Source organism: Lampetra fluviatilis, chromosome 20, assembly GCF_964198595.1.
Source record: "Lampetra fluviatilis chromosome 20, kcLamFluv1.1, whole genome shotgun sequence".
NCBI lineage: Eukaryota > Metazoa > Chordata > Hyperoartia > Petromyzontiformes > Petromyzontidae > Lampetra > Lampetra fluviatilis.
The window spans coordinates 5,479,668-5,622,946 of NC_136294.1; the positions used below are offsets into that span (position 1 = coordinate 5,479,668).

The 143,279-nt window shown below is 45.5% G+C and overlaps 6 protein-coding genes across 11 annotated transcripts; 4 read left to right on the top strand and 2 right to left on the bottom strand.

The window, feature by feature from the left end:
- The first annotated feature begins 5,070 nt into the window (after positions 1–5,070).
- LOC144937894 (deoxycytidine kinase 2-like) lies at positions 5,071–27,522 on the top strand. Of its 3 annotated transcripts, XM_078865473.1 has the most exons (10): positions 5,117–5,207; positions 8,947–9,031; positions 13,852–13,950; positions 14,999–15,114; positions 15,391–15,563; positions 17,749–17,824; positions 19,691–19,762; positions 21,171–21,286; positions 24,212–24,311; positions 25,706–27,522. In XM_078865473.1, the coding sequence occupies exons 3-10, from the start codon at positions 13,881–13,883 to the stop codon at positions 25,730–25,732; spliced, it is 750 nt and encodes a 249-aa protein (XP_078721599.1). In that variant the 5' UTR covers positions 5,117–5,207; positions 8,947–9,031; positions 13,852–13,880; the 3' UTR covers positions 25,733–27,522. The 3 variants fall into 3 exon arrangements, with proteins under 3 accessions (XP_078721598.1, XP_078721600.1, XP_078721599.1); XM_078865472.1 differs by lacking the exon at positions 8,947–9,031 and having other exon boundaries at positions 5,071–5,207; XM_078865474.1 differs by lacking the exons at positions 8,947–9,031; positions 15,391–15,563 and adding an exon at positions 15,655–15,815 and having other exon boundaries at positions 5,071–5,207.
- A 95-nt stretch (positions 27,523–27,617) lies between these two features.
- LOC144937895 (wings apart-like protein homolog) lies at positions 27,618–54,377 on the bottom strand. Its single transcript, XM_078865475.1, has 23 exons — positions 54,214–54,377; positions 51,428–52,125; positions 50,374–51,297; positions 49,391–49,707; positions 48,552–48,684; positions 48,117–48,244; positions 47,584–47,676; positions 47,257–47,445; positions 46,366–46,560; positions 44,394–44,530; positions 42,956–43,067; positions 41,211–41,325; positions 41,025–41,125; positions 39,588–39,699; positions 39,345–39,448; positions 39,111–39,187; positions 36,778–36,947; positions 33,576–33,691; positions 32,713–32,865; positions 30,490–30,892; positions 29,583–29,671; positions 28,776–28,871; positions 27,618–28,302 (listed from the first exon to the last, which is right to left on the bottom strand). Exons 2-23 carry the CDS (start codon positions 52,104–52,106, stop codon positions 28,237–28,239), a joined length of 4,509 nt encoding a protein of 1,502 aa, XP_078721601.1. The 5' UTR covers positions 52,107–52,125; positions 54,214–54,377; the 3' UTR covers positions 27,618–28,236.
- A 705-nt stretch (positions 54,378–55,082) lies between these two features.
- On the top strand, positions 55,083–78,949 carry SMARCAD1 (SNF2 related chromatin remodeling ATPase with DExD box 1). 2 transcript variants are annotated; one of them, XM_078865476.1, is made up of 23 exons: positions 55,083–55,719; positions 59,051–59,382; positions 60,654–60,815; positions 61,057–61,161; positions 61,287–61,374; positions 61,515–61,708; positions 61,819–61,980; positions 63,175–63,420; positions 64,467–64,681; positions 65,354–65,444; positions 66,016–66,115; positions 67,136–67,195; positions 68,086–68,161; positions 69,023–69,158; positions 69,611–69,748; positions 69,878–69,973; positions 71,470–71,584; positions 72,907–73,028; positions 73,921–74,109; positions 74,543–74,661; positions 75,242–75,424; positions 76,152–76,261; positions 78,328–78,949. In XM_078865476.1, the coding sequence occupies exons 1-23, from the start codon at positions 55,608–55,610 to the stop codon at positions 78,390–78,392; spliced, it is 3,216 nt and encodes a 1,071-aa protein (XP_078721602.1). In that variant the 5' UTR covers positions 55,083–55,607; the 3' UTR covers positions 78,393–78,949. The 2 variants fall into 2 exon arrangements, with proteins under 2 accessions (XP_078721602.1, XP_078721603.1); XM_078865477.1 differs by lacking the exon at positions 55,083–55,719 and adding an exon at positions 56,869–57,142.
- A 996-nt stretch (positions 78,950–79,945) lies between these two features.
- On the top strand, positions 79,946–99,131 carry LOC144937898 (LIM domain-binding protein 3-like). 3 transcript variants are annotated; one of them, XM_078865480.1, is made up of 10 exons: positions 79,946–80,020; positions 81,783–81,978; positions 90,578–90,729; positions 92,316–92,382; positions 92,524–92,540; positions 93,514–93,711; positions 95,247–95,267; positions 95,986–96,149; positions 98,361–98,397; positions 98,622–99,131. In XM_078865480.1, the coding sequence occupies exons 2-10, from the start codon at positions 81,883–81,885 to the stop codon at positions 98,716–98,718; spliced, it is 849 nt and encodes a 282-aa protein (XP_078721606.1). In that variant the 5' UTR covers positions 79,946–80,020; positions 81,783–81,882; the 3' UTR covers positions 98,719–99,131. The 3 variants fall into 3 exon arrangements, with proteins under 3 accessions (XP_078721606.1, XP_078721605.1, XP_078721607.1); XM_078865479.1 differs by having other exon boundaries at positions 79,977–80,113; XM_078865481.1 differs by lacking the exon at positions 95,247–95,267 and having other exon boundaries at positions 79,977–80,113.
- Positions 99,132–99,165: 34 nt separating this feature from the next.
- On the bottom strand, positions 99,166–106,596 carry LOC144937897 (dnaJ homolog subfamily B member 14-like). The gene is made up of 8 exons (XM_078865478.1): positions 106,298–106,596; positions 105,247–105,460; positions 104,925–105,070; positions 103,382–103,651; positions 102,801–102,877; positions 101,941–102,050; positions 100,824–101,065; positions 99,166–99,957 (listed from the first exon to the last, which is right to left on the bottom strand). The coding sequence occupies exons 1-8, from the start codon at positions 106,428–106,430 to the stop codon at positions 99,833–99,835; spliced, it is 1,317 nt and encodes a 438-aa protein (XP_078721604.1). The 5' UTR covers positions 106,431–106,596; the 3' UTR covers positions 99,166–99,832.
- Positions 106,597–114,456: 7,860 nt separating this feature from the next.
- Positions 114,457–127,700, top strand: AFMID (arylformamidase). Its single transcript, XM_078865188.1, has 11 exons — positions 114,457–114,526; positions 117,348–117,459; positions 118,099–118,203; positions 118,363–118,402; positions 119,220–119,305; positions 121,811–121,883; positions 122,470–122,573; positions 123,001–123,079; positions 125,376–125,511; positions 126,787–126,891; positions 127,442–127,700. Exons 1-11 carry the CDS (start codon positions 114,476–114,478, stop codon positions 127,478–127,480), a joined length of 930 nt encoding a protein of 309 aa, XP_078721314.1. The 5' UTR covers positions 114,457–114,475; the 3' UTR covers positions 127,481–127,700.
- The last annotated feature ends 15,579 nt before the right edge of the window (positions 127,701–143,279 follow it).

The window sequence follows — 143,279 nt, forward strand, 5'->3', positions numbered from 1 at the left end:
TGGGGAAAAATATTGTACTATTTGCATACATTTGCTTATTGTGTATATGCCCCTATCATATATACAAATACAGAAAGGTGATCACAATCCTTTCTCTACCACACGATGAAATTAAACGTGAAAATTCTCAACTGCTGCAATGTGTGTACTAGGCAAACTTTGTTTTAGTTTTATAGTGCCAAAGTATGTTCGTACAGCACCAGAGTTAAGACGGTCTTAACGCAGTGTGAAATCGTTTTGCATGAACTCATCTTTGTGCAATGCCCTTTATGAAATACTGTACCTATACAACAGGTTGACTCCCAAAGTCTAGCTTGACAAATACAATAGCCCGGACTGCTGTATTATGTAGGTTTTATATACATGTAATTATATAATATATTTATGTAGCCATCTAAACTGATGAGGTGTGGAAGTAGGAATGTGCGTGTGAAGAGTGTTGTCACGCTGTGGCTGTGGATTTGGCCGTGTTTGGTGGTTATCTGTGTGGCACTTCCAGTTACGATTTCACATTTTCTAAAGAAACGCCGGTGGTAGCGCTAATCTCTGGATGCCCCAATGACATTTCCCTCCAGCATTGCCCATAATGTTGCAGTGATTTTAAATAACGTTATGATAGTGTTGGTGGTTTTGCCAACATAAGTGGGGGAATCTCCCAATAAAAAAAATGTCAATACTGAAAATATGATGTCTGTGCCTGGCATATGTGGCACTGGTGATCCCTTGGGAGATTTTAAGTGTGCTAATTTTCTTCATTATCCTCTCGCCTTTTTGCCTGCAATCATTTGAACTCTGATTTGGATGTCTGTTACATTGTAAAATGCTCAACAAATTAAAAAAATTCTTGGTTCTAGAGCCTGTGTTTTGCGTGCATGGAAACATGTCTAAACATTTGGTTTGAGGTGAAAAGTTACGGCAATTATCGTAGCTCCCACCTTCAATCGGTAACAAAAAAAAAACCCAACGCATTCGTCAATAACACTGCCTTATAAAGGAGAATAATCGGTGACATTTCAGGAAATGGTCCTTCATAGTACATGATTGACCTTCCTTACATGGTTGCTTTGAACTAAAATAATATATTTGCTTCTTCCTGCTATTTTCCCCCACTCGGGTCTGCCTTGAGCGATCACTCCATGTCCACTCCACAATCCACACTCCATTTTCACCACTTTAAACCACCTTATGGTCTATCTTAGTTCCTCTGGCTTGGTGCAGCTTCCATGTTCATCACCTTTTTTGTTTCCAATGGGGTGATTTTTCTACTGCCTTTCGTAACGTCGTGTTTTAGTTGCAGCACGGATTGCTCGTAACCTTCAAAAAATAACGGATGGGTCCCAAGAGAGGTAGTCCAGCCTTTACCTCCCTCTGCACTCCCTCAACCAAAGCAACGCTTTTTTTTCATATAAACACCACTACTACGATATAAGCCATAGGTCGGCGACAGATAAACTTTCCATCGGACTTCAACCCTAGCAATCGCAGAGAGCACATGGATAAAAAAAAGTATTGCTTAATATTCTCACTACAGTACTTTGCTTCATTTAGACAAAGCCTCAAATGGTATGAGCTCATGTCATGCAATTGTTCTATAAATACTCGCAACATCCAGCTTGACAGGTTTTTTTGCAGCAACTGACAGGAATGTTGGGATAATTTATGAACATATATCCCACCCACCCATTGCATGGCCCCTGATTGCCATTTCCCGCGCAGTCTCTAAAACCACCGTGCTTTAACATCCATGACATTGTCTCTCTCCTACCAGCCTGTCGGTCTGAGTGAGATCGGATCGGCAAAACTGTTTACAGGCAACACTAGCTTCCGTCTTCAGGTGGAACCGTCACAGCACGCTTGCTGTATCAAGTGCTGTGACGGTTCCACCTGAAGACGGAAGCTTGTGTTGCCTCCGAAACGTCGTGATTTTAATTTTATTTTACGTTCATTAATTTTTATTTTTTACCTACGTGACTTTACCGAAAAAACCTAAGAATATGAATCCTTGCAGTCACGAAAGCTTCAAATCTAGAATTACTGTTTACAGGCCTTTGTCAACCCATTGCTGGCTCTTGGCCCCCTCAAGACCATTTTAGTAATGAGGGATGTCTAACCATAACTTCGTCACTCCGGCCGCTGTGGGTTGGATGACATGGGAGCCCCGGACTGGGTTAGATGTCGCGTGCACACCGATGTTAGCTGCGGCCGGAAATCCAACGCGAGCTGCCGGTATTCATCATGAAGTGTGCAAACACCACTCTGCCAAATTTCGATTTAAAGCTTTCGTGACTGCAGGGATTCATCTTCTTGGTTCTTTCGGTAAAGTCACGTAGAATGGAAATAATAAAATAAAACAAAATAATTCTCACGACGTTTCGGCTGTCTTCTCGACAGACCTGGTCTCCACCTGAGGACGGCTGCTTGCGTTGTGGCCGAAACGTCGTGAGAATTATTTTATTATGTTTTATTTTATTTATTTTATTATTTCCATTCTACGTGAGTTTACCGAAAGAACCAAGAAGACCACTCTGCCAATTGCTCAACCCCAGGAGAAACTAAAACTTATATGAAATATATATCGAGGGTAACTGCCCAAATACCAGCTCAAACGAGCTACCCTGCAACGTCACCAAGAAATACACAGGGACTCCTCTACTTACGAACAGTCGACTTACGAACTTTCAGAGATACGAACAAACCTGTCCGGATTTCCAGTTGCCTGTTCGGACCGAGAGTCGTAAGTTCAACCGCCGTGGAATAGATTTCGGTGGTGGCGGCATCTGCATGTGCAGACCATGAACAACCAGTGTCATCTACAGGATGATTGTACAACTTCTTAAGCCATTTCCCGTGTTTAGTGTGCATGCCGTACAACATGCTTGGAATCGACAGGAGTAAAGTTGGACTTACGAACAAATCAACTTACGAACAGACCTCTGGAACCTAACTCGTTCGTAAGTAGAGGAGTGCCTGTAATTTGATTTCAGTGCAGTAATTTGCAGTGCCAGATTGCAATGATCTCATCTCTCCAGGAGTGTGCATTCTTGATTTGAAGCTTTTGTGACTGCAGGAATCCATACTCTTTTGTTCTTCCCGTAAAGTCATGTAGGTAGCAAAGATAATAGATCACGACGTTTCGATCGCAGCAACAAGCGACCGTTTTCAGGTGAAAGGAGTGTGCATTTGTGACCATTCTCAGTGCAATTTCATGCACAGCCCACGAAAGATAAAATTAAATAAAAGGTAGTCAAATGACCAGAACGTGGGATGTTATTCGGGATAATACGTGATGCATTTGTGCTGTGCAACTGCACCTCCGATTAGCACGGTTGGCTACGTACGGTGCGAAAGAAGTTCAACATACAGCCCATACATTGGCAGTTTAACGGTTAAATGTATTGAAAACGCTTTAACGGCAAATGCCAATACTATATACACGTGGCTTTGGGTAACCTTAATCCAGCAGTGGATTTGCTGTTGTGTGAGAAGCTGTCGAGGTTTTGGTCAAGAGAATGACCCCCTGAAGACCATGCTACACTAACAGCCACAATAGCGAAGGCAGTCGGTAGACGTGTTATAAAAGACCCACGAAAAATATATTTAAAACATAAGGGGCCGTCCATAAATGATGTCACGCACCTAGGTGGGGGTCAGACTTTTATGACGATGTGTGACGAGGGGGGGGGGGGTTTGAGAAATGTGACGTCACATCAAAATGCGCAACTTTAAATAAATATAGACAACACGTTCTACTTAATTAAATAGACTTTTTAATAAATGTTTTCTTCTACAACATTAGAGTGCAGCGCCACATTAAATACGCACTACAATGACAATAGTTTAAAGCGATTTGGAGAATGTTTAATTTTTTTTTTGGGGGGGGGGGGGGCAGAGCTTTGTGACGTCATATTTGAGGGGGGGGTCTGACTTTTTGTGACGCCGTGTGACGAGGGGCGGGGGCAAAAATCGTCCAAAATCGCGTGACGTTATTTATGGACGGCCCCTAAGCTAAGCACAAAGTGGAATACAAAGCATTGCTTTATGATGCAGCACTTTACGCTCTGTGGAAATTAAAATTGTGGCTTTACGGGGTCGGTGGGGGGCTGCAGGGTCTTGGTTCTCCACTTATTTCGTGACACTTAAACACCCGCATTGTAAAGAGAGGGCCATTGCCTCGAGACAACTTGGAAGTTCACCAGCATTGATTAAACGAAAGCCTTGACTTGTGATGGAGACACCACTGCTCAAGCAAACATGCAACGTTGGGCTAACGTCGGTACGCGGTTCGAACCATTTGCCTTTTGACGTTTCATGTTTAATGGGCGTCTTTCGAAACCGGTGCAGAATGTTGTTTGTGCTGAATCAATCCTGCAAAAATGATACGGAAGGCATGCATGTGATGGGTTGTGTAACTTGCAACAACAGCAACAACAACATGTGCAAGAGACGGATATACGAAGGAGAGATTGTCTGCTAATTTATTCTCCCTAAACTCGCGTCTTTGTGTTGCTCGAGTAATTTTATCCGGACTAAACATGGGTCATGCATGTCACGGGCGTGTTTACTCAAAAGGCTGAGATGTGCATCACCATCACGTGACGCCCTGAGCGGAGTTTTTTTACACGGAACTCTGAAACGGATCTCCGGCAATACGGAATGGATTCGTGAAACAAACCCATAAGGTTCAGGATTTTAACTTTTAAGTTTTTTTTTAAACGGTAATATTACGTTTGGAAATGGTGCGTGGGCAGACGCAATAAAATAAAAACTCCACTGCTGGATGACTGCCATCTCTCCACGATCCACAAGGCAAGTAGCAGCAACACGTTCAATAAATTCGTCCATACCACCGTGCCATTAAAATGAAAACGATATTTCATGGGCGAAGTTTCGGCCAATGCCCATTGTTAAGTAGCACATGCATCGAGAGAGGCCACAGACAGACGTCGAGAATCAGAGTTGGAGACTTCGATCAGTGGTCGACCGAATGAATGGACTCGGCTCCGTGCTCCGTGAAGTGGTGGCTCCGTTCCGCGTGTTCCGTCCCTCCCAACGCCGGCACCCCCACAGCTCTCCATGCTGAGTGCCGGTCTCACCATCACCCTCCTCCTCCTCACCATCAACACCAACATCACCCTCCTCCTCACCATCAACACCAACATCACCCTCCTCCTCCTCACCATCAACACCATCACCTCATCGCCTCGCAGGTAAGGCGACAACACAGACGCAACAGCAACAAAGGGGAAAAACACGGCGCCTCGGAGACTTGCACCGCATCCGCCGCCTTGGCCAACATGCCTGCTCTGTGCAACCAAGTGGGGCAATTGAACGGGGGCTGTGTGTTCCTGCTGCTACTGCTGCTGGTGCTGCTGTGTGTACTGCTGCTGTGTGTACTGCTGCTGCTGTGTGTACTGCTGCTGTGTGTACTGCTGCTGTGTGTACTGCTGCTGTGTGTACTGCTGCTGTGTGTACTGCTGCTACTGCTGCTACTGCTGCTGTGTGTACTGCTGCTGTGTGTACTGCTGCTGCTGTGTGTACTGCTGCTGTGTGTACTGCTGCTACTGCTGCTACTGCTGCTGTGTGTACTGCTGCTGTGTGTACTGCTGCTACTGCTGCTACTGCTGCTGTGTGTACTGCTGCTGCTGTGTGTACTGCTGCTGTGTGTGCTGCTGCTGCTGCTGCTGTGTGTACTGCTGCTGTGTGTACTGCTACTGCTGCTGTGTGTACTGCTGCTGTGTCTACTGCTGCTGTGTGTACTGCTGCTGTGTGTACTGCTACTGCTGCTGTGTGTACTGCTGCTGCTGCGTGTACTGCTGCTGTGTGTACTGCTGCTGCTGTGTGTACTGCTGCTGCTGTGTGTACTGCTGCTGTGTGTACTGCTGCTACTGCTGCTACTGCTGCTGTGTGTACTGCTGCTGTGTGTACTGCTGCTGCTGTGTGTACTGCTGCTGTGTGTACTGCTGCTACTGCTGCTACTGCTGCTGTGTGTACTGCTGCTGTGTGTACTGCTGCTACTGCTGCTACTGCTGCTGTGTGTACTGCTGCTGCTGTGTGTACTGCTGCTGTGTGTGCTGCTGCTGCTGCTGCTGTGTGTACTGCTGCTGTGTGTACTGCTACTGCTGCTGTGTGTACTGCTGCTGTGTCTACTGCTGCTGTGTGTACTGCTGCTGTGTGTACTGCTACTGCTGCTGTGTGTACTGCTGCTGCTGCGTGTACTGCTGCTGTGTCTACTGCTGCTGTGTGTACTGCTGCTGCTGTGTGTACTGCTGCTGTGTGTACTGCTGCTGTGTCTACTGCTGCTGTGTGTACTGCTGCTGTGTGTACTGCTACTGCTGCTGTGTGTACTGCTGCTGCTGCGTGTACTGCTGCTGTGTCTACTGCTGCTGTGTGTACTGCTGCTGTGTGTACTGCTACTGCTGCTGTGTGTACTGCTGCTGCTGCGTGTACTGCTGCTGTGTCTACTGCTGCTGTGTGTACTGCTGCTGTGTGTACTGCTGCTGTGTGTACTGCTACTGCTGCTGTGTGTACTGCTGCTGCTGTGTGTACTGCTGCTGTGTGTACTGCTGCTGCTGTGTGTACTGCTGCTGTGTCTACTGCTGCTGCGTGTACTGCTGCTGCTGTGTGTACTGCTGCTGTGTGTACTGCTGCTGTGTGTACTGCTGCTGCTGTGTGTACTTCTGCTGTGTGTACTGCTGCTGCGTGTACTGCTGCTGCTGTGTGTACTTCTGCTGTGTGTACTGCTGCTGCTGCTACTGCTGCTGTGTGTACTGCTGCTGTTGCTGCTGCTGTGTGTACTGCTGCTGCTACTGCTGCTGTGTGTACTGCTGTGTGTACTGCTGCTGTGTGTACTGCTACTGCTACTGTGTGTACTGCTACTGTGTGTATTGCTGCTGTGTGTATTGCTGCTGTGTGTACTGCTGCTGTGTGTACTGCTACTGTGTGTATTGCTACTGTGTGTACTGCTGCTGTGTGTACTGCTGCTGTGTGTACTGCTACTGCTGCTGTGTGTACTGCTGCTGCTGTGTGTACTGCTGCTGTGTGTACTGCTGCTGCTGTGTGTACTGCTGCTGTGTCTACTGCTGCTGCGTGTACTGCTGCTGCTGTGTGTACTGCTGCTGTGTGTACTGCTGCTGTGTGTACTGCTGCTGCTGTGTGTACTTCTGCTGTGTGTACTGCTGCTGCGTGTACTGCTGCTGCTGTGTGTACTTCTGCTGTGTGTACTGCTGCTGCTGCTACTGCTGCTGTGTGTACTGCTGCTGTTGCTGCTGCTGTGTGTACTGCTGCTGCTACTGCTGCTGTGTGTACTGCTGTGTGTACTGCTGCTGTGTGTACTGCTACTGCTACTGTGTGTACTGCTACTGTGTGTATTGCTGCTGTGTGTATTGCTGCTGTGTGTACTGCTACTGTGTGTACTGCTACTGTGTGTATTGCTACTGTGTGTACTGCTGCTGTGTGTACTGCTGCTGTGTGTACTGCTACTGCTACTGTGTGTACTGCTGCTGCTGTGTGTACTGCTGCTGTGTCTACTGCTGCTGTGTGTACTGCTACTGCTGCTGTGTGTACTGCTGCTGCTACTGCTGCTGTGTCTACTGCTGCTGTGTGTACTGCTGCTGTGTGTACTGCTGCTGCTACTGCTGCTGTGTGTACTGCTGCTGTGTGTACTGCTGCTGTGTCTACTGCTGCTGTGTGTACTGCTACTGCTGCTGTGTGTACTGCTGCTGCTACTGCTGCTGTGTCTACTGCTGCTGTGTGTACTGCTGCTGTGTGTACTGCTGCTGCTACTGCTGCTGTGTGTACTGCTGCTGTGTGTACTGCTGCTGTGTCTACTGCTGCTGTGTGTACTGCTGCTGTGTCTACTGCTGCTGTGTGTACTGCTACTGCGTGTACTGCTGCTACTGCTACTGTGTGTACTGCTGCTGTGTCTACTGCTGCTGTGTCTACTGCTGCTGTGTCTACTGCTGCTGTGTCTACTGCTGCTGTGTCTACTGCTGCTGTGTGTCCCTGCTGCTACTACTGCTGCTGTGTGTACTGTTGCTGTGTGTACTGTTGCTGTGTGTACTGCTGCTGTGTTCCTGATGTTACTGCTACTACTGCTGCTGTGTGTACTGCTGCTGTGTGTACTGCTGCTGTGTGTACTGCTGCTGTGTGTCCCTGCTGCTACTACTGCTGCTGTGTCTACTGCTGATGTGTGTACTGCTGCTGTGTGTACTGCTGTTACTGCTGCTACTACTGCTGCTGTGTGTACTGTTGCTGTGTGTACTGTGTGTCCCTGCTGCTGCTGCTGCGTGTACTCCGTGTCCCTGCTTCGTGTACTCCGTGTCGACATTGAGTCATCAGCCGCCACCGAGCGGTGCCTGGTGATGTGCTTTCGGGTCGCACCGCGGTGTTTTTGGGTTCGGCATGAAGTCCCAAGCGGATTGATTGCGAGCTTCAGTAAGTGTAGCAACCCCGATGTCCGACGGTTCGAGCCAGTAAGCACGCAACAACGTTGGTCCACAACGTCAACCCAACGTCGGTACAACGTCAGCCAACGTCGTGCACGTTAGCGACTCCGCGGCTGCTTGCCGTTCCTGGGTAAGCTCGCCAGCAGCGCGTGGTGCGAAACGTCGGACATCGTCGCGCTGAGCAAACCACGCGGCCACAAGCCCATCAACACAGAGAGCAGTGTTCCTTACTCACTCTCAGAAGGGGTCGTCGGTGTCAGGAGGGGCGACACGCGTTTGAAACCATTGTTGTTGGGTTTGACGAGCAGCACGATGGTGATGATGATGATGGTGGTCGGGGGCGGTGTTTTCACACACTCGTGGTGTCTTGTCGGGAGCCGCACTAAAGGCCACCATGGACCTGCCAGTGGCCCTGCCAGTGGCCCTGATGTCCGTGTAATAAGGAACACCAGCGAACAACAACAACAACAAACGCTGTCCTAAACCCTTTCATTTTCGCCAGGGTCCATGATGGGGTGGTGGAGGGGGAGCTTCATTGTGCCTGTGTCACGCTGGCGTGCTCCATCCACTCCATTCATCCCTGACCAGTAAGAGCATGGGCGAGAGTGGCCCTGTGACGTTGTGGGGAGCGGTGGCGCTGTGGTTAGCGCCGTCGGTGCACGTGCACGCGCGCGCGCCACGAACCCGGCGACCAGAGTTCCACGACCGATCACGACAGTGACGGGGAATTTTTGAATATTTGAACCCAACCGGTTATGGGCCTCACCTAGTTCGATTCATGCCTTGAAACGGGTACCTGCTGCGGTGTGTAATAAAACAAAGCATCAACACTGGGAGAGACAAATTGAATCCGGGCGTGTTTTTGTGTACGCATGTTGAACTTTTTTCGCACCGTACGTTGCCAACCGTGCCGATCTGAAGCGCGGTGCTAATCGGGCACACACACACACCTTGGCGTGGCGTGCACTTTCCCCCAACAGCATGCCAATGCTATACGGTGGGATCTTTGTATTTGTGTGGCCACGTGGTGAGGAGCGGTGGCGCAGTGGTTAGCGCCGCACTGCACCAAGAAACCGGCGGCCCGATTTCGATTGCAGCTCACGACCAATTGTAACGGATGGGCTGGAACCACGTCCACCAAGGGAAAGGAAGAATTGCAGGGGATGAAGCCCCGGCTCGCGCTAAGCAGAGCGCTGCAGCGTAGCGAGCTTTCAGATGCGCTGATTCTGTGGCCGTCTGGAACGCTCTTCCTTCCGATATTCAGAAGCAACTTTTAAGTCATCGTCTCGATTGAAAACTCATTGCTTCAGAACTGCTCTTTTTGTGTTTAGTTTGTTGTCCTTTCCCCCCCGTCCACGCACTTCCGATTAGCACGGTTGGCTACGTACGGTGCGAAAGAAGTTCAATATACGTTCAGAGCAAAGGACCCCCCCCCCCTCCCTGTCCCTACGACTCGTGGATGTGAAGGGGTGGGGGGTGTTGGCCACCCACCCCCGCGTGTGCCATGCCGGCCTTCATATGTGCTACTCGCTAACATGCAGTACTTGCCCCAACAGCTTGCTAAGGCTACACGGGGGATCTTTATCTTTGTATTTGGGGAGCACGTGCGCTGACGGGTCACATGACTCGCTCGCTCGCTCCGAGGTGATTGACGGCTACGGGAGCGTGCCACGTGACACGGGTCAGAGTCGTGACCCGGGTGGGAGCAGAGATTGAAGTTATCGTTCAGATTAAAGTCGTGTCTTTTATTAATGTGAACGTTCCGATTTATGTTGTAATTACAACTTTAACGTGAGGTTATTTATTGAAGTAGTTCAGCCAATCTCGGGGCCTTACTTCTGTGTCTGAATTCCTGGTTCGGTGCGTGAGACAAAGGTGATGCAGGCGACACGGACTCCCGTGTGTGTGCTGTGGCAGCCTTCATAGGTCCTCGTTTACAGCACTGGCCCCAACAGTCTGTTAAGGCTAGACGGGGGATCTTTTGTCTTGTGTGGCCACGTGGAGTGTCTGTGCAACGCGCCGGTAACTATTTAGCAGCTTTTAACGATGATGTCACCGACTGTCATCAACTCGTCATCCTCATTAGCCATGGTAAACTAAAACTAAACTTTTACTAGGTAAGCCCACTGAGCTATACAGCTATTTTTCAGAAGTGACCTGGCCACACAGCTCAACGAACTGGGTTATGTAGAACTATATAGCAGCCAAATTCTCTAAACACATGATTGTAAATGTGGAGGGAAAACCAGAGGACCCGGAGAAAAATCCACCCTACCAGGGGGAGAATATACAAACTCCAAATAGAAATGCGTCAGGGTCGGGATCGAACCCACGACCCCCGACATACCAGGTGAGGTGGATAACCTCTGGCCGTCGTGGCACCCAATGATTTGGCCACCGAAGACCTCCTCAAGCTGTTGCAAACTCTCACGGTCACGCAATGCAAGAATAAATCCAGCTCCCGCACATAAGCTGATGTCATCGCTCCATCTCCGCCGTAGACGTAGCTCTCGGGCTTGCTCCCTCCTTCGACTGCCACTCTGTCGTTAGTCTCGATCACCGGCCATCATCCCTTGTCGAAGAGCGTGGATACATTGCACTGCCAGTGCAAAATAACACGCAAGCATGGTATCCCTCTATCGTTCGTGTGAACAATTAACTACGCTTAAAAAAAATACGAATAAAACAACAATGTTACGTATTGATGGTAATGGGGTGGAGTGGTGGCACAGCGGGGTCGCACACTGAATTGTGGACCCGGCGATACGAGTTGGATTCCAGGCCACGGCTAACATCAGTGTACTACGCGAATGCTTTTACACGTGACTGTCATACAGTTAGAGCGCCAAATGTGCAAGCTAAAATGAATAAAACAAAATTCAAGCAAATATCAGTGGCGAGTGATATCTCTTCCGTCCAAATCCCCTGCCCATTCTACCAACCCGCTCTGAGCAGCCTGGAGATGAATTAATGAACAACGAGTCGTACATATATTTATGTTGTACTGAGTTTTTTTAGCCAGGCTGGTCAGGATTGAGCAAGGACATAGCGGCACCTTTCACGCAGGCAACTGGAGAGCACAGACGTAGATATTCCATGATTTGAACAAATAAATAACCAATATACAATTACGAATAAGAATTACTGTACTATACTCTTAGTTCTTTCGGTAAAGTCACGTAGGTAAAAAATGAAATTAAAATTAATAAAAATAAAAATAAAAATCACGACGTTTCGGAGGCAACACAAGTCTCCACAAGTCTCCGTCATCATGATGACGGAGACTTGTGTTGCCTCCGAAACGTCGTGATTTTATTATTTTATTTTTATTCATTTTAATTTCATTTTTTACCTACGTGACTTTACCGAAAGAACTAAGAGTATGAATCCTTGCAGTCACGAAAGCTTCAAATCTAGAATTAATTGCTGTACTGTGCCATTTTTTTAAAACTTAAAATCGTATCAATGATTCTCGTACTGTCTGGGACACTCTTTACAGCCTAGTATCAGAAACCAAATCTGAATATTAAGTTAAGGAAAATACATAAGTCATCAATGCTCAGTGTGTGAAATTTGGGGCAATTGTATATCTCAATGTGACTCAGTCAAAAATGAGTGTGGGTGTCTTATGTGTTCAGCATCTCTAATGGGGGCACGTCATCGGTCCAGAGGGCATGGTCCTGGCCCCACCAAAAAAGGCACTGTCAGCCTCAGTAGGTGCTCTCTTATAACACTTGTCCTGACACGCTCCAAAGGATCACCTGATTGTATCAGCACGTGAGTGTGCATGGGGGCAAAGTGGTTTATGCAGCGCAATGATTGCCTGTGATCTAGGCTAGATTTCCGGTGATACACAACATCAGTGGGCAGGTGGTGTCTCAGCCTGACATGATCCTTTCCTAGGTCAATGAGGATTTACATTAATACCTGATGAGTTATTTGATCATAAGCACCGGTGAGACAAAGGGGGTCAAGTATGGTGGTGGCTACACCACCCCATCATCTGCCATGCGGCCTTAAGTAGGTGTTGGGTAACAGCACTTGCCATTCAGACGCTGTCTTTCCGACAGACCTGTTCTTCACCTGAGGACGGCTGCTTGCGTTGTGGCCGAAACGTCGTGAGAATTATTTTATTATGTTTTATTTTTATTATTTTATTATTTCCCTTCTACGTGACTTTACCGAAAGAACCAAGAAGATGAATCCCTGCAGTCACGAAAGCTTTAAATCGTTGAGGGCTCTCAAGTCACTCAGTGCCCACCTGACTGTAAATGTCAGCAAGGAAAAATATGAGAATCGGCCAAACGCACTTTCGAAAAACATGCAAGAAACAGGTGGAACGAATCGTGAAGCCGTGTTAACTGCGGGCGATCTTTCAAGGGCGCGAGTGGTTCACACTCGTTTTCCTTCCCCCCGCACCTCCGTTTTAGCGCGGTTGGCTACGAACGCTGTGAAAGAAGTTCAACATACGTACTTGCTGTCCTCTGAAACTGGCAGCTGGATTCACAACCAAGACATTGATTATTATAGTTGTTACTCGATTCATATTGAGGGCGCCGTGGTGGAGAGATGTTAACTCCCTCGCCTAGTATGCAGGAGGTCGTGAGTTCGGTCCCGACCTTGATGCCTGTATGTTTGTTTGGAGTTTGCATGATTCTAGATTTGAAGCTTTCGTGACTGCAAGGATTAATACTCTTAGTTTATTCAGTAAAGTCACGGAGGTAAAAAATGAAATTAAAATTAATAAAAATAAAATAATAAAAATCACGACGTATGCGAAACGTCGTGATTTGTATTATTTTATTTGTATTAATTTTTATTTTTTACCTACGTGACTTTACCGAAAAAACTAAGAGTATGGAGTTTGCATGTTCTCCCCGTGGATGAATGGATTTTTCTCCCGGCCCTCCGGTTTTTACGTACACGTTTAGAAACGTGCGTTTTGAATATTTGGCTGCGAAACATTTCCACGTGATAAGCCACTTCGTTGAGCTATCATTTTGTGGCCAGGTCGCTTCTGAAAAATAGCTTCATCGCAGCTCAGTTGGCCTGACCTGGTAAAATAAAAAGTAGTTTGTAGTTTATATCCAGAGCAAAGAAGCAGATTACCAGGGATATTTTGAGAGTTGACTGCTGATTTGACCTCCTTGGTTCTTTCGGTAAAGTCACGTAGAATGGAAATAATAAAATAATAAAAATAAAACAGACTCTGTCTTCTCGACATACCTGTTCTCCACCTGAGGACGGCTGCTTGCGTTGTGGCCGAAACGTCGTGAGAATGATTTTATTATGTTTTATTTTTATTATTTTATTACTTCCATTCTACGTGACTTTACCAAAAGAACCAAGAAGATGAATCCCTGCAGTCACGAAAGCTTTAAATCGAAATGTAGATTTGACTTCGCAGATCTCCGTTGGAGCACGGCCGAAGTGAGCATGGCGGAGACCTCCGACTCCTCTGTGAGGCAGAGATGCTTCAAGAAGATATCGGTGGAAGGCAACATAGGTGAGTGGTTTTGTGTACCGTCTGGAGATGGCCACTTGTGAGTGCAGCTGATGTGGCATAATATCCCGCACGTCCGATTATGGCGGTTGGCTACGTACGGGTGCGAAAGCAGTTCAACATGCATATAACACACATGCATGCATATACATCCCCACGGTTGGCATGTTCTAATGAATTCACATCAAACATGCAGCCCTGCTTTATTTTGAATGTCATGTATTTGAATTGCTGACGTTCAGCCAATGCATTCGTCTTTGTTTTGGCAACGTTTAAACTTGCAATGGCAATATCACTTTCTTGGGGAAACTATATTCTGTCTCAACCCATTGGTTGTCAAGTACTTTATCCGGTAATATTTGGTCTAAGTATTTTCTCCGACGCAACTGTGCTTTGTCTAAAACGGTTGAACAGTTAATCACCTTTGAACTTTATACCGAGTGCCAAGTGTGGCGTGTGATCAATATGTGTGCCGGGGGCAACGTCATTGATCGGCCTCCTATACACGTGTCACTTTTTTATCATTCAGGAATCTCTCACAGTACACAGCTCCTCCGCATGTTCACGCGTTGGAGCGCGAGTTGTTCGGCACGATGTCTGACCTCTTCGCTCCACGTGCTGCGAACGTATATAGAGCTAAATCTTTTTCGCGATGAAGCTCTCCGCACGAGGAGCCAATACGTCAGATATCGTACAGAGAAAAACGCGCGTTACAACCCTCAAGTTCAAGTTAAAGTTAATTTATTAGGTATAGCCCTGTGAGCCATTCGGCTCTTGAATCGGGTGCAACCGCAACAAACAAAAAACATGAACAAAAAAAACATCTTAAAGTGAATATGTGACTGAGTGCAAACAGAAAATCCAAGAAAAGACAGCAAAATATTGCAGAAAAAACACCGTACATCAACGCTGTGTGCAAAAATCCCAGTGGGATGCAAGTCAAACAACAACAACAACAACCACAAGACCCTAAAACCACGTGGGAGCGATACACGTGAACGACGCCTGACGTGGCTGATGCTTGACGTCGCTGCTCTTTCTCTCTCTCCAGCGTGCGGGAAGTCGACGCTCGTGAAGGTGCTGCAGAAGTTACGCCCGAACTGGCACGTGGTCCCAGAGCCTCTGGAGAAGTGGCAGAACGTGGTGGGCGGACAGTCCGGATCAATGGTACCGTGACCCCCCCCCCACTTCCCAGAAATCCTGGTCCCTACGCTCACGGGAGCGGAGAAGCACCCCTCTCACTGCAGGATGCAACTGGTCAAACTGGATTTGCAGCTCGTGCATAATTTAACCAAACTTTGTTCATGCTCAGCTTTCCTTAAGTCGTCTAGTTTGTCCTACTCTATCTCTTAAGTTGCATTTGGAAGGAGTTAACAGTACGAACAAGAAAGTGAATATTAAACTCTGTAACGTTATAATGCCCTCACCTGCCCTTCCCGCTAGCCGGCCGAAATGGGGGCGGCATCTAACCTCCTGGGCTTGCGTCTGGGCGACCCCAAGCGCTGGGCTTATACGTTCCAGACGTGGGTGACCCTGAGCCGTCTGCAAATCGCTCTCGCTGCCAGCCACCCTCCCGAGCGTCACACAGTCTACGAGCGCTCGGTCTACAGCAATCGGTACGGGAGCCGACCGCTGGCTCAACCCATTGGTTGTCTCTTGTCGGTTCCTCCTCTTCCTCCTCCACCTCCCGCTCCTGGGCCGTGGCAGGATGTGGGGGGCAATCTCCTGCAGATGCTCTACTCGGACGCGTCGCGCTGGGCGTACACCTTCCAGACGCTGTCAGCGATGGGCCGAATACGCGCGCAGCTGAGCGTACCGCCCTCCGCACAGCCAGTGCAAGTGTTGGAGCGGTCCATTTACAGCGATAGGTGTGTGCCCGCGTGCACGCCACCTCCGGCGTGTTCGAGTTGGTTAATTTATTACTTTAAAATATTTTAAATTACTCGATTGGGATTGTACGTCGCAATTATCTCCCCCCCCCTTACCGTGAAAACTTGCCAGGACTCTCGTCATGAGACTCAATCGTAAGGCTCTCCTAGGTAAAGAAAAGCATGGTAATAATAATGAATGATATTATAAAGAATGTTTCAGCCAATTTTCCACCTTTTCTAAATTCCATGATTCATAAAGTATAAAAAGCTGCCGCGGCAACTGATTTACCGTTGCATATGGCGCACGTCAATGTTTATTATATTCTCCAGTGATCAGATACAGCCATGGCAGTTGAAACAGCGTTACAGTTGTAGCAGTGGACAAGTATTTTTTCTAAATTCCTTCATGCCTCTGTCCACCCAGCGGTGGGTACACCACGATTAGTCGATCGGCAGGTCACACATGCGGTGGGGCGAAAGTGTGGATGCCCCCACCTCTTTCCAAGACATCTGTCAGTGGGGAAGAGTAGGCCAAATACTCGCTATAGGTGCTTTCTAGAGCTCCCTCCAGTGGCGGTCCTTCCGTCCACATTGGCATGAGCAAGTATAAGCAGGGCTGCATAATCATATTTTTGACCTTTCAGAGCACACTCTAAAAAGTCCTTTATTTCCAAGTCAGGATCCGTGCAAGCCACGTACTCAGTGTGACCTCTGTGCTTGTTGATGACGGGGCTTGGAGATGCGTACACACCGCTTGTTATGCTCGTCCGGAACACGCTTCCAGTCGCCGCGGAATCATATTGACGAGCGTTTTGACTAATTGACTTTCTGCCGAGAACTACGAGACCACTTGAATTATTCGCTGCGAAAGCAACGACGTTGCACAGCCCAGGGAGATGTTGCTCTCCAAAAGCCACTTCACATCTTTCACCGTCCCTCAAGTGTCATATCTGCTGTCCGACTCGTTGTCATGAGAACGAAGTCAAGCTCGGGTTACCTGCCGCACCGGGAAAACAACTTTGGGAGTGCGCTCTGTCATAGCAATTGAGTACATCGTGGTCCGTTTTATACCATGGAAGTTATAGAATTTTGAAACGGTGGTAATTTAACTGAAATTTCTTGGACATTTTGGAAGTTAACAGTATTTGGTGTTTTGTTTTCCAAGAGAATGTGCTGTAACGTTGAGCTGCAATACAGATAGTGGTGTGTGTGCGACTGTTGCTCAGCACTTTCGCCAACAGTCTGTTAAGGCTATACAGGGGGATCTTTTTGTTTTTGTGCCCCCAAGGTTATATTAAAACTTCAAAATGAGCAGCGTGGAGTTTTCTGACAGCTTTCATAAGTGGCGTGTACATTTATTTTGTTCATGCTCTACGTAACCAACTGTAAATGTTTTAAAGGCGGCATTGGATTTTTATGAAATTGAACTGTTATGAAAACCCCATATTTTTATTGTTGTTCTAACTCCGTAAACTTAACGTTCGTTTACCGTGATGCAGCCACAAATTTGTGTCCAGCGCAAACCAGTGTTTTCATTTCCAGTAAACGCAAGTTGAAAACATAAACTTTTTTGGCCAAAACCAAATAATTCCTTGAGATAATAACTCGTTAAATTGTGGGAAATATTTCAGAATGCGTGCAACTTGATTACAAACCCCAACTAACTTTGTTAAAAAGAACCCCCCCCCCCCGCACTTGTTTAAGAATAAGGACACGTGCGCAGATTTGATGAATGTGCTGCGCATTGAATTTAAAAAAAAAAAATTCAAATATTCCACAATTTGCGGTTCAACAGCATTCCGTTCTCGCCCGACAAAAACAACTTTATTTTTCTTTCGCCGATGCCCGTGCCATCACGCCACGCGTCGTCGATCGCTCCGCCGCGTAAACGGAACGGTTTGCAAGCTGCCGCTGTGCTCCCTCGTGGCAGGTACGTGTTCGCCGCCAGCCTGCATGAGCAGGGCAGCATGAACGACACGGAGTGGGTTGTCTACCAGGAGTGGCAGGTACGGCGCGCAGTGCACCTGTGTATTATGTGTGTTAGACTTCTTTCGCACCGTAACGTAGCCAACCGTGCTGACCAGAGGTGCGGGGGAAGGACAACAAACTAAACACAAAAAGCAGCTCTGAAGAAATTAGTTTTCAATCTAGATTACTGAAAAATGCATAGCTCCATTGGTTTCCTAAAAGAAGAGCGTTCCAGACGGCCGCAGAAGCGCATCTGAAAGTGCGGGCGATGCGGTGATTGTCTTTGTTCGATGGCGAGCCAAAAGCCGCTGCTGCTGCAAAGGTCATAAATGTAATCGACAAGCAGGTCCATTTTTTTCTTTCTCCGCTTATCTTGAGGCCCCGAGAGGGAACTCAATGCGCTCATGTTGCTATAAGGTGTTGAAGCTCACTTAATTGGGCTTGTAGTGATCCGACCTAGATACAGATCAGGGAATAAGAGCAGAACAGGACCTGCAGGCGGTGACGCACGGAGGCAGCAAGAGCAGTTGTGTCCCCACAGCAGAGGTCGCAAACGGGTTTTGATTCCTTACCCGTACCTGGCCGCACCAAGATCGCAAACGGGTACCCGTACCCTACCCGATACCCGGCTACCCGTACCCGGCCGGGTATTGGGTAGGGTACGGGTACCCGATTGCGACCTCTGGGATGAAGCCATGTTGCAGGCGCGGGTGGGTTGATTCTAGGAACTTGAATTGTGAGAAGAGACAAGACGCTTGGAAATGAGTGACAAACGGTGACTCACCAGTGACTCACGGCCTACCCGTACCCGTACCCGGCCGCACCAGGGTCGCAAACGGGTACCCGTACCCGTACACGGCTGGGTACGGGTAGCCGGGTATCGGGTTGGGTACGGGTATCGGGTACCCGATTGCGACCTCTGCCCCACAGTCGCGAAGAGCAAGGCACTGAGGAAGAATAAAAAAGGAAGAAGATCCATCCTCTCCTCCCCAACGAGGATGTTGTGAACAGCAGTCACAATTTGGAGTTGTGATTTGTTTCAAGAATCGTATTTTTTCGTCTTGTTTGTTTTTACCATCCCATGTCGTTTCTTCTTTGTTGTGAGATGGTCTCATCCACGCCATCAGCCTCAACGTGGCAGAATACAATGTGCACACATTTTGCGCCGATTTTAAAAGACTCGATCCTTCAACGATTCAGTTGGTGTGTCGTGAGTGCGAGAGTTAAGCCATAATTCCATGGATAAATCCAACGTTCCATGCCTCGTACCTGGGGCTCTCTGTGTTCCAGCCTGTCTGACATAAGTACGACGACGTATATACATTTGACACAAGTGTAACGCCTCTTGAGAAAAAACACGTTATTCTTATATGAATTATATAAACTTACAACGCTCACCCTCAAAGAGAGAGAGAGAGAGAGCGAGAACGACTTAGAGGCGTGAGGAACCACGGACAAGCAGCAAGGCGTCATGAGCTTAGCCGGTGCCAACAATTGCCCAAGCTCTGCAGTTCTCTGTATATAACGGTATTATCAGCCCGTATGATGCATGTTTACACGTGGGAGGAAACCGGAGCACCTGGAGAAACCCCACGCGTGCGTAGGGAAACAACTATCCCGTACCGAACGGAACAGGTGGAGTCCCCATTTTTTTGTTGCCGTCCTGCGATTAATCAAGCACGTAATGACGGCACAGTACGAGACAATGCCAGTGACGTCGTAGCAGCAAATTGCTGGGAAAGGTTCAAAGGTTTTCGTTCGGAGTGCAGTTCTGTCAATTATTTGTCGTGAAAACCCGAGGTCGGGAGAAAGGGGGGGGGTGGGGAGCCGTTGTGCAAACCGCGTCACGTGAACCCTGTACCCCGGGCGCTGTCCCTCCACCGCGTGTTGTTTGCGTTGGGCAGGGCTGGCTGCTTTCGGAGTTCGACAAGCGCGTCGAGCTGGATGGAATGGTTTATCTTCGCGCCGAGCCAGAGGTCAGCGGTTCCACGAACACGACATGCTCGCAAGTCGGATACGCGTGCGAGCGGAGGAGGGACATTGCTTCACCTTTTACCTTTTGTAACGTCGATGTCACCTTGTTCCTTGTAAGGGCCATCATCTTCAGTTACGTGCACATTTTTGGACTTTGACATTCCGAATTGAGAATTTGCACGAAGCACACGTATGCAATATGCATTATGCAATCGTTACAGAAAGTTCCTGTAGCATCAGATGTTATCTTTATCTTGATTTACACTGGGTCTTTCATTGTAATAATAATTCGAATTTATATGCATTTCACAGTTCACCCGCTGGATGAAGGCCTCACCGTGCTGTGTCAGTAATGGGGTTGTTTGACCATACTTCACCATGCTGGTCAATGGGCCAAAGATCGGTTTAGCTACGACTCATTATAATTATTTAAGCCGAAGCCGGGAATCAAACTTCTCCCTTTGTGAGTAGGATGAATAACATACGATGCAAACCATCAGTCTTCTAATCTTGCAAGTTTATCGCTTATAATCATCATCATTATTATTATTATTATTATACAAACGCTGTCAGACAGTAAATAATTACACAATTATACAAACTGTAAAAACAATGTGATGTCACCACTATCCTGTAAAATACTCCAGAAAATAGCTAATGGCTGTTTGCTTAGAACGTTTGTCAGGAAGTAAAATGTAATACATTATGAGCAGCAACAATATTGTGAGAAAAAATAATCATGATATGACGATCCAAATCAAGCGGTATGGCGACACTGCAATATCGTACCTCCGATTTCCTGCACCTACCATTAGCGTGCATGGCTACATTCAGACGTGCAAGAAGTTCAGCATGTTTCGATTTAAAGCTTTCGTGACTGCAGGGATTCATCTTATTGGTTCTTTCGGTAAAGTCACGTAGAATGGAAATAATAAAACAATAAAAATAAAACATAATAAAATAATTCTCACGACGTATCGACCACAATGCAAGCAGCCGTCCTCAGGTGAAGAACAGGTCTGTTGGAAAGACAGCGTCTGACAGACCTGTTCTTCACCTGAGGACGGCTGCTTGCGTTGTGGCCTAAACGTCGTGAGAATTATTTTATTATGTTTTATGTTTATTATTTTATTATTTCCATTCTACGTGACTTTACCGAAAGAACCAATAAGAAGTTCAACATGCTTACACATCGTACGGCACCGGTATATTCCCGGGTAAACATGGAACATTGGGCCAACGTTTGTGCAAAAACAAACAAAAAACGGTTCCAACCACGTGCCAACCTTGGCCCAAACCTTGCACATCTCCCGGGTCGTGTCGTCGGAGAGCAGCATCATATCTCTGTCGCAGCACTTGCCCACGCAGTCGGAGCGACCGAACTGAGCGGGATGTTCGGCTTGTGCGCAGGCTTGCCTGGCGCGCATGCGAGTGCGGAATCGGGAGGAGGAGCGGGGCGTGGGGCTGGAGTACCTTGACACGCTGCACCGGCGGCACGAGGACTGGCTGGTGGATCGCACGACCGTGTACGTGCTAGGTCGCCGAGCGGGGGGCTGGCGAAGATATTTTAAGTGAATCTTGACAAGAGTGGTGGTGCGGGTCCACTGGTGATAACACCAGGTCGGGGCATTGGATCGGCACTGCTGAGAGCACGCGTTCAAATCCGGGTTCAGCGCGTGTTGAAATCTGGTTCTTAGGTGCAGTGAGCATGTGGTCTCTCTCTGCCTGGTCATCGGTTTTGTCAATCCACTGCTGGGATGAGAGCCTCCCTTATTCTATTCGGGTTGTCGGGGTTGTTTGCCCATACTTCACCATTCTGGTCTGGTGGGTTGGTGAAAGTGGGGAGCGGAGTATGGTACAGTCCTGCATCGTGGGGTTGCATTGTCAGCAGAGGGCAATCCATTGTTGGACTATACTTATGCCCAAATTCTATGTTCCTCGCCTTCACCAATGCGCACCGAGTAGCACAATGACGTGTGGCCAAGTAACCCTCACGACTTGCATGGCGTAGCGAGGGCCCTCATCAAGCAGTGAATGAAAAAAGCTGCTGTAATCGAGCCAGACTTTAGCCGATTGGAAGTCTGGGCGCAACTGCTGAGGGGGGAAGTGAAGTGAAAACGGAGTTGTCTACGGGGGCTGTCTGCAGTGGCGGTCGCCGTTGCTATTTTGGATCTGATGACACATGCCCAAGCATTTCCCCCCTGCCACGCTGACACTGAATTTGCAATTCTATTGTTAACTTGCCGATCGGCAGAGGTCGCAAACGGGTTTTGATTCCTTACCCGTACCCGGCCGCACCAGGGTCGCAAATGGGTACCCGTTCCCTACCCGTACCCTACCCGAAATGAGTGACAAATGGTTACTCACCAGTGACTCACGGCCTACCCGTACCCGGCCGCACCAGGGTCGCAAACGGCTACCCGTACCCGTACCCGGCCGGCCGGGTAGGGTACGGGTATCGGGTACCCGGTTGCGACCTCTGCCGATCGGCCAGTCCACTGCCAGTCCACCGCCGGACGAGGCCTTCCCCATGCCGCGCAGGTCATCGGGGTTATTTGACCTCTACTTCACTGCGCTGGACAGTGTGATTTGGTGAAGGTGACCTTTGCTGCATTGATGAATAAGATGAGAACGAAAACATGAGGAAATATAAATTAAATTAAACTGTCTTCTTGGTTCTTTCGGTAAAGTCACGTAGAAGGGAAGTAATAAAATAATAAAAATAAAACATAATAAAATAATTCTCACGACGTTTCGGCCACAACGCAAGCAGCCGTCCTCAGGTGAAGACCAGGTCTGTCGGGGAGACACTGTGGTCGAAACGTCGTGAAAATTATTTGATTATGTTTTATTTTTATTATTTTATTTCTTCCCTTCTACGTGACTTTACCGAAAGAACAAAGAAGATGAATCCCTGCAGTCACGAAAGCTTTAAATCGAAATTTAAATTAAACTGATTTCCAAGCTTAAATCAGCATGCATCACGGCTCGTGTTGTTTACAGGCCTGAGCCAGCTTTGTAATGTTTACATTCCTATACCAGCGGCATGTTTATGCACAAGACAGCCAAAACATTCACAATAGAGTATAATTTCTCGTAATGATTTCCATGATTAGTTAAATAATATACAAGTGTCTGCTCTCCCGTAACGTGCTAAGTTCTGATTAATGTGTTTCCATGGCCCCTATATCCCTGGTGGAAAACGGTGGGCTGCCAAACATCTGCTAAATTTACACATGCGAGGAGGATCCCTTAGAAACATGAGCAATCAAAGGGTGAGTTCTCTTGTTGGGTTTAGATTTGCAAAGCTTCGTCGGGATGCTCCCGGGTCTTCAGAGCTCGGAAATGAAGCCGAGTTGAGCCTGGACAGTGCCTGGATGGGCGACTGCTACGGGGCAATATTGTGGACAGCAGAGAACGGTGCAGAAAAATCCGTGATTGCACGGTATTTATACGTACTCTTTGGTTCTTTCGGTAAAGTCGCGTAGGTATAAAATAAAATAAATATAAAATAAATCAGATGATGACAGACGCTTGTGTTGCGCCCGAAACGTCGTGATTTATTTTATTTCTACCCACGTGACTTTACCGAAAGAACCAAAGAGAGTGGATTCCTGCAGTCACGAAAGCTTCAAATGAAGATTGTATTTATATGGTCCCAGTCTTCGTCAACCCACACTAACCAGTGTGGTGAATTATGGTCAAATAGAAACGAGTGGCTGATAATACTTATTATTATTATGTGGTCTGCGAATCAGCCCACCATCATACAATTCATTCAGGATTCTCCCCTGTTCTCGACCTTGTGCATATTGTGCAACATGCAATCTTCTTAGCCAATTATCCAGTGCCATGTGCTGTTCCGTTCAATTGTCAAGAAACCATTAATATATCTTAATTGTAGCAAGGCCCGGCACAATTGTGCTCTGCTGTTGCTTTTACAAAGAAATGCCGTTATCACTTGGACGACGGGGAAAGTGCATTACGATATTCATTGTGGAGTGGGGAAGACAAGGCAGCGTAACTTAAACCCGGGGGAAGATAAAGAGATGACAACAACAATGCGGTGTGGCTCTGCTGCGTTCGGTTTTCGCGGTTGTGCCACAGTTCTCGGATTCCTTTTCCCAGTCGTGCCGCGTGTTGTTCGGCGCGATGTTACGACAATTTGCTCCCATACCGACCGGTCAACCCCCTTATCAGTGCCCTTACCTTATTACAGACAAATGTAGACCTTATTGGTCACCCCGTGCCCTTATACATCTCAACGTTTATCCTACAGTCCCATCACAAGGGAGAAACACAAAAAACATTTTTTTGCCCGTATTGAAACTGCTGTACGTCATATGGACCTGAAAACTCAATTTCCCTGGACAAGAATACGGCGTAAACCGTATGGGTTGACAGCTGTGGATGGTTAACTAACTGGCACCTCAACAATTCTCTCTCTGCAGGGTCCATCACCCGTGCAGCAGCGACACTCCCGTCTTGGTGCTCGATGCCAGCCAGGACTTTGAGTCAAACGAGGAACTTCAGGCTGAGCTTATCAACCAGGTGAGATGCTTCAAATGTTTCTTCCCACTCGTTGTAGGCCCGGCGCCCAGGTAGTTTGCACTGTGTACTCACTCAATAACTGTGCCCCCGAGTGTTTACCTTGTTGCGTCCTCATTGTCAAAACATTGATTGCAGTCGTATTTATGAAGGAGTTTCTGACCTTGAGTTTTACGTACTGTACAGGATACATGTACGTACACACGTTCTTCATACTTAGCAGATAATCATGGGCCCTTTCGATTACATTGAAATGCAGCGTTAATGTAAAAAATATAATTGAGTACATTTCGTATTTGCGCTGTACATATACCACAGGGCTATCACGAAGGCACCGATTCAGTTTGCAGGACTTCCACGGTAGGTGGCGATGTTTTCTGCGTGTAATTTCTTTTCTGTCAAAATTAGACCACGACACCGACACACAATGGCCTTCTCTTTTCAAATTATAACCGGGGCAATCGCTAACGTCCACTGTGAAACGGATGGCGCTCGCATTGTAATGATTAACACACCCTGCGGTAATAACCAGGGTGGCTTGCCGGATGCAAACCACAAAAGCTGGGCCTTGTCACCACCCCTGCCGTGTTGTGTACGCAAACGCCCTGATTTTGAAAAGGACACAGAAATTTTCAGTCCATGCAAATGTTATATACATTTTTATGTAATATATATTTTTTCCTACGTGACGTTTCCGAAACAACCAAGATATAACACCGATTATGGATTTTACTTGTGTATCTTAGCTGTTACATTAGTTTTTTTTGCTGTTAGCTCCACAAGTGAAGGTTTACACTGGTTTCCTCGTGTGTAGTGCAGTAACGGTGAACGAGGAAATTGTCATTGGCCTTGCCGATGCTCATAATACCGCGTTGTTTGCATCACATTAGCCGAATGTGCCCCAACTTGACATCGTGTACTTGACGACCACTCCTGTGAACAACTAATCGCTTAACGACGGGCCTCCATAGAGCCCAATGTGTTCGCTTACCGACCATTCCCCTGCTAAGGACGGGCTGTTGTAGGAAGCGTAAACATCAATGCATTAACCATGTTTCTTGTAATATTGTTTGTTGTATCTTTGTATTAATATAATTATATAAATATTGTAAAGTACGTGTTTTGGGTGAACTTTCGATGCTATCAGAACGAATTAAGCCTTTGACATGCATTTCCGATACTCGCTTAATAACCAAATCACTTACCGATCGGTTTCGTGGAACCAATTGCCGTTGAAGGCTTCTCCTCGCAACTCTCACACCAGGAAAAATCTGATCTTGTTGATATTTGTTGCAATCGAACAATAATTATGCACGCTGGCGATTTAAAGTGTTACGTGGTGAGTTGTGTTGGCACAAGGTGAATTACAACGCTTAACAGATTTTCCTTTTGCACAGATTGAAGACTTTTTGGACAAGATATGAAATTTCTGCTCATAGAGAATGGCAGCGATGGTGTAACTCGTTTCAAGAAATGGTCAAATTTTCAACTGGTGCTGAGGACGCTCTCAAAAGTGGAAGTATATTTACACGATATTTGCACTTGATGAGTTATTTATATTTCCTGAAATAAAAAAAATATTTATACTAAGTGCCCCCTTTGAAAAAAAGCAGATGTTAAGTTTACCATTGACATTGCAAGTTGGTGTACCAATATTATAAATGAACTTGTTTGAATTCCCTTTATTCTAATATCTTAAAAGTGTGCTTCAGTGTATTGTATATGCATTTCACACTGCTTGTGCTTTTGTTAATGGAACTGCAAGGCAAGAACTCTTCCAGCTTAGGAAGGCAGAAACGGGTTTACATTTATTGAATGTAAAATATGTACAGAAAATCAAATGCAATCCCAACACTAGTGCTAAACACTCTCCGTAAGGTCTGTCAATTGACTGTACAGTGCTAAAATGCTTCCAGCTAAAATCTTGCACATTTCCAAAACCAAATTCCAACCTCTATTGATTACCATTATCTGGCAGAGCTATTAACACGCTATATGTACAAAACTTGGCCTCTGGAAGGCCTCTACAGGTCAATGGGTAAAAGTGAAGAGAGTTACGTAACTGTATGAAAAACGGAACGTGAATAAAAACCATGCAATAGGATCAAACGCATTTTCATACAAGCAAAACATGATGAATCATAAACACTTTTGAGAAGCAAACTTAATAAAAAAAAAATTGCCCATGCGAGTGAGAGAGATTTGCAGAGGTGAAAACTTGCCGAGCGCCTTAAAACGAACGTTCTCTTATTGCCAAAATATGGTTTGTACAAAAACGGGGAAACCCCCACCCACCCCTTTTTTTGGGAAAGAATGTTTCGAAGCAAAACGGAAAGATCCATTTTTGGAGCGCTTTTCTGCTCACCGCCGACACAAAGGTCACCAATAAATACCGAGCGAACTCTGCGCGCCGTATTGCCGGCACGGCAAGTACAGCGGTCGGCACCACTTAAGTGGGACTTGCCCTGGCTTCGCCGTTAAGTGGCACTTGGAAAGATTAGATCGTATGGCGAGGTCAGGCAGCGGAAAAGGGTTTCTGACGCGACGTGGAAAAATGCGAAGATTCTTGGAATAATTAATATTATATATACTGCAATCAATAAGAAAAACCAGTAGTAACGAATTGCGGAATAAACTTCGATCTTTCCGCAACATTTCTGCAGCTATAGATATCGTATCACAATTGTACCCAGTTGGGGAGAGATGCGATGTTAGGCTGGATACAATATTTACTGTGGTGGCTATCTCACAACAATAACTTAGTTACTGATAAATTATGCAAAACAAGAAAAATTCACATTGTGTCATGTTCACTTAAAACCTTTTTTTACTAAAAGTATGGGATTTGAGTCCTTCAAGTTGCAGAACCCACTTGTTTTTTGACCCGCAGCCGTGTGGCTCTGTGCAGCTGAGAAACGTGAACGTCCCATTTTAGCCTCTTCAGTCTCGCTAATGCCAGACCCACAAACATCAGAATGCCAACAGCCTGAGTTGATTCAGAAGCACCCCCCACCCTTCCCCACCTCCAAAAAAAATAACTTATTTTTAATAACTGGCCAAATAGAGTAAGAATTTATCTCCCCATCCCCTCCACTAACCCATTATATGCAAGCGTTATCGTTATCTCCAGTCCACTCCACACCATGTCTACTATTCACACAAAAGGCAGGGCTGTTTTTTAGATAGCAGTGTCCATCATAGATGGCCATTCTGAAAACTGCAACAACCACGGACTGCGCGACACAGTAGTTCAATATCACCGGATGCAATGCAGATCCATAGGGAGATAAGTGTGTGCTCACAAAGGCATTTTTATTTTTCTAAATCTGTTTAAATACCTTTAAGCCACACGTCCATTAAATAAGTAAAGCAATAATTAAACAAATTCCTTTATATAAATTCAGAGAACTCAAATGGTATTCTTTAAAATTGTACTTACATAAAAAGGGATTCATTTTACATATCTGCTACCAACTTGGGGATAGAATGACTATTTTGCCTTGAGCTTACAAGAATAGATTTTAATGGCTTACAATTTTCAGGTCTTAAAAGGAAAAACAATGCATTATTTTAGCTGTACACGTAGAATCATCATAGATATATATCACCTTCAAAAACTGTCCACATTACTTTTAATTTAGTCAATTCAGCACATTGCACACTCACAGTCTACTCTAAGCAAATCAACTGCACAGGTAGGTCACATGCAAATGAAGATTTGACATTCCAAAAACTAATGCAAACAAATGCAGAATGGACCTCTGTCTTTGCAAAACTGAGTGGAACCTCGCACGAGCGTGGATCTCGTTGGTCGCTAGCGACGGAGACCGCGCAAAACTCAAAATCGCGGATGTCAAGCAAAAGCGCGACGATGACACGTGAGGGGGGGGGCCAGGCGGCTCAACGGCGGCAGTGGCGGCGGCGAGTGCTAGCAGCGCTCCAGACACTCGATCACGCGTGCGATAGACTTCTGGCCCGTCGTGCCCACGGTGCTCTGCAGCAGCAGCAACAACAACAACAACAAAGGCACGCTCGGTCACGCGCGAGGAATCAAAACATTAACGCGGGACATCGGGGACACGGAGATGGCGCGACGGCATGTTACTACGCTTCGTTAACTTAAAACTACACGCGCCAATGTTTTTTTGCGATAAGCTACAAATCCCATGAGCCTTTGTGGGCATTTGATAGGAAGTTTATTGATTTGCAGGCACTATCGATTCTGCATGCTCAACAAGCGCGACAAAATACAATTTAAAAAAATTAAATCATGGTAACGACATGATGGGCAGTGAACTGTTGCCCGTCAAACGGTTTGAATGAAGGCAAGACACGCAAGGAGTGCATTCTAGCGCTAAAGTCACCATTGTCTGTTCAACTCTTAGGGGTGTGCAGAAGCTGCACGTGAAGTTTCACTGCCAGAGCAGAAGCATTTAACCGCGGTTGGGAATAATAGTGAAGTCTCACCGTGAGGTTCATGAAACACAGGAATTTCTGCAGCATCTCCGTCATACTTGAGAAGTCTCCCTTGGGCAGACACTCGCGGATGGTCTGCACAGTCGTCTGGTGGCGGCAGGAAAACGAACGTGGGTGTGGGTTACCGTGTGGAGGCACGCGTACCGCTGTGCGGCTGGAATGTATGTGTGGTTGTGTGTAGTGGGAGTGGTGGTGTAGCGGATACTGCGCTGCACTATGAATCCGGTGCGCCAAGTTTCATTCCTGCTCGCGGCCGACACCAGTGACGATTATCTGAACCGGTCCTGGACCTCCCCTAGGTCGGCTCGGTCTCAAATGAGTACCTGGTGTGGTGTGTAGTAAACATCACCACTAGGGAGACAAAGGCTGCCGGGCATGGTGCTGGCCACCCACCTCCTTGTGTGCCGTGCCGGCCTTCATAGGTGCTCGCTAAGAGCACTTGCCCCAATAGTCTGTTAAGGCTATACGGGATATCTTTGTCTTTGTTTATGTGGGGAGCAGTAGTGTAGCGATTAGCGCACTGCGGCGAACAGAGTTCGATTCCCGCTCACGACGAACATGAGTGACAATCATCTGAACCGGTCCTGAGCGTCCCCTAGGTCGACTCAGCCTAAAATTAGTATGTGGTGTATAAACATCACCACTAGGGAGACAAAGGTGGTCGGGTGTGGTGCTGGTCACCCACAGGCTTGTGTGCCGGCCTTCATAGGTGCTCGCTGACAGCACTTGCCCCAACAGTCTGTTAAGGCTACACAGGGGAGGGATCTTTGTGTGTGTGGGGCTCTTGAGTGGACGTACCGGACTCTCGTGGCACAGGCAGCCAAGCACTAGCGCCGTGTAGGACGCCACGATGCAGTCCTCCATATGCTTGCCCGCTTGCGCCAGGGCTGTGGTGACATGCAAGGCGAACGCTTACAACACCCATTGCAAAACATCTGGTTATCCCGTCTTTCTGATAAGAGCATTATACAATTACGTCATGCTTTGTGCGAATAGTTTCCACGTGTACGATTATGGCGCTGTTGCTTCAATTTGGTACAAATAACGGTGGTGTGTGTGAATTTGAACGCCGCATACAATTGAAGTTTTAGTTTAGTATTCAGTCCTGTCAATCCGCTGCTGGATGAAGGGCTCCCAATGTCATTCCGTCACAAAGTTGTTTGACAGTATCTAATCTCGCTGGTTGTAGGTGCCCGTGACCTGTTCAGATATCACTCGCCACAGATGTCAGCTGTAACTGGAGATCATTACACAGGCAGCCGAGCTCATAGTGATAGGGACCACTGCCACTGTGATCAGTTTTTTATGCATTTGACAAAGGTCTTATGAAATATTCTATACGCAGAGGGCAAGGGCTTATTTTATCAGGTGGAACAGGTCATTGTGGGCTCGGGGCAGCAGTATAAGTCCAGTGTTTGCATCCTACAAACTTAAATGAGCCTCCAATTTCCAGACCTATATAAAGATCACCATGGCGAATACGACAGGTGCATACCACTCAATTGGGTGGTTTCTAAACAATGATAGCTGGCGCGTGAAGACCGAATAGTGCGGTGTTTTGAAAAAAAAACCCCTGGGTCGAGCTACGGAAAGCAAATGTGGCTCAAGAACTTTGACGCGATAGACCTCTGCATGGTCTGGCCACAAATGAACTCGGCTCGAGAAACCTGCGTGCGTGCGTGCTTCTCTCGCGCCGCGGTCAAACCTTTTTTGAGCGTGTCCATCTCCTCTTCCTCGGCGGCCGCTGCCGCCTGCTTCGCCGAGCGGATGTCCCCAGGGCGGCCCGTCCTCCCGGGCTCCGGCGACGCCTCCACCCACTCGAGGCCACTCTCCGACTCGTGCCACTCTCCGTCGGGGTCGTTGCCGCGGTGCGGCTGCTTTTGCTGCTGCGTCTGCTGCTGCTGCAGCTCCAGCTGCTGCTGCTCCTGCTGCGTCGTGGCCGTCGTTGTTGACGAGGGCAGAGACGCCGACGACGTCGTCGCCCCCTCTGCGGCAGGCGCTGCCGCTCCGCCGGGTTGCGAGGAAGCTGCGGTTTTCATCGCGCCCTTGATGATGTCGTCGGTTTGGGTCTCGGCCAGTTGAGCTGCGTGTTCCCGCTGCAGGTAAAGCTACGTGCACGCGGGGGAGAGAACGAGGCGTGAGAGTGGCAGTGTCCTGTGTGTGTGTGTGCGTTTTGACCGACCCAACGTTCAGGCTATACAGGGGATCTTTGTGTGTCGACTATAATCCCTATCCAGGGCGCATGGGTGCTTCCATCATGAGCACACTCCGCTTTGTGGTTCGGGTCTCGACATTAAAACCCAAACCAACTTCAGCCACCCACTGGCTTGCATTGCTTTGACCGACACAGGCCATCGGCTAACGATTGTGGGCGTGGCATCGCGCAGAGGAGTGGAACATTTTGTTCTGATGCCTCATTTATATAATCACCCCAACAGAGCGCTAAAATTGTTCATGTAACATCATCCTAAATGCATCTGACGCCGGATGACCTTGTGTTTAGCTTCGTGGTTCCCGACAATGGTTCTCATGTACCTCCCGACGAGACATATCAACTGTCCATTTTTATAACCATTTACACAAATTAACACTGAAGACATTGAGTGACACTCGCATAACAATTAACCCTCGATTTAAAGCTTTCGTGACTGCAGGGATTCATCTTCTTGGTTCTTTCGGTAAAGTCACGTAGAATGGAAACAATAAAATAATAAAAATAAAACATAATAAAGACAGAGTCTGAATGACTCAGACTGTCTTCTGACCTGTTCTCCACCTGAGGACGGCTGCTTGCGTTGTGGCCAAAACGTCGTGAGAATAATTTTATAATGTTTTATTTTTATTATTTCCATTCTATGTGACTTTACCGAAAGAACCAAGAAGAACAATTAACCCGCTTACAATTTAATATCCACACTTCAGCAATGCAAAATAAAATCACTTGTTCAGTTTAAGCCGAGTCACCATGAGTGAAGCAGAGCAAGAAGGCAGAGTTCACTGGATCTGGAAGGCTACAAGAGATTTTGAGACCGGCTTGAAAAATGTTATATTGTATACGTGATATGAGAGTGCACTCTTAACAGAGCACATGGATTACCAAGATGAACAAGATCATGGGTTCACAAATCCCATGCAAGTACGAGCTTTAGAACTGTTAATGCATACACGTGCAGTAGCAACACTTAGTATTCTCACACCACCATATCCCACGTCAAAATCTGAATATTTATCCTGGAGAAATCCGATGTGCTATAAAGCTTTTCACAGATGTCCAGTCGGGGTGGATCAGAAAGAACAATACAAAAAACTAATAGAGTGTAAAGTATAGGAAACCAAAGCAAATCAATAACATTTTATAAATCAAATAGATAAAATATGTAAGTTGATATTGCATGAATCTTGACTTAAAGCTTTCGTGACTGCAGGAATTCATATTCTTTGGGTCTTTCGGTAAAGCCACGTAGATAGAAAAATAATAAAATGAATAAAAAAATATAACAATATATTTTTATTATTTATTTTCATTTTTCTATCAACGTGGCTTTACCGAAAGACCCAAAGAATTTGATATTGCATAAGTACATCGATTCCCAAGCTTGGGAAATTCAGCAAAACAACAGAAAAAAACCAGTCCCAGACCATACGAAGACAACAGTCCCCTCAATACAATTTCACTCTTGAGATGTGGGCAAGGATGAAAGTTACAAATCATATTTGCACTTAAAAAAGGTCACGTGACCTTGCGTACCCCCTAGAGATGTCAAGCGCAGGTTGGGGGGGGAAACCACTGTTCTGGGCTCAGACAACCACGAATGCACGAGACTTGACCACGATGTGGGTGACCCAACCTTGCCACGAATGTCCCCATCGCGGCACAAAAATAACCAACACGGAACACGGCCAGCGCGACTCAAAAATGGCGCGGTACCTGCACGAGGGCTTCCAGCGCTGGCACACAGCAGCCCGTCCCCGTGTCGGCGATGCACGACGAGTCAGCCGAGACGCCCTCCGTCTCCATGGCGACGAGACACTGACGGTTGCGGGCACTCAGCTCCACCAGGTTAACGAGCAGCGCCAGGCCCTGGGGGGCATGGAGAGGGTCCGGTTTCAGCCCTTGCTGCAGGTTTTAAAACAAGCCACTGAACGATGTCCAAATGACGATGCTTCTCGCGAGACCTCGGGGTAATTTTGTAAATGTCGTGAATGTTGCCGAAATAAACCGAAACCTAAATGTGAGAGCGTGTGGCTTCGGATCCCTAGGGTTCAGGTTAATGCACGTTGCTCGGAAAGGCAGAAGATAGCAACAGTTTGGAGAGGCCTTCATCCATTATGGCTGATTATGATAATTACAAATGCACAAGCCTTGGAGCAAATGATGAATGCACAAGAATCAGACAAACGTGACATTTTTTTAGTGTTCAGTGTAAATGGCCTAAGTATCCGAGGCTCTGAAAAACCAGACCTAAGCACCTTAAGATTCTATGTTATTTCCAAGGTTCAAAGAGTCAGACTAAGATAATCTTCGTGTTCCTGAGGTTCGGGGTTCATGCGCGAAGTTCACGGAGCTACAAAAGGCAACGTTAGGACTCTAAAGCCGTCCAGTTAATGCCTGACGTGCACGGGCAAACAAGGCTGCGTTCAAAGTAAATGCCCAATGCTGAACAAAAGTAGATTTTCACCCTCCGTCAAACACACCAGCCCAGGCTTCGTGTTTTTAAAAATGGAAATAAAGTTCCGCGCTGCGCTGTGGCAGTGGGCGGCTGGCTGGAGGTGGCGGCGTGGGGGGATTACCAGCACGCGGATGTCGAAGCGCTGCTCGGCGGGCAGGAGGGAGGGCACGTGCAGCACGCAGCCCAGTACCGAGCCCACGAGTCGGTCCTGCTCGCCTGCCTTCGTGCTGCCCCACTCTGCAAGCGCGCACGAAAAAAGGGGGCATTATGGCCCTTGGTTGCTCAGAAACTTCTTTGCTACAAAGTAAAAAAAAAAATCCCTTTTCACTCCATTTTTTTATCCTGATTGTGCTGCAGACGTCACGTCGTTAAGCAAAGTATCAGTTCGGAACTCTTGGACAGCATTGCAGGCTTTCCATGTTAGAGAATGGCCCGTGGAAGCAAATATCACGGAACTACTTCCGAGGTCCCTTCTAGTGACCTCTGGTCCACATAATAGGTGGCAGCACTTTCCCACTCACCCTGCCACACAATAATGTCAAATTACTGTGTAGCACACAGTAATTTGACATAAAACAGATATTTTTAGTGCTCATAGCTGGAATTTAGCAAAGTGTCGAACCAATGCAGACATGATGGAATTAATGTGGTCACTGGTGACCAGGCTGAGACTAGAAGCTCACTACACTAGAGAACCCTGCTTAATCACAGGCACCTTGCCTGGATTTCAAGGCCAGGCTGTCAGTGGTGCCATCTGTGCTCTTGACTTTTGAGCCACCAGGCCACATTTCCCACGGCATCATCGCATTCACAACCAGTTGCATTAAAGATGGACGAAATTCAAAATAACAAATAGTTCTTGTACGTCCATACAAAGGATGTGTATCAAGATCTGTCTGACAAGTTTGACGTTTCCCTAATGAAAAAAAATATATAAATATTACGGCCAAGTGCTGCAAAGAACACATTCCTGCGGAGGGAGCTGCTAGGAACTTTGGGTTGCTCGGTCAATGGCCAGGGTCAACGGCGGCGTGGTGTATTCCGCAAATATGCCCGACTGTGAGGGCGGGCACAAGCCGGCGTGAGTAGGTTAAACGTTGAGTTTTATAAGGGCACCACGGGGTGACCAGCCCCTCCCCACCCAGCCCCACCCCTCCCCACCCAGCCCCACCCCTCCCCACCCAGCCCCACCCCTCCCCACCCAGCCCCACCCCTCCCCACCCCTCCCCACCCAGCCCCACCCCTCCCCACCCAGCCCCACCCCTCCCCACCCAGCCCCACCCCTCCCCACCCAGCCCCACCCCTCCCCACCCAGCCCCACCCCTCCCCACCCAGCCCCACCCCTCCCCACCCAGCCCCACCCCTCCCCACCCAGCCCCACCCCTCCCCACCCAGCCCCACCCCTCCCCACCCAGCCCCACCCCTCCCCACCCAGCCCCACCCCTCCCCACCCAGCCCCACCCCTCCCCACCCAGCCCCACCCCTCCCCACCCAGCCCCACCCCTCCCCACCCAGCCCCACCCCTCCCCACCCAGCCCCACCCCTCCCCACCCAGCCCCACCCCTCCCCACCCAGCCCCACCCCTCCCCACCCAGCCCCACCCCTCCCCACCCAGCCCCACCCCTCCCCACCCAGCCCCACCCAGCCCCACCCCTCCCCACCCAGCCCCACCCCTCCCCACCCAGCCCCACCCCTCCCCACCCAGCCCCACCCCTCCCCACCCAGCCCCACCCCTCCCCACCCAGCCCCACCCCTCCCCACCCAGCCCCACCCCTCCCCACCCAGCCCCACCCCTCCCCACCCAGCCCCACCCCTCCCCACCCCTCCCCACCCAGCCCCACCCCTCCCCACCCAGCCCCACCCCACCCAGCCCCACCCCTCCCCACCCAGCCCCACCCCTCCCCACCCAGCCCCACCCCTCCCCACCCAGCCCCACCCCTCCCCACCCAGCCCCACCCCTCCCCACCCAGCCCCACCCCTCCCCACCCAGCCCCACCCCTCCCCACCCAGCCCCACCCCTCCCCACCCAGCCCCACCCCTCCCCACCCAGCCCCACCCCTCCCCACCCAGCCCCACCCCTCCCCACCCAGCCCCACCCCTCCCCACCCAGCCCCACCCCTCCCCACCCAGCCCCACCCCTCCCCACCCAGCCCCACCCCTCCCCACCCAGCCCCACCCCGCCCCACCCAGCCCCACCCAGCCCCACCCCTCCCCACCCAGCCCCACCCCTCCCCACCCAGCCCCACCCCTCCCCACCCAGCCCCACCCCTCCCCACCCAGCCCCACCCCTCCCCACCCAGCCCCACCCCTCCCCACCCAGCCCCACCCCTCCCCACCCAGCCCCACCCCTCCCCACCCAGCCCCACCCCTCCCCACCCAGCCCCACCCCTCCCCACCCCTCCCCACCCAGCCCCACCCCTCCCCACCCAGCCCCACCCCTCCCCACCCAGCCCCACCCCTCCCCACCCAGCCCCACCCCTCCCCACCCAGCCCCACCCCTCCCCACCCAGCCCCACCCAGCCCCACCCCACCCAGAATTTGACCACGAACACAAGGCCTGTTTAAACAGCCCTCCAAACCTCGTGACAGCTCCAGGCACAGATAAGGTAAACAGTTGGATCAGGGTTACATGTGATAACACCGCCACACTCACATCCCAACCACTACAGATTTTCTAAGGAGGCACTCCATTTAAAATTTTGGACGATCACAGCTTTGCAGTTCCAATTTCAAACAGCTTCACGCAGTTTATTGTAAGAATAGTTTAACCCTATAATGTAGGCCTAGAGTCCAAGAGACTGACCCAATGCGGTGTTTTGGATACCCACGTACAAATGAAATTTACATCTTATTACGTAAACTTATTTAACATACCATCTTATGTGAGCAAACATACAGCTATATTGATTGTATGGGTCCTTCCAGACCCAATCATTAGAAACAAATAAAATATTAACTATCCATCTTATGTGAGCAAACAGTGTTATTATATTCTTGGTTCTTTCGGTAAAGTCACGTAGAAGGGAAATAATAAAATAATAAAAATAAAGCAATAAAATATCATTCTCACGACGTTTATTATGTTTAATTTTGATTATTTTATTATTTCCCTTCTACGTGACTTTACCGAAAGAACCAAGAATATGAATCCCTGCAGTCACAATCGAAATTTAAATAGTGTTATTGTTTGTACAGGTCCTTCCAGACCACAATCACTGGAAACATGCAGCATATTTCGTGGCCCCATCCCAGGGCCACGCATCACGTTGTGCCCGGCGTGCCGGCCGTCACGTGGCACGGCAAATCGTGCGGGCGTGCCGTACCGTTGTCGTGCGTCAGGTTGAGGAGCACCCCGAACGATGCGCGCAGGCAACCCTCGAGGGCTTTGAGCAGGGGACTCCACTCCGCGCCAGCATTGTTCACGGTCCCCTCTTCATTCCTTGTCTCCGCTCTCTCTTTCCGCAGCAGCAATACCTCGCACAGGCCCAGAACTCTGCGTACGGACACCGGGGACAGAGATCCCCCCGTATACTAATTGCAAGGTTGTTTCGGCAAGGGCTGTTGATGACCACCTACTGAGGGTGCTGTGAGCGGCACCACACCAGGACACCATTGTCTACCCAGTGCTGGTGCTTACACCCCCGCACCAGCCAAGTTGACTATGAAGAGACCAGACCAATTCTCACAAATTGCCCCAATATTATTCAAATGGCCGGGAGCTGAATCCAGGTTGCCCGGTTTGGAGTGCAGTGTACAAAACACTGGACCATTTCCCCATACAACAGACATCCACAGGATGTTTTTTTCAATATCAATTTTTTTGCATTATCGATACGAATAACGTGATTATTAGTTTACCAACTGTAACCAGTGTAACCAAGTATTCAAACACACATATTCGAGCTTAAAGAGGCCTTCATCCAGCAGTTGACTGACAATGGGCTGTAAATGTATTTTATATACACATATTACTACTATAATGAGCCAAGAATGTCTGTGTGTCCCGCGCGTGACATCACTCCACATGCCGCACCCCCCCCCCGTCATTAATATTCATGAGCGAGTGGATTTTTACACTCGCGCAGAAGGTCAAGCGGAAATATTTTTTTTTGCAAATTCGCTTTAAGTTTGACGTTTCTTTATTGAAAGTGAATCTAATAAATAATTCTACGCAGCAACAAAGTGGATTTGGTGTCTTTATTTCTTCAGCACTTGAGACAACAGGTAAGTCTAATTTATGCTTTTACATTATGGTAAAATAGACATCGGTAATTTTCCAGATCTTGTATCGATTTCCAATTTATTTCAACCCCAGCGACCGAAAGCAGAAGAGAATAAAGTATCAGAGCAGTGAATTTGAACAAATTGAAGGTCAGTTATATACAGTGCTACAGTGACATGAAGTGAGGTGTTTTATGACGTTTTGTGCAAGATTCACTGCCATTAAATTTACACAAGACACAATTATACTCTGCTTAATTTTTTCGTAAATATTACAGCTTCCGTCCTAGGACGGGCAAAGAAGCTAGTACTTATATATATATTCTCTTTGGAATGGGCTGTCTTTTGACTCATTATATTGGAGCGTGCCATGCAGGGCAATTTAAAACACGTGCCAATTAGTAATGGATCATTACTAAAATTAAATTGGATTGGTTAGCGGAATCGATAATCGATTTGTAAATTATTATTAAAAAAATCAAGAACTGATAAACAACTCTCTACCAATCTAGATTTGAAGCTTTCGTGACTGCAGGGATCCATACTCTTTGGTTATTTCGGTAAAGTCACGTAATTATAAAATAAAATAAATGTAATCGACGTTTTGGGCGCAACACAAGCGTCCGTCATCAGGTGGGACAACCACAGCAAGAAACAATTTCTGAAGTGGGCAAAAGGGCTGCTGTGACAAGAGGCTATATAGGTAAGAGAGGGGGGAGGAGCCAGTGAGGAGAGATAGAGAGGGGGGTGTGGGGTAGGGGGAGTGGGGCGCTGCTCGAGGGATTAGGAAACAAGTAAGGCAAAAGTGGGCGGGGCTGGGAGTGGGAGGCTGAAGAAACTGGAGATGCGGATATGAAGGCAACACCATAAAGCAGTTAAGGTTTTACCTAGTTAATAACATCCTTCCAATGATTGCTCAATTTGTATCCATCTTCTCGGTTGAAGTTATGTCTATGTTTATATATCTGGATGGCTAGATGAACAAACCGTTGATAATAGCCCGAAGGTTTGCAGAGCACCTTGGTCTCGGAAAAAAACTCTACCACTCACATTTTTCCTCCTTCCTACCCCTGTGTGTGTGTGTACTGTTTTTAGTCATCCTGAGTGACTCCTTCCATTGGGTTCAGGTTCTGTGTTAATGGTGTGAAGTCAGGAGAGATATGCTTTCCGAAAAATGCTCCCGTGTGCAATTCCACAGCATACGTACATTGCTGCTGAATGAGTGCATTGCAGTCATGCGCACCATTTCCACAACACAAGGAAATTAACCTTCCTAAACGGCTGAATCTCAATGCGCAAGCATTGATCGTCGAGCAAGCTTGCGCGTTTTGTTTTGGTCGCTACAATCGCCAAATCCTTAAAATCACAGGCCATGTTGTACACCACTGCCTCCTGCATTGGCTGCAACGCATAAAATATGAACGTTCGAACGTACCGGGCTGTGGAGACAATGAGCTGCGAGTCCTGGTACGCAATCAGGTATCCCTGATTCTCCGGATTGTGCACGGTCACCTGTGGGAGACACCACAGTTCACAAACAAGCAAAGCGGTGGTACCCCCCCCCCCCGCCGCACCGCTAACACACACCGCCACTTTCAACCCAACGGGTGCGGCGTGTAGAGTGAGAAAAAACGCCGGCAGAAGGGACGCCCCCCCACCCAACACGTACGCTCTCGAGGACTCGCAGGCACCGCTCGGCACCCCGGAGGGAATCCACCAGCTTCTCCTCCGCCGCACGGTCCGCGCTTCTGAGCTTCTCGGCGCAGTCCGCCACTGTGGGGGTGGTGGTGGGGGGGCAATGCAAACAATTGGGCGAGAGGCCGTGACCCCCGACACCGCAAACACCCGTGACAAAAAAGTGCGCAAAAAGCCCCGCCGGCCCCATGTTAACATTTCATCGGCGACGCGATACCTTTGTCCACTATGTGGTCGAGCCCTCCGAGGAGGCGGAGTTCCTCTTTAAACCAGTCTCCCGCGCGTCGGGAGGTGAGTGAAAGCAGGGTCTCCATGGCCAAGTGTCCTGTCTGCACCGTCGTCAGACGCACATCGGGTGTCCAGGGCAGCAAGGTTTAGATGTGTTGGCGGCTCCGTAATCGAACGTAATCACGACCACTTTCACCGTGACTGTGATCGGCTCGTTTTAAACCAGGCGTGTAATAATTCATATTCTCGTTAATATCAATTCCTACGATCACAGTTCGTTTAAAGAATCGATCGTATTGATTATACTTGGTTTATTAACATTTTATGCAAATATTCCATGAGGTTCATGGTCAGCAACGGACGGAATGACAAAGAAAATTTGTGTGAGAAAGACAGAAATTAAATGGTACGACAGTACAACAGACATCGTACATACAAATAACTAATTCTTGAATTATCGTGCGACTCCAAACTGCGACAATTCTTGAAATCGTGAGGGATGTTCACAGTTAAATGCCTATTTTAATGGCCAATGAAATAAGTATATTTTTATACTGTTTTAAATTCAGTCTTTCTTAATACACCATACAACAAATTTAATCAATAGCGTGGAGAGGTACATTAAATCAATAACTACCATCAACAGAATTCCTTTTTCATTTAGCAGAGATGTAAAAAAAAGGTGCAAAAAAATCACTACCCGGGTCTCAAAACATGAATTTGATGACAGTCACAAGTGGCGAGATGTTAACTCCCTTGTCTGGTATGCAGGAGGTTGTGGGTTCATCCCAACATTGACTCCTGTATATTTGGAGTTTGCATGTTCATTCTCCCCGTGGTCCACAAGTAGAATCGACATGCGTTTAGAGTAATTGGCTGCTCTACATTTCCACACGATAAGTCACTTTGTTGAGCTAACCTTTGTGGCCAGGTCGCTTCTGAAAAAGAGCTACATAGCTCAGTGGGCTTTACCTGCACCTCCCATTTGCATAGATGGCTATGTACGACGCAAAAGAAGTTCAATATACAAAAAAAACAAAGATCCCCCGTATAGCCTTAACAGACTGTAGGGGCAAGTGCCTTTAGCGAACACTTATGAAGGCCGGCACGGCACGCGAGGGGGTGGGTGGCCAACACCACGTCCAGTCGCCTTTGTCTCCCCAGTGGCGATGTTTACACATCGCACTAGGTACTCATTTGAGGCCGAGTCGACCTAGGGGAGGCCCAGGACCGGTTCAGATAATCGTCACTGGTGTTGGCCGTGAGTGGTAATTGAACCCGGGTCGCCAGGTTTGTAACTGCTACACTACCGCTCCCCACCACATACATACAACATACACACACACACCTGGTAAAAAAAAATTTGTTTAGTTTTAGGATCCACAGAGCGGACACGCTTGCGAGGATCTCTGGCTCCGACTCTCACCGTCATGTTCTCCAGGTCCAGGTGGCGGTTGTGCACCTTCTCGCACAGCTTGCGGATCCTCTCCCGGAGTCGGTCGCCCTCGCGGATGTCGGCTGCGCGAGCTGCCGCCGCCGCCGCCCCCCCCCGCACCCGCCACTGCTCCCTTCCTTCCGCCCGCATCTTCCTCGGCCGTCCCTCCGGCCCCACCACCCTCCATCTCCAGCAGGCGGATGAGTAGCTCCAGGCAGCCGCGGTCCAGGTCCATGTTGAGTCGGTCGCGGCTCAGCACGTACATGAGGGCGGCCGTGCACAGTGCCAGGTTCTGTGTCGCGACGGTCGCGGCGCAGCGTGCGAGGCGTCAAGGGGTGACAGAACGGAAAATGTCAATTTCAAAGCAAACACAAGCCAAACACAAGCCAAAGAAGGGGGAAGAAAAACCACGAACATGCATGGTTCCTGTATGGCTTTCCCACATGCGTTTGTATTTGGAAGTGTATAAATGGTATTATAAAAGCTGACGGGTAACTGAATCAATCTTTATTTTACGTGCCAATATCGCCCTCAATAAAGTGGGCATCGGTGCACATTACAACAGAACAAGAATGGTACAGTGGCATACAGGGGCATAACTGTCTGTGCGAAACACATTTGCATATTTACAAAGTGCCATTTTGCTCTCATTTTCGTCTCCAGATTTTGGTCAACTGTTTAATAAATTTTTCATCTTTTTTCAATTGGTCAAGTCCCCAAGAGCGACCAAACTTTCTACGGAAAAGTTTTGCCCGTATAGGATCATCTTACAGAGGCTTACTGCAACCCATTACAGACGGCCAGAGCAAATACATGAACATAACTGCCATTGGCTGTGTCATGGGCGGTCATACGCGAGGTTAAAGCATCGCTGGGAGGCAGGTAATGAGGTGTGTTGAAGATGTCACAATTCAATGCAAACTGATTTGTCATGTTTTAAACTTGTTTTCATTTTCAAATGCATCATTTGTACAGTTTTGTCTGCTCCATTAAACTTAAATTCAACACGAGTATATCATTTGCATACACTTTGTATGGATCGTAAATAATTAATTCTCGTCGTCACAATTTCATGCATTTATTGCGAGTACAAAAGTCAATTTTAATTAATCAATAAATGCCTCATTACATGGCTAATACCTGTCTGAACCAAGTGTGGAGATTTATCATGAGCCAAGATCAATTTACCGCTGAATAAAGGCCTCCCCCCAAAGCTGTCGCCATCTCAAGTGGTCCCTCCCATGTATCAATCCACCTAGCAGCTGGCACAAGACAATGCTATCGCTCGGTCTCCTTCAGCTTAATGGAAACAATTATTATCGTTCAGCCACCTTATAATGACGTCATTGCAATGATTTCATAAAAATAGAACGAGGAGTGACGCCATATTGACATCACCCCGGCACGCTTGACCGTGCTTTTTTTATAGTTTTTTTATTGTTTCGCTAACGAAGCCCTAAGATCTTGTGATGGCCAGCCAGAGACACAGGCAGTTATTGTTTTTGGATCGAGTCTTATTTTAGATCATGCTCTGCTCTTTCGCCGACAACCAAATCGACCATGATGCACCCAATCTGGAAATTGAAAGCTACGCAAGGTTGAGCCCAGGCAGTGCTTGGATGGGCGACCGCCATGCATAAAACAGGTGCTGTAGGTTGCTGTGGGGCCACATTGTCAGCAAAAGGCAGTGCAGCAAAATCTATTGTTGCCTTGCATTCCGCTCCAACGTCCATCTCCACAAGGCCGCAGTGACCAGCGGCAAGCGCGGTAAAATAACGCCCATGCACTGCGCCGCATTGTGGCTGTCCTCCTACAGCACTGGATTGACCAAAAGGGTCGTGCTTATGTGCTTTGTAACACCAGAAAATAAAAACGCGGAAACCATGGGAGGTTACCCGGCCGAGGGTACGGACGCGGGTTACCTGATTCTCCTGCGCGTCGATGAGCAGCTTGAACACCTTGGCCACCTGGCCGTGAGCACGGAGATGCATGCGGAAGCCAGGCATTGCGCATTTCATGGCCAGGCTGATCACACTGCAGGGCACATTACAAAAATATTAGCAGAAATCGATTAAAACATCCAGCCTTTTAAATGTGAAAAAAAAGCTCTGAAAAATCATGCATGGGTGTGGATTATGTAACACTTTTCAATGTGCATTTGTCTTTGAAAGTATTTAATTAGCAGTATGGAAGTTCAATAGAGGTAGCTGACTCAGGAAAAAATGCATTTGCAGAGGAGTAAATAGTCCACTAATCTTGATTTTGGGCACTCCTTTCAATAAGTCCCTCAGAACAACACAATTTGATATTCAAGTTTTGTTTGTATTAGTTTACACATCAGTGCCCTCATGTTACAAACGGGGCTAATTCATAAAACCTGAGTTGGAAAGCATAAAAAAATGCAATTCTTTTTCGAAGTCTCTATATTTCAGTTACAGGAGGATATTAACATTGGCGGTAAAGTATTGTCAGCTTGCACTTCTGCAATCCAGCCAAGTTGCCCCTTACATCTCATACAATAGCGAAAATAATTTAATATACCTCATGTCGAACACTAAACAGATTAAGTGCTTCGACACAAAGCAGTCTGAATCACTCATCCACAACAATAATAATAATGCAATTTATAACGCGCGCAAATTTGCGGACATAACAGCCGCAACTCAGAGGCGCGGAGCCAAGCTCAGAGTCGCTCAAAAGCGCCTGGTTATAGAGGTGAGTTTTTAAGTCTCTCTTGAAGGAGGCGATTAAGGTGATGCTGCGAATGTGCAGAGGGATGGCGTTCCAGAATGTTGCGGCTGCCACCGAGAAGCGGCGCATAGACATGACCATCCTGGATCTTGGTATCAAGAGGAGGTCGTGAGTCACGCTGCGCAGGCATCTGCCGTGTGCGGAGCTGCAAGTTGTCAATAATGAAGAGAGGTACGGTGGGCAGGCAGATGTATGTTTATAATAGGGAGACAATAAATCGTTTTGCGTCACAATCCCCCTACACATGCATCTAAAGTCAGGCTGCGTAACCCAAGGTCATGTGGGGCCGTTCCTGACCCATGAGCAGCAGGAGTCCGCGAAAGCTCTGCAAACGACTCAGCGGGGCTGTTCACTGCGCACAAGCTATGACGCCCACCGCCGTTCACGAACGCTGACGTCGCAGTTGTCAAACGTGATGCCCCCCCCCTCGCTAATTTGACGTCACGCGGGGGGGGGGGGCGGGGGGAGTGCTAAGAGATCCGTATCATGGCCCCCCCCACTTTGAAAAAAGGCTGCACACTCCTGGTTTGTGGAGACACAAGTCCACTTCAATGGTCGCAAGGCTGAGCGCCAGTGGTGGGATGGTGCATGCGGTGGCGTTGGGCCGACCTGAGGCAGCGGGTGCTGAGAGGCTGTCGTGGCTTGAGTCCGCTCATCAAGTACTCGACGTCGTCCGTGTACTCCTGCGTCTCTCCGAACTCCAGTACCTCGTTGAAGTGCTTTACCTGCCGCACCACCGTGTACAGCTGTGCATTGTGGGGGGGGGAGGGGGTGCACATTACAAGGAGGGCAAGGCGCAATAAATTCAAGCCACCTTGGCTTGAAGTTCTATTTAAATAAAATAATGTCTCAATACTCCTCCAGGAGGTTCCTGGATTTACATGTTTGGTCAATTCTATTTTAAGAAGTGTTCTGTGTGTGGGAGGCAAATATAATTCCCGGAGAAAACCAATCGTGCATATAAAAAGGGATAATATATTCCAGTATCTGCAGAGATGGGGTCATGAACCTGGTTGCTTATTTCCAGCATCTGGGCACCATGCGACCCAGAGGGATTGGGAATTACACAAAATCACGTGAGCTACCTACCCATGCATCCGTAGTGCTAGATTACACAACTAGCTTAAGGCACCTTCCAGTTATGTCCGAGAGATTGCCAGTAAACAACTTGAATATACCATACTATAGCTACATTATAAAACGGCATATTTCACTATACATAATCAGATTGATACGGTCGCTATATTTAAACAATTCTTCTGTTGTATGTCTTTATGTCGGTATGTGCCACTTTGAACAAACCTTATACAAATCCATATTTTTGAGGCTACATATATAGATTTGGTATTGATTGAAAACACACATGCAAGCAGACAACTTTTTTTTTTTCTACGACCTTTCTTTGCTGGGTTAAGGGAGCGAAACAAAAAACGTGCTCATGTGGACCACAACTTTCAAAATCATGGAATGCTTACATACTTATGTAGACTAAAAGATCAAATGTGTGCTGACCAACCATCAGCCGAGCAATAGGCATCCCTAGCAATGGTTGGGCCTGCCGGAAATCATATGGGAGCATCAGAGAGCCTAGTGGAATGTTTGATGCAAGAATGAGAATGACTGATTGAATGGAGAATGAGATTGGGTTAATGAGTATGAATGAGGAATGCGTGATTGGATGAGCTAAGATGAGAATGAATGATTGGAGGAGGTAAGAATGGATTTGAGACCGAGCTGAAACGGGGACCCGAGCCGATGGGGAAGATAACCCCAACTTGTAGGACGGGCTGCCCTCTCGTATCGTACAAGTTAGGCAAGTAACAGTGCATTGATTCATAATTTAAAAGCAATTTTTCTCCATCACAATATACGCAATGATTGTACAGATGAAAAACATTTACAATGTATGTAAATTATATGTAAAGGAAATAGTGTAATATTTAGGCTAATGGAGCGAACAAATACTACAAAAGCCGTAATAACAAACAATACAAAGGCTGCGAAAACGAGACAAGTGAATCTGCAAATCGCAACCCCAAATCGGTGGAGGGTGGGAGGGGGGTTAAATCGGTACACGCCAAATATTTAAGATAGACAAACCAAAAGAGCATCGTCATTTGCCTCGTGACTTCATACAGTCACATGGCCACACATGCGATTGTAGAATGGACAGGCAGCACATATTTAACACTTTCCCGTTCCAAGATGTCTGCAAATTGCAGGGTGGGTCCCGTTCACTGCTGAATCTTGGAACACGCAAACGGTTAGCGCTCTTTTATTTCGAGGAATAGTGCTGCTGTTTTTAAATACATTTAAGCTCCATGATAGCTGGCGCCAAAACTGTGCTACACGCCCTCCCGCATGACTTTTTACTTCCGATTCTGTTCGAAATCAATTCCATTCCGTTCGGAATTAGAAGAAAAACTGATGACGTACACGTATGTCAACCGGAACGGGAAAGGGTTAACATTATTTACGACGAGAATACTACTTGCATTGCCCAAAACAAGAGTCAGGCTCTCGGAGGAGACCCGTCTCTCTCTCGTCAGTGCCACGCGTGCGCGCGCCTTCTCCCCCTCACCTCCTTGTCTTCCTTGTGGCACTTGAGGGAGGAGACGCCCTCGTCAGAGTCCTGGCTGGGCCAGGCGATGCGCCGGAGGCGTGCGGGTGGCGGCGGTGGCGGCTCCTTGAACACGGAACCCTCGCCCTGCTCGGTCTTGCCGCCGCTGGGCGCCGTTCCCACCTGCTCGGCGTTGCCGTGCGGAGCAGTCGCCTCCTGGAGCGGCCGCACAGCCGGTGGGGTTAGTCGACAGCTCCACGCAGCCACTGCCCACAGATGAAGGTGCTGTGGCTTTTCTTATTGAGTCCATTTCGCACTTATTATGGCACCATCATCATTCGTCACGATCTATCCGATGCCGGATGCAGAACTCGCCAAGACGTTTGCACCTCCGATGGCCTTGCGATGGAAAAACAAATTCTGTATAGCTACTGCAATAAAGCCAATTTCATCGCTCCATATCCGTGATAGGGAGAATTTTTACTCCTTTGGCTATGGCACCACCAGCAATTAAATGTGCCTCTACCAATCGGTGTGGAAATATATACTTCATGACTCTTTTCGGTGAAAAGACATCGTGTCCACATGGTTATACCAAGTTTTGGAGAAATTAACAAAATCTCGACCGGGAATACAATTGCTTGTGCTGGCTTGTGAGGAACATACCCTGTAGGCCAAATTGGCCATAATAAATATTAAACACACAGATGCGATAGGTCACTGGATGTGCAAATGACATTGGCTTTAGGTGTGAATATACGCTACATTTGCAATATCAGAGTATAAAGAAACACTTGTCAAATGAACATCGCTACCTAACACCATCCACGACAAAAATAAATTATCAATGAAATTGACGATTGAAGAAGATGCGATGCATTTCAGAAAATCAAGGGCGAGTGAGATAATGACCGCTGGGTGCTGCTTCTCCTCCCCCCTGCGCGTGCTGCCCTCTGGGGAGGCGGCGTCCGCGCGTCTCTCCCCGTCCTTGCCAGGCCGAGCCTCGCCCTCCCGCCGGCTCTCGAGCTCGCCAAGGCCTCTCCGCTCCCCCCGCTCGCGCTCCTTCTCGCGCTCCCTCTCTCGTTCGCGCCCCACGGAAGCCTTCGGGCAAGAGACAAGACGGCGGACATGAGTCCCGGCGACGCCGCAACTCCCGACGCGCACGCTGCCGTTATCGAGTGTGCGGGGGGGGGGGGCTTGCGGACCCGAACGTTGCGTTGCCGCACGAGAGACACTCACGGGGGCGCTGGACGCGCGGTCGAGCCGAGGCGCCTTCATTTCCTCCTCGGGATGGTTCCAGTGCCGTGCGTTATACACCGCCTTCCCAAGTGGCTGCACCATCGCGCGAGCACAGCAACACGAGCAATATGCACCCATGGGTGTGTACACCGTAGTATCTTCATCGAGGATATATATACGATGTGTAATTTCACAGTATTCTCCGACTCTCGGAGGGTGACAATTACTCGGAGGCATGAGGAATTGCAGACAAGCAGGAAAGCAGCCAGGCGATGAGTCAATGCCAAGGGGAGAAAATACAAACTACACGCAGAAAAGCATCCAAATCAAGAATTGAACCCAGGCCCTTCTTGCCATGAGGCTGTGTTGTGTGTAGTCAGGGAAGATGGAAGCCAAATAAGATCATAACTTGAATGTAACTTTTCTCTCATCAACATGGGTTTACATTTGTGTCTAACAACTTGGTGACACAAACGAGGTACAATACAAATGGTGTGTGTGTTTTGGTTTGTTTCTTCCTCTAGAGGCCTCACCTTCTTGGGGCTGTGAAAGATGAGTTTTTTGCTGTCCTCGTTCTTCCTCTCGGCGTTGTGTTTGGAAATGCTGCCGCTCCGGGAGCATGCGGACCAAGCACCCTCCTCGCTGCTCGATTCAAGAATGTCTACACCCGCAGCATAAACAACACAATCAGCTCTCTAAACCACTCTTGTGTGGCGGGGAACCCTTCAACCCATTCTGCTAAAAAGGCAGTTTTCAAATGCAAGCTACTTCAACTGCAGCATACGTCTTGTGCCAATATCAAAATTCTGGAAATGCTGGCATTATTTTTGAGCGTAAGCCACACATGACCGGATTACAGCCTTTACTTAAAACCACCCATGACGTAGATTAACAGCCTTGCCCGGTATAAAACGCACTGCACACCACTCGCCCCACGACAAAGCAGCACATGCTGCAAAGACACGAACCGGTGTCTCTGGAGGTCGTGCTCTCCTGCGAGCTCTGCAGCGAGTCCTGCGACGCAGCCACAGTGCTCGACGCCTCCTCGGTTGCATCGGTGCTGCTGCACCACCAGTCCCCTGCACCTCCCCTCGCCTTCACCTGAGGACGGCAGTGGGTGCTCAATGTGTGCTAACCACGATATCATTACAGCATCGCCTGCGTCAGCTCGTCAGTCAGTGTTGAATAATGGATCATTATGACCGGAGGGACCCAGGGACGTATGGTACTTAATACGAGCTCTGCACACACTCAATAATATTTGACAAAAAGCCATAACTGACATTGTCCAAACTTAGCTCCGAGACTCATTGGTGCTGTTCTGGCGTTACCTGGGAATCGTTGGCAATGGTCCCGGGCCTTCCCGAGCCCTAGTTGCCGATCCCCCTGTACTTTGCCACGTTGGCTCAGGGCTGTGCCGCAACGTTGCTCTCTTTCTCTCTTTTTTTTTTATAATACATGGTTCACTGCCCAAAACATTAGCTTTTTAATATACTTCTGTATACAAAAACTCGTGTTTTTAATGAGGCTATTTTTTGATTAGTCACTTAATAAATCACTTAATCTTTTACCTAAAATTACTTTGGTAACAGAGATTTCACATAATGGCCTTCCACTAAAACTGAGAATACATCTGACCATTTGTGGCCATTAATACAACCAAAAATTACCTGTACATAATACAAACTGCAGATCTCAGTGGTTATGCCCTTTGCGCTTTGCCACCTCACTAAAATTAAAACCAGCGTCCAACAAAAAAAAGACGAAGCCATGGACTAATTTCAAGGAGCAGAGCGGGACCATGTACCTCCACTGTGGGGGTGTCCTCCCCCTCCTCCTCCACCATCTCGTCGAAGCCAAAGTACTTGATCTTGTAGGCGGCGCACGGGGCAGCCCCCTCGCTGGAGCCCCCCTCCTCTCCGTCGGAGTCGTCCTCGAAGCCGAACATCTCCAGTTTTGCCTGCCGCTTGCTGCTGCTGCCGCCACGGCCTGAGGGCCGGCGGGCGCCTCCAGCGGCGGTGCCAACCCCCCGCACCGATGCGGGACCACCGGCGCCGGACCCAGCTGCACCTGCGCTCGTCTTGCGTACGGCCAGGGCTGAGTCGACAGCCACCACCGGCGGAGCTGCACGGCACACAGGGGCACGGCGTGCGCGTGACGTGAAAACACGTCGCTGGCATAATGTGGTTGGCTTGAGCCCTCGTGCAAAGAATTCAATTAAATGAGGCCCTTCTCTGCGTAATAAAACAACACATGGGCCCCCTCCAACCTGTGAGCCCCGGTGCAGTTGCACTGACTGCACACTCGATAGTTATGCCACTACATGCCATGAAAGTTCAGTAATTTGTCAAATTCGACCATTTTGTAATTGTCAAAATAACAAATGTTAGCTACTTGTGATAAGCCGTGAGCATTACAACATTAAAATCCGAGAACTGGAATTTTTGTTTAAAATATTTTTCCCATCTAGGTCAGTGTAAACCAAGGTCACATAAGTTGTTTATCACAACTGGCCAAAATTATTTTTCATGGAATCATCATTATCCATGATCAATCAACTGCTGAATGAAGGAATCCGCTGCTTTTTTCTCATTGGGGTTGTTTGACCATACTTCACCATGCTGGTCAGTGCGGGTTGGTGATGCGCGGGACCCCAGAATCGGTTCAGACATGATTCACCCACAGATGCTAGATGTGGCTCGGAATCGTGGGATGTTGTACAAAAACAATACAAGACAAGACCTGGGCCCATCGTAACAACATCATGCCAAACACGCCGCACTGCCTCACCCGTGGCGGTGGACGGCTTAGGGGGCTCTCCCACGTCCTGCAGAGTGACGCCGGTTGGCGAAAAGAACGAATTGGGCAGCGTGATTGGGTCCCGGCTCGCGCACGCCTTCGGAAACGCCACCTCCACCTGGGGGTTCCACGTCAAATCTTTCTGCGACTGCGGTGGGAGCTTTGGGTCTCCGAGCAGGCCATCCACCGGAGAGTCCGATTTGCGGCCCGCACGGCCGTACGTGCGGCAACTGCTGGCACGGAACGAGAGATCCTCATCTGGTTCGACAGCAGTTTCGGCCGCCTTTGGAGGCGCGCTCGATGCTGCAGGCGCTTTCTCCGTGTCGGCATTTGCACCTTGCGCAAAGTTGTCAGGCTTTGGCTTTTGTTTACCAGCCGTGGACCCTTTGTCATTTGAACCTTTAGTTCCCTTAGTCACAGTTTTCACCACTTCCCCTGCATGGGGCTTCTTGGATGGCTTTTCAGGAGGTTCTTTCAAATTAGTTTGGCTCGTGTTGGAACTCTCTTTTCCCCTTTTGGCAGTTCCTTTGCTTTCACTGCTCAGGTTCGTTTCTGATTCACCATCAGCGAGATTCTGTTCTGCTTCCAGCTTTGGAACTTTACATCTTGTGCTGTTTGTAGCATTGTGTTCCGGAACGTTAGTGGATTTCAAAGCGACACTGACGTGATTGCACGAACTGTCCTTTTCTTGCCGAGCTGCATCTAATAGATTTTTGGTATGATCTAATGTCTTCGACGGTCGTTCGTGAGAGATGGCAGGTGGCTTCTGCTCCGTGACAGTCTGAGAGTCCGGCTCCAATGCTAATTCATCTGTCATCTCCATATCATCGACTGGCCTATCTTTCTCTATTGGGCTTTCATCCTTTTTTGCATCCACAGTAATGCCCTTTCCTGCATGCCACAGCTTTCCCTTGCCTGTGGACAAAAACAGTTACGGAGGAAAACATTACAAGCATATAAACAAAATAAAAATTCCACAACATTTGACATCATGAAATTTAAACAATTATTATACATCAGCAACGTATTTAAAAAGCACACCAACCTGACAGGGCTTTCGGATACTTATCAGTCCAGGACAAGAGGCCATTCTGATTCTCATTCTCCTCATCACTGTCAAAAATGTCTTTCATGCAGGAGAATCGTGAGTTTTTTCTTGCCCCCGGGTTGTCCCCGACGCCCTGGGTACCCCCGTTGCTTGGCTCCGCGGCTTTGGGCTGAGGCTTGAGCCGCGCCTCTCCGCTCGGTTTCGCCGCCTGCACGCCGCCCCCAGCGCCACCGCGCTCTGCCTTGCTGCCACACGGCGCTGCCGCCGCCTTCGCCGCGTGGGCTCCGGCTCCTCGACCTCGCCCCGGAACCTTCGCCTCGTGTTTCTGCTCCGCTTTGCCACGGCCCGACGCGGTGGGGGTTGCCGCCGCGGCGGCGGGCTGCCCTCCGCCTCTCCCGCGCCGAGACTTGGGGCGGCACGCGGCCTCCGCTACGGACGCCTCGCACGAGTCGCTGTCGCCCGAGTCGAGGCGGCGACGCTTCGCCGGCACGGCGGTGGCGAGGGCGGTGGCCGCCGACGGAGTTGAGGTCTCGTCGTCTGTGAAGGCGTCGAGCGCACGCTCCCGCCAGCCGCCGGCCTCGGGCGATACCTTGGACCCCAGGAGCTCGTCGAAACGCGATGGGGCGCCGGGACTCTGCTGCTTGCGACTGTAGGTGCGTCCATATCGCGACGCCATCGTGCACACCACACGACTCCTGCGTGCACCAGACGCCACCGGCAAAACCACACGAGAATTAATATCACCAGCAGATGCAGCTCACAGTATACTCCAGGAAACAGGACACTGTTCTTGATGTACCTTACAGCCCTTGTCAAATAAATGCTAGATAAGGGTTTCCCCATGCTGTACTGGTACTTGTCGTAAAGATTATTGATGTATACCTCACCATGCTCATCAGTGTGGGTTGGTAAATGGGGGCCCACAACCGTTTTAGACATCACTTACTACTGATGTGAGCCGCAAATTAATATCAAACTCAGTCGCCGAAAGCAATGTGCAGTGTGTGCTAACCACTGCACACAAAACATCTTCATCTTAAACAAAAAAGTGATGATTTCCTAAACCAAATCTGAAAGAAAAACAAGCCCTCTGCACGTGTGTATGACAATGCATGTGCTAACTGCAGGATCGACACTTGGCACGATGCTACACATTCCCGTGGGAGGGCCCCCAAGTCCGCAACATTTGTGTCGTTTTAAATTTTAAACACCAATGGCTGCATTGACATTCGAACCAAACATGTACGACCTGACCTAACACAGCTGTAATCCGCTTCGCTTGATCCCCTTGTGAACACAACAAATAAATCCTATGTTAGATACCAGGAAAAGCCTATTTGAGTGAATTTTTTTTTTCCTGGATGGATCTTGCTGTGGGATGTTTTGCCAAATCCTCTTCTGGGTATTTCTGCTGTACGAGTAAGACAGCTCCGAGCGATCTCCCGCATATGTTTGAAGCACAGACTCCGCTGCACGGACTGTCGTAAGCCTACTTGCCAAATAAATACATCCTGCTATTAGTACCACCTCGTTTCAACCCAAGTCCATGTCCCATTCACATACATGAAAAGTGTTGATATACGTAATCCTGCAAGCTGGCTGCGACTTTAAACCTTTTCTCATTCCCAAAGCTTAAAACTTATGTTTGAAATCTCAAACCACACATCTTAAGTTTTAAAAAAAATATTTCCTCGGTCAAAACGTACGACACCACCGCTTGGTGGTTACGAACACAGTACGTTGCGTCCCCTCCCATCATCTGCAAGCGCAGACCAATTTCTTTTCTCTCATCTATAAATGACATTGCACATATGACATCACCTTGAACGACCCCATCAAAAATCAACGCAGTCACCCACCCAACCACGTACATTTCACAGCATTCAACGCGGCGCCGTCAGTAAAGACGCGCACGGTCTAAGTGTGACCACGACTTGAAGAGTCGCTGCTTCTTCTTCTCGACATTTACCGGAGGACCACCCCCCCCCCACACACCCAAATGCCTCTTCCTCAAGTCAGTTTCGCCCTCCACACGGTCGTGTGGCCACGGGGCAGTTCGTGGAAACTGTTCGCCCCGCGTCGTCTCAAGCGACGCAATGGGGCCCCGGGTTCTCTAAAATTATACCTAAACCCAGCGTTTACAAACAACGTACTCCGTACAGACACACACATATATACATTGCTATAGTGATGTTACTGTAACAACGAGGAAGAGTACACTGCGATACGAGCAGATTTGCGATTCGTTGCCATTAACATCTACAATGACAGCAGCATTTTCATCTGAAACTGCAATTACGATGACATTTCAATCAATTACGTACGACACAATGTACAACTGTATTCGAACCTCACTGGGTCTGGATAGCGAGTGATTACTTTGCAAAGGTTTCAGCTTTAGCGACGTGCCACGAACCGTACATTTCAACACATCAACTAGAAGACGGCCACACGACCGCAACTTTAAACTATTTCCCCCCCCCACCACCAACGGAACCCCGCCGCCGTTTGGCCTCGTGGCTACGGTACCCGGCCAAAGTGTCTCGGCATCGCATGGGGCTCTCATCCCTCAAGACACCGAGGAGGGGGGGCTCCTTGCCCCCCTCATCTCGCGGGGGCCCGCTGGGGCCCTCACTCCCAATGCCACCCCCCCATAGGAATGAATGGGGGCCCCGCGTTGACAGCGCGCCTCGACTCGACGCGCGCTTTAGGCCGCGGCCGCCGCCAACCACTGACGCGACTACGAACTCACAATAATAAACCCTCAAGTTGCGTGCGCTCACTTGTTAAGGACGCTGCGCGCCCATCAAGGCTTCGCTCCCGTGGGGGGGGAACGCGACGAGAGCTGGCGAGAGAGAGAGAGGGAAGGCGCTGGCCAAAGCTGCAGTTGTTTTCACGACGACGAAACTGAGCGACGCCAACTCGAGGCGGCCGCTCCAAGAAAAAGTAAGGGGCTCGGCGAGGGGGCGGAGACTCGGGGTGTATTGGGCGGGGCTACGGCGGTAGGGGGCGGGGCTACGCGGGGCTGGGCGGGGCTACGGTGATAGGGGCGAGGCTACACGGGGCTGGGCGGGGCTACGGCGGTAGGGGGCGGGGCTACGCGGGGCTGGGCGGGGCTACGGTGATAGGGGCGAGGCTACACGGGGCTGGGCGGGGCTACGGCGGTAGGGGGCGGGGCTACAGCGGTAGGGGGCGTGGCCACGAGGTGGGGGCGGGGTTACGCGGGTGGGGGCGGGGCCACGGGGGCGGAGCGGGGTCACGCGGTGTAAGGCGGGGCTTATCGGGAGAGAGGCGGAGCTTATCGGGAGAGAGGCGGAGCTTAGCGCGGTGGAGGGAGGGGCCGTTGGCAAGAAGGGACGGAGCTAGAGTCGAGGAGGCGGGACCGGGGGCGAGAGGGCGGGGCTAACAGTGATAGCGGCGTGGCTTACCCCAAGAGGTCAAGAGCATGGGGGCGGGGTGTGGGAGGGGCAAGAGCAGAAAGGAAGTAGAAATACGTCACGTGAGAGGTGCTGTTAACCAATCGCATCCCGCGTCTCGCGTGATCGGATCCCGCGCGTGTCGTGATTTGTCGGATGAAACAAGCACGTGGAGTCCAGCGGACCAATCGCGAGGCGCCTTGCTGGGGTGGGGGGGGGGTCGGTTGAGTCGCGCTGCCATTGGATGCGCGCGACGCGGGCGCGTGGTTGGTTGTCCTAAGAATGAATTACTGGGGACGTAAAATTTATTTGAATGCGAATTTAGCGTTAATAAAACAATAGCTGCGTGTAATTCACGCAGTGAGGGAAAACTGTTAAGATTTCTGATATAATAAAATATCTCGCAAGTCACTGACCGTTGCTCGGAGACCCGACTACCAATGAGCGCGCGCCTCACTGCGGTGACGTCACGCCGCAACGTCACCGGTTAACTTTTCGCGGGAAATTAATATTATTATTGTTACTAACGTCGCTTCAATCTCCACCGTCGCAATTACGGTTGCAATTTAAATAAATCGCCTTCGGTAATCACCCCAATAATTTTAAGCGGCGCAGTTGATAGACGAGGCAAACGGAAGTCGACGTTGTTGGGTTTGTGCCAGCAATTGCGAAACATTTAAACAAGCATAACGGGGGTTGCGCCTCTCCCGTAGTAGTAGTCGAGGAGGAGGAGGCCCCGAATTGTTGATTTCGGCGCGGCGATGAGCACCTTTAACCTGCAAAGGTTTCGTTTCGAGGGACGGAGCCCTCCTCAGACGAGGCCCCGGGTTCCCGTGGACTCCGACGGGACTACGAAGCCATGCCGAGAGGCCGGTACGGTCGGTAACGGTGACACCGTCGGTCTGAACACTAAATCAAAACTGCTCTAGAGGATTCATATGCTTGGTTCTTTCGGTAAAGTCACGTAGAAGGGGAATAATGTAAATATAAAACAATACAAATTATCACGACGTTTCGACTGCAACACAAGCAATCATCATCAGGTGTGAAATCCACGGCAAGAAAATTTGAAAAAAGCTTTAAATCAAAATTTTGCTCTAGAGGAGTTGCACACCCCTAGCTGCCACTGCTATTCAGTGGCCTAAAATACAAATGTTTCGTTCCGGATGATCGCTGCAAAGTATGATCTGTGTTTTGATTTAGTGTGCTGATCTTAAAGGTGCATTGAAAAATATTGTTGTGGAGTGACTCATGCTGCCAGCTATGGCTGCAGAGTTTGGTGGTAGTACATGTTGTTTGTCGTTTATTGTGAAAATTCGGTCACAGTTCCTATGATCACTGTTTCATTGCTTTTATGGCTTTATTTTGGTGATTTCGAAAAGTTGTTTGGTTTGGCCATGTTTGTTTGTTGTAGTACGGAGTAAGACTGATGGCCTTAATCTAAGTTGTCTTGTGGGTGTTGTTGTTTGACTTGCATCCCACTGGGATTTTTGCACACAGCGTTGGTGTGTGGTGCTTTTTCTGCAATATTTTGCTGTCTTTTCTTGGATTTTCTGTTTGCACTTAGTCACATATTCACTTTAAGATGTTTTTTGTTCATGTTTTTTTGTTTGTTGTGGTTGCACCCGATTCAAGAGCCGAATGGCTCACAGGGCTATACCAAATACATGAATGAACTTGAACGAGGAGGGGGGCCACAATCGGCGTGGTTTGTTCATTACTCGGCGCGGCAGTCATTCCATCATCACGAGGCGCAAGTAACGGTGTCATCGCCATCGGGTAGCAGCATTATCCTTTGTCTGCTGCCGGATGAAGGCGTTTGCTCGCGTTCAAAACGAGTAAAACTCGTTCGCGTCGATTCGAGAACGCACGCACCGTCGTTGATTTCCCCGTCGAGAAGAGTCATTGGCACTGGGAGGAGACGCGGCGTTCTATTATGGGGTTTGATAGCCGGTGGTCGATCCTAGCAAGCGGAGGAGGAATGGCTGCCGAAGGAAGGAGGCAAGGGACATTGCCGCCGCGGATACGGAGGCATCCTATCGGGGCGCGCGTCCGGCGCTGGATGGATAGTGAGAGGCTTGGGGATGATTGCCTTCATCCAGCAGTGGATTAGATCACGTATAACTGTACTATTGACACGTAGACATCCACGTTGTTTATTTTTTTACACGTGTACGTAAAATAATACAGTGTCGTCGCTCCATCTTCGTGTGGGTTGTAATCCTTTTGGGAGCTCCTTTTCGCTGTTATTCCTTTTAGCAGTTTCGTTCATCGGCCGTCATGCTCTCGACCCATGGTTTGTGTTAAGTTTAATATGATATGCCCGATTGACGTGTTGTCGTCCATGTGCTGCTGTCGTGATTGTATTTGTGTGTTGAATAACGCTTGATAACTCACTACTCTAATTGTAAATGGTTAACCGCTCGCGAAGTATTCTCTTATTGTTACAAGTGAAGCACATTATCTCGACACTTGAATTGGTTAAACCATTTCGTTCTCTCTTTAGAGACAGTACAAATGAATGTACGGTCACAACATAGCCTGAGCGATTAAGTCGACTGCCATTACGGTATCTTGAGGGATGGCTGCTTGCGGGAGGCCTTCATCCGGTACAATAGAGAATCGATCATGCCCCCGATGGTGGTGGTAAGTGAAGGGAAAGCAATCGCTGCATGTCATTGATGCAATTGGTGTCTGGTCAGAGCCCCATAAGGTTCGTCAACTCCGCCACACGACTTAATATCCCTCTCCTCTCTCTATGCCATGAAGCCGAAGGCCCATTCCTGGAATTGTCCGGTCATAAGTTTGTGTTGTGTAAGTTTGTGTCCATATAAGCAACGACGACAGCGTTGCCTTTGGACGTTACTTTTAAAGCGCCGCCGACGTGGCATACAGTTCGGATTTACAAGGCGTATACTGTATATGCAGCCACAGCTCAAGGCGATGTGCAGTAACGTGGTCATATTCATGTGTGGGAGAGGCAGTCGGTTCAGAGGAGGCAGAAGTAAAAAAAAACAGGAAGGTCTTGAGCCTTGACATGGGCAGAACATTGACAGTACCTTTGGCGATGTTCGGTTGAATCAAGGTCGGCTGGTACCTTCGACCTAAAGCGATGTTTCGAATGGAGAGTACGTGTAGGAGAATGTGGGAGGATAGTTGGGGCAGGAGTGAGTACCCGTAGAGTGCCTTAAAACGGTGAGTGCGATCTTGAAATTGGTCCGGTATTAGATTGGGGAGCCTGGAGGTGACGGGGTGATGTTTTAGCTGTACAGTGAAGTGAGATTCATGCTATTACATAGTGCGTGGGTGTATTGTACTGCGTTGCTCTTAAACCACCGTCCTGCCCTTGCCCATGCCAAACGTTTCCTGGGCCGATGGTTCTCAGAATCACAATTTCCCCCCCCCCAAAAAAACAGCTTGGGATGATTGGGCAGAGTTGTGCTAACTTGCCACCTTTAATGGATTGAGTAAATGTATTATTCTTGATGTGCGTATTGCATCCAGTACAGAGACACGTGTGACATCAGGTTGCCGTGTCCCTGTTGTGTTATGTAACCCTACACTGGAGTAAGTAGAAAAGCCCAATTTTGTTAACAACGGAATAAAATTCTGTTCTGTCATAGTTAACTTCATCACATCGTGGGGCATCTGAACCAATTGTGTATGTTGTCTAATTATGCTTAATTCAATGCAATATTTACTTCCATACTATTTCGTACATTTCAAGCACTTGCTTTGACTTTAAAGGGACTGTGCTTGAAGTTGTATAATGTATGACATCTGTATGTATGCATTTGTGTTTGTAGTTTTCTTGATTGATCTAGATGAGAAGACATTGAGATACAAAGTGAGAGTGTTATGCAGGAGTAACTACGGTCAATAAGTGACAACAGAATAAACCCCAAAAAAGCATTTCATTGCAGTGTAGCATAGCCTGAAGTCCCGAGTTATGACTTAAGAACTCAATTAGAGTGTGGCCTTCCAACTTCAAGAGGTTGGTGGGATTGGATGGGATCGAGGGAGCTTGAGGTATGGAAATGCCTTTGGGCGGAGAATTTGAGAGGGAGAGATAGCATACCATCCTGAAACTAAAAGAAAAAATGGAAATTAGTTGAACGGTGGAGATTTCAAATATTGCTGGGAGAGGTAAAAACAATAAACCAAAATGTGAATATTTCATGAATTATATATTTGTTCCTTGCAGTGATCAGCGTACCCGACACACCAGAGTCGGAGCGAAAAGGCTGGAAACGTAAAACCTTAAAGAGCCCTCTGAAGGCGTTACATTCGAACTCCAACGGTGAGAAGAACAATCGGAGACCCCTGGCATCCCAGCTCTGCAAGCCCAAAAATACAGGCCAACACCACTCGGCCAAGGGAGTACATTACTCCGACTCTGACAGCGATGGAAAAGACGATGCCCCGGACACCACTGCCACAGCAAATTGCACGGCTCCCAAGCCCAACAGCGTGCGGTACAAGCTGCTAAAGATGAGGGAGATGTTCCCTCAACGCACCGACGACGAGTTGCTTGAGGTGGGCACGGTGGCGTGGAAATGGGGACTTTTATTTCTTAACGAAAAATGTTTTCTCCTCCAATTTTATTAAAGAAGTTATTATTTGACGATATCTTCTGGGGCCTATTTTCTGACAGGGTAGTGTAATCATGGGACCTCCTTTGCCAGTACTAAAATATACTAATAGGGTTTTTCCCCCTTTTTTCTGGCAACAAAACTGACACCTTTTGCAAGGAATCATGCTTACATTAACCACAATACTTGCAGTCAATTGCAAACAAAAAACAATACTCTGATAATTTATGCATTGTCTTTGAAACTGATTGGTCCACACCAGAGACAGCTTTCTTTGGAGCCTAGTCTCATATGGTGTTCGACCAGATGACGCCAAAAGGTGCGCCTTTTGGCGTCATCTGGTCGAACACCATATGAGACTAGGCTCCAAAGAAAGCTGTCTCTGGTGTGGACCAATCAGTTTCAAAGACAATGCATAAATTATCAGAGTATTGTTTTTTGTTTGCAATTGACTGCAAGTATTGTGGTTAATGTAAGCATGATTCCTTGCAAAAGGTGTCAGTTTTGTTGCCAGAAAAAAGGGGGAAAAACCCTATTAGTATAGGGTAGTGTAAGTCAAGTAAATTGTATTTATAATTAGTCTGGTACCTTTCTAGCATAAAGCTGCCATCGAAATGCACTTCTAGCTGTGATAATTGTGTGATGATTTGATGCTGATAGCATAATTGTGGATAAACAAAACAACTTTCTCAAAATAGATAATGTTGATCAAGTTTCTCTCACTGCCAATGAGCTTTTAATCTTGACGCAATTGCCTGAAATTGTGATATTAGATGTCCACAATTTGATCACCATCATCAGCCGTTTGCGACTGGCTGGAGTGTAGTAGCCCCAACGAGACACTACGAGGTGATCATATCCTGAGCACGAGGCCACGCTGAGCACAGCCCAAGAGATCATGATGTTTGACGTACACCTCAACACTGCGCGTCCACGTCAACTGTGGGCGACTTGATCCTCCCCGTTTATTTAAAAATTTCTGTCGTACATTTCAAGCACTTGCTTTTAGTTTAAAGGGACTGTGCTTGAAGTTGCAAAATGTATGACATCTATATGCATGCAATTGTGTTTGTAGTTTTCTTGATTGACCTAGATGAGAAGCCATTGAGATACAAAGTGAAAGTGTTATGTAGGAGTAATTAACGTAGTCGGAAAAATGTTTTTGTTTAAAGTTTTGCAGTGCATCGTGGTTCAATGCATCCTAATGCTTCGCAGGTGATCAAGGTTACAACTACACTGGATGGAGCCGTGGCATCTGCCCTCCTTATTTTCCCCCCGGATAAGGAGTCAAACCGCAAGCGTAAACCCAACTCCCAGGAGTCGACCTCAATGGACAGCCACACAAAGTTTTCACAGCCCTCCAGCAAGCGGATGAAGGTATCGCTTCTGCTTAAACCATTTTACACAGCCGCGCATTGCATGGTCTTGGTTATGGTTTTGAACTTTGTGGACAAGCTTTCAAAATAACCTTGGGGGTCTTTGCTTATTCGCATACATGTGATGCTCCTTTAGTTATTTTTACATTACAATAGTAAATAATATTTCTGAATTGTTGCACCTTGTGCACATAACTTGATTTGTGCTCTCTTCTCTGTGATATGCCCTTTGTAAAATGCAGAAGAGTGGTGATTCAGACTCGGGCAGAAAGGGTGCACAGTCCTTGAAGAACCGGAACCAGATGGTTAGTAGGTTGCAAGCCAAGTTCCCTGACCTGGACAAAGAGGTCAGTGATAGTAGATTGGCTTATGTTTTTTCACGTAACTTCATCGCATGGCAGCACTCACTCACTGCTACACAGTGTTTAAACAAAGCTTCATGTGAATTGTGTTTTTGTGTCGGTGTTGTCAGGAACTGCGGGAGGTGCTCCGCCAACATGGCTGGTCATATGAAAATGCCCTAATTTCTATTCAAGTGTTTGCTGGTGATGGGGAATCTGGTAATTGTCTTCACCCTGCTTCTCTTTATACACTGGGCAAAAGCTCCGAACGAATCTATTATTGCAACTGAATATGCTGCATCTAACGTGACCGGAAAAAGTATTTACGAAGTGGCTCTTACATTATTTACTTTCTACAGACTTTGACGATGAAGACATAGTTAAGAGGGAGATGAGAGTTGAGAAGAAAGAAGAGAAGTTTGAAGAGGCAGCAGTTGTCCATAAAGTGAAGCCCAATAGCGTAATGGCAGAGCGTGCTCGGCAGAAGCTGGCCATGTTTTCACGCAAGCCCATGTCCTCTGCCTCCTCCAAAAACTTCCTGTCGGGGCCAATCGTAAGGAATGTTTACGTAATTTTTTTCATTCTTTTTTTCTTTTGAGTCATCGGTCAATTTTTCGTGTTTCATGGTGTCCGTATCTCCCTTCGTTGCGTTTCTCTATGCAGCTACAGAACGGCACTGCCAAGAATGGCAGCCTCAGTAGAGGGGCAGCACCGGACAAGGCCAATTCCAAGTCGGTTAAAGGAGGCAGCCGGGCCAAGCAGCCCATCAAGGAGGCTTGCAAACCCAAAGCAAAGGCCTGCACCATTCGTAAAATGTCTTCCTCCGTGAGTTAACGCTTACACTCTTGCCTCGAGCATTGTGGTGTTTATTTTACCATCTCCTTGCCCCCCGTATGCTGTAGACACCTGTGGACCTGGGCAGTTGCTTTAGATATCACGGGATTGACGTTAAGCCATGGTCGATATCGATGCATTCCTTAAATTAACCTTATGGCGGTACCCCGGGGTACCATAGTACCACGGCTCTCGCATAATGTCTGTTGATGGTCGCGATGCGACAATCGACTCATCTCGACGAGCTGTATACGATGCACTGTTAAAAGTTGAAATTTTCAATAACGGATTTTTTAATGCTAATGTTTGGCGTTTCGACATCGCGGAGTAGCACTGATTTCGGATTGATTGGTACCCCAGTCGCGGAGTTAAGTACACCCCTGGAAAAAATAAAATATTTAATTGCCTCGGCCATTTTGCATTATTTCGTACTCCGGGGTACGGCCATAAGGATCACATTTTGAATGTAAGAATATACTTGTTTTATACTTCGGCTAATGGATTGAACAGAGCTATGCTAATAAGTCAAAAATGTAAACAATACAAATGAGATAAAAGATATATTCTTGAGTTGAATTGGAACCCAGAGTAATGAAATCACCTGAGGGGGGAGAGTGGGTTGAATAGTCGCATGCATTATGATCAGTTATTTGATATTAATATTTCTGTTGCCTAAAATGTATCTTCAGAAGTATGTTATTAAATCCTCCTGGGATCTTATGAGTTACTATAGTTTCGTAAAATTACAGTAAATACATGCGTGCCTCAGGGTGTGGAGTAAACATTGCATATATTGGTCATTTTAGATGAAAAAAATTGTAAAAAGCCTGTTCTTGAAAAACGATGTATTATTTAATTGAAAATAAGATGTAAAAATTGCTCAATGCTTAACACAATGTGATTTTAATTCCGCTGGCAGTGTACATCCTCGTGCAGTCTTTCGTGCCTAGACTACGAAGCTATTTTGGGCTTCACTAAGGATGATTCAGTCTCTTAAATCACTATCGGCAGTTTTAAACACAAGCACTTGGGGAAACAAAGTTGGCCAGATGTGGTGCTAACCACACATACCCCTCCTGCTATTGATTTGGCCTCAATAGGTGCTCAATAACAGCACATGTCCAGGCAGTCTTGTTTTCTATTTGAAGGCTCTTTGGTTTCTTTTTTCCGTGTACGACAACCCAGTCCGGATCGGAGGATGATGACGAAAAGCCAGTGACTATGGAGAGCGACACGGACTACGACGACGTGGGTGATGAGGACGCGGTTACCGATAACGACGACTGTGGTCTCAGCGTTGAGAAGAGGGCAAAGGTGCTGGAATTCTTCTGCGATGCGACCACTGAGGAGTTGATACTCGTGCAAGGCTGCTCGCACAAGAAAGCGGACCACATTGTGGAGCTGCGGCCCTTCACGAGCTGGGATGACCTGGTACGGCCAGTGGCATGCGCGAGTGTTTTTATTTGCTCTTTTGGCCGCCCTTGCACGTTAAGCGGCGATTCGAAAAAGTGTTTGTCTGCCAAAAACGCTTTTTAACCAGTGCTACGGAGGCAAGGGTTGTTGTATTGCTTAGCCCTTGTGAGAATCCCAATCCTTGCAAACTTTTGAGTTGGCCAGAAGGTGGCAGTATAGCAAGTGGGTTTGTTGACCTGTTGTGTGTGGACCTCGGAGTGTTCTTCATCTTTGTTTTTTTCTCCTTGTCCTCTGGTTTCCCTATACATTCATTGATCAATGCACTGCTTGATAAAGGCCTCTCTGCACCTCCGATTAGCAAAGTTGACTACGTACGGTGCGAAAAAAGTTCAACATATATAATGCCGGAAGGGGGGTTGTTTGACCATATGTCAGCATGCTGGTCAGTGGAGGTTTGTGAAGCAGACGGGATGGTGGGGGGATCACAGGATAATTTCGGACGTCAATTGCCTCAGCTATTAGTCATGCCCAGGAATTGACCTCAGGTAATTAGGTTCACAGCGCAATGAGCTAACTACTATAGCCCATACATAACATTCCATAAAATTAAATTAATAAAACTTTATATTTCAGGAGCACCCTAAAAAAGTCTTGTATATAGCTTTTCCGCTATATACATTATAATTGTTATTATTGTTAATTAATCTGCCCAAAATCTACACTCGCGCGATATTGACCGTCTGCAGTGACAGATCAGGGATGAGTAACGTGCATCCCTTGGACCCACAACTTTATTTCACATGACCTGTGGCCACACCAACCCTACCTCTTCTAAACGCCCCGCAAAAAGCATCTTAGCTGCACCAATTGGTTTACTAGAGGGGAATGTTTTCGACCTGACAGAATTGTGTTTATAATTTTAGCTTTGGTTGGTGCACGAGGCCCTTGCAGTGACAGAAGTGTGGTGCAGGAATGTGTGCTTTTGTGGTCTACCAAAAGTATTTTGAAAAGTCTTTAAGCTGCTGTCCGTAATGAAACGGTTCACCCCCTCCCCCTTGTTTTAGATGAGGAAGCTGACAACCAAGAAGGGGCTGTTGGAGCTGGTGTGGGAAACAAACACTGTGCTGAAGGAGCACGAGGTGGTGCTGCGTCTCATGGCGAGGTGCAGCGATGTGGCTGGTGGACTGGAGAGCTGCGTGAACCGCCTTCGCAGGAAGGAGTTGGCCGACGATGGCAAGCAGCATCGTATGCTGCGGCAGCCCCCCATCCTAAACCCCGCGTGAGTTGCCATTAGCAGTCACTCGGGCGCCTATCGTCGCCTGCTTTAATCAAGATGTATGGCTCACAGTCGTGTAACCTAACAAGGGGTGTAATGATGCCCCCTCCGTCCGTCATTGCCGAAATGATTCATCAATTGAATAATCATCAGTCATGCATAATTAATATGTTGTTGACTGGTTAAAATGTCTTGTAAGCAGCTTATTATCTGTAGTGCTGTGGGTGCATTTTATAATGTGTTTAAATTTGATTCCTCAAATTTATCATGCACCAGTGCATTAATGTGTGTTTTTGCAAAAAAGTAGCGATGCAATGAATTACATTTTTATTATTCTTTAGTTCTTTTCGGTTAAGTCACGTCTAAAAATAAAATAATAAATCAAAATAAAACAACACATTACGACGTTTCGATTGCAACACAAGCAATCATCATCATGTGTTGCAATCGAAACGTCGTAATGTGTTGTTTTATTTTGATTTATTATTTTATTTTTAGACATGACTTAACCGAAAAGAACCAAAAAATAATTCCTGCAGTCACGAAAGCTCCCAAATTAAGATTACATTTTTATTGTTGACGAATTATCAGGGGCTGAGGATAAATTCAAAGAAGATTTCCTTTTCATTTAGATTGTGGCTTTGCTGTTCTTGATTTATTCTCTGATGTTTTCAGATGCAAGATGAAGTCCTACCAGCTGGTTGGGTTAAACTGGCTGGCACTTCTTCATAAGCAAGATGTGAATGGAATTTTAGCTGATGAAATGGTAGTATTTTTTGTATATCTGAAAGCATATTGGTATAATGCTGTATCTTTTACCCCTGTAATTATGTCTAGACTTCCTATATTAGCTTATCTGTACTTTGCTTACATATATACTTTGCATAGAAATCTGGCTGGTTACAAAAACAACATTGACAAATCTTCTTGATTCTTTCGGTAAAGTCACGTAGAAGGGAAATAATAAAATAATGAAAATAAAACAATAAAATAATTCTCACGACGTTTCGGCCACAATGCAAGCAGCCATCCTCAGGTGAAGAACAGGTCTGTCGAAAAGATGTTTTATTTTTATTATTTTATTATTTCCCTTCTACATGACTTTTCCGAAAGAACCAAGAAGATTAATCCCTGCAGTCACGAAAGCTTTAAATCGAAATATTGCCAAAAACAACTTAAGTTCAATCTCCTTACTACTGTTGGAATGTTTGTGAAATGAGTTCAGATGTTGCTGTACCATTATTAACATATGCATGGTACCCTTTTGAAAACGCCAACAAGCAAATGCTGTCTGCTTTAAAGTGCTTTCAGTATGCGGTCTGTGTGGTTCTCGACAGGGTTTGGGTAAGACCGTGCAAGCCATCTCATTTCTGGCCCACCTGGTAGAGCGGGGCGAGAAAGATCCACATGTCATCGTTGTACCATCATCGACATTGGGTAACTTCCATTTTTCTTACTTTTTGGAGTTTTTGTTTTGGTTATTTGTATATAATTTTTTTATCGAAGTTGTCTTCGAATTGTGCTTTCTGCATCATGTTATGAGACGAAGACTCCATTCAGAATCTCACAACAGCCTACTGCATGAGCACAGACCACATATTTCACATTTTGGTAGCACTGCAGGTGGCATAACTTTAGCGGTTTCAATGTATTTTTGTTGCTAATAACGGTGAATTATGTGAACCATTTCAAATGAGCCTGTTATCAAATAAATATCTCTTAGCCATATAAATCATTCAGTCGTACTAAAGTTTTGCTGACTTGGATGATTTGACACAGTCAAACTGATGTATTTTAAGTATTTTAATTCTCAGAGCTGGAATTCTTACAAATGAAGTGGGAAAACCAAATTCAGCATAACTTTGTTGTGCATTCACTGGTGACCGGGGCTGAGTTTATCAACTCGCTACACCTAAGAACCCACGTTCACCACAGGCGGCTAAACCTTCAAGCCCAGGAACCCGTCGGTACCTACCCAGCCACTTGGGTAGAATGATGTCCCGAATTTTTATTTGCAGCAAAGTGCTTTTGTGCATTTTGCCATGCGATATCTTGCATGATGTTTGTTGGGTAATGATTTCCATTGCGTCAATCTGTCTGGTGTTTGTGGTTATAAATTGCACACAGCTCTTGTCTCTATAGTTGTCATCATGGCGACCATTTATTTCACTTGTTTTCAACAGATTCACCCAATGTATTTTAACAATAATCTGTTCCACATATGTATGCAATTGTTAGACAGTGTATTGATATCATTCATTTGCTGCTTTGTATGCATTGCTACATGTTTACATAACATCCATCTTCTTACCTGCTCTCGCGGTTTTCATTGACCTTTGCCATTTACGATAGACATGTCAGCAATAATTATTTTATTGAGCGTAACATTAACACACGTGTACATATATTTGAGCAATTTGTATTGTTGAGTGAGAAAAATGTGTTTTTTGTCTTTAGACAACTGGACAAGAGAGCTAGAGAAGTGGTGTCCTGATCTGAAGGTGTTGCTTTACTCCGGTAATGACACATTGCAGTCGCAGGGCTGTTTACCATTCTGAAGTGTATTTGAGAAGTCCGATATTGAGAAAGTGGTTGAAACATCACTGCTTATTTGACCTGTAAAATGTAATGGAGGCATCGGGCCATTTTCACCAATCATCGGACAAGAGTGAGATTTCACCAACACGTGTCATTTATGGTTATTGGATGAGCATCCTGCAACCACAGCCTTGCATTAGGTCGTCGGCAATGTGATATCGGTGCGTGTCATTAATCATAATCTTATCTTATATATTAAGGCCTCCAAAGTCTTGAGATGGGGAAAAAAACGGCTAGCTTTTGCATGCCACCTAAAAAAAGTTGAAGTTACAGTGAAGGAACTTGTTTTAATGCTCTAGTGACATCACTTTATTTACGTTTTACATTGTTTAGGAGTGATGTTGAAGTCATGTCATGGAGTGCTAGACTCTTTCTCACTCACGAAGCGTCAAACTCAGTGGATAATGATGGGACCCACAACCTCAGTTTATTTCCGTAAAATAAGAGTCATTGCTTTTTTGGGTTATCTTTCATCGGGTGAAGCGATGCTTAGTGGTTACGCGTTGCTCTATAAATCCCAACGACCTGAGTTTATGACTAACACCAGGGACGAATGATATCCGAGATGGGCCTCCTTGGCCACCTCTCCACTTCGCCAACCCACTCTGGACAGTGTGATGAGTCAAGTCAAGCAACTCCCATGTCTGGCATGGCATGGATAATCTTTGATCCAGCAGTAAATTGGCAGGGGACTGTTTATTTTTTACTATTTTAGTCCTAGAATGCAGAAATAATTGTGCTATATTATTTTTACTCCTTCAAACGATGAGTGACAAAGTTGAATTTTTTTTTTATTGAATAATCTGTAGGGTCCCAGGAGGAGAGGCGACAACTCCGCACAGATATCCTCCACAAGCAGGTCGACTTCAACGTCATTGTCAGCACGTGAGTCGCCACCACGTGACAACAGTGGACTGGCTGCCGCCCCAGAAGAACCGCAGTTCGTTGTTGTGATGACTTGTTTTGTCGTTTGTACTTTTTGTTTTCGTTCCATGTCTTAATTTGTGTATTCACTGCTGATTTTGCTTGGTAGGGTTTTCATTTGCTTATTATGTGTGTGTGTTTTGGGATTGTTTTAGCGCCATACGTAGCTAACCGCCTATATGGAATTTGGTTCTTATATATAATTAATGAACAGCGTTGTGGGATGCTTTTAGCATCAATGACGTTATGTAAAATAAAAGTATTATTGTTGTCTCACCGTGGTGGTCCTGGCAAGAATTTCATTTGTTTTTTAACCGTTTATCTTCACGTGTTTTCAGAAAAATATACCTATACTTATTGTGTTTTTATCATGCCACAATTAGACTGTTGATGTGAATATTTTGCTGCTTTGTCTACATTCTTATAAGTTTAAATAACCTCATTATTTAAAAGTTCTGCAAGCTTGAAGTAAACGTGCTATAGCGAATTTTATTGAACTTTTGGCATTTGCTGGGTTTCCAATCTTGTATTTAGGGTCACTGGTTAAGTGTCAAGTTGAAATAAGTTACATGTGACATTCCATCCAAAGGCAGAAACGTATAATTAGGAGCAAACTTGTAAAAGCAGTGCATAATTAACTGCACGACGCCAGTACCGAAGTGACTTGAATAAAAAAAAATTCGTATTGGAGTCGGACGACTCATTTGAAATAAGTTTTGATTTAAATACGCAGAGTTCTTTCTCCTCAATGGAAACCCAGTGACAATCTTTATTGCTGCTGATGCGTTCATAATGCAACCTGCTTTGTCGTTTGATACACAGGTACCAGGCTACCATCACCAATTTGGACGACCGGAGCCTGTTCCGCCGGTTGCGCATAAACTGTGCCGTGTTTGATGAGGGCCACATGCTCAAGAACATGGCCTCTCAGCGCTACCAGCACCTCATGACCATCAACGTGAGTGCAGCACGTGAGAGAATGTCAATGTGTCGTCATCTTCCTTCGCTCTCGGTGGCAAAAGCCCTTTATGTTTGTTAAATGAACCTGTTATTATTTTTAGAAGAAAAAAAATAATCACCTAAAGCGGCAACTCTAAGCCTTTTTTTTTACATGGTCACTCTCTATTAAACTTTCTTAAGTAAACTATTAAAAAGAATTGTGCGGTTTAAACCCATGTTTGGAAACCTTCCAACAAGTATGGAAACTACTTATAAATCCTGACAGCAAAAGCTAATATTTGAACAGTGTCTCACGCGTACGAGTGGAAGAAGTTAACATGTTTCTGAAAAGAGTCCCGTGTGGCATAGTAGTTGTGCTTGCCTTACATAGGTGATGATTTTATCCCGGGTGTCTTAATCCCGAAGCACATTGTCTGTTGCGGACACCCTTCATTGCTGCTCTTCCCACAGGCACGAAGGCGACTGTTGCTGACGGGTACTCCGGTGCAGAACAATCTCCTGGAACTCATGTCTCTACTCAACTTTGTGATGCCGCGCATGTTTAGCAACAGCACGCAAGAGATCCGGCGAATGTTTGCCTCGTCCAAAGTACGAGAACTCTTTAAGTCTGGCTACCCTGCCACATTCGCAGCAAGCACTCGCATTTTTCTTCCGGTTGTGAATGTGTCGTTGTTGTTGCCGGAACACCGCCCGTGCATCCTCGTGTGTGCGCCACAGAAACAGGGCCAACAGCAGAGCAAGTTCCAAAGGGAGAGAATCCATCAGGCGAAGCAGATCATGAAACCGTTCATCCTCCGCCGACTCAAAATAGACGTGCGTACAATTATGGCTGTCAACCGCGCGCGCACATTACCGCCGTTATAATTTGTATTTGGTGTTTCGTGTTGATGCTCTTGGCTTAAGAAATTTCCATTCTTAATTGGGACAAAGCATGTCATTGTTTTTCCCTTCAACAGATGCCACCATAGTGACCAATACACAGGATTATAATACGATAATACTTGAGAAAAGTTAATTATTTGACAAAAAATTCACAAAAATATGTATTTACTTAGGCATTGCAGGTTCACTTCCACAATACAATGTGACAAGTATCAATGATGACATTGCTTGATTTGCCTAACTTCTTGGTTACATTGGTGTTAAAAAACATGTGGCAGAAAATTACAAAATAATATTGTTCCTTGACCCTAACCCCATTATGGTGAAGGGCAGAGAGAGGATTGGGCAACACAGGCATCCACAGCATGGGGAGTTGGGCTCAGGATCTGGTGCTGTTCCTGGGTCAGACCTGTGCTGGTGCGAGGCCCAGTTTCTTTTGGTCATGGACATAAGGCGTTATATACATCAAGTCCCCGCTAATCGAGGGGTTACTTTCCTGAAAATTGCTGCGTATATCCAATTTGCGTTAAGCGGGAGTCCTTTTCCCATATGGAGTGTAATGGTAATGGTGGGGGTGCTGTTCCGGCCTGTAATTAGTTTTTATTTGACGGTAAACTGTTTTACATGTTTCTTTTTAAATGTGTTTGTGTGTGTATATATAGTATTTCTATAAATACACCATGTGTGACGGTCATATATTTAAGAGAGAGATATGGCGAGTGAAAAAAAAAATTAGGAAGTGAGATGACGCTACCTACTCAAAGATGTTGGAACAAAGAGCGAGGAAGAGGAAGGCCCGCCGTGTATCACAGCGAGCATCGCTAGCAGCTACCGGCATCACCGAACAACGCTGCTGAACACCCACGCTGCTCAGAAAAGTAGTCTGTCGCGCGCCAGACTCGCGTTTTAGCGGGTGCGGTGCACGTTAAGTGGAAAACGTCCCTCGAAAGAAAAACCACATTGGAGCAGAAACGCCTCGTGTGAACGTGCGTTTATAAAATGCAGATTTACTGTGTGCACCCCTTATCCTCTGTCGCAGCTGAGCCCGAGCCAGCATGTGGCGCTCACGTTTCGAGTTGTTTTTCCCACTGGCTATTTGCCATCCTGAGCCGTGGATCAAACCATGATATGCGCTCGCCTGACAAGACATCTGAATGTGGCTCGGGGATAATTAGGGACAGGGGTGGTGGGGCCATTGACTGCATTAATTCTGTGTGATGGCATTGAGTACACCGTGAGGACGTGGCGTCACCACCGTGACGCCTACATTCGTCTCGACTTACTGCGTGTGACAGCGGCAGTGGAAAAACCACTTTGGCACCTCCATGAGCCACACCGGGCTTGGCTTTGCCACGGCCCCAGTGCAGATCAGGTGTGCGGTGGAAAAGAGGTAACGGCGTCCGACGGTCTCACGCATGCGAGGACAGGTGCTGCAACATCTGCCGAGGAAGTCTGAACGAATGGAGATGTGCCCGATGTCGGAACGCCAGGCTCCGCTGTACACACAGCTTGTGCAGAGCTTTAAAAAATCCAGTGACGGAGGTAGGCATTCACTTCTTTTCCTGCATGCACATGATGTTTTTGCCCACGTGCATTTCTCGTTCTTGCACAAGATAATGAATGGAAGTTGTACATTGTTAGCTGTTCCAAATTCGTCACAATTTCATAATTGTGTCGGTAATCAGGAAGCATGGCCTTATTCAAAATGGGCCACATGATATATCCCGATAGATAGTCCTTGGATGTTGGAGCGGAGATTGTGTGGAGGGAAGTCGAGTTAGATGAGAGGTAAGAGGTAGGCAGGGGCAAGCCAGGCAGGATTTTGATTACGGTGAATGCAAATTTGAAGTTCCACAACCTGATTTGGAGCTAGCGAAGGGGTCACAATATTGGGGTGATGTCTCATTTATGAGCAAGGAACAGCAGAAAAGTTTGGATGAGGGATTTGAGGAAGAGGTCGCAGAGTGAGAGTCCCCTCAAGGTGAGATGAAGGCATGGATGAGGGTCTGAGTGGCAGCGGTGATGTGCCAATTGAGATAGATGGCATGTGTGGGAACTGAACATGAGCTCAGCATCAATGACTACCCAATGTTTTTGCACAATCTTCGCCAGTATAATGTCAGTTTAGGAGGTATACAGTCAAACCCGAAGTCTTTACGGAGTGGCATTTTGTGATGGGGCAATACTTCAGTTTTGGCAACAATTAGCATGAACACTTTTCCCACTAATCCAAGATGAGACTGGTGTCAAGGCAGGATGTAAAGTGTGGATGGTGAGGCTTGGTTCATCGACCCAATGGCGATGTGGAGCCAAGTGTCTTCGGACATAGAAGCGATGCTTGGCATAATTGTTTTTTTTTTGTCAAATGAGAGATTGTTTGGGGGGAGCCATGAATGGAGCCTTGTGGGACACCTTAGCTCGGGGGTTTATGAGAGGAAAGTCGTCCTTGTGAAGAGACTTAGGAGTGATTTGGAAAGTAAGAGGCGTTCCTCAACTATGCAACCAGCCTACAGATGGGATAACGGTCTTTGCATGTGTGCGTCCCTGAGCTAATTTCTTGGCCATGCATAACATCAGTGGCAAGTGGTATCAGAACCTGTTCTGGGCCTCTTTTAGGCTGACTCGGCCTTGTACGAGTACCCGGTTCGAGGTGGAACATCCGCAGCGGGGAAGCAAATGCATTTGAGCACATTGCACTCCCTAGTGTGCTATTTCATTCTTAATAGGTACTTGCTAACAGCGCTTGTCCAAACAAGTGGGTGGGGGTATGTGTGTGTGTATATATATATTTGTAATCCACATACACTATGTATACACTATATATATGAATTCATGTACTGTGTCACTGCCTTTCTGCCCATCAGTTAAGAGGACAGAGCTGCGCAACATCATGATGCAGCTGAGGAAGATGGCTAATCACCCGCTGATGCACCGTCACATGTATACAGACGATAAAATTCGGCAGATGTCCCAGCTCATCCTCAAGGTGCTACCTTTAACGTGGGCTACATCATGTGCAATTGTTTTTTGCGAGCATTGAATGATAGTCACGGTGGCAGGAGCCTAGCTGAGTGTTTCCTGGAGGCTGCAAATGACTTAAAAAATAAAGGGGTCTGTCATCTAAATACATATGTAGCCATATATATATGACCATGACCATCGAATATGGGAAGGAGGCATATTGTCTATTTAATTTGTTTCTTTCGTATGAGTTGTGGAGTAGTAGCGGAGTTGTCTTCTGAAGTTTAAAATCCAGGTGTTAGAGGTAATTTTTAATTATACATCAAACCACATGCTTGGGAAGTTGATCACACTCGGGATTTTGTGAATCCTTCAACGAAATATTATGACAGTAGTAAATGCATCTCCCGTGTGTGGTTTAGTGATGTTTTGTATTAATGCTATAATTCACAAGTAAGCGCTGCATATTATAGCCACATGGTTGCATTGGTGATTATTCATGTTTATTTATTTATTTCCCCCCAATTTTATCTCAGCTGTGCTAATGATGTCGTCTACTGAAATTACGAATTCATTCGGATATCTCGTAGAGCAGTGCAACCGTACACGTTAAAAGAACGGCCTACCGGAGTGGATCTGAAAGAATGACTTACAAGACCCCTTCAGATGTTCTGTGGTCAGCACAAAAAGGGGGGGGGGGGGTCGGGGCACTGTTGTACCTGCCCTGCTTAGCTTTGTTGCTCATTTCATGACAAAGTCAAAATGCTGTTTTTAATTCCCAGAGCGGAGATTTTGCTGAATTTAGGCACAGACCCAAATTAAACACGAGTTGTTTTTTGTGCAATCGTTGGTGACCCACGTTTAATTGCTAGACAGCTGCCTGAATTTGTAACTGGTTTTGTTTGAACTTTTCACAGGAGCCGACCCACTACGATGCAGACCCGGCGCTGGTGCAGGAGGACATGGAGGTTCTCAACGACCTGGAGCTCCACCGTCTGTGCCTCCAGTACCCCTCGCTGGCTTCTCACAGCCTGCCGTGTTCTGTCGTATTCGGCTCCGGCAAACTGCAGTTTCTCTCAACGCTATTGCCTGCCCTCAAGAGCAATGTGAGAGCGCGCGCGTGCTGAGCGCACATCACGCACTCTGCCCTGGGTCACAGGCTGTCGGTGCTGAAAAGTTGATGCTGCTCTGTCTTTGCATCAACCCACTGGGTGCCACAGTGTTTTTGACAATTGCTCATTGGATGGGAAAATGCTGTTGTCCCCCTCTACTATGTACAGAGGCTACTTGAAATGTATTTGAGGTAGCTCTGTGGTGTCTGCTTCTGTGGGCCATTCTCTAAACACGAAGGTTTACACTCCCGTGCGAGAGATCCGTATGGACACTTAGTCTCCTACTGTGACACATACCACAATCGGGATAAAATTGTGGGTGGATTAATATGTACATTTCTCATTGACAACTGTTCTGTGGTCTGATCAGCATGCATAAGCCACTCGTGTGTATTGTTTTTTGTCTCGTTTGCTCTTGTGTGGATAGGGTGATCGCGTGGTGATGTTCAGCCAATTCACCATGATTTTAGACATCCTGGTACAGTTCCTGGATTATCACGGTTACTCTTACGTGCGTATGGATGGCAGCACTCAAGTGTCAGAGCGGTGAGAAAATTACGCTAAACTTTTTAGATGCTTCGCATGAGTAGTTCCAATTTAGGGGTGGAACGAAATAATTGGTTTCTCGTACACAATCGATGCTTGTATCTTGAACTTACGAATAAATATGCATTGCTGAATCAATGCATCATTCCAAACAGTAGTTTACATTTTTCTTTTTATACTTTTCAACCCAAGTTGAAACTATTAATGTGTCTCTTCTCTCCATCTGTCTGACTGTAACCAGAGGGATACGATAACTAACAAATGATCCCATATGCATTAAACTTATTATTAGATAAAACAGGACATATTGACAAATGGTTGACCCTTCTCCCCAACGGAGCGGCTATTTGAGTCCCGTTATATTTCTGCCTCGTCACGTACCGCTTCATGTGTACCTGGCAATAGCGCTACCGGCATTTTTGGTCATTGAATGACCGTTAAGGACAAACACCTGTTGGACAGCGTTTATAGAATCCATACATGGTAGTTTTCCCACTTTGCTTTTGTTATCACCGTGCGCGCCCATTTTCTCTTACAATTTTTGGTCGTGGTTGTGTGTGCGTGCGTATGCGCTGCGAAGCATTGGGATCATCGACCGCTTCAATGAGGAGCCCGAGATTTTTGTGTTCCTGCTGTCAACGCGTGCTGGTGGCCTTGGCCTCAACCTGACGTCTGCCAACACCGTGATCTTGCACGACCCCGACATGAATCCCTACAATGACCAGCAGGCCGAGGATCGCTGCCACCGCGTGGGACAGACACGGTAGTTTGCGCTCACGCACGTGCTTGCCGGAAACTCGCGTTGCATGTGGTGTGTGCATCTCATTGGCGGTTGATGTTGAGCAAACATGCCAGGTGCTTTCCTTGCTGGGTTGTTACAACATGTTACATTTATAGTTGGCAACAAAGCTGAAAATTTCGGTTTTTGCATTCCATTACCATCGTTTATTGGCCGATGTGCGTATGTATGTTGATCTTCTTTCGGACCATACGTAGCCAACCATGTTAATTTGAGTAAAAAAAACCGATCTTTCATTCAGGCTGTTAATAGTGCATTACTACTTTGGTCTCAGCCTAATATTTTATGGAAAATTTCAGGCTCGTTACTCCCTATTATTACAGTTTCTAAAAGGTCAAACGTCTACCCGTGTAATGTCTTGTACATCCCAACCAGGTATTATCCGATTACTTGGATTAGGCGCTGTAAAAACACAATTTAAATGCAAACAAACAGTGATAAATTACCTGAAAAAGTACTGGAGGTGGGGTGAGTCAGTGAGTTGGCTGGGTTAACCTTTGAAGATTGTATTTAGTTCCTTTTAAATTCTAGTGTTGACATCATTGCACGTGGGGAATGTCTTTGGACTGTCAACAACATTGAACCTTTGCTGATAAGGGGACTGTGAGGCTAGGTCACAGTTGAGAAGCGTTGAACATTGCGCCACTGATTAGAATGCGTCAACGGAAGCTGATGTGCACACGTGTGGCAGCCCGGTGCAGGTGATCCGGCTGATCAGCGCCGGCACGGTGGAGGAGGCCATCGTGCAATCGTCGAAGCACAAATTGCAACTGCAGCAGGATATAACGGTCACCAACAACAGTAAGTTTAATTTCGATTTAAAGCTTTCGTGACTGCAGGGATTCATCTTCTTGGTTCTTTCGGTAAAGTCACGTAGAAGGGAAATAATAAAATAATAAAAATAAAACATAATAAAATAATTCTCACGACGTTTCGGCCACAACGCAAGCAGCCGTCCTCAGGTCTGTCGGGGGTCTTCACCTGAGGACGGCTGCTTGCGTTGTGGCCGAAACGTCGTGAGAATGATTTTATTATGTTTTATTTTTATTATTTCCCTTCTACGTGACTTTACCGAGAGAACCAAGAAGAACAGTAAGTTTGTGAAAGTTGCAGCGGACAGCGCACTTAGTGGTTACCTTTTGAGGCCATGGGTTCACATCCGGTTGGCTGCATGTGATTTAAACCGGATTCTCAATTGTGGCGCGTTTATGGTCTCAGTTTCATCGCAAATGACTGCTCAAAAAATAAACCACCATAAATTCATTTGCTTCTTAATTTGGCAAACATTTTAATCTCAGATTTAAAAAAATTTAAATTATTTTTTTACTCAAATGATGAATATCGATACAGCTGGGTGTTTGGAAAACTGCATTGACCCCTAAGTGTGAATGATGCTCTGAATAGATTTCAGAAATAGATCTGTGACATCACCTTTTGTGTGTGGCTTGCTGGCGCAGGCGGGTTACACTGCTCTGCTTAAGTTCTAATGGACGTATGTCTCATCAGGTGATGTTGATAGCATGTGAATTACAATGGGGGGGGAGGGTGAATACAGAAAGTATTTTTTATGGTGAATACATCGTGAATGTGTGGCATCAAAACAATACATTGATGTCTAGTGTGCCTTCCATTATTAGTGTTGATGAAGTGTTAAAAGAAGACTGTTTCGTGACTGCAGGAATTACTCTTTGGTTCTTTCGGTAAAGTCACGTATAAAGATAAAATAATAAATTAAATACTAGCATACGACGTTTCGATTGCAACACAAGCAATCATCAGGTATAAATGAAATAGAAACACAAATCTAGTATACTTAGAAATGTAATGTAATACAACAGAGAGTCGGATAACATAACAATCAACACCATACCTGGTTGATTACGTTCTTCCTGAGAATTCTAAATTTGAGAGAGAGATAAAACACAGAACCAGAGACATATAGACAGACACATAAGCAGACAGATATCACAGAGATACAGCTATTTGAGGACTTGCAATGACACTGCCATGCTCATTATTTTGTTTACGGGATAAAGAGAAAGAATGCAGCATATCTTCTTGGTTTTTTCGGTAAAGTCACGTAGAAGGGAAGTAATAAAATAATAAAAATAAAACATAAAACAATTCTCACGACGTTTCGGCCACAACGCAAGCAGCCGTCTTCAGGTAAAGAATGAGAACCTGTCAACCTGGGACGGCTGCTTGCGTTGTGGCCGAAACGTCGTGAGAATTGTTTTATTTTGTTTTATTTTTATTATTTTATTACTTCCCTTATACGTGACTTTACCGAAAAAACCAAGAAGATGAATTCCTGCAGTCACGAAAGCTTTAAATCGAAATGCAGCATATCATGGGTCAATAGCCACACATACCATGACTTCATCCCATAGTCAATATCGAGGTGCATTTGGCAAAGACAACAAGATTGCCTAAAAATCTCAACATGTGGCTCGAATTTATGAGTTCATGTTGCTTTAAATTGCTTGGCATCGAGGGCTGTGGTGGGAAACTGAGAGCAGTGCAGCAAGATGAATAGTTGTACTGTACTCCTTTATCTATGCTTCACATTTTCATTAACTTGTGCTGACCAGTATGATGACGTTTGACAAAATAACCCCCACCAACCACAACGTATCGAGGGGCCCCCATCCAGAAGTATATTTACTGAGGGTTGTACATGTTAAAGTGCTTTTATAGCATAAACTTTAAACCAAAAGCACTTGCCGCTGAGTCTTTTAATGTACACACCATTCGTATGTGTTACCAGTTTATTTAAAGTGATGTGTATATTACTCATGCCCTGATGTTTGTTTTTTCCCTTGTTCTTTTTTTAACTTCTTGCCTTGAACCCTTGGGGGAAAAAACAGAGAGCAGAGAGAATGAACTATCAGCAGAGCTTACCTCCCTGCTAAAGCAAATGCTGGGCCAATGAAGAGATTAACTACGAAGCTTTTCTTCCGATGGGAGTCGAAACAAAGTCTTCAATGAAATGTCTGGTATCTAAGTGCACATGGGTGTCTTGTGTGTGTGTGTGCGCCAGTCCATATGTGTCTTATACATACAATTTTTACAGATTAATTATCGTATTTTTCTGGATAAAAGTGCCAGAACTGTGGGCCAAGACCAAAACCCGTGCGAGTTTTGTCTGTCAGTAGACATCAGTTGCTTCATTATGTGCTTGTAATTGGTCCATTGCTCCATGTACTCCAACGGCTTATATTTGTACTCCAGCATTGCCTTGTGTCCCTGTAGTAGTGGCATTAAAGTGGGGTTGATGCCCCGTTTCCTGTGATATGTGGAATTAATGACAGTAGTTGCCTGTAAATACTTGGAGGGCCTGAGTAAACCAAACAAAAAACACTGCTTATTGATGTCGAACTTTATTGTGTTGTCCTAATTGTTACCTTGATAATTGAGTCCTTGCCTTTTTTCTTCATTGTAAGTTCTTTATATATTTAGTCTACATTTAATAAAGCTGAACCGACAAAAGCTTTTGTATTTGCATTTTCTTTCTCCTTTCGAACAAGTGAATGGGCACACACATACATGAAAAGCACAACTGCTGAAACTTTTTATGTCCATTAAAGTCTGAAAAAGCGACGACATCCTCAGTGCCTACATAATAGATATATGCTTCGAATTATAATAATTGCAACTCGTAACCAGCACAGCAATATTCGCTCACTCTCGAGGAGACAACAACGTAAAGGTGCGGGCAATCGCAGATGAGCAGGAAGGCAGCCACACGGTGAGACGACGCCAAAAAATTACTCGCCTCTGTGGTCCCCTACATATTAAGATGTTTCCAAACAATGTAATGAATATTCTTAGTTTTTTTTGGTAAAGTCACGTAGATAAAAAATTAAAATTAATAAAAGTAAAATGAAATAAAAATTACGACGTTTCGGAGGCAACACAAGCTTCCGTCTTCAGTTCGAACCGTCGCAGCACGATAGCTGAAGACGGAAGCTTGTGTTGCCTCTGAAACGTGATTTTTATTTTATTTTACTTTTATTAATTTGAAATTTTTATCTACGTGACTTTACCGAAAAAACCTAAGAATATGAATCCCTTGCAGTCACGAAAGCTTCAAATCTAGAATTAATGTAATGAATGTTTTACGTGTGGGAGGAAGCCGGAGCACTCGGGAGAAAACCCACACGTGCGCCTCCCACGCTTCCGATTAGCATGGCCGGCTACGTACGGTGCAAAAGAAGTTCAACGTACATGCGAGAAGGTGGGGGGGGGCAACTGTCTATTATACGAACGATGCTTTTACAAATCCACCCTGACCAGCACGGTGAAACACGGTCACACAACCCCTATGACCGACACGGTGTGGGGGAAGCCTTCATCCAGCAATGTATTGACAGCGGCCGAACATGGCAAGGGTGTCATTGAAGGGGAGTGGGGGGCTCGGGGGGGGGGGGCTGTGGTTTCCCTAAGTCACACGACCCAGTGGGTGTGGCATACTACACTGGTGACGTTAACGGCTTGTGGCTAAATGAGTGCGGGCTCCAGGAGAGAGAGTGCAGGCGTGAGTGGAAGGCGGACAATCGGGTAAGCGGTGGCAGGACAACTTTACAAAGCTGCACTAAACTCTCGCCCAACGCGGAGTGTTTGCGTGCTCCATTGCAGAAGACTCTTTTGTTGGTGAGTGCATGCAGCAGACATTAATGAAGTGTTTGTATCTTATCAATGTGAGTGTATCTTATCAATGTGAGTATCTTATCGATATGAGTGTATCTTAAATTATTTTAATTGTTAGATATTAAATGCAGATGTTATTTTAGTCATCGATGTCGGTGGAGGAAAATGCATTAATTGAATTTCACCTTTATAACAAATTGGTATTCGAGGACTGTTTTGTGCGTGCAGTGTTGGGTGTTTTTTGTGATATTTTCTTTCTTTCCCCGAAGTACACTAAATTGGTCCCCATAATATCAGGTTAATGGTATTCTTTTGAGTGCATGTACGGTTTCAATTAGTCCTCAAAGTGTAAGATTTATCATTGTTTTTGTGTTCAAACTGGTCTGCTGTCATGAGGTTTATGGCATTCTTGTGATTATCTCAATCCAAACCTATTAATGTTGCAATCTAGACGATTCAAATTCCATGAAAATCAACTTATGGGATTAAATTTGACACGTTAATTCCGTGCGAAATTCTAAATATGTTTGACTTCAAAGTGCAATGGCAAGTCGGTATTAACAAGTGTCATTTGACACGGTAACTTGGCTTTGAAAATACTTAACGCTTGCAGTCAAATTGTGAATGTGCAAAAAACGCGAGCGAGGCTGCCCTGAAACTTAAAACCTGCAAAGCTTCGGCGTGAATCTCCTTGGCTGTTCGTGTTGACCGTTCAATTGCTCTGTGTGTGCGTGAGAGCACATCGGTGTACTTGTTAATTTTATCAAATGCTCCAAAGGCTACTCGGTACCTTTTAAGGCTGGCGGGAGGGATGTCTCCCCGAGCCCAATATAGCGCCCCTATTTTTAACGCGCGAAGTACCTCGTACTCGCCGCGTTCTGCGGCCATCCTTCTTGCAATCTATCATTCGTCATAAAAGAAGCCCTTTAATTGTACTGTAATTGATGCAGCTACACGATAGTCACATTAAGTAACACCGTGGCGCACGTTCTGTCTTGCTGGGGTCATCCTTAAGCTCTTGCCGACACCGTGGACTTGGCTTTGAAACACGGTCGTTGACTTTGACGAATATAAAACAAATGGCATTAGAAAAAGGGGCGCCATGCTTTGTTCACAGCAGTAATTTGGAGTTCCGGTAATTGATCCTTGTTTACTGACAGCCGAGTGTGCGCTTGCAACCTTGTCACCAGATTTAAAATAAAATGATGAAATCCCAAGTAACGCAACTCGCGCAATCTTTCATCTCTCGGCACGGCAGTTGCACCAATGGTGCAAGTTTCTTAAATCCCATTGCCTCAGCAGTATACATGGGTACCCTACAGATGGTCGACAGGTCATGTGTTGTGCAGTAAAGTGTGGAGAACTACCACCTATTTCAGTGGGGAAGGGAATGACAAAATACCCTCCAGAGGAGCTCTCTAGAGCTCCCTCTAGCGGAGGCCCTTCTGCCAGCAGTAGTGTGAACAAGCAATTGCAGGGCTGCCCCTTTATGTTCTGTAATGGAATCTATTCTGTTCAAAGGGCACTCTCACACTTTGGCAGGCGGCAAGTGACACTTTACATGCGGTGTTGTCCAAGGCAAAACGTCTACTTAGTTCACACGAACTCGGATAAATATTTCTCGTTGCGAGCGTCTCTCCTCCCTCCCTCCTTCCTGCGGTCTTCTCCACAGGGATTTGGCCAAGGCAGGCCTGAAGAAAGCAACCATCTGTCTGTGAGGAGAACTGTGAGGCGCTGATTCGGTGACGCTTTTGAGCAACAGCGGAGGAACCATGAGCAGCTACTCGGTGACCCTGCCCGGGCCGGCCCCTTGGGGATTTCGCCTGCAAGGCGGCAAGGACTTCAACATGCCGCTCACCATCTCCCGGGTTAGCTTCCCGTTTTTGGGTTGCCACCTGTCCTGGGTTCACCCCCTCCCCCACCCCAAGCCACGATTTTCCTCTTATTTTGTTTGTTTTGAGGTAGCTCTCTTTCCAAGGGGAAACCAGTAAAGTCTTCCAGGGACACTCCTGGCTTGTCAGTTGCGCAATAATAGACCGCTCAAGACGCTTCGTTTAAATGTAGCCCTCATATTTTCTGTAATTGTGAGATAAACTTCTCATGAAATATCCTGGTTTTTTTTTGTTCCTCTGATGCGGCGGCCTTAGTACTGGTCCCTCGGCCACTTTCAACCTGGGACCACCGATTGTTCTTGACCTATACCTCGGAGGGGCCCGCGAAACTCGATGGATTTGCATAGCATCGAAATTGCAACTGGATCTAAAGATGCTTGCACATAAAACAATGCATGGATTATTTTCGGGGCAGTCAATTGGTCAGTCCGAGGTAAAGAGGAAAGTTGAACCTGGACTTGCACAGGGGCAGAGGGTCCGACAGCACTGGCGGAGGGAAGGAAGTTCCAGAAGTTGGAAACAGCAGAGGAGAAAACGAGTAGCTGCACCAATGTTTATCATCGTGATATTTTGGGAAATGCCGTAAGAGTCTCAAGATATTACCGTGGCAGCTTGCAACCTTTTCCCTATGATGAAAACCCAATCAAAATGTTGGCAGAAAATAGTTGTTGACACAAATATACACATGCGTTTCTTTAATTTTTTTGACAAAACAGACTCCTTGGGTTCATCTTCTTGGTTCTTTCGGTAAAGTCACGTAGAAGGGAAATAATAAAAAAAACAATAAAATAATTATCACGACGTTTCGGTCACAACGTAAGCAGCCGTCCTCAGGTGAAGAATGAAACACCACCAAGCTTGGAGCGTATATTTATATACTTCTTCCCCCTCCAACCCAGCTTAAATATACGCTTCAAGCTTGGTGGTGTTTCATTCTTAACCTGAGGACGGCTGCTTGCGTTGTAGCCGAAACGTCGTGAGAATTATTTTATAATGTTTAATTTTTATTATTTTATTATTTCCCTTCTACATGACTTTACCGAAAGAACCAAGAAGATGAATCCCTGCAGTCACGAAAGCTTTAAATCGAGACTCCTTGGGGTTTCGAGACTTTGCGTGCTGCCAACAAAGCTGGGTCTGACATTTAAAATGGCATTCATTGCGCGCAGTCCGGTGGCGTTTTCATGCCTGCAGAAATTAGACTGCCACGGAAATGCTAAGAACACCTGCAGATGGGAATCTTCTCTCGCCTATGAGTCACGAGTTCGCAGCTAAGCTTTGCCTCTCCACAGTGGTGGGCTAACTGCTGTTGTTGATTTTTTTTTAATACTTTTTTTACCACTGTTCATCATCAGCCTGACTGTAAAGTTCGGCTCTGTGTGTTCACTTCCATTTTCGTTACGCAGTGCTGTGTGATCGATTTAGAAAACACAAGTATCGTCACATTAATCATGTTATAAATACAGGGCACACTCTTGAACTGTAAGGATTGCTATTACTGTATTATCGTTTGCATTGTTAGGCTGCTCACAACGTGAAATTGAGGCATACTCAAGAACGCAGTGTAGTTGACGTGGCTGGGTGGCTCAGATGGGAGAACTGATTCTCAAGTCTAGCAAGTTGATCACTTCAGCCTGGTCACCACTGAAAAAAACACTTAATAATTAAGTTTTTTTGTGCTAAATTACATCCCTGATTAATTAAAATATTTCTTTGTCATGCAACAAATGCCGTTCTGATAGCAGAGTGTGTTAGAGTGCACCCCCTAGTGTGTAAATATAAAGCAAGACAATTTGACAAGTGTTTATGAAGTTATGCGAGAACTCGGGGTGCTCACTGCTCTGGCAAAATTTACGAATGGATTCCTTGCCTCGTGAAATGATGCCGAGAGTACACTGCGGATACAATCGGAGGGAAGGCTAAAAACTTTTTCTTTTCAATTCAGCATAGCATAACTTAGTGGATGTACCGCTTCATTGTGCTAATGAGTCGAGTGAAAGTGCGTACGTGCGCAAGCGAGGGGCGGTACTGATCTCCGTTGATGGAGCGGAGTCAGCGGTGCAAATGCCAACCTCCCATGGCAAAGGCCAGAACATCCAGTACCTCTGCATACATAATACGCCCCCAGCCCCTATCTCACTTGCTCCACTGTCTTGGCTAAGTATAAAAAAATGTGACGGACAGACCGCTCGGCCTAATCTCATTGGGGAAAAAGGGCCGAGTGATCATAATAATAATGACCATAATTTACAATCCCTTGTCAATCTACTGCTGGATGACGGCCTTCCCGCACGATGTACGTCATTGGGGATTGTTTAACCGTACTTCACCACGCTCGTCTGTGCGGGTTGGTGAAGAGGGAGGCCCCAGGACCGTTTCAGATGTCACTCGCTACTGACGCCAACCACGGCCGGTAATCGAACTCAGGTCTCTGGACTCGTAGCAATCCTCAAAGAACGCACGTCTGCATAGATGCGCTTACTGCTCTGCCCCATATTGCCGACTTTACACAGAAACAATGCATGATATTTAATTAACAATTCTAATTGTAGTGTTTTTTTTATTCCACACAGCTGCCATTTATTAGAGCCATGAATTAGGAGGCAGCATAAATAACCCAAGTTGGACCTGGCCGGATTCCGTGATGTTTGCCGGGGGTTTGTTGCTGGCGCTCGCCTGTATTGAATTTCCTGCGTGCATGTCTAAACAAAAATAGCGGCGGGCAGAGTGGTCTGGACTCACGTCACCGCCAGAGAGCTGGGGGCTGGGGGTGGGGGGGTCCCGCGGGCGTTGGGTGACCGAAATATTTTTGTGCATCCCTAAATTTGCCGTCGTTACGTCAACGGCAGGGTATGAGGCTTCACGACATTTTCAAAGAGCTTGTACTGTGTGTGCTAGTGAGCATGTCCATGTTGGAGGGGACCACCTGTCCCCCTCGCTACATTCAAAAGCAACTTTGTAATGCGTTACACAACACTCCCTGGTGACTCTGCGACCTTTGAGTCAGTGCTGCTGCACGCGAGCCCATTACGTTGTGTGCCTGCTTTGTATAATTAAAGGTTCAAAGCCCTGTGTCAATCCACTGCTGGATGAAGGCCTTCCTCCCAATGCGGATTGTTTGAGCGTGCTTCTCGATGGTGGTTAATTGATGGTTGGTGAAGAGGAGGCACTGTGACCAGTTAGGAAATCGATCTGCACTTGGCTGGGAACTGAACTCTGGTCACCGAGCTCATTGCACAGTGTGCCAACCTCTGCCACTACTGCACCCCCATTCACGTTGGTAGGCTTCAAGTATTTATTTTTTAGCGTTGAAGCATTACACAAATTGTGTTTTATATACTGTACATGCAAGCTTACATAGCGTGTCATTTATTTATTTATAATATGGTGAATATTATAAAGGTTCCATTGTGTAGGGGAATGACGTTGGTAATTCGCATGACATTTTGGATGGCAGCTAATTTGTAAAGCAAGTAACAAATTTAGACTTGTACAGTATTTTGGAATTCAATACGATTGATTTGAGTAAAGGCAGTCTCTGGATCAGCTGTGTTGAACAGCCCTTGCTGCACTTTTCGGATTGTCAAATAAATGTGTCTCAGTGGCCAACGTCATTTTCTACAGACCATTTACTGCGATGGCCAAAATTTCGTTTGACCTTCTGTCAGCTCATCTGTCACTTTGTGAGCAGGGTTCGATTTTTTTTGTGGTCAGTTTGTACCCAACACCGTTGTTGGAATAGGCCGATGCACAGAAAGAAGGGGTGGTCAAATTCCACACAAATGGTATTAGATATTTTCCTGTTGTCATCTTATAAGTCGAAGACATCGGAAGATAAACCTGCGCTTGCTGTCATACATGTACGACCCCGAGGGTGTTGCCCTTTCTGGTTGAGACGAGGTGAGAGCTTGTAGCTGTTGAAAACAGGGCAATTTCAAGAGCCCTGCTTAAGTTCAAAGTCTGTAATCCTCGTGACTTAAAGGTCATCTTAGATGTGACATTTGGCAACCGGCTTGATAAGGTTGTTTGGCAGAATTTCCCTTACATTTCAATATGCCCTTCAAATAATTGTATTGAAAATGATTGTGCAGATGAAAAAAAACGAATTCTGCAGTGAACATTGTTTACATGGGATCTAACGGCAGTGCGATTTTTAACGGCAGTCACGAGCGGTATCTGTGATCCTTTACAAGTTGGGGCGAACGTTGCGAACCTCAGTGCTTTCTGCCGTTTGAGCCACGTGATCCGGCTCATTCCGCGCTTTAAAAGGAGATCCTTCAAGCAGTCGCTTGGCTGACACGGAAGGAATGTTCGCGTTCAAGGATGTGAGGTGTAGATTTAGGGGCCTTGACCCCGCGGTGTAACCTGCCGGTACGCTCGATTCACTGGAACAAACACTCACGCTGTGTGTATTTAGAGTCAGGATTTTATATTCATAACAATGGAAAATAATGACCACGGGTTGCGCATCAACATTTGTGAGTGTTGTTTAAACATTTTACAGGTGGACGCTGGGGCATTGGGGTAGAACAAAAAGGCTTGTATGGGGCAGAATTATTTAATAATCCTTCACTCAATGTTGTTTGTTATCGTGGGAACATAGATATCATTTTTACTTTTCGTCACTTATTTCAAGCGGTTGGGGGTCACCCGAGTGTGATCAGTCTGTTCCACACGTCCGGTATCTTCACCAATGTGCACTGCCCAGTGTGGCGAAGTGCGGTCACATCTCTCCCCCAATGCTGCTTGGGAAGGCCTTCATCCAGCTTTAGACTGATCATGACTAATGACTAATGACAATCATCATTATTTGTTGCTGTATCTCTATAGAGCCGGATGAGGTTGTTTTTCCAAGGTGGCACTGTGCCCTTTATGAAGAAAATTGGTAGTTACTGTGAATTGTTTCCACACTCATTTAAGCCATGGTATACGATAGCCCAAAGGCTTTTTTTAAATCCACAATTTAAAACCAACGCTTGTCTCAACGGGATGGAATGCTTATCGGTCCATGTTTCCACAACACATTATCAACACGACATAAATGGGGGGCCTGGGATGGTGGAACGTTTTATTTAAATGGCAAGTGAACGGGACCTGAAATAACAGTTCCATACTTTACTCCGTGCAAGTGATGTGACGGCTTCTCATCGCTTCAGCTGTCCCAGCTGTGACCATTTCACCCTCATCGCCTCTCCCACTTCACCGCGTTGTCACCTTACATCCTGAACACAATGTCTGCTGCTTCCATGCCCACTCTGCCAGACGTGTGCACTGAGATCAGACTATTTATAGCCGGCTATCCTTGGCTTCTTCAGGACGGGGATTCGGGGATTGGTCGGGTTTTGCTATAGCCCGCTCCCTGCGCACCATCTTGCATTTTTGAAGCAAACCCCAACTGCTTGCATGGCAAACCAGCTTGATATATCTTGCATCGACATGGAAAATGCAATCTCCTCCAGAGCTAAAGTTTCACAGAACATTATGACCTCATGGGTGACACCATTAACACAATGGACTCAAATAGCCCATGCTCATTAATCGACTTATGAGTGCACTTCATTGCAATGCTTAGCCATATGGCCAAGCTGTAATGGAAGAAAAATTCTGAAGCCATCGAATTAACGGGCGAGGCGATCATTTCCGATGGGTTTTAGAAGTGTCATAACACAATGAAATGTTTCCTCATTTGATCGTGGCACTGCAGCTACACGTTCCGTGTGCACACTCACAAATATTCTGCTCACACAGCACAAAGGAGGATGGATACCTTGTGCCCGACACTGCCCCGGAGGCTCATGTTTCTGTCTACGTAAGCCAATAATATAGCATTACACCGAGACCTCCACACTTTTTGCCACCACGGCCTATCGGCATGGCGTGCCGCTTTGAACGATGAACACAGCTGTGTGAGCTGTGTGGCGCAGTGCGCTCCCACATGAACGTATGGCTCTGTGGTGAACAACACTCTTCACGGGGTCTCATTCGTCTCTACCCCAGTTATATTGCACTGTGGCAGTTTGGCTGGCGAGGGGACCCCCAGCCCCCCTGCCTGGTGTAGCTTATAGGCTTTTCAATGTCGCAATTTCATACGCATATAATCAACGAATTGATTGATTTTATATATTTTTTTTTGTTGCGTTATAATTACGGGTGCCTGTGACCAAATCACCTGGTATGCACCCGGTCTTGTCGGCACTCTGAAGCTAAGCAGAGTTGGGCCCGGATCGTGCTTGGCACGGGCGACCACTTTGCATAACAGGTTGTTATAGGCTGCTGCGGGGTACGTGCGGCGCAGCAGAGGGCAGTGCGGCCAAATCCATAGTTGTACAATACTGCTGTGCTCTCTGTCTGCATAAACATTCGCTGAGCAGCATGGTGAAGTATGGACATGAACCCCCACAGCTCGCAAAGTTCGTGAAAGTCGTCACCCAGTCACGATTTGGCAAAGAGCGTGTCCATGTACAAGCTGCAGGTAGTGTTCAATTGTAGCTACATTCGGGCTATAAGACCAGCACACAATGGGTTACTATAGCAAAGTGTTTGTCGTTTCACCATAATGAATAACCCACAATGAATGTGTGTAGACATTATTTTATGTTTTCTTTGAGTTCTCGGTTGCTCGTAGATAAGTCACCGGTGAACAATCAGATACAATCATTGTCTTTACAGTGTAACGATTATTCACATCGACCATATTATAAAGGACGTTATAAATGAAGCACAGATGACTTTCACGGACATATTGAGGGATGTGAAATATATCATTTTGCAGGCCATTATTTTGTTTTCGGTGCCAGGTGTGTGTGAGGGCTTTATCTGAATTTGACATCCTGCAGCCAAAGCTGCACTCTTGTCCGTCAAGTCCAATTTTTCTTCCAAAGGTTGTCGTTGAGCTTGACTTTGTTAACGTTATCCCTCTAAGGCGGGTAGATGGCGTGCCCGCTGCAAAGCCACATTTCAAATGTCTGCTGTAAATTCTTTCCATTCGGCAGCGGTGATTCACGGACGCGACGTCGATGTAGGCTACTCTTGAGTTTTCCTGGCTCTCGGCCAGCGTGTGTAATCTCTCCCCACAATAGGAAAGCAAATGTATTTTAGTCTTAGCACATTTTAATTGTTTAACACGTGTCTGTGAGTGACATTGGTCCCAGAAGTGTTGCATTAAGCAAGTGTTTATCGGTGCCTGTGTGCACGCGTGAGTGTCGGCGCATTTTAATTGCTAGCCCGCGTCTGCTTAATCCGCTCCTAAGTAAATTATATTTAATGTTGCGACGGCTTTTTTAAAAATACCGTCATCACATTTGGACAGATGATATTGAATTTTGATTTAAAGCTTTCGTGACTGCAGGGATTCATATTCTTGGTTCCTTCGGTAAAGTCACGTAGAAGGGAAACAATAAAATAATAAAAATATAAAACAATAAAATTCTCACGACGTTTCGACTGCAACACAAGCAATCATCATCAGGTGTGAAATCCACAACAAGAAAATTTGAAGAAAAAAACACCACTTTTTTCAAATTTTCTTGCTGTGGATTTCACACCTGATGATGATTGCTTGTGTTGCAGTCGAAACGTCGTGAGGATTTTATATTTTTATTATTTTATTATTTCCCTTCTACGTAACCAAGACTATATATGATATTGAGGTTGTGTTCTAAATTCTATAACCAAACAATTCTAAAAGATACGGTTTGACTGGTCAATTGTGCATCTAGACAAGACAATGTGACGATGATGAACATATCGAAGCAACAATTGGCAAATATACACAAATACATTATAATATTTAGACTTCATTTGCACTAGCTTGTATTTTTATATTTTCGTGGTTGGGTGACAATGTGCGTGTGGAGTAGTGCTTAGTGCCCTGTGCTATTAGCTACGTACGGTTCGAAAGAAGTTCAACATCCATACAACTTATTGTTCCCTGGTCATGGGTGACATCATTGGCACATGGTATTTGAAACTGTGCTTGGACTCCTTTCGGTTGGTTTAGGTTTAAGTAAGTACATGCTGTGGTATGTGAACATTAGCACTGGCCACTCCACTCCTCTTTGTGCTTTGCTGGGCTAAATAGGTGCTTCATAACAGCACATGTCCCAACAGTCTATAATCCTAAATGTGGGATCTTGGAGGTGACTGGGAGGTTCAGGGATCAGACTATCGTGCTGGAATCGTTGAGATCCTGCGTCACAGCCACCAATGATTCATAGGGTTCTCAAGTTTTAGAGGGTATTTTTCACTTAATTTGATAACAAAATTTGCCGTAAAATATTTCAATATTGGTTGTGCTGGTCAAGCGTGTGAGAAATCGTCTTGTCACTTTAAAAAAATTCGGAACACATTCTGTGAAAATCTTAGAGAGATCTGAATGAATTCTTCATCTCACGACTCGACACCAAATCGGTACATTTGGAATAAAATATTTTTTTTCGTTACACGTGCATATGACAGGGAAGGGTTTCCAGCTCAATGAAACATGACAACCTGTAGGCTTCTTCGCTGTTGCTGCCACTCCTGCTGATGCTTTTGCTGCTGCTGCCACTGTGCGTTGTCTGCCTGCGTGTCGCAGGTGAGTGCGGGCAGCAAGGCGGCCCAGAATGGCATCTCGGCTGGTGACTCCGTGCACCAGATCGACGGGGTGCCCACGGATAACCTCACGCACGTGCAGGCGCAGACCAAGATCAAGAACTGTGTGGGGTCGCTCCGCATGACGCTGCATAAGTAAGGGAGCCTCGCATTCAGCACGTCTGCTCCTGAAAAACACCCTTGCGTTCTGACCCCTCATTGTAATTTCTCATGAGCACTCAGATAATGAATCTTCAGTCCCATGGGATTGATGAACGGGGACTCCATGTTATACGGGAAATCGATTTTTGAAGAGTAAAAATACGTTCTGAATTTATGTTTTTATCGAACACAAGCTTCGGCAGTGCCTTTTGGCAGGGCTGCCCAGATGTTGCTGGAGGCCCGGGGCTGGATGCCCAGGACCGAATTTCATGTAGTTTGAAGGGACCTCCCTTATTCATTAGCGACAAAAAAGTAACAGGCCCTTTGTGGTGCCCTCTTTTACGAGATGCCCTTTTTGTGGGCAAATTGCCCTGACATTTTATGCCATCTTGCCCACTACAGCTGTGCACAGGGGGATGGCTACTCTGCACAAAGGGGGCACATAATTGTACCATTTTTTGAGTATATGAAAAAATACATGTATCTTTCAACATATGAATAATAGACAGATGATTATGATGATCAAACTTAAAAAAAAATCAATAGGGTAGCATTCTTATGATGCGTATTTGTAAAAAAATATTGTAGATCACCCATCCATCAGTGGGTGTCTCTAGCGAGCAACCACAATCATTAAACACGTTTGTCCACTCCCCAGGACGGGGTTCACCACAGTTTTCTAAGCAAAATGACAAAATGTGTTTTAATACAATTCAATAAATTTCACAGTATCATTCATAAATGATAACCAAACACCACGCCATGGGCAGCAGGGGGCAGTGCAGCAAAACCCATTGTTGTACTATACTCTTAGGTTTTTTCGGTAAAGTCACGTAGGTAAAAAATAAAATTAAAAGTCATTATTATTTTATTTTATTTCCAATATTAACTTTAAATTTTATTTTTTACCTACGTGACTTTACCGAAAAAACCTAAGAGTATGAATCCTTGCAGTCACGAAAGCTTCAAATCTAGAAATAGAAACCATTGTTGTACTGTACTCGTATGCTCCTACATCTATGCGCCTCACCTTCACCAACCCGCACTGGCCAGCATGGCCAAGTTATTGTTGGGTTAAACAACCCGACATGGGCTGCACGCCATGGAGAGGCCCTCATTCAGCAGTTCGGATTGACAAAGGGCTGTACATGTTTACGATAAAAAAAATATTTAAGAAAACGCAACTGGTTCCTGAAGCATGACATTGCGACTCATTTGACTGGGTTATAACTCAATGGATAATGGAAGCTCGGTTAAGGGCGCCAGATTGGCGAGATGTTAACTACCTCGTCTGGTATACAGGAGTTCGTGGGTTCGCTCCCGACCCTGACACCGGCGTATTTGGAGTTTGCATGTCCCTCTCCTTGTGGTCGCGTTTGTTTTTTTCTCCGGGCCTCTCCACATTTAGAAACATGAGTTTTAGAGTATGTGGTCGATATACATTTCCACACCATAAGTCACTTCGTAGAGATATCGTCAGTGATGGCTGAGTTGCTTCTGAAAAAGAGTTTTTTTTCAAGCTCAGTGGGCCTCGCCTGGTAACATAAAAATATTTAATTGAAAAATCTGCCTCCACACAGATGCAAGCGGCCCCTGCCTATGCACGGCCCTGTGATTGATGCTGCAACCACCATCGCACACCAGAAGGTGAGCCCTTAATCTCCTGAAATTAAATAAAAATCAAAGCCTGTGATCGCTGATTGTACTCTGTGGACATATCAACAATTTGTAACAGAGACATTTTCCCCCCGTTTTAATTACTCCTTTTTATTTCTTGCATTTCTATAGATTGTATCTCCACATGGGTGAGTGCAGTAAACTAAAAGTGTGGCTTTCTAATAAAGAATGTTTTAATCTGAGCACATTCTGTGAGATGAGTGTCATTGGCTTAACTTTAATCACTCGAGACAAATTTGCATGATGGGCAGTTGAATACTGTGTGAATGACGCGTGGATTTTAACAAGAATCACGACATCAACGTAATTCATTATTACACTACAAGCCAGTAAAAGCCTGTCCTACCGATGGGGGTCCACTATTTTTCCAAACTATAATCCTTCATGAAAATGCATTGCATGAGTGACACTGGGGCTTGTATCTTACCTATGTTCAGTACTGGCTTGTATTCGACATTTGATCCTTATGGCGGTACCCCGGGGTACCAAATAATACTAAATGGCCGAGGCAATTAAATACTTTATTTCTGGGACACAATTTTTTCTAGGGGTGTACTTAACTCCGCGACTGGGGTACCAATCAATCCGAAATTGGTGCCACTCCGCGATGTCGAAACGCAGCGAGGACGATTGCGCTGAAACCCTGAACGCTCGCGTACGCACCGTGGTGGTGCATCGTGTACAGCTCGTCGAGATGAGTCGATTGCCCCATCGCCGACTATCAACAGACTAAAATGACTGCATCACGGACATTATGCGAGAGCCGGGGTCCTATGATTCCCCGGGGTAATGCCATAAGGTTCATATTAGCATGAAAATTGTATGCTGCCCTCTCGTGTTGGTTTAATGGCATCAACTATTTTATATCAAGTCAAGTTTTTTTTAGATCTGAAGGTCAAAGGCCTTGTGTCCTACATAGCTCATCATCAATAACCACAGCCCCTTAGTTCTTTATGGTCAAAAGGAGCCCTCGCTCGACTCTTCACGTACAACAAAAATGTTCCCAAGAAGTTGCTGCGAACCGACGGACAACTCGGGAGTTTTTCGTTACGAGGATTTGTTTTTTGTGTTTGTTCGTTTGTCTTGATCTTCCACCGACAGCCAAGATTTCATTAACCCCACGGTTATCAAGGACTCGGCGGTGTCCACGCACAAGCCCATCGAGGTCAGGGGTCCCGGCGGCAAGGCCAGCATTATCCACGCGCAGTACAACACGCCCATCAGCATGTACTCGCAGGATGCCATCATGGATGCCATCGCTGGACAGGCGCACGTGCACGGCAATGATGTCCCCAACGGGTAAGCGCGATGACCTCTTGTGTGTGTGTGCGTGCGCGCGCGCATTGTTTGTGTTGTCCCGAGTGACGTGTGGGTTAAGTAGACGTGCAAAGATTAAAACCCAAAGCACCTCGCTCCTCCTCCCAAATTTGGGATCACAATTGGTGTGAATTCCTTTTCGTCATTCGTTCGATTGATTTTGTCGTGTCGTTAGCGTTTCTTTCGTCAGCCTCGTACGTTCGTTCTGGCTTGTCCCCGGCACGACTGAAATCCAAAGGTCAAATCTGGGTTTCGGCCACCTTTTATTAATTAACATTGGTCAAATGCAGCGACGGTGTTAATTTCGGTCACCAATAACTGCACGGATAAAATTACAATAAGTTCAGTTTTTAACTTATTTTTGGTAAAATCGCAACTCTGAGGATTAATGATATCGATTTGACTGCCATGCAGGAAACCTTTCTGTGTAGTAGGAGGACATGTGGGATAGTTTGCACGTGAAGGGATTTCAGAAGTAGTCCCGTGATAACTGCTTCTGTGGGTCATTCTCTAAAAATCAGGGTTGCACTACTCTTGACAAGATGCCAGTAATATAATTGAAATTAAATTAGGGGGGGGGGGGAACAGTTGATTTTTTACATGCATGATTCATGTATAGTACGCATGAGAATCAATTTGAAAATCCATTCATCGTTATATGGCTAAAGCTCAGAGCGCGTGTGGTTGGTGGTTGTCAGGACCTGGCAGATGAGTGGTGTGCACCCACATAAGGCGGCGGTTTATTTCAGGACACTGCCGATCAGTGGATCGGCCCCATCCCAATTTTGTTGCGTCTCTAGTGAGATGCATGCTCAGAGATGTCATTCACATCTCGGTATCAATAATTTTTCTTTGGTTCCCTCCTCGATCGATTTTCTTATTTACACTGTGGTCCAACTGATGATGAGACACCTACCCCATACTGGATTTTTTTATTTTTTTACAGCTGCATTTAAAAAAAATCCACATTTAGACATCTTGTAAAACTAACAGTGTTAGCAAAATCTGAGTGTGACTTGGGTTGAGAAGACTTGTCGCTTTTTTTGCGTGAAAGGCAACCAAAGCAGTAATGTCAAAGCTGCTACATCTGCATAATTGTTGTTTGTGGGCCTGCGTGTAATTACCAACATGTGCTTGTGTGCATACATTCACAGTGAGTGATGCGCCTACCATTTGCTTATCTCATTCAGTAATGAGAGCACAGCATTTGTTAACCTTTACGCTAAACTGGTTCGTGCAACCACTCGACTATGGGCCAAAGGTACATTTCAAATGCCAGTGAGCGACCCATGTACCTGTTTGCTTTGAGTGTTGGCAAAGTGCTTCGTAATTGTGCTGTTTTTCATGATGCCATGTGTTTCTGTAACCCCATACCCTCCATTACAATATTCCCACCCGCACTCCATTCCTCTCTCTTCTAACCATGATGCACATACCTCGCCAACCCCTTTCACCGTCTTCCAAAAACTCTCAAAAAATGTCTATGGTGCACCACATTTACACGCTACTTCTTACAGTTCCTCTGAGGCCACTGGGGGGTAAGTAAAATGTTACTATTTGTTTGATTGTTTTTTAACAGAAACTACATTTAACACGTTGTAGTTTTTCGCGAACAACATTAAGGTTCATAATTGAGTTTTGGCTCAGATCGCCGCGCGAGTAAAATGTGTGTTGTACATCCATCTCCACCTGGCAAAGCCGATTCATGAAGTTGTCACGTGATGAACAAACGTGACCAATGTATTGCTGCTTCAGCAAACCGGTGTGTTAAGAGAGCAATCCACAACATTTAACAATTTGGTATGACGTACTGCTGGCAATCACTACTGCATCAGTGAAACGTCATATCATATTATTAAACGTTATACCACATTGTTAAATGGTGTGGATTGCTCTCCAACACACGTGTGTGCTGAAGTAGCAATACATTGGCATGTTTGTCCACGTGACAACTTTATTGTGTTGGGTGCAGGAGGGTGTACGACACACATTTTATTTACACAATCTGACCCAAAAATATATTATTAATCAAAGATAATTTTGTTTTATTAATAAAATCCATTGCCTTCGAACGAAATGTACTAAACATACTAAATGTTCTAATGCCTGAAACTGCGCATGGGATTTTGTAGGAAAAGAAACTCCAACGTTTAAAACAGTGGTGGTGATCGTAGTGGTGGTGGTGTAATTCATGGCAGGAAGTTTGACCCTTAATCGTGCAATCTCACCCGAGTGGTCACCCACTATTTGCGGCAGGCTGATTGCCAAGAATCCACAGGTGGACACCACGTCGCACGTGTATCAAGCGGTGGCCAAGACCGCCACGGACTCGGACCGCTCCGAGGAGGAGATGCTGCGTCTGGGCAAGGCGCAGTCCCGCACGTTCCGCATGCTCGCGCAGCTCACCGGAACCGAGTATAGTACGTGTCCACACGGTCAACACCATGCGATGAGAGGGTATCGGGACCTTAAACTCCACGAACGATTCAACGCGAGATGAAAGCCTCCCAAATACATTGCCGTCTTGCGCGTGCAACAATTCGTCTAGCTCCTGCACGTGAGATGATTTAATTGCTCCACATCTTAGGTGCGTTTCCTCCTCTTTTGTCTTCGAGCAATGTGACCACCAGCCGGCCATCCCTTCTAGGAACGTGTTCTGCCCAAGACCACCACTGCTTTGAAATGCACCTCCGCATCCTTGAATAATTTTCAGCTTTTGTTCAATTTTTTTTGCGATCGATTCCTGTGCTCAATTTATTGTGGACAGAAATATCTCTAACAATCTTGCGCTTGTTAGATCAGTCAATCTCGTTCCTAATTTCACCATCTCTGGATCTTCCTCCGAGATGCCTTCATTTTGAAAAAGGTATTAATAATTATCACGTATTATGACTATTTAGATGCCCACCTCATTCTCAACTCAATCACTCTAACGTATATCATATTCTAATACATTGTGTTGTTGTAATGCGTTTTGCCCTCATTTAGTCGTTGGTTAATGTCTTCAAATATTTGGTCTACTTCATCATCATGGCTTGTTAATGAAGCCTCTATTTAAATAACCTTGAACTTGTAGTGGTTTCAGAGCTCAAAGATTATCTGATAAACTGCCCAAAGTACTCTTGATGTTTGATTCCCGGAGAACGTCGAGTTTTGGACTTTAGGAGAACATCAACTCAGTTGACGTCCAACCAATTGGGAGTTAGCCAAGCCCACAGTTCACATGGTTGTATTGGTGCCCGATGAAGTCAAGTTTAACCGATTAAAGTCCGATCTCTATATAAAACGTAATTTGATGTTAATGAAATGTTTTTGTTACTATTTGTTACTGCCATTTCTATGTAACTATTGTAAGTTATTCTTACGTTATTTTAGTATTATAATCAAAACACGTATAATGTTATTAATGTAAAATATACATCATGGACATTCAGATTGTATACACATAAGTCCTCCTTGGCAATATAACATTCTCGAGTATCATAGATATGCGATGTCTCTTTCATGTCTGGCCACATTAAAAAAAAATGTTTACACAACCCATCATCCCACAGCCTTCTGGGAATGCATAATCGCAGCAGTACAAGCAGCCTCCAGACTGGTTTCAATATTTGGTGTCTCATCAGTAGTCAAGCTTGCTTGAATAAATGCTGGTGAATATATATAGCTCCTAGTTCAGTGTAAAACTACAGACAGCATCGTGATCACTGCGATCAACAATCACAGCTATTCTCTTATTTAGTGTTTACTTCCACCCATATGTAAATGGACAATTTTGCACAAGGTACATTTTCCAAGCAGCGATTAAAGAACTCGCCAGTGACTGGTGCCAGCATGTCAGCCTGAAACCTCTTTGGCCAACTATCCTGAGTTGCTTCTTCAGAGCAGAGCAGATCTTTTCAGACTTATGGTTGAAGACCTTTTCCACGGTGGTGCCTTTAAAGCTGACAGGTTTAACACTTCAGCTGTCTGTCCTTCTCTGTTAAGTGTCATTGCCCAAAACTTAAGTGGTAATGACAAACTAACTCCTGCAGAGGGCTTCAGTGCTTTGCGCCTCGCCCGTCACCCCCCCCCCCCCCCTCAATGCGTGCAGATACTACTGTATGTAGGGTGTGTAGGCATATATGCCTACAAAATGTTTTTGGGGGGGGGTCAACAATTTTCAGAAACCTGTTAAATCTACTTTTAACCCCCACATCTGGGGGTGGGGGGCTCACTTTCTATAACTTCTCATAATTTAGTTGACACTGAACACCAGGCTTTTATCATAGATACATGCACCACTGCCAATGTAGTTGCTTATGTTGTGCTGAAAGCAATTATAGTTTTACTTAGCTGTGATTGAGATGAGCAATTGAAAACATTATTCGCGTGAAGAGTATGTCTATTGCTATATTAATTTGAAGATAGATGTTTATGCTAAATGTTTGGAAATAACTTTCTTTAAATGCAAAGTGAATTTGGTGTGATTACATGAAACAAATGACACACATACCTTTAAAAGTCCCTTTTTAAAGCTACCTTATGCACTTTTAAAGCAATGTTTTAACATGTACGCTTCTAAATTATATTGCACATCGACTAAACGTGGAATTATTTAGCAGCACTAATTGCTTTGTGTATATTTCTAGTGCAAGATCCTGATGAAGATGCTTTAAAGAGAACCAGGTAAAATTAATTTCCATAACCCTTCAATTCACCGTTCCAACGCTGTTGGTAGAACATTTAATCGGTTTTCCCATGTTATCATCTGCAATGCACCTGTTCTCCAAACTGTCTCGTTCTAGATATTTTATTTTAATTTTATTAATTTAAATTTTTTACCTATGTTACTTTACCGAAAAAACCTAAGAATATGAATCTGTCTCGTCTTGTTGTTGCTGCGACCGCAGAGAGAAGTTTGAGAGTCAGGTGAAGGGGCCACGCTTCAACAAGCTCAAGGAGTGGCACCACGGCCTGTCCGCGAGCTCTCTGCACATCAAGAGCTGAGAGGGAAGGGTGGCCCATCTCCCAAGTGGCGGCGCGAGCAGAGGAGAGGGCAGGAGGCCGACCCCAGTTGTCAGCCGGCTTGGCTTCACATCTCCTCTCTTGCCAATGCACTTTGAAAACACACATTAACTGCATCCACGTGTGTTGTTGGTAAATTTGCCTTACGGAGTGCCAACGTCCTTCTATTCTTCTGGCTTATTTTTTCCCCGATTGTATATTGGTGTTTTGTGGTGTGCTGCAAGCGCTCTCAGTTTACCTGCAGTTACTTCTGTCCACCTGCTGCACAAGAAATGGAGATTTCAATAAAGTGTCAATGAAGCTTACAGTTTTGTAGCCTTACACATTAGATGCAAGACACATTTGTGATACATATAACATACCTTACACAACATGAATGAGTGCATTAGAATTTATTGTAATAAATTAACTGGATATTGGAATAAATAAGATAAAGGAGGTCAAATACGAATACGAACAATATGCACACAGATTTCAAGGACATTTTCACACAATATACAAAGGGAGAATACTTTACGAGATTTTTTTTAACACAATCATCCTTAGCAATACTACGTATATGTCTCCAGCATCTCGGTCACTGTTAACATCAACCATCACTATTTTCTTCACTGCTGTCAACAGTAGCTTTACCATTAAACGCGTAAAGCAAATGCACCCAAAACCTGCAGATGGAAACGACTGGTTTGCATATCTGCACACAAACCCATGATAAGCTTTAAAATGGACCAGAGATAAGGATGCTTTCATCATTTCACATCACAGGTGAAAACATATCAATACTGCCTTGTGTGGTTAGCTCAAGTTAGCTCAAGAGAGATTACCATCAGAAATCTAACAAAAGACCAACTTCATTGCACAAACTCTATTTGCAAAAAGAACCGAGTGAAACCAATTTTATTTCATGTAAACCTTGCTTACCTTTCTAGCACCCAAACTCTTGCCACCAAAAAATAAAATTAACATTCAATTTGTATTTGTTAATGCAGCGCGACTGGTCCCCCCTGCCACGGTAAGGTAGAGGATGCGAGGTGTGATCTGGCTTGGGTGTCTGGTAGGGGGCAGGACTGCGTGTGTGAGCGTGCGGGGCCATGTGTCAGCCGCCCCGAAAGTGCTGACTTAGACGCTCCAGCGTGTCGCAGCTGTCTGTGCGCATGCTTTCCGCCAGGGCAAGGTACCGCTCGTCCCTGTACACCTTCGCCTTGTAGAGAAGTTCGCTTTCTGAAGAAACAACAGGGAAGCCCGCGCATTAATCAGCACAGACACTGTTACGATCACCATTGGCTTAGCATCTGGCCTGTGGGCCCCATTGCAGATGCACCACCTGCACACTCGTTAACCACGTCACTGATGTTCACCACAGAACTGCTTCTGAGGCAACTTCATTAGACCTTAATCTATAATCTATACCATTTTGTCCTGGAAACTGTTTTTGTTGCTTGTCCAGTAACACTAACATTTAACATTTTTAGGACTGGAATAAGCCGAATCAAGTAAACACCCCCATTTAAAATAATATAGTGCTCATATTGTTAACAGCTGAGAAATAAACTCACTATATTTAACAAATTGCACTTTACAAAATATGGAAAAACTTAGATACCTTGTACAGTCCATTTCTTTGCATTTTGTTTAGCAGGATTGTGAATTTATGATTGCCCATGTGTTTATACATTCAAGTAGAGGAAGGTTTATACTTATGATACTGTTCCTTTCCTAATGTGAGCTTACATAAGATCATGATTATTATTCCCTTTGTGTCCACACACTGCCAGCCCAAGCTTTATAGCTGTTGTGGTTTTCACACGAAACAATGTTTGCACATAAACTATACATCATCTTTACTTGGACACAATGACATCAGTAACATATGAGAGAACCTTTAAAGATCCACCGCCCCAAAGCAAACATGCAGTGCTCGTGTGAGTGCTCGTGTGAGTGCCCGTGTGAGTGCCCGTGTGAGTGCCCGTGTGAGTGCCCGTGTGAGTGCCCGTGTGAGTGCCCGTGTGAGTGCCCGTGTGAGTGCCCGTGTGAGTGCCCGTGTGAGTGCCCGTGTGAGTGCCCGTGTGAGTGCTCTCTGTACGCACTGTACTGGCGCTCGCGCTGGCAGGATGAGCGCAGTCCTCCGACGTAATCGTCCTCCACGCTCTGCTCCAAGCGTCGCCATGCCTCTGGGATGGCTTTGCCCCGACCCCACGCCTCATCTCCCTCGTCGTCATTCTCCGCCACCGCTGGTGTCCTCTTGTCCGTGTGAATTTGCGCGTCGTCGCCCACAAAGTAACTCACGCCCAGTCTCTGTGTGCGCCGGTGGACTGTGTGTCCCAGCGAGCTGCGTGTTGACAATTGGGTGCAATTGAGAGCGGTAGTGCTACGAACCCGGAGGGGACCCGAGTTCAATTCCCGCTCACGGCCAACACCAGTGACGGTTATTTGAACCGGTCCTGGGCCTCCCCTAGGTTGACTCAGCCTCAAATAAGTACCTGGTGTGTTGTGTAAACATTGCTAGTGAGACAAAGGCGTTTGGGCGTGGTGCTGGCCACTCACTCCCTCGTGTGCCATGCTGGTCTTTATAGGTGCTCGCTAACAGCCCTTGCCCTAACAGTCTGTTCAGGCTATCTGGGGGGTCATTGTCTTTGTAATTGAGATATGGCTTGTTAGGAAGCCAGTTTGGTATTTTGTTAAAACGTTTAGTATCCAGTATAACAAAGCAGTACTCATTTATAAAAGGAGCGTTTTGGTGCAGATCGTGTCGAGTAGTGGTACAGCAATTAGCACACTGCGTAAAGAACCCATCGAATTCCGGTTCCCAGCCATGGCTGAAATCAGTGGTGAGCAACATCTGAAATGGCCCTGGTTGCCCACCACCTCCCCCTCCCCAACCTCCTTTAGCATGAATTATGGTTAAACAATCTCCATAATTAAACGTTTGGGAAGCCTTAATTTGGCCGTCGATTGATTAAGGGCCGTATATTATTTGTTCTGAATTATCATTTTAACTTTTTCCACCACTGGCAGTTAAAATGATACTGCGGCAACATTTTTACTATAAATTAGTGGTCGGGAACCTCGGGCCCATGCCAATCAGGCCTACCAATTCAAAACATGTAAAAACAATATTTATCCATCCCTGCGAGCATCTTAGCTACAGATTACAAACATAACATGTTAACGGGAGCGCTATATTTCTTAAAGGTGCATACTTACGGATTAGGAGCGAGGCTGTAAGTGGGTCGCGAGACCATGAACTGCCCAAGTACAGAAACCACTATCAGCAGCACCAGTGGCAAAAACTGTAGCACGCCTGTCATGTCACCCTGTCAAATACACAGGCACAAGGACACAATCAAAGTCAATGCTTTGCATAGTCTCTGATATTGAAATCTGTCAATGCTCTATACACTATATCCACCAAAAGGCCTTTGTTGAAATCGAGGGAATTGGCTTAGACTGAACTGAGTCAAAACACGGCAGCAACCTGAACATAGTGTTCCTACTCTTATCCACTGCCAGCTTATGCTCCACAATGTACAATGGTGCCACTACAGAACAGGGGCACCACGATGGCGAGATGTTAACTACTAAGAGAGGTCGTGGGTTCCATCCCGACCCCGACGCCTGTATATTTGGAGCTTGCATGTTCTCCCCGTGATGGCGTGGATTTTTCTCCGGGTCCTCCGGTTTTTCCCTCCACATTTAGAAACATGCGTTTTAGAGTATTTGGCTAATATACATTTCCACACGATAAGCCACTTCATCGAGCTATCATTTGTGTCCAGGTCACTTCTGAAAAAGAGCTATACATTTCAGTGGGCCTTAGCTGGTAATATAACAATTGTTTACTTTTGTGATTTATTTTATACCTACGTGACTTTACCGAAAGAACCAAAGAGTATGGATTCCTGCAGTCACGAAAGCTTCAGATCAAGATCAAATCAAGATTTTTACTTTTGTTTAGAACAGAACGTCTGTTTCTGCATTTCATCGTCCCAGTCTCAGTGCTGGTTGGTTTATAGTCTAGTGGGTTAATTAACTGCTTGGGTGACTGCTTAAACAAATGGACATACCAAACTACGCTTGTTTGGAGAGGGAGGGTTTCGTGCCGACTGACGAGGCCGGTTGTTTTCATAAGCTTGGCTCCGAGCTGCAAAGACAAGGTGCATCTTATAACAATCACATATCGAACTATGCTGGTGAAATTGTATTCGCATTCAGAAATGTCAGAGGTCTCCTCCGTCAAAATATTCATCAAAGATCTATGTGCCACTATCATATACTCTTGTCAGGTGTTTCCATTATGATAGTTCCGAAGGGGAACTAATGGCCTGTACAATGACCAAGCCAACCTCAAAGAGCACAATGATTTAAATGAAGATGTAAAGAAGGGAATCACCCTCGAGGTCCCAGCATTGCATTATAATACAGGAAGCTTTTATGAAATTTACAACACACTGCACCATGCTGAATCATGCAGATTGGCAGACTCCATCTGGGGGAGTTGCCTGTCATGGATGTCTTGTTAAGTAGAACCCAATGAATCATCAGAGCACTCAGGCGCCGCCTTTGACAGAAGCTGATGCTTAACGCACTAAGTCATACTTTAATACGAAGAACCAATGCATTAATAGACACCGAACTGCTTCCTCACCACTCTGAAAGGCGTGACCAAAAAACATGTTGAAGAGTTCTTCGGGAGAGATGTCTGGGTCGGGATCATAGTTGAACCGCGGGCGCCCGCTGTGTCGCCCGCTCCCGGCGTATCTCCCCCCCCAGCTGGCTCCATGGCTGGCCCGTCCCGCAGAACCCGGACCACCGGCCCCATCCTCAGCTCCCACGCGCTTCTCTCGCTCGTTGGCCCGCAGGTCATACTGATGCCGCTTCTCCGCGCTGCTTAGCAGGGAGTACGCACAGCCAATCGCTGGATAAAGCAGACGCAGGGAAGCATAGTTCAATTGTGTTGGACACACTGAGTGGTTACATCTATATATATAAAAGGGAAATTTGTGAATGTGTGTCTGTTCGAAATTTTAGCATATTTACCAACATGCAACAAACTTTACATTTGGCATGTGGGTAGCTTCCAGACTGTACACAATGCAAAAAGTATAAAAATAGACTTTTGTATTTTTGGGGTGGGGGGGGAGCGCAATAATGGATATATTTTGCACGGCAAGTGAGCGGTGACGTCACATGCGGCGTCACGCAGTGTGCCTGCTGACGTCACGCACCCCCCCCCATCCTCAGCGTAGGCCGTGAATGAATCCAAGACAAGAATCCAAGTCTCGGGCAAAGCCGGGTAGTAAAGCTAGTAATGAATATTCTTAGGTTTTTTCCGTAAAGTCACGTAGGTAAAACATCAAAATTAATGAAAATAAAATAAATTAATGAAAATAAAATAAAACAAAAAATCACGACGTTTCGGAGGCAACACAAGTCTCCGTCATCAGGTGGGACCGTCACAGCCGAATTAGCTGCATCACTTGCTGCATCACTTGATGCAGCTAATTCGGCTGATGACGGAGACTTGTGTTGCCTCCGAAACGTCGTGATTTTTTGTTTTATTTTATTTTCATTAATTTTGATGTTTTACCGACGTGACTTTACCGAAAAAACCTAAGAATATGATTCCTTGCAGTCACGAAAGCTTCAAATCTAGAACTAGTAATGAATAACCACCTCTTTCACACCCCACCACGATTCAATTAGCATGATTCACATTCACAGTTGATTCAAGCCTTAATTCGTTTTGATTTGGTTTGCCTGTCCCATAGAATGTCTTCTTCTGTTTCAGTCATTCTATTAGTCTAAACATAAAAACTTGCATATAATTAGTAACGGCAATATTCCACAATCATTTGATGCATGTATTACGAATATACACATTGATATGAATCAATACATCATTAAAAGTCGAAATTAGCATTTCCTGTGGATGTATGACCAACATATATTGCAAAGTAAAGCTTGGAAATACATTATTCACATAGGTTAGAACTAGATGAGATGAAATGCTCATGTGACAAAGTACAATCTCCTATATGTTTATGTACTCATTATGGTACCTTAAAGACTACATATAAACAAATCATGCTCGCCAGGAAAGTGAAAACACAATGCATTATTTCAAGCCTGTACAGGTTATATTTCTGCTTCGCTTCTAAAAAACGTGGACTGCATGAGCAAGTGCACACCCTTAAAGGCGTCTGTTGCTCCAGGAGCGTGGTTCTTGTCTGGGTGGAACTTGAGTGCCAGTTTCCTATATGCCTTCTTGAGGTCATCGTCCGAGACATCCCTGCTGACACCCAAGACTTCGTACATGTTCCTGCAGCCATTTATCCTGAAATACATCACCCATTCACACCACATTGGATGGGGAATATATAATGCAGGGCTACTATCTGCTGCTTTCAGCTCTTCACAGTTCAGTACTGGATATGTGGAAGCATCTTTGTCTGCATGAGCAACATGTGGCCTAGAGCTCCCCTAAGCGCTAGCCAGTCAGGTAACTCATACCTCTGGACGCCATACAACTGTTCAGCCGTGTAGCTGCGCTCGGTAGATATCTCCCCAGTTGTCCTGCAATTGGGGTAGGATTTGGCAGAGGTTCCGTGGAGGTTGGCAGGGTCTGGTCCAGAGGGAGCTGTGTGGTAGTGGTGGTGGTGAAAGGCTCTCTGGTTTTCCCAATGGCGATTCTTCCATTCAGCCTTGTCCAGCTCCACCAGAAGAGCTGCCATCAGTATGAGAAAAAAGTACAGTACTCGGTGTTAAAGCTCTGTGATTATAGCTGTGGTCTATAGTTTACGGTTCGAACAATTATTGATGGTTTAAATATAAACCATTGTTACCAGTGGAATGAATGTCAAATGTAGTCACCCGGCGCCTGTGCAATATGGTAGGGCCGTTGCGCTTTTAGTTAATACAGGACCATAACTACAATGCGCTTTAAGCATTTAGTCCACGGCTTAAGAGTTATGGCTGGGGCTATATGGGTCTGTGCTTGATGTGTATGTTTAACCATTTTCATCGTGTAATCATTGATAGCCATCCTGTACTATTGGTAGAAACCTAGTCCTGTCACGCCTCGAGTCGAAACAGGACTAGGCCTGTGGCCTTGAGTCGTGAACAGACTAAGGCTTAAGGCTGTCTTCTTTGGTGAAAATGTTTTGATCTATGCTTAATAGATGAACAGTTTAAACCAATGCGCTTCATTGCAAGGCCCGCGGGCTACTGACGGCCCCCCACTAGATACTACATGTGTGAAAGCACCCCCACCATCATCATCGTGCTGCTGTCAAACCCAACAATGGCTTCAAACGTGACAGCCCCTCACACCGATGATGTCTTATTGGCGAAAGTGACCACCCTCTGAAAATGAGTAAACACTCGTTCAAAATAGTATGAAAGATATGAAATGTGCTATGCGGTATGAGCACCGCGCCTCAAGTCGTGACAGGACCATGACTATGCTTTCAGGCTTAAGCATTCGGTCCGTAGGCTTAGCAGACATCGCTTACGCGTGTGTATTTAATATGTTAACAGTGCAAAGAGTGTTGAATGTAGTCACCCGCCGCCTGCGCCGTGTGGTAGAGCCGCTGGGCCTTCGCGAGGAACACGCGGCCTCGATCCGAATCGCCACGGCTGAGCGCGGCCCGCGCCAGGCCCAGGCAGCGGAGCGCCTCGTCGCGGTTCCCCTCCATGGTCAGCGCGACGACGTGGACACCGTCGACATTAGCCGCCGCGTACCTGAGTCGCCAAGTTAATAAGTCATCGGCGTTTTTCGGGTTACGAGCGAGAGGTAGCGGCGAGCGAACGCGACCGGCGTGGGGAGATCCTCCATGTTGTGTCAGCTGAGTGGTGTTTACCGACGGCGAGCCGATAGGGGACGCGGTTGCGCATTTACCAAACGCGTTTCTGGGTGGGGAGGGGCTGGGTGGGGAGGGGCTGGGTGGGGAGGGGCTGGGTGGGGAGGGGCTGGGTGGGGAGGGGCTGGTCACCCCGTGTTGCCCTTATAAAACTCAACGTTTAACCTACTCACGCCGGCTTGTGCCCGCCCTCACAGTCGGGCATATTTGCAGAATACACCACGCCGCCGTTGACCCTGGCCATTGACCGAGCAACCCAACGTTCCTACCAGCTCCCTCCGCAGGAATGTGTTCCTATGAGCCCAGTTCTGCACTCATTTGCGGAGATGTGGACGGGTAGTGGAGCACTTTCGCCTATAAGACATCATCAGTGCGAGGGCCGTCACATTTCAAACCGTTGGGGTTTGGCTACCTGTCAATTCATACGGTTTACCCCGTATTCTTGTACAGGGACATTTATATTCTTGGTTCTTTCGGTAAAGTCACGTAGGTAAAAATAATAAAAATAATAATAAATGAAAATAAATCAATTAAATCACGACGTTTCGGAGGCAACACAAGTCTCCGTCTTCAGGTGTATTTAGATCTTGTCTCTTGTATTTCTCCTCACTTGATACAGTAAAATTAGCTGTGACGGTCCCACCTGAAGACGGAGACTTGTGTTGCCTTCGAAACGTCGTGATTTTATTGAGTTATTTTCATTTATTATTATTTTTATTATTTATTATTTTTTACCTAGGTGACTTTACCGTAAACACCTAAGAGTATGAATCCTTGCAGTCACGAAAGCTTCAAATCTAGAAGGGAAATTTATATTCTTGGTTCTTTCGGTAAAGTCACGTAGAAGGGAAATAATGAAATAATTAAATTTAAACATACTAAAAAAAATTCTCACGACGTTTCGGCCACAACGCAAGCAGCCGTCCTCAGGTGAAGAAACAGAGCTGTCGAAAAGACAGCGTCCTAATGAACACTGCTAAGCTTGGCAGCGTATATTTAAGCTGGGTGGGAGGAGAGCGCCTTGACAAAGGAGTTTACATATCAACAGAGGAATTTAGCATATTGATGACTAATGCAGATTTGGGATTAGTCACTCCTTGTGGAATGTGTAGGCGGTGGGGGGGGGGTCTCAAAGTCATTATGCTAGTGTATTATGTAGGATTAGGAATAATAAAGGGAGGCACATTTTAATAATAAAGAACTGCAACAGCCCAAACCACCGCGTATCAAGCTAGTGCATTATGTGGAAAACAAAAAAGGAGTTTCTAAACAACAACAAAAATCAGGGAAATTTAGTTTAAAGTGTGTATTTTTGTTTGTGTTTCTCCCTTTGGAAGGAAGGAACGTTTGTAGGATGAACGTTGAGATATGTAAGGGGCACGGGGTTACCAATAAGGTCTGAAATGGTCTGTAATAAGGTGGGGCACTGCTAAGGGGTTAACATGTATGGGTTTCGATTTAAAGCGTTCGTGACTGCAGGGATTCATCTTCTTGGATCTTTCCGTAAAGTCACGTAGAAGGGAAATAATTAAATAAAATTTAATACAATTCTCACGATGTTTTGGATTTCCGACAGCTCTGTTCTTCACCTGAGGACGGCTGCTTGTATTGTGGCCGAAACGTCGTGAGAATTTTATTATGTTTTATTATTATTTTTAGATTTGAAGCTTTCGTGACTGCAAGAATTCATACTCTCAGGTTTTTTCGGTAAAATCACGTAGGGAAAAAATAAATAATAAAAAGAAATAATAAAAAATAATAGAAATAAAATAAATATTTTTAAATTAAGTAAATATTTTTTCCTATTGTTTTGTAAAAAAAAAAATACCTACGTGACTTTACCGAAAAAAACCTGAGAGTATTATTTTTTTTATTATTTCCCTTCTACGTGACTTTACCGAAAGATCCAAGAATATGTGTGAGTTTGACAGCAGCACGATGTGATTATGGGGGTTATCACATGTTGTGTATTGCACGTCAGGGGCCGCACTAAAGGCCGCGAGTGGCCCACGGGCCTTGCAATGACGACCCGCAGATGTAAAGTTAATCATGTAAGACTGGCGTAGTTTCACTTCTAGCATTATACTACGGCGTATTTGTGTTACCACCAGCTAGGTCAGGGGGCCTTATGTCTGTTGTCTTGATGATGGGATTTATTTGCAGATTCATATTGACTCGTTCCAGATCAGCGGTTGGAACACACATTTTAAGAACTATTATCAATGAGTTTTTTAAACATTTACTTTTCTGCTCAAAGAACGGATTTCGGATATTTGTTTAAGCTGAAGTGTAAATAATACAATTAATTCAATAAACAGACAGGAGTGGGTTTTACCAGGTAAAACATGCCATTCTATTATATTGGCAATCTGAGATCTATTGTTTAAGAGCACCTTATACATCTAAATAATTATAATTATTTGGGCCTTCAGGACCAATGTTTTTTTCCATTAACATTTAAGAAACCCCTCAACTGTTTTTTAATTTATAGATCGAGAAGTGTTGTACATCGGTTTTGCGGTTTTCATTTCCCAAATATGTCAACTCTGTTTTTTAGGGTACTTTGGCCCCATAAACAAGCTGACCCCAGTACCACACATGCATTTGATTTCAGCATTATACATTGATGGCTCCAATGCATTACCATTGCCGCTTCACAAAGGAGTGATTTAAACATTGATATGTTTTGGTCTCAGTACTGTAAAGCACTGTTTACAGACACTGGCCTGCAAATATTTGATCTCAATCGGCAAATATAGTACTCTTTCGTGAAACTTAAGCTAACATTGGCTCGCAATGTTGCCTAGCAAATGGCTAGGTTTGTCCAATTTTGGAAGTGTCAGGAGCATACTTGTTTATACTGCTCTTAGGTAGTGTGATTTTATATCATATTTTCCTTGCAAATGAGGTCTTATTGGTCTATCAGCTTATAAATACTGGCAATTGAAATGAACCAAAGAATGTTCTCAAAACCGCACGCAGAACCATGCTGGGAAATTCAGTCAGGAAATGCGGGCACTTTCCTGGGTAAAATATATATTTTTGCAATGACAGGACTCCTTTGCAATGCCAATTAAAAGTATATAGTTGCATCAACATGTTTTTAAAGTTTAAAACACACGCATTTATTTTCAATACATCTGTCACAGCAAACGAACCGCAATGCTGATTTTGGCAGAAGGTGCATTTAAAAAATGCGCGAAATCAGTACGTAAACACTGGCTGAAATTACAGCCCTTTGTTGCGCAAATAACTAATCCAAGCAAACCAATTGCTGACGTTGGCACATTCTGGATCCACACGTGTCTCTTCATGACCCCCCCCCCTTCAAAGCCCCCCTGTGAGGGTTGCTCTTGATCTTATAAATATTTTCTCTCCCATGCAATTAAATTCAATAGTAGAGGGCACTGATGCGAATATTTAAACGTGCATTAACGGTGGCATAAAGATAGACAATAACTCAATCCGGAAGAGGCCAATCTTGACCGAAATGTATTAACTTTGCCTCGAGACACTTTGTTCAAGGACGCGGCGAATCAAACAGTGGTCCATAATAGTGCGTGCATTGAAAAACTTAGCTTTTTTAAACCAATTTTTGGTTTTTATTTCACATTTCGCAGTGCAGACTAAAAATATTGAAATTCTCACTGGCCCCCCCCACCCAACTCCTCCCACCACCGCCACTTGCGGTTCGTTAAAATACCAAACCGGACACGAAGTGACCACTCAATCCCATACCTGTCAACTCATATGGTTCACCCCGTATTCTTGTGTAGTGTTGTAAATAAAGGCGGGCGACTTCTTCTTGTCTGTTTATATCACACTTGTTCTAGTTATGCCAAGGATCCGCCGTCCGTCGCTCGTTCGCTCCCTGACTCGCCGCGTCCCTATGGGGCCGTCCATAAATGACGTCACGCACCTAGGGGGGGGGGGTTGAGAAATGTGACGTCACATCAAAATGAGCAACTTTAAATAAATATAGAAAACACGTTCTACTGAATTAAATATACTTTTTTATATAAATGTTTTCTCCTACAACATCGGAGTGCAGCGGCACATTAAATACGCACTACAATGACAATAGTTTAAAGCGATTTGAAGCATTTTGGGGGGGGGGGGCAGAGCTTTGTGACGTCATATTTGAGGGGGGGGGGTCTGACTTTTTGTGACGCCGTTTGACTAGGGGGGGCGGGGGGGGGGTCAAAAATCGTCCAACATCGCGTGACGCCATTTATGGACGGCCCCTTATATATCCATCGCGACCCCTTCCAGAACATTCTCCAGAAGATCCCTCGATGATTATCAGATACCGGTCTTTTGAATTCCGTTTCCCTTATTTACCCCAACGGAATTGCCCCAAAGGTCACCCTGACCCTGGCTGCTCTCGACGATCCCATGATGATAATGATCACCAATCACCAATCACCTTCTTCTGGCTGCCGAGCGCGGACATGCAGCCGTTCTCCGCATATTCGCGCGTTGAACCACCAAGAATATGAATATTTTTCTTGGTTCTTTCGGTAAAGTCCTCAGGTGAAGAACAGGTCTGACAGACAGACCTGTTTTTCACCTGAGGACGGCTGCTTGCGTTGTGGACGAAACGTCGTGAGAATTATTTAATTATGTTTTATTTTTTATTATTTTATTATTTCCCTTCTACGTGACTTTACCGAAAGAACCAAGAAGATGAATCCCTGCAGTCACGAAAGCTTTAAATCGAAATATGAATATTGTACAGGGAAATTGAGTTTTCAGGTCCATGCGGCGTACAGCCGTTTAAATACGGACACAAAAACGTGTTTACGTGTGTCAATTTGTGTAGGGTGAACGTTGAGATTGAGAAGGGGCACGGGGTGACCGGTTCGTTAAAATACAAAACCGGACACGAAGTGACCACTCAATCCCATACCTGTCAACCCACATGGTTTACCCCGTATTCTTGTGTAGTGTTGTAAATAAAGGCGGACGGAAACTTCTTGTCTGTTTATATCACACTTGTTTTAGTTATGCCGAGGATCCGCCGTCCGTCGCTCGTTCGCTCCCTCGCTCGCCGCGTCCCTATGGGGCCGTCCATAAATGACGTCACGCACCTGGGGGGGGGGCGGTCAGATATTTGTGACGATGTGTGACGAGGGGGGGATGGGTTTGAGAAATGTGACGTCACATCAAAATGAGCAACTTTAAATAAATATAGAAAACACGTTCTACTGAATGAAATATAGTTTTTTTTTTATAAATGTTTTCTCCTACAACATCAGAGTGCAGCGGCACATTAAATACGCACTACAATGACAATAGTTTAAAGCGATTTGAAGCATGTTTTATATATTTTTAGGGGGGGGGGCAGAGCTTTGTGACGTCATATTTGAGGGGGGGTCTGACTTCATGTGACGCCGTGTGACTAGGGGGGGGGGGGGGGTCAAAAATCGTCCAAAATCGCATGACGCCATTTATGGACGGCCCCCTTATATATCCATCGCGACCCCTTCCAGAACATTCTCCAGAAGATCCCTCGATGATTATCAGATACCGGTCTTTTGAATTCCGTTCCCCCTGTTTACCTCAACGGAATTACCCCAAAGGTCACCCTGATCCTGGCTGCTCTCGACGATCCCATGATGATAATGATCACCAATCACCAATCACCTTCTTCTGGCTGCCGAGCGCGGACATGCAGCCGTTCTCGAATATTCGCGCGTTGAACCACCAAGAATATGAATATTCTTCTTGGTTCTTTCGGTAAAGTCCTCAGGTGAAGAACAGGTCTGACAGACAGACCTGTTTTTCACCTGAGGACGGCTGCTTGCGTTGTGGCCGAAACGTCGTGAGAATTATTTAATTATGTTTTATTTTTTATTATTTTATTATTTCCCTTCTACGTGACTTTACCGAAAGAACCAAGAAGATGAATCCCTGCAGTCACGAAAGCTTTAAATCGAAATATGAATATTGTACAGGGAAATTGAGTTTTCAGGTCCATGCGGCGTACAGCCGTTTAAATACGGACACAAAAACGTGTTTACGTGTGTCAATTTGTGTAGGGTGAACGTTGAGATTGAGAAGGGGCACGGGGTGACTGGTTCGTTAAAATCCAAAACCGGACACGAAGTGACCACTCAATCCCATACCTGTCAACCCACATGGTTTACCCCGTATTCTTGTGTAGTGTTGTAAATAAAGGCGGACGGAAACTTATTGTCTGTTTATATCACACTTGTTCTAGTTATGCCGAGGATCCGCCGTCCGTCGCTCGTTCGCTCCCTCGCTCGCCGCGTCTCTATGGGGCCGTCCATAAATGACGTCACGCACCTGGGGGGGGGGGGGCGGTCAGATATTTGTGACGATGTGTGACGAGGGGGGGATGGGTTTGAGAAATGTGACGTCACATCAAAATGCGCAACTTTAAATAAATATCGACAACACGTTCTACTTAATTAAATAGACTTTTAATAAATGTTTTCTCCTACAACATCAGAGTGCAGCGGCACATTTAATACGCACTACAATGACAATAGTTTAAAGCGATTTGAAGCATGTTTTATATATTTTGGCGGGGGGGGGGGGGCAGAGCTTTGTGACGTCATATTTGAGGGGGGGTCTGACTTCATGTGACGCCGTGTGACTAGGGGGGGGGGGGGGTCAAAAATCGTCCAAAATCGCATGACGCCATTTATGGACGGCCCCCTTATATATCCATCGCGACCCCTTCCAGAACATTCTCCAGAAGATCCCTCGATGATTATCAGATACCGGTCTTTTGAATTCCGTTTCCCTTATTTACCCCAACGGAATTACCCCAAAGGTCACCCTGACCCTGGCTGCTCTCGACGATCCCATGATGATAATGATCACCAATCACCTTCTTCTGGATGCCGAGCGGGGACATGCAGCCGTTCTCGAATGTGCGCGCGTTGAACCACCAAGAATATGAATATTCTTCTTGGTTCTTTCGGTAAAGTCCTCAGGTGAAGAACAGGTCTGACAGACAGACCTGTTCTTCACCTGAGGGCGGCTGCTTGCGTTGTGGCCGACACGTCGTGAGAATTATTTTATTATGTTTTATTTTTATTATTTTATTATTTCCCTTCTACGTGACTTTACCGAAAGAACCAAGAAGATGAATCCCTGCAGTCACGAAAGCTTTAAATCGAAATATGAATATTGTACAGGGAAATTAAGTTTTCAGGTCCATGCGGCGTACAGCCGTTTAAATATGGACACAAACACGTGTTTATGTGTGTCAATTTGTGTAGGGTGAACGTTGAGATTGAGAAGGGGCACGGGGTGACCGATACGGTCTGAATTGGTCTGTAATAAGCTAAGGCACTTGATAAGGGGTAGGCAGATATCGTTTGAATAAGGGCACATTTATTTTAATTTGTTTGTGTTTCTTCCTTGTGATGGAAATTTTAGGATGAACGTTGATATTTTGAAGGGGCACGGTGTGACCGATAAGGTCTGAATTGGTGTGTAATAAGGAGGGGTAGGCAGATATCGTTTGAATAAGGGCACATTTATTTTAGTTTGTTTGTGTTTCTCCCTTATGATGGAAATTTTAGGATAAACGTTGAGATTTAGAAGGGGCACGGTGTGACCGATAAGGTCTGAATTGGTGTGTAATAAGCTAAGGCACTTGATAAGGGATTCACAGCGATGCAATCCACACGCAGGGGAAGATGTATCCAGTGATGTAAAAGCAAAACTGGACACATTGTAAACAAAGTTCACTGGGCGTGTCGTGACAATCCGAGCTTGCCCACCCACCACCCCATCACACGCTGTGCTCCCACACTGAGTTGGCTGCTACTGCTGCTAGCAGCATATAAATTGCAGTATACAGGGTATTGTTAGTCTTCTCTCAAGAGAGAAACCTCGTGGTCATGGCTCAACGCAGCGGTGCAACGCAGGCAAGGGAGACTATGGACAAGGAGGCAAGTGCGAACAACAGCAGCAACAACACTTTCATTGTAACGTTCCAAATTGTAAGACTGTACCGTGCCACTGTCAGCAACATTTGCGTGCGGGTGCTCTTCACGCGGTGCATTGCATTGACCATACTTCACCACTCTAGCTCGTGCGGCAGGGGATTGACCCCGAGGGTTTACGACGTCGTTGTTACACACATCCCCAAACGTCCAGTGAAAGTCCACGAACGGCGTTCATAAGTAAAACACTCGGCTTCTAATAGGGAGTAGTCGTGCCATCGTTGTGTGTTCGTGCTCGCACTTGACAGTTCAGTTTTTCAGTTTTAAGATTTATTTGGAGTAACCCCGTGAGCCATTCGGCTCTTGATTCAGTGTTTGTTTGCTTTATTGCCTAAGAGGACGCGGCCGTAATTAAACGCAGCGGTGCTGATTAGAAACACGGACTTTAGACGACTGGACGATGTTGCAAAGGAACTCGATTCAACCGACGCTCGCGTAATCCGCGTGCATGTCGTTCATTGTGAAATTTTGGTCACAGTTCCGATGATCAATGTTACATTGTTTTTATGGCTTTATTTTGGTGAATTCGAAAGTTTTTTGGTTTGGCCATGTTTGTTTGTTGTAGTACGGAGTTAGACTGATGGCTTTAATCTACATTGTCTTGTGGTTGTTGGTGTTGTTTGACTTGCATCCCACTGGGATTTGTGCACACAGAGTTGGTGTACGGTGCTTTTCTGGAAGATTTTGCTGTTTTTCACTGGATTTTTCTGTTTGCGCATAGTCACTTTAAGATGTTTACTTGTTCACGTTTTAGTTTTTTGTTTGTTGCTGTTGCACCCGATTCAAGAGCCGAATGGCTCACAGGGCTACACCTAATAAATGAAACTGAAAACTGAATGTAGATCACGAAACGAATGCGGGTTCTTTTGTTTTTTTTGTTAACAACTAAATTTAGACACTAAACATCTACAGCCTGGGTCGTTCAGCTGCAAATTAAACCGACGGATGTTATAGTTTGTTACACTGCAGGACTGCGATAAGATGGTAGCATGGGAAGGGGGAAGTGTGGTTAATCCAACAGTGTATTGATCATGGCTGATAATGATGACTATATAGTACTTGTGTAGTGACATAGAATGGGTCACTCCGGTGCGCAGAGCTGGTTTAGGGGCCATCCACTTAGTCCGTACGCAAAAATCTGTCAAAACTTGACCTCTTCCCCCCTCCCTGTACGCTCGCAGACTTTTTACCCCCCCCCCCGAATCCTATAGAACGGCCGATATTTAATCCACGCAGAAACGATCAAGGATTAATAATATTAACGTGTTTAAGCAAACACGTTAACCAATTAAGTTTGCGGTACCCTGGCCACTTATTTTGCTGAGCTGCGTGATAGCTGCAGGCAGGGGCACGGTGGCACACGAAGTGACACGTATCCCACAGTCCCACTTCTTGTCTGACAGCTAAAGGAACTGAACTGTGGCTCATTTGAAGGCCAATGTAGACAAATTTTTATCAAGGCTTCACCCCCCCCCCCGTTTCCTATGCGTACGTACATTGTCAGTAGACCCCCCCCAAACGCAAGCATACGCATTTGGGTTAAACCCCCTCCATGCGTACGCACTAAATGGGTGTAACAGCCCAGTCTACAAGCAGGGCAGGTGAAGTGTGGCACTGGAGCACGTAGCGCCGGTTGCTGGCAGTGAAGGGCATTTTAGGGTACAGCGGCCGGTCTGCCAGTAGGTCACGTGGTAGACACGAATGTAGGGTAAAGGTGGCAGCAGAGGGAACACGTGGGGTAGAGCCAGAGCCTTCTGGTGGGTTCCAAAGGGGGACGTGGCCGAGGGTGGAGCCAGGCCACGCTGGGGAGGATAAAAGGGAGGCCTCGGCGCTGGGTCGGGGCTGCTGCGGTTTGGAAATAGAACCTGTCGTCTTCACAAGTCTTCGTCCCCGTCTTCAACTCGTCGTCCGTGTTGGGTCAGGCAGCGTGCTGGCTGTCCTCACCCATATATAGTTATCCCCTATACTGTGGGAAGTGTAGAATAAACGTGTATGCCTCCTACTATTAGTTTGTCTGAATTGACACACTACACTTGTATGTATCTCTGCACGTGTATTTGTGTATTTGATACGTGCACTGCGCATATTTTATAGACCGTGTACCATATGTTAACGTAACGCGTGTTGGGTATACAGTATGTGCACGCATAATTATTTCAGACCCTTGGTCAATCAGTTGCTTAATGGAAAACTCACCACATCGTGTTTGGTCATTGTGGTTGTTTGACCATACTTCACTAGACTGGTCAATGCGGGTTGCTTAAGGAAAAGACCCCAGGACCTGTTTAAATTTCACCACTGACGGCGTGTCCAGGAATGAAACCCAGGTGGCCAGCTTCATAGGTTCGTCGTGGAGTGCCCTAACCACTGCGCCACCGCTCCCCGTGCACATTGACACATACTGCTTTGGACATTTTTGTACACTGTATATACAGTGTATGATTAAAGTCTACTTGGATGACATTTAGAGTCTGCAAATTGATAATATGCAAACTTGTGATTTTCTGTGAATATTTCCTCATTCGGCACTTCGTTATTTATGTTTTCTAAGCCTGCGCAAGCCTAATGTGGTGTGGAATTTCACACTGATGATGACTACGATGCATTTGCTGCAGTGATATAAAAAAATAAGAGGCTGGATGTGTGCCAAATTTATTATGAATAGCAAAAGTGTGTGAAGAGTCGTATAACCTGTTCGTTTCTGCACATGCCCCAAAGGAGTGCAACAGAGTCGTATAACATGTTCGTTTCTGCACATGCCCCAAAGGAGTGCAACAGGCAATTTTCTCCAACCCTGTGGTCTAAGAGGATCATCCAGCCATTTGAAGGCAGCAATGAACATCCCGTGGTTGATGCACACATCAAAGCCCTGCAGGAAGGTATGCAGAAATCAGTCGCTATTTCCAAAGCATTGTTGGTCACCTTGAAATAAATTTGAGTGCAATGATATTAAACATCACTTGCAATGGGGCTCTGATAAAAAAAATACATTGGACAAATTTTGACAACACTTTAATAAAAGGCGGAGAAACACTGCATGTCATTTTAATGTGTTTTTTTACAATACTGTAATGCTTTTGTCAAATAATTTGCATGCAATTGGTTAATATATTTAAAGTAAAATGGCCCATTGAGTATTCACACTTTTTTCAGGTTAGTTGTGCTTAGTTATTTTCACCTCTTCTGTCGTTGAGCAATTTTACATTTAGGAGTTAGCCAGAAGATGTGGAGTGAAATGCTATAAACCATATATATATTTAAAAAAAATATAAATTGGGTTAAGAGGAGAGACAGAAAGTGTATAATATCCACCACTCCCTTGTCTCACCCTGTACATTTGAAATGCTATAAACCATATATATATTTAAAAAATATATAAATTGCTTAAGAGGAGAGACAGAAAGTGTATAATATCCACCACTCCCTTGTCTCACCCTGTACATTCCATACCCAAAGCTCTGTGGAGTTGGGCTGCCATGCGACTTACACCTGCCCCCATTGACTCCACTGTGCATCAGGGACTGCTCGTGGGAAAGCTGTCGCAGAAACAATTCTGGACGTCTCCTACGGCCCCGGAGATGACGAAAAGATGGATATTTATATGCCTCTGAAACCAAACCCAGGTGCTTTTACAAATAGCCTGCACTCTCACTATGTATTTACGTACACGCTTGACAGTATATATGTTTTAATCGGTGGATGTTTGTGTATCTTATGTCTGCGTTTCTCATGTCCACACATTCCTGCTGATGGCCTCACGCCACCTCGGCAAGCTCCCCCAGTCTTCGTTTACATTCACGGAGGCTACTGGCGTATCCTTGGGTATGAGCGCTGACCACACGACATGCATGCAACTATTAAAAAAATATATATTTTAGCCATGTTCATGAAATTATCAAAATTCCCCCTTTGGGGGAGTGTTTACGCCCACAAGCAATGTATTACAGTCTCCTCATACAGGTTATGGGCGGTGAAATTAATGGATCTTTTCATCTTCTTGGTTCTTTCGGTAAAGTCACGTAGAATTGAAATAATAAAATAATAAAAATAAAACATAATAAAATAATTCTCACGACGTTTCGGCCACAACGCAAGTAGCCGTCCTCAGATGGAGAACAGGTCTGTCGAGGAGACAGAGTCTGAATGACAGACAGAGTTAATTCAGACTCTGTCTCCTCGACAGACCTGTTCTCCACCTGAGGACGGCTACTTGCGTTGTGGCCGAAACGTCGTGAGAATTATTTCATTATGTTTTATTTTTATTATTTTATTATTTCAATTCTACGTGACTTTACCGAAAGAACCAGGAAGATGAATCCCTGCAGTCACGAAAGCTTTAAATCGAAAAATAAATGGATCTTCATCACTTTTTCAAATCTAGCTCCCCAAACTTTATCATGTTTAATTATGTGTAAATAAAACATTGACAACAGTACTCGTCTATCTTTGTGAAAGCACATCCCTGAATGGCCATCACTAGATTATTCTTATGAGGCACTGGTGAATCATTTATCTGCAGTACAGTCTATGAAATGGATTCATCCTGATGCAGAATCAACGGTGTCGAGAAAGTTTCCACAAAAATATTGCAGTGCCCCACTTTGATGACTGGTGTGTGTGTGTGCGTGCCTTTTTTTAGGAAGGAGTTTTCTGGATATATGGTGCCTCCCCTGGTCGAATCTGGAGCTGTGGTGGTGGCTCTGAGCTACACTCTTAGTCCTAAAGGTCAGGAGATGTCGTGTTTGTGTGCGTGTCTGTAACATGACCTTACAAACTGAGCTAGACTATTTTATTTTAGCAGGCAAAGTCCACTCAGCTGTGAGACATATTTCAGAGGCAAACTGGCCACACATGATACCTCATGAAAGTGGCGTATCATATTTTGGAATGTATAGTAGCAGCCAAATAATACTACTGGTAGGAACCCACTGGTTCCACCAGCCCACAGGGGATTATTGTGTCCGTCCGTCGTGCAGGGAGGGGCTGGGTGGGGAGGGAGGGGCGGGGTGGGGAGGGGAGGGTGGGGAGGGGCTGGGTGGGGAGGGTGGGGCTGGGTGGGGAGGGGAGGGTGGGGAGGGGCTGGGTGGGGAGGGCTGGGTGGGGAGGGGAGGGTGGTGAGGGGCTGGGTGGGGAGGGTGGGGCTGGGTGGGGGGTGGGAGGGGTGGGGCTGGGTGGGGAGGGGCTGGTCACCCTGTGGTGCCCTTATAAAACTCAACGTTTAACCTACTCACGCCGGATTGTGCCCGCCCTCACAGTCGGGCATATTTGCGGAATACACCACGCCACCGTTGACCCTGGCCATTGACCGAGTAACCCAACGTTCCTACCAGCTCCCTCCGCAGGAATGTGTTATAGACACATGTTTCTAAAAATTCTTGATTTGAAGCTTTCGTGACTGCAATGATTCATATTCTTAGGTTTTTTTCGGTAAAGTCACGTAGGTAAAAACATTAAAAAGTAAAATAAAATAAAAATAAAAATCACGACGTTTCGGAGGCAACACAAGCTTCCGTCTTCAGGTGGTACCGTCACAGCCACGACAGCTGTATCAAGTAAATGAGAGATTGCAGGAGTTACCACTGCGTTTATATAATGGTTGGAGAAGGTGGTGGGGCAAGGGCCGCATACTTATTATTAATATGGTAAGGTGAGGCTTGAGACTAAGAATAGACTGCATAACAAAGGCTGAGCCTTTGTTATGGAGAGGTGCGGTTTGTGACTCTGAATCAGTTCTGCCGACCAAAACTATCACGTTGCCATACATAGCAGGCGTGACCAAAAAGATCTCCAAAATTCTAAACAAGCATAAGATTCAGTACAGTGCATAAAATCCGTGATTTGATTCCATCTGTGAAGGATGTCGTTCCTGACTTACAGTATCCTGGAGTCTACAAATTGAGTTGCATTTGTGGTGATTGCTACATTGGAGAAACGAAACGTCATGTTTCTGATAGTGTCCGCGAGCACAAGTCAGATCTGAAACACGGCAGAACTGATTCTTCGGCCGTTGCCGATCATTGCTACAACTCGGTGGGCTCTCATGAAATTGTATTTTCCGAGACCAAGGTTCTCTGCAAACCTCCTGGCTACCATCAAAGGTTTGTACACGAAGCCATACAAATATACAAACACAGACATAATTTCAACCGTGATGACGGTTACAAACTGAGTAATCATTGGAAAGATGTGATTAACCATGCAAAAAAGATTTAACTACACTTATTTGCCAATCTTATTTGACAGACAACCATTACTGTTTTACCATGTTTAGTGGTGGTCTTCTTGTTACAGGTTGAGTCACAAACCGCACCTCTCCATAACAAAGGCTCAGCCTTTGTTATGCAGTCTATTCTTAGTCTCAAGCCTCACCTTACCATATTAATAATAAGTATGCGGCCCTTGCCCCACCACCTTCTCCAACCATTATATAAACGCAGTGGTAACTCCTGCAATCTCTCATTTACTTGATACAGCTGTCGTGGCTGTGACGGTACCACCTGAAGACGGAAGCTTGTGTTGCCTCCGAAACGTCGTGATTTTTATTTTTATTTTATTTTACTTTTTAATGTTTTTACCTACGTGACTTTTTCCGAAAAAACCTAAGAATATGTTTCTGAATGTGGAGGGAAAAACTGGAGGACCCGGAGAAAATCCACACTACCACCAAGGAGATAACATGCAAACTCACAAATATATAGGTGAGTTTGCATACCAGGCGAAGGAGATAACATCTTGCACCAAAGACTGTAAATACACAGACTGTTTACAGAACAGAGATTTTGATGCAAACTTGTGCATTGGCTTTATATTATAGAGTAAGCACTGCTTATAATTAGTATCTGTCAGAATGTACATTTACATGTGCAGACCTTTGCCAATCTACTGCTGGATGAAGACCTCCCATGCCATGCAGGTTGTGAGGTTAATTTTACCATATTTTACTACGTTGGTTAGTGCAGATTGGCAAACGTGCAGAGCATATATTTGACAGTATAGAAGTACATCGGATATTGTTGTACCACCCTCTGCTGCCTACATTTTGACCCCGTTGCCTGTAACACCTCTTATGCATGGTTGTTGGCCCATCCAAGCATTATATAGGCTCAACCCTTCTTACCTGCCAAGATATGATGAGATTGGGCACATTGAAAAAAGTAGCATACATTGGTTATAATAAGTATACACAGTAAACACTGATTAATGATGTGATAGAGTTATGATATTTTGTAGGAAGCATGGATCTCATGGTTGACCAGATGCGGAGAGCTGTTGCCTTCATATCTCGACAATATTCACACTTCAGGTAATCTTTCTCATGGCAAGATATTATCAAATATGGAATGAAATATGTATAAGACGAAATGTAATCATACTGCGAGTGGTAACTGAAGTAATTGATGAGAGTTCTTGACCTTTGGAAATTTGTTTAAAGTAAGATTCAAGGAATGCTACAATTTTATACCACAATGCCTTTACCCAAATCACCTATAATGCGCCCAATATCAGATCTCTGACGCTAAGCTGTTTGAGTCTGTATAGTCCTTGGATCAGCAACTACCTTGCACTAAAACAGGTGTTGTAGGCTGCTACAGAGTGACATTTTAAATAGAGGGCAGAGCAACAACATTGTTGTACTGTACTATATACACGCTGCCTGCCTTCACCAACCCGCGCTGACTAGCGTGGTAAAGTATGGTAAAGTATGGTAAAATAACCCCCACGACCTGCACGGAATGTGGAGGCCCTCCTCAATCACTGGATGAACAAAAGGGCCATTTACATCACAATGTACTGCCCTCAAAGGGTTCTTCTGTACAGAGATGTCAACACAATAGTTATAGCTTTCACTGCTTTAATGATGGTGATGACTGTTGCTGTGTGGAATGCAGTGGAATGTATCTGTGTGGTCACTCTGCCGGTGCTCACCTGGCTGCCATGGTCCTCGCCACCGATTGGTCGCTTCCAGAGTATGGTGTGACCCCTGACATCAAAGGTGTATGTACCCAGGGTTTCGCTTACCAATGGGCACCTGCTAGTTTTGGCGTTTGAGCGTTTTTCTGCAACAGTGGTGGCGCATGCTTTTCTTTTCTGAGGCCCGATTAGAACTTTTAAATACCGGGCCACACATTAGTTGACACTTAAAGTTTGATCAAGCTAGGAATTCCGCATTGATTGTCTACTCAGCACTACTTGAAAAGCAATAGGTGAATGACAATGCAACACTTTGAAACAGGTAGAAAATATTTCCCTCTAGTACCTGATTATATGTGAAGTGGCTTGCAGTGACAGACTAACATTGTTTGAGGCCTGTTTCAAAATGGCGTGTCGAATGTGGGCAATGAGCCATACGAAATAATCATGCAACTTATCCGGCCACAGTAGACAAGTGCCTCATATCCACACTTTGTTTCTGTTCCCAGGTGGCTTCCTACTGAGTGGGGTGTTTGACCTCCGGCCCCTAGTGGAAACCTACGTGAATGAGCATCTCAAAATGACTTTGTGAGTATCATTGTATAATGTTTTTGAATAATGTTAATTCTATATATGCAAAAAGCAGTACTAAAATATGAGTGGGTAAACTAACTGGACAATGCCATATCCTCTAAATAGGACGTTAGTAAACCCTAATCTTGATTTTAAGCTTTCGTGACTGCAGGAATCCATACTCTTTGGTTCTTTCAGTAAAGTCACGTAGTTAGAAATAAAATAAAATTAAAACAAATCACGACGTTTCGATTGCAACACAAGCAATCGTCATCAGGTGGGAAAACCACAGCAAGAAACATTTGTTTTGCTGAAGTGGGAGAGAGATGCCGTGGTAAGAGATTATATAGGTAAGAGAGGGAGGAGGGGCAAGGGGGGAGAGAGAGGAGGGGGGTGTGGGGTAGGGGAGCGTTGTGTGGACGCTAGGAGAGGGACGTGAAGCTGGACAGGGGAAGGCGGGCGGGGCTGGAAGTGGGAGGCCGAGAGAGCTGGGGATGCGAGAGGGGGGAAATTAACTTGGAAAAATAGATTAGTACCCGGCAAATATGATGGAACAACCATAAACAGTTAAGGTTTTATCTGGTTAATAACATCCTTCCAATGATTGCTCAATTTGTATCCATCTTCTCGGTTGAAGTTATGTCTATGTTTATATATCTGGATGGCTTCATGAACAAACCTTTGATAGTAGCCAGAAGGTTTGCAGAGTACCTTGGTCTTGGATAAAACAATATCATGCGAGCCCACAGCGTTATAACAATTGTCAGCCACGGCAGAGGTATTGGTTCTGCCGTGTTTCAGATCTGCCTTGTGCTCGCGAACACGGTCCGAGACATGTCGTTTCGTTTCCCCAATGTAACTACTACCGCAGGTACAACTCATTTTGTAGACTCCAGGATATTGCATGTCAGGAATGACATCCTTCACAGATGGGATTAGATCACGGATTTTGTGTACTGTATTGAATCGGACCTGGATCTTGTGTTTGTTTAAGATTTTGGAAATCTTTTTGGTAACACCTGCTACGTATGGTAACGTGATGGTTTTGATCGGCTCCTCAGGAGGTTGTTTCTCCATGGTTGGAGAAACAGCTTTGCGAATAATGCGGTCCGAGTACCCATTCATCTTGAGGGCCTGGTGTACGTGTTCCAGTTCACTGGCTAGGTGGTGTTGGTCGGAAATGCAGTGGGCCCTATGGTGTAGTGTTTTGATGAGGGAATTCTTCTGTGCCCAATATTCAAATATTCTCAAAATGTCCCCCCCCAATATATTGGTATAAAATAGATTTCTGTTTATATGATTGTGGTTATGTTTGTGCTTTATTAATCCCTAATCTCTGCCATTACATACAATTAAACAAAAAAGGTAAAAAAGAAAAAACAAAGCAATGTAATAAATACAAGATACTATTAGACATTATTGTAAAAAATAAATAAAAAGTCCATCCTATGTGTAAGTGAATTTTTTTATATTTTAGGCAGGAAATTCGTTTTCAAATTTTAGTTTTTTTTGGGGGGGGGGGGAACCCCCAGACCCCCTGGAAGATTTGGCCCCCCCCAATGTTGACTCCATGGCTACGGCCTTGGTGGTGGGAATCCGGTTTCAGATAGGAATCTATGTAGGTGGCTTTCCTATAGACAGTGTCCCAACCCTGTTTATCTACATTTACCCGATATAATTTTGCTGTCTTCAACTAAATAATTTCGGCATGTTTTGCACATCAAGATATCGTAGCGTGTTTTTGCACTGTACAGTCTTGTGATGGACTTTGGCTCATGTGAGCGAAGATTGTAGCATTTTTTTAATATTCAGGCATCAAAAAGACAAAGACAGTTGTGTACTGCTTTAATTTTTATGAGGATTTGGCCATCATGATTGACTGCTGTATTTTGTGCCTGACGGACTTAATGTTGATCAGCCCAATAATGTGTGATGTTCACATTGCATTTTTAGGGCGAGTTTTTGTTGCTTTAAACCAAGTTTTATTTTCATTGCCAATGTATATCTGTACCTGTCATGAGCCTCTCATGGGTCAACCAAGGCAAAAAATGCATTGGTTGGATGTGCAATAGCAGCACTCGATAAAAAAAAATAGCTACTAGACTTGTTGCTATTTCTACGAAACGACTGTGCACTGCGCCAGTCTTAGTAACCTAACAGGCACCTGCCCCTCGCTCTGTCCAGGATAGAAACGCATTACGGAGGGGCTGGTGGTTACGGTGAAGTCTTGCCTTTGCCAAAAAAGACTTGCACACACATTTACGTGACCTTTGAGCTGCCCGTGCTGCGCTACACACATGTTTGCTGACAGGGAGGACATGGCACGTAACAGCCCGATGTTAAAAGTTGATGCGATGGCCCCGTTGGCTGGAAATTGTCGCATCGTCCTGGCTGTGGCGGAGCATGACACGCCCGAGTTTCAGCGCCAGTCCCAAGAGCTTGAGCAGGTAGAGTTGATTGCTCTCATTCACACGTTGAATTATCTTCTTGGTTCTTTCGGCAAAGTCACATAGAAGGGAAAATAAGTAAAATAAATAAATAAATATTAATAAAATAATTCTCACGACGTTTCAGCCACAACGCAAGCAGCCGTCCTCAGGTGAAGACCAGGTCTGTCGGGGAGACAGCGTCTATTTTATTATTTCCCTTTTACGTGACTTTACCGAAAGAACCAAGAAGATGAATCCCTGCAGTCACGAAAGCTTTAAAACGTTGAATTATATTATCTGTGGCCGTGCAGTCTGCAATAACAGGGTGATCCCATTATACATATCCACTCAACGTGGAAAAAGCATTCATTATGGGTTGTGTTTGAGGGTTGCAAGGCATGTCAGCGCAATCGCATCAGTTCTTACAATTGTTGTTCTGTTTTTATTTTACTTTTTTAATCGGACCTGTGTTATATAATTTGCGATACAATCTGTATTTAATGTTTCTTTGCAGTGGCGTATACACAAATTAGACATATGTGTGAGCCCCAGATATGATACTCCTCATCCGTGCTACTATCTTCATTTGTTCCTCTGTAAGATATGGAGCCATTGCTTTCACGACATTCACTCACCTGTTGAGAATACATTAAAAGGGTCATAAATCAGTGGGCTTTCTATAAATGGATCACCCTGTATATTAGGCTGCATTAAATATTTGACTTTATGTAACACTCATTCAAAATGATAGGATTAATGTTGGCATTTGGTCGATAATTTTGAATAATTATGAATAAATATGTCTTGATTCTTGATTTGAAGCTTTCGTGCCTAAAGGAATCCATACTCTTTGGTTCTTTCGGTAACTTATTCATGACCCCAAAAAACGAAACGATTTTTTTGGGAAACGTGTCTTTGATGGTGTGATATGATGCATTCAGTGGGTGTGTGTTCATGCTTTGTGCACGGAGTGAACGAAACCTGCCCTCTTGAACATGTACTCACACCTGCTAGTAACGTCTCAGGGAGTTATAACTCACATTTTGAATGATAATCATTCAAAGGGAAAGAGTAAGCAACTTTCAGTGCGTCTAAATTCACTTTAAGGAATATTTCTGTGGTCCACTAAATGGAATGTCAGCCTTTATGATCCAACACTGCTTACACTGGTTACATCAGGTTGCTTCGATGCCCTTAAACAAACTCGCTGTGGTTCAAGAGAATGGGAGACCAAATCAGTTGTGCCCCCAGTGCTGCTCTGATGGAGCCTTTCTTATTGTTCTATTTGTCAAGTCTTTAAAGGGCGCCGGCTTCAATGTCACCTACCTGGATGTGCCTAACGTGGATCACTTTGACCTGGTGGAGAAGCTCTGCGGTGAGGAGTACCAACTCACTCAGGTTGGTGATGTTGATTACGATGACGACGAATGGTGTGGATGTTTGTCAGTATGCAAAGTGGATATTTTCATTGTGAAAACGAACAAACACTTGCCAACTTTGTCATTAACATTGCCTGGGCAAAAGAAAGGAAAATACTAAAATAGTTTTACTGACTATATAATAAAGTAAAAGTTTTGGGTAAGATCCTGGAAATATAAATGTGTCGTAAACCCAACTCCACCCAACATAGGTGGTGTTTGTGGTTTGTGTTTGCACACCAGTGTTAAGGCAGTATCTTCATTTAGTTTACTTCAATTTTGTATGTTGGCCTAAGTGTTCTCGTATGTTTCTAATTTTGTATGGCAAATGCTGAGCAAAGTAATGGTATCGATCTTTGGACTGTATGTGTCTTGATAATCATTGATCAATCTGCCTATTACTGTATATTCATCTGTCCACTTACTGATGGCTCTTTAAGGGTAATTTTAATAAGTGTGGCTTAAGTATGGATTATATTGCACTCTGAATTGCATTAAAATATCTTTTGGCTTGCTCTGGTTATTTTCAGGTCATCAAGGAAGTGATGTTTGGTGGAGTGAAACCATGAGGTGAATGATTTAAAATCGCTTTGTCAGAAATATGGTTACTCTAAAGAACAGCAGATTGAGGGCATGCAAACATAAATGTGTATCTGTCAAAAAAAAAACAGCGGTATTTGCATGATATACTGTAAGCCGTTAGAGAACAATGTTCGCCTTGCATTACAATATAATTACTTACTGCTAATCTTCTGAAGGCGAAGTATATCGGACATGTACAACTCCGAGTTTTACGTTATTTTGTATGCATGTAGAGGTTTAGTTGAACAAATCTAGTTCAATAAAATCTTAATTTTCACAAGTGTGTGTCGTTATTTGGATGCAGCTCAAACTAATTACAATTCTTCAAGAGTGGAAGACACTTTTACAGACACCCTGTATTCAGTATGTGGTGGGCTTATAGTTCATAGCAAAAGTGTCAATGACTTATTGACGGGATTGTTTCTATTGAAAGCTGGAGTAACTTTTTGTTAATGTATGACCTGAATCTACTGCTGGATGAAGGCCCCTCCAAGATGTGTCGGTCGTGGGTTTGTTCGACCACTAGCTCCCACTGGTCAGTGGTCAGATATTGGCCATCGCCAGCAATCAAGCTTAGGCATCTTGGTTCAAAGTGCAGTGAGCTAAACATTACTAAACCCTTATGGCATGGTTGACCCCCCCGATCAAGTCCACTGATTCCCACTCCCATCCCCCCTTCCCCATGCAAAAGTTACAAAGGCCAAAATAGACAGATCACACGTCCACGCTTCTAGTCGACGCGGTGTTGGTAAGGCATTTGTTTCACGTGCATTTGGGTGTTTTGTTCTTCAACATGGCGTTGACGTTCCCCACTCACGCACATTCAACATTTCTCCTGCACAGTCTCCATGCCACATCCTCCGCCCCCCTCCCCACCCCAAGAGGCTTTCGTGCCTCCCAGAGGTCGCAACCGGGTACCCGATACCCGTACCCTACCCGATACCCGGCTACCCGTACCCGGCCGGATACGGATACGGATAGACCGTGAGTCACTGGTGAGTCACCGTTTGTCACTCATTTCCCAACGTCTTGTCTCTTCTCACAATTCAAGTTCCTAGAATCAACCCACCCGCGCCTGCAACATGGCTTCATCCCAGAGGTCGCAATCGGGTACCCGATACCCGTACCCTACCCGATACCCGGCCGGGTACGGGTAGCCGGGTATCGGGTAGGGTACAGGTACAGGTACCCGAATGCGACCCTGGTGCGGCCGGGTACGGGTAAGGATTCAAAACCCGTTTGCGACCTCTGGTGCCTCCCCAGGGGGTGGGGTGTCCCACGGGTTGATACTTGCTGTACTCCGCAGTTAACGCCACCCCTGAAGTAACTGAAGAGTATCAATGTTTGCAAAAGGTCATCTCCCTGCAGCTGGGAAGCGGTGGTATAACGGCTCTGGGGAATTGTGAACGAAAATAGAACGCTTCGCCACTGTATCCTGGTGTCGTGGCTGACTCTGGGTTACTCACATGAGGACACATTGCAGAGGGCTACAACACTTCATGATACCAGGCAGGTGCTCAGGGCCCCAGTACATTGTCTGCACGTCCTGAGAGACAACACTGCAGCGACAGAGGGCAGCATTTAGCCACCCACTGCCAGAGGTTGCAAACAGGTTTTGATTCCTTACCCGTACTCGGACGCACCAGGGTCGCAAACGGGTACCCGTACCCTACCCGTACCCGGTCGGGTAGGGTCCGGGTATCGGGTATCTGATTGCGACCTCTGGGATGAAGCCATGTTGCAGGCGCGGGTGGGTTGATTCTAGGAACTTGAATTGTAAGAAGAGACAAGACGTTGGGAAATGAGTGACAAATGGTGACTCACGAGTGACTCACGGTCTACCCGTACCCGGCCGCACCAGGTATCGGGTAGGGTACGGGTATCGGGTACCCGGTTGCGACCTCTGCCTGTGAACAAAGTGAACTGTGGTCGAGAATTGTCGGACTTTCTGCTTGCAACTATTCACAAATTATTATTTTACCACGAGAGTTTCCTCGGTGTAAGCACATCGCTCAAAAAAATGTGCCACAATCTCGGAAACCAAGCCGGATTGTCTCATTTTTAAGAACTTGCATGGGTGACCACCAAGGGGTCGTCCATAAATGACGTCACGCGACTTTGGACGATTTTTGATCCAACCCCTCGTCACACGGCGTCACAAAAAGTCAGACCCCCCCCCCTCAAATATGATGTCACAAAGCTCTGCCCCCCTCCCCCCCAAAACCATATTTCCATTTTGAAAATAAAACATGCTTCAAATCGCTTTAAACTATTGTCATTGTTGTGCTTATTTAATGTGGCGCTGCACTCTGATGTTGTAGGAGAAAACATGTATTTAAAGTCTATTTAATTAAGTAGAACGTGTTGTCTATATTTATTTAAAGTTGTGCATTTTGATGTGACGTCACATTTCTCACCCCCCCTCGTCACACATCGTCACAAATGTCTGACCCCCCCCCCCAGGTGCGTGACGTCATTTATGAACGGCCCCCAAGTAGAGATGGCTGAGTCTAAGACTTTTGGAGTCGATTCTGGAATCGGTTTCCAATTTTGATATATGTTCCAACCCGCGCCCCACCCCCTCAGGAAACCAACTCTTTCTGCAACCCTTCATGTCATTTTACAATGTATGATTACTGGATTAGTGCAGCGTGCATAATAAAAAAAATTAAGTGATACATACAAATTATATACAGAAATAGAATAAACATTAACTGAACGTATTCTTGCTTCTTTCGGTAAAGTCACATTTTATTGTTTTCTTTTTATTGTATTATTTCCCTTCTACGTGACTTTACTGAAAGAACCAAGAATGTGAATCCCTGCAGTCACGAAAGCTTTACATCTAAAAATTAACTGAACGGTTTGAATATTTTGTGGCACAATTATTGGGATAGTACACTTGGTCTACCAGGAAGCATTTCCAGACGTAATCTATCAATAATCTAGTTTTGTTGGGCTTGAAATAAAATTACAAAAATAAACCAGTGTGAAAATCCACGAATAACCACCCTCCTCACCTCTCCCCAATTCAATTTAACACGTCATGTAATTTACAACATATTCACTCAAATTAACCTCAAACATTTTTTTTTATTATTCTCGGGATATTTTGAGACAAGTGTTGAAAACTCTTGGGACCCCACTGCTTTGAGAACACACGGGAGGGTACCAGCGCTGCTTCACTCGTTTTGTGAATTACTGGGTTGCGATATACATAATGACTTTAAGGCAAGGCTTTTACTGGTAGGAACCTCCTAGTTACACCAGCCCACATGGGATTATTGTGTCCGTCCGTCCGTCGTGCAGGGAGCGGCTGGGTGGGGATGGGACAGGTGGGGGGGGAGGGTGGGGAGGGGCTGGGTGGGGAGGGTGGGGCTGGGTGGGGAGGGGAGGGTGGGGAGGGGCTGGGTGGGGAGGATGGGGCTGGGTGGGGCGTGGGAGGGGTGGGGCTGGGTGGGGAGGGGCTGGTCACCCCGTGGTGCCCTTATAAAACTCAACGTTTAACCTACTCACGCCGGCTTGTGCCCGCCCTCACAGTCGGGCATATATGCGGAATACACCACGCCGCCGTTGACCCTGGCCATTGACCGAGCAACCCAACGTTCCTACCAGCTCGCTCCGCAGCAATGTGTTATTGTGTTCATTTAAAATGCGTTTGAATACACAAGGGTGCTTTACATTTAATCCGTACAATACAAATTGTATTTATTTAGCCTCTCGGCGAAACTGCATCTCGAGATGCTGTCGCAGAGAAAGGCGTTCTTGTCTTTGTTAGGATGGCATAAGGATGACCCTGTAGTGATAAGCCATTAATTCTCTCGTTGAGCGTAATTGTGATAACACTTTGGAACGTATAGACGCAAATTAACAAAGTAAAAATAGCGTGTCGTTAATGTCAAGTACTCCATGGCGAGCGAGAGTGCTTGAAAGTTCATTCCTTTGTCAAGGCGCCCAGCTTGTATATATATGCTCCAAGCTCGTGTGCTGTTTCATTCAGACTCTGTCGCCTCGACGGACCTGGTTTTCACCTGAGGACGGCTGTTTGCGTTGTGGCCGAAACGTCGTGAGAATTATTTTATTGTGGTTTATTTTTATTATTTTATTACGTGACTTTACCGAAAGAACCAAGAAGAAAAAAAAAGTGCTTGAAAGTTAATATTCCCCTTCGTGGTGTTATGAGCGTTGTTGCCAGTTGAAAGACTTGACCGACGCCATTTTGTGGCGGCGGTTGGAGACGGAGCATTGTGGGGGGATTCTTCTCGTGGCTCTGCATTCACATTCACGTTTACACACGCGGGAGCAATGCTTCCACCTCCAGCCCAGCCACGGTATGCTTCTCATTATTGCGGCCATCCCTTGTGTCCGAGCATAATGGACGTCAAAGCGAATGGGGAAGTGGAAAACTCCATCGTGGTAAAAAAAAAACCACTTTCAGCGAGTGGATCCGGCAGGATTTTCTGTCCAATTAATGGAGCGGAATGTGCCAAACGTTGATGATTTGTACAACCCAGTGGGTTGCGGTGATTACGGATCATTTAGCATCTGCGTGGAAGTCTTGGTTCACTGATTTCAGGCCAGATGGGGGCCTAGAAACAGTGAAAATGTGTGAGCGTTGGTATAAGTGGTGAGTGCTGTTCATTTTGAGTCTTATTGCTACACGTGCCACAGGAGTGGTTTAATGATGTAACTTATAACTTAATATGAACTCAAAAAGATGTGTTTTTTTACCCGTACTTCTTTAAACCACCACGTGGTGTTGGTAATCAAAAGGAATACGAGGCAGACAGGACTGCTTCTTCAAAGTGACCTTTGGAAATGGAACCGTCAAAGTAGTCAACCGACTCGGTGGCAAGGTTCAGTTTTATTTATTAGGTATAGCCCTGTGAGCCATGCGGCTATTGAATCGGGTGCAACCGCAACAAACAAAACATGAACAAGAAACATCTTAAAGTGACTATGCACAACAGAAAAATCCAGGAAAAAACAACAAAGCCTTCAAGAAAAAGCACCGTATATCAATGCTGTGTGCAAAAATCCCAGTGGGATGCAAGTCAAACAATAACAACCATAAGACAATTTAGATTTAAGTTATCAGTCTAACTCTGTACTACAACAAACAAAAATGGCTAAACCAAAACGTTTTCGAAATCAAAATAAAGCTATAAAACAATGTAACAGTGATCATAGGAATTGTGATTCAAATCTAACAATAAACGATTTACATAATATCTACAACCAAACTTTTCTGCCATAGCTGCTGCCATGTCATTGCTGGCGGCATGAGTCACTACATAACAGCAGGAGTATCAATAGGAGTAGCAACATTTTTCAATGCACCTTTTAAAGACCAGCACACTATAATCAAAACTCCAGATCATACTTTGCAGTGGTCATCCGGAGCGATACATTTGATTTGAGGCCACTGAATAGCAGTGGCAGCTAAGGGTGTACAACTCCTCTAGAGCAGTTTTGAGTGAAGATCTCACAGGTAGTGATCCAAGTTGCAGTTTATTGGCGATAGCATTCCAGACCCTGGGGGCATCAATAGCAAAGGCCCTTCCTCCAGTATTTGTCCGGCAATAAGGAATGTGAAGCTGGTAAATGAGCGAAGACCTTCGGTCACATTTGTTCTTCGAAACAGTGAGGAGATGCAGCAGGTAGTATGCTGCTTTTTTTGTAACTACATCGTGAATAAATAAGATCTGATGCACAAGCCGTCGATCATGAAGAGATGTTAAGTTTGACGCAATGTAGAGATCGCAGTGGTGGGTCCTATATGGGCAGTTCAATGCTTCTTCAGTACAGTACTGGATTTATATACGATATCTGTAATCAAGTAGAGTGAGCTGACAACTGGCGAGTTTGCAATACATTTCAGAAAACGCACTGGATTCTGGTACGATACTTTCCACGTAACAATGATCCACGTGAGCCCAGAATCAGTTATGCTACGGTATTATGTGAAATAAAGTTAGCAATAGTAATATCGAATATTAGTTGTTGTATTCGTTCCAACACCATACGTTACAATAGTTCTCATAGTATATTTAATTATCGCTCTTGGCTGGAAACGTGTTTCTTTACACGATATGGCACTAGTTCAATATTAACATATAGCCAAATCTAAACAGCAAACAAGTATAGAAATTATTTGACCTTCCTGCATTTAAAAGTTGTATAGTTCCTGTAAAGTCAAATGATGCTATAAAATATTAGCACCATTGCACTGAAAGTTGAGTGTGACTGACGGTGCTAATTTTGGCGTTTTGCAGCTGTTAAAATGCCTTTGAGGATACATTTATAAAATCGACAGTTGAAGGTGGTAAAGGGCTATTTTTGTGCGGCTATTTTTGTTAAAACGATGTCAGGATTATATATTTTTTCTGTTCTCAGAAAACATGAATAAGTAATGCTATGTTGCCTTGAGGAAAGGGCTGCTTGAAACGTACATCTGCACATCCAATCCGAGAGAACACTCCTACAGAAAAAAAACCCACTTCATCTAATTGAATTACACTATAGGCACTCATGTGCTCTCTCTTTTTTTGGAACAAATTACATGCATTTGGGCACGACACCACGTGTCACTTCTTTGTGTTGCTTCCATTCCTTTAAATCCCCTCTCATTCTACGTTCTGCGCGGCTCCTTCATTGAGAGCCATGCAGATTATCCGCGGCTTGCAGAAGCGGCTTTTGCCAGAAAATGCGATTTTGTTCCCTCTCGCTTCACGACTTGTGGTTAATTATTATAAATCTAGGGGAAAATGAGGATAGGGTTTTACCCTCCCTGGGTAGATACATTTAGCAAGGAATCAAGTCTGCATTAACCACACGCACCCACGGTAAACATGTAAACAAGCTCTAATACCATATGCATTGTCTTTGAGACTAATTGGCTTTCATCAGAGACAGCCTTGCCCATGGTCTATTCTCACCAGTGTCAGACCAGAGAATGCCATCACATCCTAAACCTGCATGACCACCACCAATGTGGGGTGGTGAAGGGAATGGGCATGCAGTTTTCGATGCAACTGTTGTGCATTAATGCAGGTTGCATTTTCACCCAGCCCTGGCAATGCGGTGATGTCGAGATGTATTTCTTTCTCTTTGCGGTGTTGCAAGCTTTTTTGCTCAAACATTCCCTTTTATGCGGTCTACCAGGCCAGAGGTATAATAAATACAATTCATGCGAACCTTTTCGCATAGCATCGTGTGTTTGAAATTGTTATGTCTGTGTTTTTTTTCATCATCAGTTATATAATCTTCTGTGCCAATATATCTTTATAACGTAACATGATGCATTGGCTGTATATGAAAACCATGCAGGCGTGTAAACTATGCCTAGACTCCTGTATTGCAGCTCAACCTCATAAAATATTCATAAAGAATGGAAAATTATTGTAGTTATTTATTTCCTTGAATGTGCCACTCTTATGTAACTGATGTGAAAGCCATGAGGGCAGACTTGTTTTTGTACACATTTAAATGTTTTATGCGTTTTTCATCTTAGCCACTGAACGCTAAAATAATGATGCGACGTTGTTATTACCAGATGGGCACTTGATGGAAAATAGTTTTAAAAGGATGCGGATATATTTAAAGGCATTATCTTTGCATGAGAAGTTAAAATGGTTTAACGTTTAATGGACATGGCTGTTGCGTTTTAGGTTTAACATATGCACATGCCATCTGTGCTCAGCAGTTAAAACTAAGCCACCATATTACAGAAGCACATTATTATGAATTTAACAGCACAACACTGATGACCGGAGTGTTAGTTTTCCAAACCCTATTTTCACAAAGCCAATCCAGTAATTAGTATCGTAAAAATTTTGACTATATGATAATTAAGGTATCATCATTGACGTGGCCCAATAGACAACCACATCCCTGGCTCTCCACTCAACTTGGTGACCCAAGGAATGTGCCCCAATAAAGTTCCACACATCCCTGGCTCTTCGCATTTCTAATTTCTATCATCACTCGTGAGTGCGAGATATTGGCCTGTCACTGATATTTGATCTGAATTCACATTTGAACATAGATACGGTTTAACTCATCTTGCAATTTATTTTTTATTTTTTTCTTTCAAGCTCTTTTTAGTCACCCTTTTATTTACCTCATGTGTTTAAACATTTTAAATAAGTGTAGCGAACATAATATGTTAAAATGTCTAATTATTTTAATCCCCATGTTCCAATAGCAATTCCTGTTTAGCATATAAAAATTGTACTTGGTAAGAATGTATGATAACTTTTGTCCCTATCTTCTGAGAAAATCTGTAAATGATGAGCAAAAACCCCATCCTAACAGAATAATAGTGCAACTGGAAAACCACAAGTTCAAAACAAGATGCACAAATGTATGAAAAGCATTCAGCCTCTGTGCACACACACACAAAAACACCATTTCCTGAAGAAGTGCATTCTGTACGCTTTGGTTCTTTCGGTAAAGTCACGTAGGTATAAAATAAAATAAATCACGACGTTTCAGGCGCAACACAAGCGTCCATCATCAGGTGGGAAAGCATGGTCTGCTGCTGAGTCAGACTGTTTTAAAAGGTTTGAAATGGGAGTAGCTCAAGGGTTATAAAGAAGTGGTTCGGGGCTAGTGATGTTAATGTGAGAAATTAGCATGTAACTGTCAGATAGGAGAGCGGCCTCCTAGACGAGGGCACGGAAGTGGCTATGTTAATGTGAGGGATTAGCATGATGTTAATGTGAGAAATTAGAGGGCACGGAAGTGGCTATGTTAATGTGAGGGATTAGCATGATGTTAATGTGAGAAATTAGAGGGCACGGAAGTGGCTATGTTAATGTAAGAGATTAGAATGATGTTAATGTGAGAAATTAGCATGTAACTGTAGAAAATAAGGATAAGAAGAGTGGCCTCTTCGACGAGGGAGTGCAACCCAACGGGTGTAATCCGAAGGGCCTGTGGGTATGAGAGTGCGATCCAAAAGACATGTGAGCATGAGAGTGCAACCCAAAGGCATGAGAGTGCAATGCAACGGACATTGAGCATGAGAGATCTAAGAGAGAGGCATAAAGAGAGAGACAGAGAGTCGAAATAACAGCTGACATATGCAGGTTGAATGGAAACATCACAGTCAGTTAAGACTTTACCTGGTTAATAACGTCCTTCCAATGATTGCTCAGTTTGTACCCATCCTCTTGGTTGAAGTTGTGTCTGTGTTTATATATCTGGATGGCTTCATGAACAAATCTCTGAAGGTAGCCGGTAAGTTTGCAAAGTACCTCCGTCTTGGAAAAATCAATTTCGTGTGAGCCCACAGCGTTAAAACAATGATCGGCAACGGCAGAGGTATTGGTCCTACCGTGTTTCAAATCCGCCTTGTGTTCACGGACGCGGTCCGACACGTTGTTTCGTTTCCCCAATGTAACTGCTGCCGCAGGTACAACTCAGTTTGTAGACTCCAGGATATTGCATGCCAGGAATGACATCCTTCACAGATGGGATTAGATCACGGATTTTGTGTACTGTATTGAAACGAACCTGGATCTTGTGTTTGTTTAAGATTTTGGAAAAAAAATTTGGTAACCCCTGCTATGTACGGTAAAGTGATGGTTTTGGTTGGATCCTCAGAAGGTTGTCTCCGCATGGCTGGGGAGACAGCTTTGCGGATTGTACGGTCTGAGTATCCGTTCATCCTGAGGGCTTGATGTACGTTCTCCAACTCACTGGCTAGGTGGTGCTGGTCGGAGACGCAAGAGGCCCTATGGTGTAGTGTTTTGATGAGGGGATTCTTCTGGGCTGGATGGTGGTGGGAGTCAGGCTTTAGATAGGCATCCGTGTGGGTGGCTTTCCTGTAGACCGAATGTCCCAACGAGCCATCAGGTCTCTTCTCGATCAAACATCCAGGAATGGTAGCTTGCCATCCTTTTTCACTTCCATGGTGAATTTGATAGACGGGTGTCTGGAATTTATGTGGTTGAAAAATTGGTTCAGTGCTGGCAGGCCATGTGGCCAGATGACAAACGTGTCATCTACGTATCTCTTCCACAAGGAAGGACGTAGGGTGGATGTCTGGATGGCATCTGTCTCAAATTTTTCCATGAAAACATTCGCTACCACTGGCGATAAGGGAGAACCCATTGGGGTACCCTCATTTTGTCTGTAGAATGTACCATTGCAGGTGAAGTATGTGTTGGTAAGACAGTGCCTTACCAAAGTTGGTACATCTGGATTCAGTCCTTGTTGGACTAAGTCTTCAATGATTGCAATGGTGTCAAGTACAGGTACATTGGTGAACAGAGAGACTACATCGAAACTGACAAGCAAATCATCTGGAGACAGTGAGATGTCCTTGATTAGAGAAACCAAGTGAGCTGAGCTAAGTACAGCTGAGGTGGACTTGCCAGTGAAAGGAAGCAGAGTCTCAGACAGAAATCGGGCCAGTTTGTAGGTGGGTGAGTTAATGGTGGAGACGATAGGACGGAGCAGGGTACCTACTTTGTGGATTTTTGGAAGGCCATAAAATCTGGGTGGTCTTGCAGCCAAAGGTTTTAGGGAGCTCTGCTTGGTCTGATCGATTAGAGAAGTCGATTTAGTGATGATATTGTTGGGTTTAGTAGCTAGGCAGTTGGTGGAATCTCTGTTGATTTTGGTATGACTGCCATCATTAAGAAGGTCCTGAATTTTGTTGTTGTAAGTGGTTTTAGCCATGATGACAGCAGCATTGCCCTTGTCGGTTGAGAGGATGACAATGTCATCTGTTTTTTTTATTTAGAGAGTTCAAAACGCTCGTCCTTGCTGATGTTGCTAATGGGTTTCTGAGCGTTTTTGAGGATAGCAGCGATTTCAGATCTAGCAACGTCTGCCGGGATGTGTCCCAAGCCTTTGAGGGCTACGTGCATTCTGGGATTTTTGTCCTAGGGGGCCGTCCATAAATGACGTCACGCGATTTTGGCCGATTTTTGACCCCCCCTTCCCCCCTCGTCACATGGCGTCACAAAAAGTCAGACCCCCCCTCAAATATGACGTCACAAAGCTTTGCCCCCCTTCCCCCCAAAAACATATTTCTATTTTGAAAATAAAACATGCTTCAAATCTCTTTAAACTATTGTCATTGTACTGCGTATTTAATGTGGCGCTGCGCTCTGATGTTGTAGGAGAAAACACGTATTAAAAAGGAGGCGTTGGAAAGCTGATATTCAGCATAAAATTAACTTGAAAATAAGCAAAATCAACAAAGGCCCTGAGTATCGGCGTCCTTTAAATAGGACAGGGGTGCTAAGAATCTCCGAGCTTGTGTCAAAGAACCCTTTCAAAGTAGCAACATTGGAACGTTAGAAGTTTACTTCAAGCAGGAAAACTAGCCAATGTCATACAAGAAATGGATCGACTTAAAATCAACATAATCGGTCTAAGCGAAACTAAATGGCCTGGAACAAAAAAGTTTATGTCGAGCGAACACACATCTTCTGCTCCGGAGGAGAAGAAAACACCAAACAAACATACGGTGTCGCCTTTATAGTACACAAGAAATTAGCGAATAAAGTCAACAACTTTACCCCAGTATCAGAACGAATAGCACTACTACAATTAGCAGGCAACAAAGTCAACGTGAACATTCTACAGGTTTATGCTCCAACAGCAGATAAACAAGATCATGAAATCGAATCGTTCTATGAGCAACTAACCAACACGCTGAAGCCGCTGAAGAAGCAAGACATCACTATAATCCTCGGCGATTTCAACGCCAAGGTTGGCCACGGTCGAATGCAGAACATTGTCGGAGAACACGGACTAGGAACAAGGAATGAACGAGGCGACAGACTGGTTCAATTCTGCCAAGAAGAACGTTTCAGTATTGCTAACACGTGGTTCCAATTACCACCTCGACGACTGTACACGTGGACCTCGCCGCAAGACTCCGACAACAACATCGTCAGGAACCAAATCGATTATATCCTAATTAACATCAGGTTTAAGTCCAGTGTGATTACAGCAAAAACCTACCCTGGAGCCGATATATCGTCAGATCATAACCCAGTAACAGCTACAATAACACTCAAATTGCGATCAATACAATGTACAAAGACGAGACGAGCAGACCTGGAGAAACTGAAGAACAGCGCCGATAAAAGACAAGTACAGCAACATCTCAGCGATAGCATCCGCTCAATAACAACAGAAACAGCAGATGTTCAGGAGTACTGGCGCTCGTTCAAACAATGTATCACAGAAACAACAGAAGTTATGCTGGGACATCAGCCACCAAAAAAGAAACAACGATGGATGACACATTGTATTCTCGATCTAATGAGCAAACGAAGAATGTACAAAAATAACAACTTGGAGAAGTACAAACAAATGCAACAGAAGATCAGAGAAGCAATCCGACAGGCAAAAGAAAAGTGGATGGAAGAACAATGTGCCGAGATTGAAGAACTAATTAAAAAACATGACAATTTTACTCTGCACAAGAAGCTCAAAGAAGCTGGTAACATCTACAGACCAGCCCCAACAGCTACCTTGTATGCGGACAACAACCAACCAATCCTAAATAAACAAGAAAAAATGGACACCTGGACAAACTATATACACAAGCTCTATGGCACCGCGAGAACACCTGCAGAAAAAGACCAACAGATGTCGAAAGACGCTCTACACATTTTAACATCAGAAGTAGAACATGCAATCAAAACAGCTAAGTCAGGCAAAGCGTGCGGGCCCGACACAATCCATGTAGAATTGCTCAAACTATTAGACAGTAACAACATACGACAACTGACTAATTGGTACAATCAAATATACAATGGCAATAAAATTCCATCCGACTGGCTACAATCCATCTTTGTGGCCATACCAAAGAAAGCAACAAGCCGGAAATGCGAGGACTACAGACTGATAAGCTTGATGAGCCACGTGCTGAAAGTCTTCCTGAAGGTGATCCAACAGCGCATACGCTCCACATGCGAAAATGCATTGAAGAACACACAGTTTGGCTTCTGCAAAGGACTAGGCACAAGAGAAGCAATCTTCTGTCTACAGATACTACTACAGCGATGCTACGAACATCAGAAAGAAGTTTACATCTGCTTCATAGATTACAAGAAAGCCTTTGACTCAGTCGACCACGACCGACTAGCAGCTCTATTAAAACAACTGGGACTAGATAAAAACGACATCAACTTCATCATTGCTCTTTATTGGAAGCAAACAGCCCAACTCCGATATGACAACGAATTGACAGACCCAACACCAATACAAAAAGGTTTACGACAAGGCTGCCCACTTTCACCCAGTCTTTTCAACATCTACTCGGAGCAGATTTTTGATCGAACACTAGCAGATAAAAACATTGGTATTAAAGTCAATGGACAATACATCAACGACATCAGGTATGCCGACGACACTGCACTGCTGGCCGATTCGGAACAAGACCTACAACAAATCTTGGACGAGGTTGCCACAGAGAGTCAAATATGGGGCTTACGAATTAATAAAAAGAAAACAAAGGTTATGAAGGTCAGCCGAACTACAAGCGAAATAACAATCAAGCTTGGCAGCGAAAAATTGGAACAAGTACACCGATTTAAATACCTTGGTGTAATCATTGACGATCAGTTGAACCATCAAGTCGAAATCAAGAGCAGAATTGAACAAGCAAGGCAAGCATTTATTAAATGGAAAACACTCCTTGCAGACCGCAACTTGAGTACATCACTGAAACTGCACACACTGAAATGCTACATCTGGTCAATTTGCTGTACGGAGTAGAGACGTGGACACTGACAACAACAGCAACAAAAAGGCTCGAAGCTTTCGAGATGTGGCTGTATCGAAGAATGCTGAAAATCCCATGGACAGCCAAAACCACCAATACACAAGTTCTGCAAGATATGGGCACTGACAGGCAACTGCTGAAGACCATCATTAGCAGGAAGTGTTACTACCTAGGCCACATTGCCCGAAACGACCACAAATACCAGCTGTTAAAGCAAATCCTGGAAGGAAAAATCGAAGGGAAAAAACGACCAGGACGGCCAAAAACGACATGGCTCAGTAACATCAAAACATGGCTACAATTAACAACAGCAGCACAAACTCTACACGCCGTGCTAGACCGGGACCAATATCATCGTGAAGTCGCACACGCCGTTAGGCAGCACTAAAGAAGAAGAAGAACTAAAACTGCAGATGTTCAGAATATTATATTGAAATTCTCTTAGAATTATAAAATATTAAAAGTAATTAAGACTATAAAAAATACTTTAAACTTTGTAGTAGAACGAAGCAAAATGGATACTACAATTATAACAACCACATATTTATTCCACAGAATGAAAAGCCTTGGTAGAATCATTAGAATAAAAATGTTTAATAACAATCATTCAAAAAATTTACAATGTATGCTTCTCCATTCTCCCATGGAGAAGCAAAATGCTCCGTCATGAAATAAATAAAGGTGACCTTAGTAAATTTAAATAATCATATAGTTAATAATGAAAATGAATCAAAGTTAGTGTTGTTATAACAATTCTATTTAATAAATATGTATTTAAAGTTGCGCATTTTGATGGGACGTCACATTTCTCAAACCCCCTTTCCCCCTCGTCACACATCGTCACAAATATCTGAACACCCTCCCCCCTATAGGTGCGTGACGTCATTTATGGACGACCCCTAGGCCCCAAAGTAAATTTGAGCAAATGTGACCGACTAGCTGGTAGTGGTGATGCAGAGATGAAAAACTGTGGCCTGGCTTCATGCCTATTCAGACTCGTCAGGACAGTATAGTCATCAATATCTGTCTCTTGGGCGTGCCTTCACTGTGTGTCAAACTGACACCAAGGTGGGGCCATTAACGAAGGCCTTGAAGGCAGTATCTGTGTACAGTATAGAAACCCAAATGAAAGCCGCATAGCTCCCATGCAGAGCAGCCTGCAGCTCGGACATATCAGCCTGGGACATCTGAGTCTGGAAATTTCCACTTCTGTTGTGCTTAGAAGCTTGTTAAATACGTTAAGTTATGCTATATTTAGCATGAGGCATCCAATTACCCGCCTCCCCTCCAGCGATTCAATGATTTGTCAGTTCAGGGGTATGATATGATTCAAGAATCGAATATATTTTTTGTCTCATTTTTTATTAAAGTCAAAGTGATTTATTACTCAAATGAGCATTCAGGTGGTACTCATATCCTGTGTTCAGCCCTGAGCCAGTGGTGAAAATTCCCCATTCCTATGGCGAGGACGAGTCTATCTATAGTATGACTATTGTTGACCTCTCCACAAAGTGATACTAATTTTATCGACCTCGGCGGGATTATGGACTGATTCAACCCCCGACCAAGATTAAACATTTGCGTTGCAACAATCCTACACAATACATGTACGTATAAGCAAATGCTGGATTCACCAAAGTGGCTGAAACCCATCAAGAGTCGTGAGCTGGGTGGCATTGCATCGTGTCTTCAGCCACGTCCTGCTGCCAGGAGCCCAAGACGGTGAGGCATGGCATGCCCACTGGGGCGTGCTTGTGCCTAATGAGACATTTCAACATCCCACCACCGTCCAATAATACAGTACTCTGTGCTTCCTAACGGTGCCTTTGTTTACGAGGTACAGGAATGATGATCATTTTCATTGCTACGATTATTCATAATGATGCTGCTGCTGTTGTTATTCTTGTATCAAAATGTATTTTTGCTTTGCTATGCTCCGTGTGCATCTGCAATCTCTACCTCCGTGTGTCTCTTCTTTGGCTCTTCCTGCATCCTCTGTGTGTTGTCTCTCTCTACCCCCTATATTTTAT

Excerpts from the sequence above, each read along its gene's own strand:
- LOC144937894 (XM_078865472.1), top strand. The coding sequence starts at position 13,881 with ATGGCGGAGACCTCCGACTCCTCTGTGAGGCAGAGATGCTTCAAGAAG. Across the intron at positions 15,115-15,390 it reads GCGGACAGTCCGGATCAATG|CCGGCCGAAATGGGGGCGGC; the intron begins GTACCGTGACCC and ends CCTTCCCGCTAG. Across the intron at positions 19,763-21,170 it reads ATCTTCGCGCCGAGCCAGAG|GCTTGCCTGGCGCGCATGCG; the intron begins GTCAGCGGTTCC and ends GCTTGTGCGCAG.
- LOC144937895 (XM_078865475.1), bottom strand. The coding sequence starts at position 52,106 with ATGGCGTCGCGATATGGACGCACCTACAGTCGCAAGCAGCAGAGTCCC. Across the intron at positions 47,677-48,116 it reads TCTTTCACAGCCCCAAGAAG|CCACTTGGGAAGGCGGTGTA; the intron begins GTGAGGCCTCTA and ends GCGATGGTGCAG. Across the intron at positions 36,948-39,110 it reads CTCATTGTCTCCACAGCCCG|AGTTCTGGGCCTGTGCGAGG; the intron begins GTACGTTCGAAC and ends GTCCGTACGCAG.
- SMARCAD1 (XM_078865476.1), top strand. The coding sequence starts at position 55,608 with ATGAGCACCTTTAACCTGCAAAGGTTTCGTTTCGAGGGACGGAGCCCT. Across the intron at positions 59,383-60,653 it reads CCGACGACGAGTTGCTTGAG|GTGATCAAGGTTACAACTAC; the intron begins GTGGGCACGGTG and ends AATGCTTCGCAG. Across the intron at positions 61,981-63,174 it reads TTCGTAAAATGTCTTCCTCC|TCCGGATCGGAGGATGATGA; the intron begins GTGAGTTAACGC and ends ACGACAACCCAG.
- LOC144937898 (XM_078865480.1), top strand. The coding sequence starts at position 81,883 with ATGAGCAGCTACTCGGTGACCCTGCCCGGGCCGGCCCCTTGGGGATTT. Across the intron at positions 96,150-98,360 it reads GCTCACCGGAACCGAGTATA|TGCAAGATCCTGATGAAGAT; the intron begins GTACGTGTCCAC and ends GTATATTTCTAG. Across the intron at positions 98,398-98,621 it reads GATGCTTTAAAGAGAACCAG|AGAGAAGTTTGAGAGTCAGG; the intron begins GTAAAATTAATT and ends CTGCGACCGCAG.
- LOC144937897 (XM_078865478.1), bottom strand. The coding sequence starts at position 106,430 with ATGGAGGGGAACCGCGACGAGGCGCTCCGCTGCCTGGGCCTGGCGCGG. Across the intron at positions 102,878-103,381 it reads TGGTCACGCCTTTCAGAGTG|CTCGGAGCCAAGCTTATGAA; the intron begins GTGAGGAAGCAG and ends TTGTCTTTGCAG. Across the intron at positions 101,066-101,940 it reads TACAGCCTCGCTCCTAATCC|CTCGCTGGGACACACAGTCC; the intron begins GTAAGTATGCAC and ends GTCAACACGCAG.
- AFMID (XM_078865188.1), top strand. The coding sequence starts at position 114,476 with ATGGCTCAACGCAGCGGTGCAACGCAGGCAAGGGAGACTATGGACAAG. Across the intron at positions 118,204-118,362 it reads GCCTCTGAAACCAAACCCAG|TCTTCGTTTACATTCACGGA; the intron begins GTGCTTTTACAA and ends AAGCTCCCCCAG. Across the intron at positions 126,892-127,441 it reads AGGAGTACCAACTCACTCAG|GTCATCAAGGAAGTGATGTT; the intron begins GTTGGTGATGTT and ends GGTTATTTTCAG.